Here is a 128,104-nt window from a genome sequence, read left to right as displayed (position 1 = left end):
TTATTAATGATAACTATGATGACTTTCAAGCATTTCATCTGTTCTCAGTACCTGCCCCCAGAGCATACTCCTGTGCCAAGATCTACCTTCTTCTACTTGAGCCTGGAGATGAAAACAGCTTCTGGGTGTATGGCCACCATGCAGGCCCTAGATCTTGGCTCTTCAACGCTGCTTTTTTTCTCTCAAGGAAGTGGATCAGTTTGTGTATCTGAAGCAGTAGTGCATGCACCTATGACATGAATGTCACAGCAGTGGCCTTGCTGTTCCTTAGAGCCAGAGCCATAATGGGCACTTGTAGTGATGAGCCTCAGCACACCCTGGGGACAAAAAGTTGGGAGAAAGGCTGGGAGAGATGAAAGACAGTCTAAGAGACAAGAGCAGCCCCCCCAAACGTAAATACTCTGGGTCTCTAGCACAGGACTGAACCTTCTCACCTGATCTCAGCAGGAAGAATGATTATGCCAAGGGCCTGTCTCTCAGTGCTCTGCCCTCACAGAGGGGCAACAAGGTGAGATGCACTGGACTGCTGGCACAGGCCTGTGAAGAGCCACTCTGCTGCCACTCTGAGACAGTGCAAATCAGAGGGCAAGAGGAGTTGCTCTTTCAGGCTCCCAGCTGGATAAGAGGTGGGGAGTGATTGTTTTGCTGGTGACCTAGAGGTCTTGTGCCCTTCAAGACGGTGCCTTCACACCCATTCTGAAAGGTGTAACTGGGAACAGCCTTCAAAGTCCTGTGCAAAGTCCCTCCAGGCAGGAACATTACAGCTAGGGGTGATGTGCACGTACCAAAGAAACCTATCCAATATCCAAGGACTCAGCACTGGGATAATGGTGTAATGTAAGCACTGTTCTCCAGGAACGGGGACTGTTCCCTGTATAATCTGGTCTTCTGGTGGAAAGTGTGAGACCATTGCCTTTACTTGAGAGACAAGTCAGAACTGAAAAATGTCCCTGGGGACTTGCTATAATTTACCGTAAGAACACAATGCTGGGAAAGCAGCCCAGGTTCCCTGACTCCCCCAGACCCTCTCTCCTTCTCTCCAATCACTATCTTAATCATGCTTCCAGATATGGGAACAAAATACAGTCTTCCTTATTTTCCAGTTAATTTTTTGAGAGACAGAATCCCCACGTGATCCATTCCCATTGAGATGGGCACCTGCTGAGGGGTTTGGTTTAGAGAATAGACCTCTTCCACAGCTTTACCTGGAGTGCACTGACAAGCAGCAATATCACTGAGGGCTTTTTCCTGATCTGCCATTCATCTGACACTACATTTGCAGGGCTTGTCCTGCATTCCTCATCAACAGGGAATATGTCACATACTGTGTATCACATGCATGTTTGAGAATCCCTGACCTCCACTCCCTGAGCCCTGGGCACTGGACAGCTGTTGGAGGCCCTAGAGCTGCTGCACTACTAATGAAGTCCACACTAGTGCATTTCAGGACCCTTTAATTTAATTTAACACCTACACCTCTCTCACCCATGCTGCACACATTTTGTTCAGTTGGCAACCAAGATGTCGGTCAAAGTCAACACTGACAGAATATGGAAACATGATGTAACCAAAACTGCATTAGTGTCTTGGAAAGTTTAGTCCCAGGCTGTGAAGGAGGTAGAGCTAAGAAGGAGAGAGAGGTGTGGGGAAGATGTCTTTTGAGGTCTTATTTCACTTCTCAAGATCCTGCTCTGATTTTGTTAGCAATAAATTCAATTATAATCTCTTATTCAAGCATATTTTGCTCGTGACAGTATTGGTGAGTGATTTCTCCTGGTCCTTTTTTCAACTCACGAAGCCTTAGTTACATTTTCTCTCCCCTGTTGAGCAGTGGAGGGGCAGTGATAGAGGGGTTTTGGTGGGTGCCTGACATCCAGCCAGGGTCAGCCCGCTACAGTGACGCACACAAACGTTCAGGATGACCTATGATATGTAGCAAATGCTGTATGAAAATGCATCCTTTTTCTCCTCTGAATTATGGTTGGTTTAGCATGATGAACATCCAGTCTCTTGCATGTCTGGCTCAGAATAGGCAGTACACAGAAAAATAATAGAACATGAAAATTTCCAAGGGCGACATGGCAGCCAGTGTCACAAAGTCATAGCAATGGCAACTGCAGGAGTAACAGCTGGACTAATGTAACTACAGTAAAGGGACATAGTCAAGAAGGGGTCTCCTTTTCATCCTTCTTTCTCTTCCCTTGTTGCTCATCCTCAGCGTACACTCACATCAGAACAGCAGCAGTTCTTCAGCTACAGGCATACACAGCTCTAAAAGATCAAGTCTGATCTCCTAATAGAGAGTGCTCTGTAGTCAGATGATGCCAGATGTATGATTCTAAAGGAACACTGCCCCTCCAAAGAGAAATCCACCATCTTCCAGCAAGTACCCTAAGAACCATGGAGGGAACTAGCTCTCCCAACACACTTTCAGCAGGACACTCAGTTTCTCAAGTGTTTGCTTCAGAGTGAACCGTTTTTCACAATATGCCTGGCTAATGACTCTGAAGATTTCCACAGAAGCTGGGTGAGGCGGTCTGTACTCCTGTTTCAGGGTTATCCAACCCCAGACAGCTCTTTAGTTACCATTCTCTATTATCAGAGGCACCAAAAGCATCTAGGGGGATGGAAGATTTGATTCTATTGAACCAAATAGAGCACTCTTGAAAGTTGTGGAGGCTTATCAGCCAGGGTATGTGTGAGAGAAAGTTGCTGAAATATGAACATCAGGCTCCTTTACCTAAAGGGCCTAAATTGGCACTGCTCTTTTAATATTGCATAATATGACAATGTTCAGTTTGTCTCTATATTTTCAAACTGACCACAAAGCATTTATTCAGAACATCTGTAATAGCAGCTTTGCAGAGCAATCATGATCCCTTCATTTCCAGAACTAAATTTTGCTCAGCCTTTTTCAGATCCAGTTTTGTGCCTGATGCTGGGGAATCACTCTCTGACTTTCCCCATTGCTCTTCTGCTTCTTCTGTTAATAATTCTGTGAGCTGCCAACACTTTCTTCCCCCCATCCTCAGCAAACAGGCAGGCAGGCCAGTCTGCAGGGTACTCCAAGGTATGGGCTGCCTCCCAGGAGAGCTGGGGCCCTGGGCTCTCCTTGGCACAGGCAGGGTGCTCAGAGGAGTCCACCAGCTGCACAGACCATTTGTGCTCTGAGGTCATTCAGTGCTACCCCATCACTGAGGAATCTGCTGGCCGCCGTCCTGACAATGCCGTACAGTGTCCCACCTCACTTTCCAGCTAACACAACACTGAGCCTGGCCCTGCTCCCCAGAAGGGCTTCCCAGCCATGTTCCCCATCTTTGTCAGAACCCCTCACATCTGAACTTTTTGGTCACCCACTGAACACTGTACCTGCCTCAAAGTGTTCTGCTCAGTCCCACTTCAACCCACTCCCTTCACGGTGCTGTTGGGTGCATTGGGTGCAGAATGATTGCAAGAGGCAGTGCTAATTCAATGGAATCCATAGGCACTGATCCCAACACCTCAGAGCAATGCTGGGGCAGTGCCTTTCCAACCCAGCACAGGGACAAGTATCCATAATAGTTGCATTTTTAACCTTTTCCATCTCTGCCAGCCTGTCTTCCAGGGCTTAAAACTATATAAAATATCCCGTAACCATGGTGTACATCAGCCTTCTCCCTGAAACTTAATGGCTTATTTGTCACCACAGGTACAGGTAGGGACTGTTCAGGAGGCAATTTAGCTTGCAGCTCTCACCCTAGCCTGGTAAGGTGGTGCCACATCAAGAGGCTGAGTTGGCTGGGGCTCCAGATGCCTTGGTGACAGATACTGGGAAGAGTTGTAGTGAGGTCTTGCAGGAAAAAAGGATAGACTTACAGAAGAAGAGTGGACTTGGGTGGTGAGGCAGGGACAACATGTTGTACTGCGAAAGTTTTCTTCTGTCAGGGCAGAGAGATGGGACAATTGATCTTAGCATCCAGGAGACAAGGGAGAAAAGGCTGGCAGAAAAAGTCTCTCCAGCCAAGTCTTGTGCCAGTTTCCTACAATTTGAGAGCAGGCAAGCACAGGATGGGCTTGGGTTCATCTGAGAGTCCAGAACACTGGATGAGCTTGTGGTGGCAAGGCAGGTCCAAGGTGCAGGTGAAAAGTTGGTTTGTAGGTCAGTATCACTCCAGGTGGCAGTAGTCAGTGCCAGTCACAGTCCAGTGATTGTCAGGCAGGTATGAACAGGAAGTCCATGCAATTGCCAGGGTTCAGACAAACAGGGAATATGGCCATGCATAGCTGGGAAAGATAGACCACATTAGAGCTCAGGCAGGAACTAAAAGGGGCTGAGGTGAAAAGGGCTTCCTGGTCCCATGGGAAGATGTTGCAGTGTGAGACCCAGGGAAGGCTGGACAAGGCCATCAAAACTTTTCAGTACCCTTGAAGCAAGGCAAAATGATGGTTCCTGCCTACCTCTCAATTCTTCACCAGCTTCTTGGCTGCTTCTAGCAATGGTCTGGAACGCAAAGGCCTTTCCCTCAGGAAGGCTGACCCCTTCTCTGCTACCTTACCTCATTTCTACAGCTTCATCTGCGCAGAGAAGAAGGTTAACACCCTGCAAAACGTCTTCCACCAACCAGCTCCTAGGGACCACTGCTGCTGGGACACTGTTCCCAGTATTGATATCTGTAACGTCAAGGCATTGCACTTGTGTCTTTTGAGGCTGTCCAAAAAATTGTCAGGAAGGGAGGCAGGGAGTTCAGTCACTCCCCTAGGTCATCCATGAAGATGCTGAATAAAACTACTCCTAGGAGTAATACATGGACTAAGCTTGGACGAAAAACTCACTGCTCTCTCAAGGTTCCTGTGGAGGGGAAGTGAAAGGGGAGAGGCTGATCTCTTCTTTGGTTCCAGTGAGAGGACAGTTCAAAGCTGTGCCGGGGTAGGTTCAAACTAGGCATGAAGAAGCATTTCTTTACTAAGTGGTTGGCAAGCCCCTGGAACAGGTTCCTAGAGAGGTGGCCAATGCTACCAAGCCTATCAGTGTTTAAGAGGTATTTGGACAATGCCCTTAATAACATGCTTTAACTTTGACCTTGAAGTGATCAGACAGTTGGACTGGATAATCCTTCTCCTCTTCTCCTCTTCCTCCTCTTCCTTCTCCTTTTCCTCCTCCTCCTCCTCCCTGAGAAGCGTGCCATGCTCCCTCATTGCTTCTTGTCCTTTACTCAGTTTTCATTCCCTAAAAGGACCTTTCCTCCAACCCTTTAGTAACTTCCTATGCTTATTGAGACCCTCACAGAAACCAGTGTGGCAATGATGTGGGATTTCCTTTTACAGGAGCCACACTGAGTCTTTCTCGCAAGACTATTTTTCAGTTTTACCCTTTGTGATAGACACCTGTCTTTTAATACGGATGGAAGTCAGACTCACCAGTAATTTTTTATAGTGAATGGGTTACACCAGCAATCCAGCAGTGCTCAGGCACAGAGATACTTAGACAGGTTATACAGTTCACAGTTTCACATTTGAATTCCTTTAGGACTTTTAGGCAAATGTCATGCAGTCCAAGTGACTTATTAACATTCAAAGTATCTGTCTGGTCTTACTTCCAACTGAGTTGTTCCCTCTGACCAATCTACTACAAATACGGCATCAGGAATGAAATTGTTCCCACCAAACACTGCACTCCGCTGAGGGAAGGTAGAAGAAGCAACTGTATCACGGTCTGTGTGACTTCCAGACAGACATAAAAGAAAGCTTTAAAAATTCCTTAACTCCTTGGGATAAACATTAAAGTCTGGCATCTTGGCGAATTCAGATCTTGAGCTAAACACATCTTTGTCACTTTCCCAGGACCATGGCTGCTGGCATGTCTCTTGTTACATCTGCAAGGTTACTAGAGGGAAGGGGTAAGAAATCAAAACTGGTTTGGAAAAATGCAACAGTGGAAACTGGACACAAATGACACTAGGAGTCATTAGGGAGTGATAGGGAGTGATATTACTCACAGCGAGTGATATTAAACTAAAGAAAAGCCCATTAATTGAACAGATTAATTTAGCCACTTGGAAATTCAGTTCCACAGAAGTGACCTGTTACATTCAAGACCTTCAAGACTTCATTTTTCTGAAACAGGGACTTTCCAGGGTCTGAGCTCCAGCTTCCCTTGCCATTGTAATTGATCTCTGGTGTGAGATGACACTGAGTGAATGGCTGAGGACCTGGGACAGCAAAGAACAGCAGGCAGATATACAGACATACAGGTGGAATCTAAAGAGGCAGAAAAATTTCCTTAGCCTGGATGGACACACATGGCAGGAGTAGGGATTTCGAGTTCAACATCCCTGCAATCACAATTCCTCTCTGCACAAACAAGGAGGCAGTACAGCTGTGGCAGACTTGAGGAGGACTGTGATCTTTGCTGCCTTGGGCTTGCCTTCTTACTATCCTACCCTGTAGGAGCTGTGGGATCTGTCAGTTGCTGTGGGCTCTGGGGATTTTCCAGGTTGCAGAGGCCATCCAGGGTACTGCCTTCTGAAGGATGATCTGTGGGCATAACACAAGCTAGGTTACCCAGCTATGCTTCATTCCTAGGGGAGCTCAGATACAGGTTAAGTCTTCCAAAGATATTTCATCAGCCTCAGTGATCACATGAAAACAGGTTTCTCTCAAGGGAGGCTGAGAGGCTTCCATCATCAGAGAACTGGAGAGAGACACTGGTGTGGAGACGTTAGCAGGGATTGTTCCAGAGATGAAAGGAGCCCAAAAAACGAAGGGCTTTTGACACTGAATAATATCTTGTCCATTAATCCATAGTAACTCCACCAACTGCAACAGAATTTTTTCATCTTGCAGCATATTTTGGCTCAAATTGTACTTATATTCCAGAGGTGATAAGTTCAGAATTATTCCAACAAAATTATGTGTTGTATGACGAGAAGCTAGGCCTAGCAGAGGGAAGAAAAAAAAAAAAAAAAAAAACAAAAAAACACACCACCAACTCATAAAAGCAAAATTAAACAAAACAAACCAACCAAAAAAATCCCACAACCAATGCCAAATAGTAAGACCTGGAATTCACTGTTAATTTGTTAAAGGATCTTATTTTCTGGACAATTCTAAAGATGTTTTCAAAATCTGGGGTGGGGGGAGAGGGGAGAGCAGGGAGAGGAGCAGGAGGGCAGTGTCCTCAGACTTTCGAAAACCACAGATGTCAGTAATTCCTGGAGGAATGCAGAGAACCTAGAGTGGCTGTGTATCATGGCCTGACCATCTGGTTTCCTGAGATACTGCTGCTCTCCACCACTGTGCACATTTAATTCAGTACCAGCTCACTTCTACTGTAGAGCCTCATTGCACAGCTGAGCTAGCAGAGATCATAGACTTATAGTACAGGACAATTGTCTTCCCTTGTGGGCACATCTATATGAGATCATTTAAGGCATCGTTGTCAGCATCAGTCTTCTGCTCAGATGAAATTCAAAATTATTTTCTGCACAGCCCCTGACTCAGATTTGTGACCATAGCCAGCTGTCAGTGACAAATCAGGACAAGAAGTAGACAATTCGCTCCATTAGGAAAGACAAAAATCAAAGCCTCTTCTATAACAACCACATAAACTCCATAAAAGCCACCTCTTTGCGTTCCTGCACTATATTCTGCCATTTCTTCAGAGGAGGAAATGTCTGGGGTATTTCTGGTGATCTGGCTGGACCATGAGAGTGGTGCCTGTGTAATGTTGTCCAGTGGCTCTCCACCACAGCTTGGAAAGATGAACGCGCTCCAGTTAATGAGTTATTTTATTTCAGTGATCTCATGTTTAAAGCATCATTTTCTTAGTCTTAGGCTCTCCCGCGGGGTCAGTAAATTCCATATTCAAAGAAGATTTTAATTCCTTGGTGAGTGACAAGCTGGAATGGTGATTTGAGTCCTAATCCCTCTTTTGAGTGGTGAATGAAGCATCTTGTCATTAGTACATCAGACAGATGCTATCGGAGATATCATGGGAATAGCAAACACCATTAATCTGAGCCAGCTGGACAGCAATAAGTCTTGGAATGGTACCCTCTCCACCCCATCAGCCTGCAGGGATTTGCCAAGCCCTCCTCACCTCCCTCTTACTGGTACAGCATGAAACTACAGATATCTTTCTTTTGCTTTCTTATCCAGCTCTTTTCTTGACTTCAGACTCACCATTCCCAAATTTATGTGGGAGAAAGAAATAATTAACTCTTCCTCTTTGTTCATTCCTGATTTACCTCTTGCTTTGAATAGCTAACCTTGACTTTCTACCAGAACATCCTGACATGTTTCTCTTTAGCCCCCTTTGCATGTACCACATGGCATCAGCCCAGCAGAAAAAGTACATTTGGAGAGGCAATGAAACAGGGGCTCAGCAAGGGAAAGGGGTGGGTGAGAAAAAATTCCAGGTGAACTTTTTCCCTGAAAAGCTTCTGTGTTATTGAGGAGTAACTTCCATCGTTAATTAATTAATTAATTAATTGACTACTTAATTGAATCAATTAATTAATTTAATTTTGCTGATCACTTCCTGGCATTATCTTGGGTTGAGCAATTCCTGAGAATTTAACTTTGAGCTTTGGCATACGATCTACAAATCACCCAGCAACAGCCATGAAGCAACAGAAGGCCACCTGTCTCCTACAGTGCCATTGCTCACAGTGTGATGGAGAAAGGCTTAGTGACAGCAAGAAGTGTTTATCTCCTCAAATCTCTTGGGCACCCAGTGATAGAAATATCCCCTGCTTTGTCTCTCCCGTGCTGACTCACTGCCTCTCCTTTGAAGCAGATCTCCCTTTGTCTCTCTCCACAGAGAGGCTCTACCTCCACTTAGTACTGCTGGATTTTTGCAGACAAAAACCCTCTTATTTAATGCAGATATCTCTGTAAACATCTCTGCTAACATTATATAATGTTCAGTCAGGGCTGATTCCTGGTTTTTTAAGTCACGAAGTGGAGCAGAGGACGAAGTGATCTTCAAGGGTCAGTCTCAGGTTGCCTTTTCTCCTGTTCACAGTGTCACTTTTGCTTCATATTGAAGTTCTGGAACACTCTGCTTTTGCCACAACTCTGATTTTCATCAACCAACACCACTCTCTGATCTCTTCAGTGGTTACCTCCAACATTTTTCCTTTTCACAGCCAGCTATGCACTCCCTCTTCATCCCACCAGGTAGCACTTCACATTTTGTCTGTTCCAGCTTTATCAGACTCCTGCTTCCTTCTTTCCGGGCCTACTGGAAAGATCCTGAAACTCTTCCTATTCTATGGTCTCTGCTGCTCCACATGGAGTCACTTAGGTACCTGGAGTCACTTAGGTAGACATAGGTCGCTGCTCACAGATATTTAATCTGCAAAAAGAGACAAACATGCAGGAGATGTTATGCAGACAAATAATTAAGTCTGGGCCTCAGCAGTGTTTTGCAGAGGCAAAAAAGACAGAACTTTATGCCTCTAGCCTTGCTGCCAGTCACTGCACTACAAGCCCAGTCTCACTTTGCTATGAATAATGATTTCAAGCTGATATAATCTGCTAAGACTGTTTAAGCAAAGCACCCATCTGATGAGGCTATGCTCAGTTCAGGCTGTGAGCAGAACGGGTTGATGGTTGCTTGCAACAGCTCAAGCACAGCAGTGCTGCCCTCTGCCTTGGTGTTGCATAGCAAAGGGGCTTCAGCAAAGTGGGGGCTGGAAATGAGCAGCAACAAATAATGTTGCTGCATGACATTAGTACTCCCATTTTTCCAGCTCAGAGGGATTTTAACGATGTGATTTCACAGTTATATCAGCGAAGAAAGTGCCACTGTTTTATTTATTTAGTTTTTCTTACACAATTTGTGTTGTGCCACTATAAAGAGAGAACATTCTTCTGGTTATCACATCTGAAAACACAGGTGTGGTATATAACCTGTACACATCAGGAACACCCCTGAACAGGAGGCCACCTCTACTTTACCTTGCCCATGGAGCCAGAAGTTGGTTTCATCTGTAGTAGATAACACCCATGGGCAAGTCTGTCCCTTTGATTTTCACTCGGGGTATATCTGTGCCTCAGAAAGAAAAATTCTGAGTGATTTTGAAGCTAAACCAGCTGCGTGAGGAAAACAGGGGAAAGGCAGGACAAGAACAAGTACTCATCCTATTCAAGTCATCCAACAGGATCAACTTACCTTGCAATACTAACCTACCCTACAGCTCTACTGCTGCCAGGGAGAGCTTTCACAGTTCACTGCTCTCCAAAGCACCATCACAGAGCACTGCAACTACAGTTCTTGCAAATATATACAACATGCAAGCTTATCCCTTCCCCCTGCATCTCTTTCTTCTTGCAAATACCCATGCCTAAAAATTGCCTTCTGCTTTTTGCTCAAAGGAGTCAGAGGAAAAAGAAAGGTTTTTTTCTTTACTGAAGGACATGGGGGTTTTATTTGGTTTGCCAGCCATCTAGAGTTTCTTAGCGACTTTCCTTATTATATAAACATTCTGGTAAAAAAAGAAAGAACTTTAAAGAAACTGTCAACAATCTATAAGCTCAACACCTGGAAGTAAAACTGAAGAACATTTTATTAGTGCAGTTGGAATAACTTGCAATCCCCTTAACAAATAACATTAGCGCAGCTTTGCTGAAGTTCTGGGCAAACTACCAGCCCAGATGTGAGATTTCCTCACGAGCTCTTAATACAGCAGTGGCAGGAAGGGAAGGAAATGTATTGCTACAGGTGTCACCATCTGCTCCACTGATGGTCTGAAAGGAGAACTTTGTTTTGGAGTTTTATTAGTCCATTCCACTCCTCACTTTCTGAAATTTAGCATTCTGTTATTCACTAGGCATTGATAAACTTCAGTGCCAAACATGAGAAAACAGAAAATAAGCAAAGTGTGCTGGAGCCTGCTGAAACTATAAAGAGGAAGAAGGTACCAAATTCCTATTGCTCTTCCCATGGGAGCTCCAACTAAAGTGCTTTCAGTGCATCTATCTTTATTTTTTCTTATCTCAAATAAAATGAAACAAGATTGTTTTGTGTCCCAGTGGCAAAATAACCTACCTCAAAAATTGTGCCCTCAGTACACCTTTCTAGAGCCTAAGCTACCACTCCTGGTTTGTGGCAAAACACACTGAAATCTCATTAGTTAAAGGTATGGAGGCCAGTTTGATCACAGCCTATGTAGGCAACTACAGTCCTAAATTGCAAAATTAGTAAGCCTGTGAATGTGGCCAAAATGAGTTACAACAAGGCATTCAGATGAGCTGGACTTGAATTTATTGGTGTAGTCATCTCAATCACATCTTCCATCAATTCTCCAAATTCCATCAAGTTCAAATTCTGGTCAGGCTTCTAGCCCTGAAGCCTTACTAATCCAGCATAGCAATCATTCAGCTCCTTCCCTAGGGCCTGCTTTGAAGAAAAAATAAGACAAAAGCCCTTTCAAGACCTAGCAGCAGAGTTCCTTGGAGTCAGAGGTTGCAGCTGAGGAAGAGCTGATCCCCACATTTGTGCAGTTGGCGCTGTGCAGAGGGACACGTTTTAAAGCAAGTGCACAGTCTCTTATAATGTACCATACAGCATAGATGCCCTCCTGCCTCTAGGCTAGAAGGTGGAGAGCATTTTTTTATACTGACTGAGTGCACATTATTTTGTGGGAATATTGGCACTGCTACATAAATATGTCTGGGGTGGGGCAGAAGGGGGGGTGTGATGGAAGCAGGAGTGCTTTTCTTTGTCTTTGCTGACTATGGCCTCTGCACTAAAAGCCCATTCCAATTTAGGAGTCAAAGAGGCTGAGAAAAATTAACAAAATAAAAGTGGCTATCTTGTTTAGATACCACAGGGGGAAAAAAAGAGTGAACTTGACAGAGAACAATGCAGAAAAAGGTGAAGAGGCATTTTGTGGATTAAAAGCTCTTGCCATAAAGATTTAACTGAAACCCATTAAAAAATCTCCCATTCAGCATGTTAGAAAGGTAAGCAAACTGGAGTAGAAGTTAAGCCAGTGTAATATTAAGCTGATTAAATATAACAGATGTCTCAAAACGCTTGTGCCAGCATTGAGTTTTCTGAGTCTTTCATCTTACATAGTGTATTTTACAGAATCACAGAATCACTGGCAAGCTTGGCAGAGACCACAGTGGGTCATCTGGTCCAACCTCCTTGCTCAAGCAGATTTATCCTGGAGCTCCTTGCAGAGGTCTGCATCCAGACAGTCCTGGAATACCTTCAGTGACAGAGACTCCACAACCTCTCTGGGAAGTCTGCTCCAGTCCAAGGTCATCTGCACAGTAAAGAAGTTCTTCCTCATATTTAGATGGAACTTGCTTTGCATCACTTTCCACCCATTGCCTCTTGTCCTATTGCTTGGCACCACCAAGAAAGAGCCTGGCTCTCTCCTCTTGACCCGGTCCCTTCAGATACTGACAGACATTGATGAGGTCCTCCTCTGTCATCTCCCTTTGAGGCTGAACAGCCTCTCCTTGTAAGAGAGATGTTCCAGTCTCACCATCATCTTTGTTGCCCTCTGCAACCTGTTCCAGGGGCTCCATGTCTCTTTTGTACAGAGGAGTCCAGAACTGGACACAGCACTCCAGATGTGACCTCACCAGGAAGAGTAGAGGAGCAGAATAAGCTCCCTTGAGCTGCTGGCAATGACCTTTTCCAATGCACCATTTTGTTTTTTTCCTATAAAAACAAATATATAATAAAATGTAACACCTGTCCTACAGCAAAAGACTATGAATTCTCTAAAGAAAATTAATTTTGGCAAAATACTCTTCAGTTTTACAGTCTTTCCCCATCTCAGGGAAAATCTGGCAACACTTAGCCCTATTTTCCCTAAGACATCTGTTCATTCACATAAAAAACCAAGCTGGACAGGTTCGCCAACCAAGACATTACCTTCAGAGGAACCAGGGCTCTTTTATTTAAAATTCACAGGAGAAAATAGTTGTAGAGAGTTCAGTTTCATCATTCTCTCTGTTCTCATAGCAGCTGTGATAAATTTGGCATGAATCCAGAGCTAGGATTTGAATTTACACTTTACAGATTAGCTGAATCACAAACCTACATTGCTTCCTTCCAGGAAGGTTTGTGCATTGTTATGTTCCCATTCCCTAGAGCTGGGCAGGCACACACATCAGATGCGCCCACACCAGTGCATGGAGGTGTCTGCAGTTCTCTCCTTTTCCTCTTCTGCCTGATGAGAACAGAACCATGCCAGGACTGGCAGAAGCACAGAAGTCACTGTCTGGCCCTTCTCTCTGTCTATAAGTCACTGGGAATCTGCCCAGATTGAGCACAAGGGCAGGATCAGGGGAGGCATCATGGAACTTCTCCCCTCCAGTGTGGAGGGACTATTTCTTCCAGGATGAGTCATGGTGACAATGCCCTGCAGACCGGAAGAGGCTTTCCCTACACTGGCTGGACCCAGTAAGAACTCAAGGCTCATCTCTCCTGGAATCATTGAGCAGGAAGATGGAAACACAATATGCAGTCTTCTCAAACCACAGAACAACAATAATCAGTGACCAAGAGCATGAACCGAGGAACAAAGGAAGATTTTGCATTTTTTCCTCAGAGGCCCACATGAAATCTTTTTGAAAGATAGGAGATTTTCTTTAATATCAACCAGTGTGCTGCAGAGAGAACTATTTTCTCATGGGACATACAGAGTGCATTGCAGAAGGGAAGGAGTGATGTGAAAAAGGGGGTTGAAATGCAGGGATAGTTGAAGCACTGCTGAGGATTTGGGACCTGAGGTGAGAGACTCCAAAGAGACACTGTGGAGTTCAGACACGTGCTACAGACTTCTTAAGGCCCCCTGGTAGGAAACAGCCAGAGGGAATGTGACTTCCTGGGAGAGCTGTCAGGCATGGCTGGCAGCAGCAAACTCAAAAAGAAAAAATGTTGTGGGGCAATGGAAACCATGGAGAGGCTGCAACTTGAAAGGGAATATTCTGTGAAAGCTCCCTGGGCTCACACATATTTCCCTGAGGGGAAAATGGGCAACATTCAGTACAATATTTTAGCGACATCTATTCCCTCAGCATCACAAATACAGGCAAGACCTCACCACGTGGTTTCTGGGAACTACACTGGGAGGGTCCAAAGCAGCTGAAACAGGGTAATGTTCCCCCAGTCACTAGGAATGGCCTGTGTGTTATCAATAACAATACCCAGTTAAATCACAGCCAAGTGAAATTTGATTATAAAGGAAAGATTTGTGGAGATGAGGAGGTAATGTTGGAGGTTGGTTTAAATTGATGCGTGAAACCATTAGAGATGAAGCGTTTGCATCAAGATAATAATGAAATTATGTGATTTCCTCCAATCTCTTCACTTCAGGCATGGTTCCCAACTTTTTGCAGCTCCCTTGCTGTTCACATACATTTCTTTCCATTTTCTTTCCCCTTCTCTTTTCTAGCTCTTTTAATGAATTCTGAATAGGATATTCTGTTTCCAAGAAAATCTCGCAGCCTTCCAACTCAGAACTATATTTACCTAAAAGCTGAAAGTCTTGGAGGTGAAAATCTCACAACTAAACAACACTAAACACTGCTTTAAGGAGAGAATTTCTCAAGCATGGGCAGAGTTTCAATGATTTTTATGTCAAGTTGACACTGATACAAAAAAATTAAACTTTCAGGTGCCAGAAAATATGCCACATGAAATTCTAAAAATTTTAAGATATACAAGACCAGTGTTAAAAACCTTTACATTTATAACTTTCAGCATTTGAAAAGCCATTTCTAAGCCCCTACTTAGAAGGTAAGTGCAAGTAAGTAGTAGTGTTATTGCAGAAGAGTTTTACAAAATGTTTTTATGATTATAAAAATATTTTAAGCAATATAGTCTGTATTATTTCTGATTTCCTATAACAATTGATTTGTTTATTGGCATTATTTTAACCTAAAGATATTTATTCAGCCAGTTTATCATATCCTTTCTTCCTTCCTCAATATAAGGTTTATCTTGAGGGTTGATGTCTTCTCTTTTGCGATGCACGAACCCATGTGTCTGTCCAGGGTAAATTTTAACTTCATAATCAACTTTACAGTTTTGTTTAAGCTTCTGCTCCAGCGAGGTGACCTGTAACACAGAACATTCTATGTTGGCTGAGTACAAAGTTAACACGTTCTATATTTACAGTTCCAAAACTGTCCTTATTTTTACTTTTCTGAAAGACAGATAGAATTTATCCTTGCCACTATTTTCTCTTCTACTAATGTTATACCTAAATGCATTTCTGTTACTTCACTTCCTTTATTTAACTAGGCTTTTTTTTTCCCCTGTAAAATACTAGCATGTGACTGTATAAAATGTAAAAAAATATGATATGGATTATTATTAATACCTGTAAAGAAAAAAACCCTACTGCTCAGCATCATGAGAAGGTAATCATGTAGTGACCATTGTATGAGTTGCTGCTGATATTCCTCACATAAAATAAAATGGGGCAAGAGTTCAAATTAATTTGGAGTTGAGGGAGGAGGGGCAGAGACAAAATCAGCAGTTCAAAGTGACTGGAATTTTTGCTAGGGAAGTTAAAGCCAACATCACTAAATAAAAACTTATTGCCCTCTGATCTACTTAGCAAATAATTATCTTTCTCCAATCAGTCTCCACTCAGGCTCCAGAGACATTGACAGAGGCTGTTGACAGAGGGACGGAAAGGAGAATCTCTGCAACAGAGTGGAAAAAGGAAAAGGACAGCCACAGGATCCTTTTAATTCTCCTGCAACAAGTGATTCCATTGGAACAGGCAAATTTTATGAACCATTAGTATCAATAAAAAGGTTCTCCTATCTTAAATTGTCAGAAGGCTTTCTTTGGATTCTTGCTTTTTTCCTAGGAACTGATTAAAATCATCTTAATTTTCAAACAGCAAGAGAAAATATTTTTAATGTCATGGTAAAACTTTTTGATTTGGGAATAAACAACATAAATTTGTGTACAAGTACTGTAAGAGTTAGTGAAAGAGAAAGAAAAGTGCAAATTAGATTTCTACTTTGTATTCATTAAAAACCAAATTACAAAACAAGCTTATTACAAAATAAGCTTAAAGCTTATTAAGAAGATAAATATCTGTGATGGGAAACTCACCTGCTCCAATGGAATAATGTCATCCTTCTCACCGAAAATGAAGAAGGTAGGATGCAGCAAACTGTGTTTGTCCTCAAAACGGCTGATCACTCCTAAGGAAGAGGAAAACATACATACAATAAGTTATGCTACCTAAAGTAGCTAAAACACTACAAAATCTATACAGTGCAACTTCGAGATATTTTCATCAGTTACGGCTGATCAGATTGTAATGGAATTTAACATACTTTCTTTAAAAGTCCCTTTTGTTGTGAAATGTTTGCTATGTCATCAAACGTAACATCATTTCCATGAAAAAAGAAACCAGGGACCAGTTCTGGGGGAAAAAAGCTGGGAAGAATTGGTACACTTGCCCCATTTTTGAAGGTTGCTTTTAGCAACTGCTTCTGACCACTGTCAAAGACAGGATTCTGTGAGAGATAGACACTTTGAAACTGCTCACCCCTGGGTTGGGAAGACCATTTTTAAGATAACTGTAAATATTAATCATTCTACATACATGGTTATGATTTCACTGTACATACATTTATACTGATATGATTCCATGAGAAATTGACATTGTAATTTTGACTATTCAAATATATATGAATAAAAGTTACAATAGAACTAACCAGTTGCCACCCTGGCTACTCTTTTCATTCCTGAGATTATTACAACAAAAAAGTAAAATATTAACGAGTAATACTGTTGAATTGACTCAACTGATCAACATATCAGTGCAGGAAAACAATCCCAATAATCTTTCTTGAAAAATACCTTTAATTTGCTTTCAGCTCTAAGTAATATAAGTTGGTCTGGGCTCTGTAGAAGTGCAGAGGTTAATAACAAACATATCAAAGGCAGCATAGATGCACTGAGTAATGTCTGAGAGTACAGGGTTAAAACAGAGAGTTAAAAATGGCTCCTATTTGTAGCGAGGGACCACTGCCTAAAAGATGTAAAAGATGTGCCTAGGAGCCCTTTTGTAATTGCCAGCCAAGAGGAAGCTCAGCCACAATGAGGCCATAGCATGTGCCACTACATTCATGGATGTGATCCTGGTCATGCCACTCTTTAAAATACATAGATCTTACTGGGTACTGGTAGGTCTTAAGTGTAAAAATGTGAGTATGCAAAATCAAATCATATATAGATTATTTATAATAAAATCGACTTGCTCCACTAGATGTCACACTGAATTTTGTTACAGCAATAGCCCTGTGGAATTGCTTCCTGCACTGGTATTCTGTCCAGAATGCAGCAGGTATTGCAGGCTTACCATAGAGGGATACTCCTGTCTTTAAATGAGGATTTTTCAGCATGAGATGTTGCACTGCTGCTCCACCCCAGCAAAATCCAATTGCACCAATCTTCTTCGCACCACACTGGTCTTTTAGATACTTGAGGACGACATCAACTTCTCTGAGACATGCAAATGAAAGTGAATTAAGGCTCTAGTCCTGTTTCTCTGGCCTCCTTGGCTGCTGCCCAGAGACTAAGTGAGCATCAGTCTGCTTCTGGGATGGAGTGACTGTCTTTGCATCACTCCTGTTTTCTCTCTTTCCCTTACTTATCAAATTGCCTTTATCTCAACCCATGAGTTTTCTTCCTTTGTTTCCCTTATTCCCTCCCCTATTCCTCTTGTGGGAGCGAGTGAGTGGTAGTCCAGGTTGTTTGCTGCTGCCAGGGGTCAACCCACAACACTACTTTACTATTATTCATTTCTAAAATACAAAACAAACCCCAGGGGAGAAGACAAAGGAGAAAATCAGTCTTCCTAGATCATTGTTACTAGGACATGAGGTAATTTTATCAACAGCAGTCCAATTAATTTCATAAATAGCCGTAGTTATCATAAAGGCTAACACAAATAAAAGTTTGAGACAGCCAGTCAAGAACATCCTGTTGTCACAAATGTGACTTACATGCAAAGCATATCTCACAAAGATGACAAATATTTTATAAAGTTGTGGAAGCAAATTTTGAAGTGTTTTTTTTCTAAATCAGCAGTTACTTTATGCAATCAAGCTCTGTGTCAGATAAAAATGGGAAAAACACAGAAAAGTGGGAAAGCAGTATGCTTTGAAATATCTGTGATCTGATGGGGAGCAGAAGAAATGTTCCCTTATTACACAGTGATTGCATTTGCTCCCTATTAAAATCCATGGATTTTGTGCCTTCCTGAGGGATCGAAGTGGCCAGAGTGAGCAGCATTTTCTAGCCTTTGCTGATTCTTTTCTTTTGAGTTATTCACTTTGCTTCTAATTCCTGTACAGACAAACACTGGGCACTTTTATTCTTCAAATTTCTACTTTTATCCTTAAAGCACCATTCACATAACCATGAGCTTGTCCCATGAGCCGCATGACATTTCCATTTGTGGACATCCAGCTATATTTGACCCACTAATAATCTAGGATCTAATTTTCCTTTTTAACTGAGGCAAAAATTCCTACGAAATATGGATGTCCCCTCTGTGGACAAGGAACAATGGCTGTACTTGTCTATTTTGCCAGCATCTCGTGTTTTCACCCAGTCATTGAAAGTTGCCCAGTCATTAGAAGGTTTCCAGGCCTCTTGTCCCACAAAAAAATCAGGGCAGATGGCTCTGCAAGAAAAATCAAAATATTTTATGTCCATGAAATAATACTGGAAAAGGATTAAATGGAAGACCGTATGTACTACACAACAAATTCATTTTGGTGAATGCATAATACTTAACCCACACCAAAGCATTATACCAGTAACCCTCAATGAATTTCTACATCTAATAAGAAGACTTAGTATAATTTCCAGTTACATTTTGCCCTGTTAAAATTCATTTCTTAATTTGATATTTAGCTAGCTGTAACTGAAAATCCTTGGTGGTTTCCCACCAAACTTAAAAAAAGAAATCCAAAACCAAACCAAAGAAACTAGAATTTACACGGTACATATATTTAGCCTAGAAGGAACAGTAACTCAGTAAAGCAGGAAAGAGGATACTCAAAATGCTTTTCACATATTTGAGAATTTGTTTCGCTATCTGGCACAAGCTAGTACACTTTCCCTTCACAGAAAGACCTTCAGCTTCTTTGGAATTTTTACCATATCAGTCAAGTTGTACTGAGGAAAGGAGGAAGCAGGCTGCTTCAGGCTCATGGAGGATGAAAAACGCAGAATAAGAAAATTTTTGAGTTTCCTCTCTCTTCTTCCTACTTCCTGTGCTTACCTACTAACTCACTGTGGTAAGACTACTCAATTATTTTAAACTGCTTTCACTGTTTTACCAGAAAGCTCCTTGGAGAAAGGAGTAAAGAAAGACTGTGAAATTATTTGTGTTTGTATAGTTTATATGATAAAAGAGAACGGTTCAACAAACTTTCTTATTGAAAAGACACTCTGAAAAGACAAAAGACACTTTCTTACATGTATCCATTGGTTGTTAGCATATCAGCAATGTATCTGGTGTTTGGGAGCTGCCATCCAAATATATCGTGAATCACAATCACAGCTTTGTCGGTGCCGGCGGAAGGTTTGCTGACATACGCCTTGATGTGCCCAACCTGCACCTCCTGCCCACGGCCTCCATAGTCGAACTTGTCTCCAATATCACATGGGCAGGGCCTCGATTCATTGGCCATGTCTGCTACTGAAGAACAAAAAAGATTCAGTAGCAAATGCCAGAGCATGCCACACTGAGAAACGGCAGAAAACAGCAATACTGAATTTTTCAATCACTACAGTAACAGGATGAACATGCTCATTACTCTTTGGTCTAAAATGATGCATTAGTTAATAAGCCCATTGGGTTATTTAACATAAATAAGCAGGGATCTGATACATGTGAGGATTTCCATGGCCTACAGTGAGTAGTACAATAGAAATAAAGTTATGAGCAAGCAGCAGGGCAACCATCACAAACTATTTACATAGTGATGAAGCCAGTCCTTCCACTCTTCATCATGTGTATTTCCTGTCAAGAATGCATAGCTTTCTTTAGTAGACAGCAAAGAGACAGTATTTTGAAAGAAAAAACCAATAGCTACTGTGTAGTACGATACAATTACACATAGGTTAAGCATTATATTTTCATCCAGCGACTTAAAATATTACATAACTGAAACTTTCAGTGTCAATAAACCTTTTTTCTAAACAGCTTTAGCTTCAGATATTGCAGACTTTTGAAGAAGGACACTTAAGAAAGATGCCAAGAAAAATGCACCAGCACAAGTCAGAGTATAAAATGGTATTTCTTTAATATTAAATAAAGAATGCATTAAAACTCCAAGACAGGAACAAAAAAGGAAACTGAACATAAAAAAACAAAATCTTAAAGTCAGGCCAAATCTTTTATCAAGAAGATAAGAATAGGGTATGGTTAATTTTTTTCAAACTATTGCTTAAATGAAAATAAACAAGTAATTCACAAAGGTCAAAAAGTACCAGGAGAATTTAGCACTCCTGTATGTAGCTCCTTAGATTCAAGTTAATGATTTTCTGACATCAAGCTTAGGTTAAGCAACTGAGTGAACAGACCTGAATACCTCCTTTGAATATTCACAGAGCATCTACAAATGATTCAAGAAGATGGAAAGAATTTAGATAAAGCTTGGCCCAAGCTCTCTACAGATAAATCATGTGTGTTACCATAGAAACTTTGCTAGTAATGAAACAAGGATCTTCCAAATTGACTGTGCCAAAAATACAGAGAGAAATAGGAAAAAGCAAATTACTGAACTGTCCCTGGACAAGTGGGACTTCAAGACTTGTTGCAGTAAAGGGATAGCTTTAGGAAAGCCAACAAACAACTTGGCAGCCAGAAAAATTGGACAGAATTCTAGAGGCCAATATATCTTGGATCTGCAGACTTTAAAATTTAGAATGACCCAAGCAGTATCTCCAGGGCTAGATTGCAGATACCAGATTTCATTTTTGCAGATCAGTTCAGGCACTTCACTGTTTCTGCATCTGCTGTAATACATACAAACAGCATTTTTTTTCCATTCCTCAGATGCTATAGAAACGTCACCTTAAGAGTTAATTTCCCCCTCTTACATTTATCAAAGCTATTATTTTAGGAGGATCTGAAAACCCACAGCTTTGGTGTGCCACCATTTCCACCCGCAAGCACTTGAGAGTTTATTGGAAGACCAAACAAGAATTAATTTTCAGATAGTTGAACCTACAGCCAGTAAAAATATAAAGATACCGCTGTGTGGCACCATCACTTTCAACACACTCTCCTGAGTCTTCCTCCTCAGAGGTCTTCCCCACCTCTGCAGGGAAAATAAAAGGAAAAAAAAAAAAAAAGAAAACAACAACAACAAAACCACAACTAAACCAACCCACACTCAATTTCTTTAAATGAGCTTGCATTCTGCCCGGGGAGAAAAAAAAAAAAAAAAAAAAAAAAAAAAAAAAAAAAAAAAAAAAAAAAAAAAAAAACTCTCGAACGTGCTGAGTCACGCCTCGCAAGCATTTGTTCTACGTTTCTGGGGAAAAAACAAGGGATGAGTTTAAAGGAAAGCCGGACGCACCCACACGTACCTGGAGCACGGCACGTGTGCGGGGCAGGAGCAGGATGCGGGAGCTCGGCGTGGATGGTTACGGCGCGAACCCACGGAACGAAAGGGGCGAGTGCAAGGATCAGGTTCCTTCAGAAGAGAGTTACATAAGTCCCTGCCTTTATCTTTGTGGCTGCGGAGTGACGAAGGCCGCGCTTTTTAAAGCCGTGCATTTCACTGCCGCCGCAGGCGGGGGGTGCTGCCGTGAGGAGCCGCGGTAGATGAGTGCCAAGCCGCCTGAGCTAACACGGAATGGTATTCACCCCTGGAGGGCTTTTTCTTTCAGCATCGAAAACATGTTGATTTAGCTGAACAATCCATGTAGGAAAAAAACCACCTTTTTTTTTTTTTTTTTTTTTTTTTTTTTTTTTTTAACACGACGTTGGCATAGCTGGTTCCTTAGGTTGTTCATCCGTGGGTAAAAGGCATATTTAAAGTCACCGCGGTGAGGCAGTGAAGTAGAGATGTCATTGCAAAGCTCTACACTAGACAAAGCTTGTACGCTACAGGAAAAATATTTCCCCTTCAGAATGAAAATAAGTAGCATGTAAGAAAGTAATAGCTTTCTAGATTGCTGTACCTCCATGCTATACAATAAATATTTAAAATACAGGCATTTTTATTCTATCACAGTATATTTTATGCTTTTTTTTCCTTTTTCATTTTTAGTCTCTGTTTGACCTCCCCATTCTCCTGATTTTCTTTTTATGGGATTATTAGGATTTTTTTCAGACGACCTTCAGTTAAATATATTATATTATATAGAATATTTATGGTAATATGCAATTATTATTCATATAATATTGTTGTTTATATAATTATATATATAATTTTACGAATACTTATAATAGTGTCTAATAGTTATATTAAATATATTAATTTTTGATATAAATTCTATTATCTCAAAATTCCCTCTTTGCTCAGAGGTGCATCTATAAAGCAGACTAAATGCATGCTAGTCTACCACACTTTTGTCTTCGTTTAGTCCTCATACATAAGCTGTTTGCTCATATGCTAAGTAACTTTGTTACTGCTCGTTGTTTGCAATCTCTGAAATAATGCTAAACAAATGGGAAAAGGCCTATCCAAGAATTCCAGAGCAAAGTCATAAGGCTCAAAACCCAGCCCTTTTGTTTTAGGTTTTTGGCTCTTCCCACTTTTGTGCTGTAAATTATAGCACACGAGGACATAGCTGCTCCATATCAACTTTAGAGAAGAGCAGTCAAATATATGAGAGGACAGTTGTAAGCTTTCATCATTCCTAGAAAATAAAAATGGTAGCAATGCTTGCAGAACCTTCACTCCATTTGAGCTGTTTAACCACATTTCCACTTTCTTACTCATGTGGTCCTAGAAATATTTCTTTATATGTAAGACTATTCCCCTTTACCTTAATATTAACATGAAACTTTGGGAACTAAACTGCTTTTAATTTGATTTCATGTTGTTTCATATTCCTTTCATATTCCATATTTTCATATCGTCAATCCATGCTGATTTTTCACTTAGAAGTCAAAACTTCAATGCACCCATGATCTCTGTACATGCATTTGGCTGGACTTCACACTGTGAACACGTGCCTCTTTCAGATCTCACATTTCCAGCTCTTACTCGGGGTCTTACCTCTTGGTCATGAAGATTTGGCTGTACTTGTAGTAACTTTAATAATATATATTTTATATATATATATATATATATAAAATACACACATATGTATATAATACACATATATAAAATACAGATTTATAAAATAACTATGATAATATGGCTCGGTAGCTATCTACCCTTTCATTTCATGAAAATACTGCATGTCAGTTTGGTTTTTTTCCTTTTTGCTTAGTCACATGTTAGTGTTGCAGTTCACATGCCGTTCCAGAATTTATGAATGACTGCTGTTCTCTAAATAGATGTCCTGATCGTCCTCTCCCACATTAACTAACCTTCTAACACTAATGGAACACCATTAATGTGGAGTTATCCAAGTTGACACTGGGGTAATTAAGGCACAATACACTTCCAGACTTATGCATTCTTCTCCTGGAAAATATGTGTTATGACAGCTGTATCACCCAGGACACATTGGGGTTATATTATTACACATAGGTGGTGTCAGAGGGAAATCAACAGTTAATCAGCAGTTTCAGGGCAGAATTCTCTGAAGACCTCCCCGTGGGGAAGATGGAGGGCCATTAGCAGCATGTAAAGGAGGGAAATCTTTACATTCCCATTAAAAAAAATAGAGGTCATTAGTACTGTTGCCTATCTTTACATGAGAGACGCCACAGTAAATATTTCTCTGACAGTATATTTAATTTGAGAGACTGTCATTAGTAAAAATTAAGTCTTCCCTAAACTACATTTTCTCCCCATTTAAATGGCATACAATCTTTATCTGTAGCGCTGGTAAAGTGAAAAGGGACACACACTCATGTTTGGTTTTCTTACAGCTTTACAAGTACCAGCACCTGATGAGGCCGCTGGCTTTAAACTAATGATCACAAGCCTTTCTCCCTCTTTAATTATGAGTCATAATTAAACCATGGAAGTCACTGTAACAAGGTGTGCTAGAGCTCAGCAGTTCAAGCAAGTTCCAAAAGGGTCTGGCAAATCCACAGACTCTTGGTCCACCAGTGGCCACTTGACACAGTTGCAGGAGTGGCATTAGAAATTTCTATCTCAGAAATCGCCCTGAGCACAGGTTGTCAGGATGTTTAGCAAGGGGAGATATTCCCTACTGCTGGCCACAAATGGAGGATGGCTGCTGAGGTGGATGCGATCTTGAGCTGATGCAACATGGAGAATTTTGTCATATCAGTGACAGAAAAACTAAGGAACAAGATACATCAGGCAAAAACACGGATTGTTTTTGAAATGTGAGATTTCTTCTTCAGGCAGAGCCATGGCTGTAAGCCTCACATTAAAATGTCCTGTCTGCACATTGCATTGCACACTTCAATTCCTAAACTGAGCAGTTTAGGAGTCTATGGTGTTTTGCAGAGCCACAGGTAATCCAAGAAAGTAGAATCCCCTCTGAATAACCTCAGCCACAAATATCACCTGCTAAATACAGGTCTGCCACTAGGCTACAAGTCCAAAAAAGCTTCTCTCACCATCTCTCTATATGAGCTTCACCAAACAATGTGTTTGTGTTCCTAAATTTTGGGCTTGTGATTTATCTGTAACATAGGTGACCAAGGGTCATAATATACAGATTAATTTACCATTATTCTAACTTCAAGCATTCATATGAATCTCAAGGAACTGGCCAGTATTTCAAAGTATGTTAAAGAGTGACACCCACCTTTGCAGTCAAATTCTAGAAAATTTGTTAAAAGGAGGCCTCCCAATTGCAAAGACATGGACATAACAAAGGTATTTCCTATATGTGAAATATTTGATAGTGCCACATATACTGCAACTGAACAAAAAGCCTTGAATAGACACATATGGATGCAATTCATCACATCCTACATGGTTTATGGATTCCTAGGACCAACAGAAAAAATGTCATACAGCAAAGGATAGGTCTCTGAGTAGATTACTCCATAACAGCAGTGGAGTTTTGATAAAACTTATTTAGTTGGGTTAGTAACCATAATTTTACAAAAGAAAGAGACTCATATATATATATATTCCATTCTTTGCCTAGGTTACATTAGCCCTTCCATGTCTAGTTCCATTTTTCTACTTGTTTATTTTTTGATCTTCAAGCACTCTTAGGAGGCTGAGTTTTAACTCACAGTTTAGGATGGAAACTAAACATGCAAAATTCAAAGATGATGGAGGTTATTAGCATATTTGATAAAGGGGAATGAAGTAATCTTTTTCAGCAGAAATGAAAAATTTAGGGCTCATGAGATTGGATATATCATCAGAATCTTTAATTAGTCCTAGAAGACATGAAAACAAAATCTTCAATTGACATTTTAAGGAAAACCCAGACTCAAATAGAGCATTCTGCTTCTGCAGTGAGAAATCTTCATATCTCACACAATATGTAGCCATACATATTAGCTTTTCTTTGAAGCTAATGGTATCATGGCTCCTCAAAGGATACCTTTCTGGATTGAAACTCTATTTAAACCAGTTTCTTAATGTAGACTGAATATCTGAATTAAGACTACAAAGATATTTTCTGTGCATACAAGCTTGAGATCTTTCAGACTGACTGGGAAAAAAATGCTTTAGTAAGTAGTCCAAAATGTACATTCTGAGAATGTCAGGAAAGGGCAGCTCAGCTATCCCAGCTTCTTGAGCAAGAGCACAAAAGGAAAGCTGATGTTAAAATAAAGGAAAGCTGGTGTTAAAATACCTGCAATCTAACTTTACACAGCAGCTACAACAAAAATAACACTCTCTGCTCCTGGGTGAAGTTCTGGCTCTGCAGTATGCAGAGCAATAGTAAACAGGAAAAAGGAAGCTAAATTGGGAAAGTGACACAAGGACAACATGTATGCATGTCCAGATCCAAAATGAGGACATGGCTGCTAAGACCCATTCCAAAACTAGGAATGAATATCCTCACCACCCTCTTCTTTGCATAGTATCCTTCCAACCCTGCTAAAAATATCTCTCTTCATCAGGTGATAGCCTCATTTGAAAAAATGATGCTACATCAGTTTAGGCTACACAATACACTTACTCATGTGTACCTGCTTGTAGGACATTCTTGGATTTACCTACCATAAAGAGATGTACTGGTCTTTAATTCCAAGTGTGTGACCATCAGGTGACCTACATCAACACCACTCTCTCAGAAACCAATGACCCCTCATTTCTTTGCACCACACTGCTCCCTTAGGTATTTCAAAATGCAAATCAAGCAACCGTAGTAAAAACAGTACTTGAAAATATAAAAATGGCTATGACTGTCACCGTATTACACTGCTACTATATTTTCTTTTGCATTCTTTAAATAATTACTTATTCCAGGTAAATGTTAGAGGTTGATAATCTGACGTCATCAGAAAGAGAAAAAAACTATCTCAAAGGGATTCATTAAAAAAAGCAACATAACTAACTAACATAAAAGAAAACATAAAAGGATGGATTGGAAAAGGATAGATATTGATTACACAACTATCTAAGAGTTAAAAAAGCTTACCATTCTGTGAGAAGAATTTGCTTTGTATATTTAATCAAAATATACAAAGCAAATTTTTGCTTTGTATATTTTGATTAAAAACTAGTAAAAACCTCTCCACAAATACTACTTTTTAGCCAGTGAAAATGCTGGCAATAACTGTAAACTGTAATCTGGGATATTTGTTGCAGGGAAGTCAATTTAACAAACATGGTAGATGTTTTCAGAATTTACAAGGTAGCCTGAAATACATCTTGCCGAGATGCTGTGTTCTGAAAATACCCGTTTACCCCTGAAGCATGTGTCACCATGCAGAGACAGTAGAGAAAAAGCACTGGTGGGAGCGGGGTGGCACCTCAGGCTTTTACATCACCCCCAGGCTGTTCCCAGCCGCAGTTCCTCACCCCCTTGGGCACCAGTGAAATTCCCCAATAAACCAGCCTCCCAAACACAACGTTATCTGCCAACACACAAACACACACAAGAAGCAAATTAAGGGCCAAGAGATTCTTCCCTGACTGGAGCTGACACTTGAAACGTGTGAATTGCCTGCAAGAAATGCCAGGCAGCACCCAACCCTGCCCTGCCATTGCAGCAGACAGATTCCAAGCTAAAAAGTTTCCAAGACAACTGACCCCTCTGAGACAGGAGCACTCTGGAAACGATTCAGTTATGTCTCCCATAACCTTCTCACCATATACCCAAGCTCAGCAATGTTTGATGCAGCTACTCCCAATAATCCAAGATATTTGCTCTCCCAGGAGAGTTAATTAGCTGAGCCTCTAATCAGTCTGACCCCTTCTCAGTGTTGTCCTGCCAGCAGCTTCCCTCTCTGTTATTAAGGCAGCAGAGCTTGCTAGTGACAGGTCTTTGCTGATAAATGTGTGGGCAGCGTTGCACACAGCAGGGGAAGATGTGATACTCCTCTTGGCTCCCAGCACCACGTTCCCCTGCGAGCCACTGGCCTCACTCTGGATGATGGTTCAGCCGTCACCTCCCTGGGGACAATTACACCATGCTGGGAAAGTTCTCCGGAACAATCAATTCTCTGGAACAATCTTTTCTTCTTCCCACACAACGCCTTAAAGGATGAGTCTGTTAAACTCAGGGAGACACCAGATCGGAATTATGGTTTCTCACACTTTGAGTCACTGAGCACTTTCAAACTGGGCTTTTTGAAGCAGAAGAAGCAACTTTTGTTAACAGCAGATGACAAAAATTCTTCACCAAGCCACTACTAAGAGAGTTGTCCTTGAATTCTCTTCAAGGCAAAATCATTGATTCCATCCACTTCTAGGAAGTGATTTCAAAAGGACAATTTTGCTACTGTAGCTAAAATAGATGCATCCAATCTCAAACAAAACAAAAACAAAAGAAACCCCCAACCCAACAAAAACAAACCAAACAAAAAAAGTGGGAAAATGCAGTTTCTGTACAGCAACTGGCAATGTGATATCCAGCTCCCTGACATTTTACTTGTATATTTGCCTGCCATCTCAAGTTTTCAGCCAATCCTTAAATTCAGACCACTCATGAGAAACTTTCTAAACTTTTCTTCCTGAAAAAAGTCTGGGCAGATGGCTCTGCACACACAGACACAAAAATCAAAATTAAATTACTTAATCATACACTGAGATTTTTTTTGGCTCTTCATTGCATATAAGATTTCTTTCCAGGCGTAATTTTGATGTCTTTTTTCCTGGGAAAGAAATGTTTTTTAAACAACCTTGTTACCTATTCCACAGAAATACCTATGAGCATTAGAAAACATCCAAATATACCTATAAATGCTTTTTTCAATGACTAAACCACAAAACACATTCTGTGATACAAATCTGGAAAATATTAATACTCTTATGTGTGTTTTACTTGGGTTTGAGTACATAATTTGAAACTATATAGTAAAACAACAGATGGACTTGTAAATATGATAAAACTATGTCATTATTACAAAAATTTTACATTTTGTATGCAACATATAGCATTTAACATAAATCCATCATGGATGGGTTCCATGCAAACCAAGACAATGACATAAAATAGTTGTTTACTACAGAGTACATGGTGAGGCTTATGAGCTGGAAAAAACCAAAACAACAGACACCTGATGGACTGAGGTCAGCGAAGAACAAGTGAAGGGAAACTGTGGGAAGAAGGGGAGCAGTGTTTTTATTCATTTGGTGACTGGAAAAGGGAAGTGCAGCAAGAGTCCACTCAGCACTGAGTTCCTGCACCACGGGACGCAAACCCTCGGGATGACCTCGGCGGAAATGTGTCGCATGACCAGCAGCAGAGTTGTTATGATGCTCTCACTAGTGCACAACAGAGTTTTCTCATGCAGAAGGGACTCTGGAGGTTACCATCACTAGGTCACCACCAGGTGCTGCTGTGTGTTCTCTCTCAAGTCCATTCCACTTGGAAGCAATGGGATCCCTGGGAAACAGCAATCATCTTTCACCTATTAAAATGTCTTTGGCTCTCTCCATCCTCAGACACACCTCATGGATATTATTGAACACAGCAAAATGACTGGATTGGTTTGGCTTAAATCAGACTGAAGTATGTTGCTAGCACTTATTTTTCTTCACCTTGTTTGATCATTTCTATAATTTCTATTAAAAAAAAACAACAAAAAAACACAACAACAACAACAACAAAAAAAAAAAAAAAATCAGTGACATCCAGAACATAAATGTATATGGGCAAAACTGTGCAGCCTTTGGATAAGAAACACCCAGTGCTTTGAAAGTGGATCTTCCCAAACCCATGCAGAAGAACAGGTTTTCCCACTCAAGCTGATATAATAAGGTGATATTAGCATCCAGGTTTATTATGGTCTCTGAAATGGAGCTCCCATAGCTCCTCATCCCATACTGCACTGGGAAAAATATCCCTCTGTTTTTCTCTCAGTAAACATTGGTGCACCAGTTCAGCAGCATCTTGGAAGATACATACAACTTCTCTTCATTCAGACACTGCTGCCTGAAAACACTCAGTTCTCCTGAAGCCTTCTTCCCTTGACCACTGCATTCTTATCAGGTTGGGGGGAGGGGAAGAAGGTATTCCAAAAACAAATATGGCATAGCATGACCCATAGGGAGAATTTACAAAGTAGTACAGAAAAATACCAATTGATCAGACACTGGGTACTTTTTGACCAGAGCAGACTCTTGCTGTAACAAAGCAGCACACTGCCATAGCAGTGATGTGCCAGTATCCTGCACAGCATGAGGGGCATGTGTCCAGTCTCATGTTGAGAACATTTGCATTTGGTCACAAGACAAATGTATTTCCAAACATGGAGCAGAATAGGGGGTCAAGTCCTCAGGAAAGACAGTAACAGGGAGCAGACAATAGACCCTTGCATTGTTCCAGAGTGTCAGAAAACCCTAATCCTTGCAAAGGTAGAGCTTTTTTCTCCAGAGACAGTTTCTCCTCCTTTTCAGTTCCACAGACACATCTCAGCCACACCACAACTATCTGCTGATGTCTGGCTTCCCTCAGGTTCCACAGGCTCAAGGCATTAAAAGCACAATCCCTCCAAACTAGACTTCTACAGAATCATGTGGAGGTTTGCCTTTTGGTACTGAATGCCTGTTCAAACCCTATATGAATGTCCGTAATATATAAAGCAAATGAAGTACATTGCACCATATCCAGTTTTTGCAAGATTTTTCTGCATTTTGGAATTTAACTCTTGCAGGACATTGAAAATTAATGTGAAAGCTTTGAAGGGGGAAGGATATTGTATTTAATATCCATGTGTACATATGAACCATTCTTTTGCCCATATTCAATGTCATATTCAAAATATATTGCATTCATTCATATTTCTGCTGGTAGAAAATTTTAAAAATCCCATCGTGTATCTCAGATTGAGTGACTATGCTAAAAAGGCTTTCAAAACCAGAATACATCTTGTGTTTCAGAACACACTACTTTTAAAAGCCACCTCACTTTGCTGGGAAAATAAGCAAAGTCTCTTTTTACTGCATAGTGTTTTCAATATTCTGCACATTCTATGTGTGCAGTTCCTTCTTCTGTAAATAGCAAAGAATGAAGGAAGCATGCTGTACTCTGCCATGCTCCACAGCAGTGTTTCTCTTTGGGTTTGTATCGTGGGAATATATTGTTCAAACTACCCTGGTAATAGTTTTCTTTCACATATAACAGCTCTAATGTAAGGCTAGAAATCATAAAGACTGGGCTTTCTTGGAGAAAAAAAATATTTCTTACATGTATCCATTAGCTGTTAGCATATCAGCCATGTATCTGGTGTTTGGGAGTTGCCATTCAAATATATCATGAATCACAATCACAGATTTGCCTGTGCTGGCAGGTGGCTTGCAAATGTACACCTTGATGTTCTCAACTTGTACTTCCTGCCCCACAACCCTCATAGTCAAATCTGCCTCCAGTATCACACGGGCAGGGCCTCATTCATCAGCCATCTAGGAATCTGCAGGAAAGCAGAAATGAAAACCAGTTGTTATCTGCAATAACAACAATGATTATGAGTCAATCTTCATGCAGTCCTCCCCAGCCCCCTCCAGACACCTAATAACACCCTCTTGATATGGCAAGGTTGGAAGGGACATTCCAGGTGTTTATTGTAAACAGGCTGTTGACATGTTTATGCCATAAATATTCATGAATTTCAGGTCAGTCAGCATAACCCATGAGTGTGTTAAGGCCAGAGGAAGGCTTTTTGTCAATCCACCACTCCTAGCTGTGTGCCTGGAGCAATTCAGCATGTGATAACTATATTTCCATGTGATGTCTCCACACTCTGCGCTTCAACTGTAAGACTCATGTGGTCTTACAGTTCCTCCTCACAGGCTGGCACCTGGTAACCTCTTGCTGTAACTGCTGTGGGACCCCACTGTCATCATACTGTTTTTCTGACCATTCTTCCCTTCAAACTTTCATTCTGGATATCCCCTTCCCTTCCTCTTTAGGGAATCCAAAGCTGATGCTTCTTACACGCACTTTGCTGGTCTCTTGTATCCCCTGCCATGTATAGTCCTTTCTCAAAGAATCCATCATTAACTGGCGTCTCTAAAAGTTCTAATAAATCACCTTGAAGAAGGTAAATCAGCAGAGGGTTTCTTTGCAAAGTTATAAACTGTGCAATCTGAAATGAGAGTGGTCAGAAGGACAGAGACATACATGAGTGCTGTGCATGTAACATACCCTCACACAGCACACATTTGTAACTTCTCCAGAGGTAAACATTTAAAAAGACAAGCTGGAAACTACTCCTTTTCTGCTCAAGTGAAAAAAGGTTTCTATGGAGTTTATGACCTAGGAGGTCTCCTCAGAAGAAACTCTCAAGCTCAGTTTAATTTCTTGTATTTTTCGACAGGAGACAGGCCACTGTAACATCTTTTTTAAACCAAACTAACATTTGGTGATCTCTACTCTTCCCCTTCACAGGCATTAGGTAGTCATACAGAAAAAATTTATTCTACCCTAGTGTGAGAAGCTGTTTAACCTTGCTCTGCTGTCACTCTTAACTGATCAAAATAGAACTCTCTTTTTTTTTTTTTTTTTTTTTTTTTAATATTTGTTATTCCCATGTAGATGCATGTACTGGAACAGTGTTTCCTTGGTCTGGCTGTTCCCCTTACTAAAGTGAAATGCAGCATGCTGGCAACAAAAATCAAATGCACTCTTCAATACTTAACTGTTCTTTTGTTCTTTCCTGACTAATTGAAATAGATGCCAAAAAGACCTCTCATACACTTCAAATAATCCCTCTGCAATTTCCCTGCTACAATTGTAGTGCAGTAAATGGTATTAAAAACAGTTTCAAGATATAGTTTATTACATAAACCCTCTCTAGAAAATAAAACCAAATAGCAAAACAATTTGGGTAAGATCCAGTTTGAGCAGAGTCTGATCTGTGAACTCCTACTATTGCAGCCACAACACAGCAGCATCTGTGCTGTTCTCTTACCCAGAGCAATGAGTTTGGGGCTGTAACATCAACACAGAAACAGGTAACAAGACTCCAAACAGCACTAGTTTGAAATGCCTTCTCTGAAATGAACTCTTCTTTGAAACGCTTCTCTGCCTTCCCCTTCATCCATCTATTTATTCTTCCGATTGCTCATCAGTTCTTGCCCAGTTTCTTCTTTGGAATGTCATCAAGGTGGCTACTCCCCATTTCCTCATGCAGCATAGGTGTGCAAGAAACAAATCTGTCTCCACAATTCTTCATTCTGTAGTAGAGGCTTCTCTTACAACTAGTGAGCACTGGTGGTGCTTGGATGACAGAAATTCAGCTTTACTAGCTGCTATTCTTTGAATACTACTTTTCCAGTGGTAAATATTTGGGCTGCCCCTCTCAATTAAGTTTTAGATTGCTGAGGAATTTTGCACTATTTGACCAATTAAGTTTAACAGAGAATTGCAAGGAGATTAACGCAGCATTTCAGAACTAATGCTGTTTGTCACAGTTAAAATTCCTTTAAGTAGCTTAGTGTAACTCTATTTATACTTGCTCATATCGAAAAAAAGAAAGATTTGACTCATGATGAGCAAGCATGAAGAGAATAGCCTTGGGTTAAAATTCAAATCACGCTTCTTCCAACTTATTGGCTTATCAAGCTCTAATGATAACCCAAGGTAATTTGATTTTGCTACATACAGGAGATAAACTGATAAATATTCAGTAGGGCAAAAAAAACGCAGGGTGTGATGATGCTGTGTGACAACCAGTGTTTTCTCTGAATAACTACAGACTCCTAACGAGCAGGTGACATTCCACCTTTTATCACAACCCAACAGGCTGGTGCCTTGCTGCAGGCAGAGACAACATTCAGCAGCTTTGCTTGTTACAGTTTCCACTTACTTGGAAGCCAGGTTTCCTCTGACGCTGGTGTACTTTTACTGCAGGATTTGACAGGGACCATTCAGAGTGTTGATTACTGTAATTAGAGCCAAAGTCCCTAAAAGTCTTCTTCATGGCTGTCAAGAAAAGGGGCCCCATCTTGTGAACATTTGCTGCAGCAAGTGTGGTCTGGCTGTGAAGCTGTTAACCACGGTGCTGTTAATGCAGCATCAAAAACAAGCTGTGATAACCAACTGCAGCAGATCTCGCCTAATCTGCAGTCTCTCTGGGCTGAGAAGTGCAAAAAAATTACTCTTTTCTCTCTTTAACGGCATGGTAGGATGAGGTAGGATGCCTCATACCTCTTTCTGTAGATATAAGGCATCCTACCTCAATACAGCTTTTAAAGAATGACCTAGAGGGCGCTTTTACATATGACTTCTTCCTTGCTCACTGGAGAATGGGAATGAGAAAAGAGAAGGATGAGCAGAGATGAGGTCAGGGCATCCACCACCAGCAAGGTCAACTAACCGACCCAAGGAGCAATTTCTCAGGCAGCCCAGAGGCCATGGCACATGCTGTGAGCATATGGAACAGGAGGACCTGGATGCCCAGGATGGCTGGAGACACTCTGTGCCAGCCCTGTGACCCACGTCTTGGTGCCTTTGGAGAAGAGCACAAGCAGGCGTTCATGTCTCTCCTATAAAATCTGTTTGCACAATGTGCAGCTGCATCCCACACACACTATCCCACACCCACAACACCTGGATCATAGGGACAAGAGTCTCCTAAAGAGGCTTCCCACTGAATGCTTATTTTGAAGAAGATGCCTAGTATTTGGGAAAACAGACAGGAAAAAGCTGTTGCACATGCACTGCATGTTTCTGTCCCACTTGAAAGATGTTTTGATTCTGATAATGCAACCAGCATTTTCCACTTCAGGACAAACTAAGCAGACACTGCTTTCACAGCTCCCTCAAATTCCTGTTTCCAGAGCTTCGTCATGCTTGTGCCTTGTCTCCTACAAAAATGACATCATGTATGGCACTGCCTTCCCAAAGCCGTGACACTTGGAGAATTTTCTGAGGTTATGTAGGCACAGGAGTGGTGCCAAGGGCCTGGAGCTCTCCTTGGCACACATGGAAACATTGTGGGACTGGGGCCTTGATGTTTGGCAACACAAGATACAGCTGATACAACCCTCTGGGGACATGACTAACAAACTTGTACTGAAAGCATCAGGTCAGGTCATCATGGGGATTTTGGGGATCAAAGGAGGCTGGAGGTTGAAAGTGCCCTTGGAACTCACCTTGTCAAATTTCCCATGGGCCAGGATGAGACTACAACACTCAAAATTTCACTCACCCTGAAGGTCTCGAAACTATCGAGAGAGGGAGATTCTGGGCAGCTTGCCCCAGAGAAGTTGTGAAGCATCTCAGAGCTCCATGGTTCTCCTAATGCCTGCTGCCTCCTCACCTTCCCCTGTGCCGCCTCAACACGACCTTTTCCCCTGCACCCATGGAGGGTGAAGACAGAGACAGCCCCCTAGTCCAGCCACCCCCCGTCCCCAGCCTTGCCCCACTCCTGCTGAACTTCAGGCTGAACAACCCCAACTCTCTCACCCTGTCTCCACAGGAAAGGTGCTCCAGCCCTCTTAGCATCCTTGTGGCCCTCAGGTTATTTTGGCCTATAACATGCTTCTGATGCCTTCCTTCATTCCTGAGAACCATGAAGGCAGCCAGTGGCTAGGTCTAGTAAATTATTTGTTTATGTCAACACACCCCCAGCTACCACCTTTCCAGGGCAAGTCAAGAGCATTTCAGGACTTGTGTGTCCTTTTTGCAGTGAATTAGGCCTGCTTAGTCCTAGGATTGTGATCTAGGCATGTCTGCATGCACCCATTTCTCAGTCATCTCAGGCACATTCATCTCCTCCTTTGCCTTTGAAAAACATTCTCTTCCTAGCTTGTCTGGAAATTTTGTGCATCCATTTTCCATGCTGTTCCTCAGAACTAAAAAGGAAAAGCTTAAGTGCTTGACTGTAGTGAATCTAAAAGAAGACAAATCTAACAATCCCCTGCATGACTATGGACTGTCTAAATGCAAATATTACATAAATTAATAATGTCTTCAGTCCTAACTCTTTGTCATGCATTACAAGCCAGTAAACCAGGCTTCTTTACCAGTACCTGAAGAACAGAAGAGTCTCAGTTCCAGCATTTTTGGGTGGTAAATAGCAGCAAGTCACACTGATGATAAATGTATTGTACTGTACCCTACACTCCACATTTTAATGTACAGCAGTGACCTTGGCTGTGTAATTTTGTCAATCCTTGAGTTTAAGAGATAACACTTGTGTCATGGATTTCAAGGTCCCCAATACAAGTGAAAAGAAAAAAGACTCATACATAAGGTTCACATACCTTAAAATGCCCTTATTTACACACTCACAAAAAAAAAAAAAAAAAAAAATCTTTCCACTGAACACTCATTGACTGCAAAGCAGAACCTCAGACTTGGGAAAAAGGCAGCACAGATTCCTCTATTAGTTGAAGTTCATAGATATAAATATTTTCTATCTGAAGTGGTCTCACAATATAAATTTTATGACTGTGGCTCACAATTGCCCAGGGATGGCTCACAATATTCACCAGAGATGAAGGTAGCAAGTAGTCTTGAGAGACAGTTCCCAAGCAAGGCAAGGGCAAAGGCAAAGGCAAAGGCAAAGGCAAAGGCAAAGGCAAAGGCAAAGGCAAAGGCAAAGGCAAAGGCAAAGGCAAAGGCAAAGGCAAAGGCAAAGGCAAAGGCAAAGGCAAAGGCAAAGGCAAAGGCAAAGGCAAAGGCAAAGGCAAAGGCAAAGGCAAAGGCAAGGCAACTGCTGACAAATCCATGCTTTCACCACCAGGGTTGTATTCCATAAGGAGTCAAAGTTCCCTAGATTTCTTATGGCACAGTGGTGATTTTTCTTTATACACCCACATAAAATGATTGCATATGGATGAGACTGGGTAATAGAAGGTGCAAGGAAAAGGATACTGAAATGTCATCTCTTTCACAAGCACAAAGTGCTAGAGGAACTCCTGCTCATGTCAGAAAGAATAATTATCAAAAATCAGGATCTCACACACAGAAATGACACCTTTCCTGTAATTAAACAAGACTAGCTACTGACATATTGAATAAGGACTGTAAAATATTTAATTCATTAATGCAGCTGGGCATGCAACAGTGAGAGACTGAACACTGCTGGAACTAGAAATGGTAGGTATACTTGTTCTTTTCTATATCTTTTCTGTCTTTGTCTCTTCTTCTAATCCCTTCTTCTTGGAGTTTTGAATAATTTAAGATTAGATGGGCTTGGAGTTTGATAAATTGCATAGACAAGGTTAACCCTTTGTGAGATGTTTTATGCTGACAGAATGCTGCTCTAAACCTTTTGCAAAAGTTCTCTGATTTTCTATAGTTGCCAGTGAAGTTTGTTTTGGTGTGGGTTTTTTTTGGTGTTTTTTGGGGGGTTTTTTTTTGGGGGGTGGGGTTTTGTGGGTTCTTTTTTGTTTTGTTGGGGGGGGTTGTTGTTTTGGTGGGTTTTTTTTTTTTTTGTTTCTGGTGGGTTTGTTTGTTTGTTGTTTGGGGGGGGTGTTGGTGTTTATTTGGTGGGTTTTTTTTATTTTTTTTGGCCTCTTGGGAATATTTTGTTGATATTTACCTCCAACATTTAATTCATAAAAAAGTGTAGCCCTTTTAAGAGGCTCATTGAGCAAGTATTGTTTAATGTACTTAATGTACTCAGTCTGTTGAGGTGTGTGGAGAACCAGCATGCCATGATTGTGTAGTTACACTGACAGGATAACAATGTGTGAAACTGCCAGACTGCCTGATATCAAAGGGAAAGTCATATTAATGTAGCTAGCCTTAACTCATGGCAACATTAACAAGGTGACAGGGTGAGAAACTGACAGGTGTAGAAAATAAAATGGGTGATGGGTTCCTTAGAGAATCTCTGAAGAGATTCATTTACTATTAATTTAATTAATTAATAAATTAGATTAAAACTGATTGCCAAGTCATTACCAAGGCAATGAAATTCAAAAAACACACAAAGGCAGAGTGTACATGGGGATGCTTATTTTTGTTTATACATTATGTTGTTGGGAGGATATAAGGGTGATAAAGGGGAAGAACTTTAGAGAGGAACAAGGATTTAATGTGAAGCAAAAAAATATAATTGGGATTGCATGAGCCCTGTGCCTGATCGGCACAATTTCACAACATCAAACCCACTGTTTCTGCAGTGTTCATGTCTGGGTTACTTCCACAAGAGGGACTGTTTATTTTTTTTCCTTGATGCTCATGAAGGAATACTAGAAATACCCTTCTTAATATTGCCAAGAGAATACCTGGAGGATGTCACTTAACAACATAATTTCTTCCTAACTCCTTAGTATAGCCGAATGTTTGTTTCATGCATGGGAAATTCTGCCCAGTACAACTGAGAAAAATACTTCTGTAGATAAAAAAAGAAAATGTCTGTATGCAAACCCAGGGTATTCTCATGTGAACACCTATGACCACCAATCATCATATCAAAATAAGGCCTGAAATAACTCAAGTAAAGTCATGCTTATTAGCAAAGAAAAATGGATAAACATTATGACTATCAAGGTCATAAAGTAAAATGATGAAGCAAATAAAAAGCAAGAAAACTTAAAAAAAACTTGTTAATGCCTAATTATCCTTTAGTCTGACTTTTATTTCACAATCTTCCGTAAATATTGTCAAAAATAATTTAAAGCTATAAATTAAAATGTCCCTATTTTAGTTTATGACAACTTTCAAAATGAGATTTTTTTTCCTTGACTGTTTTCTTCTCTCAAATCCATCACTCATCTTGAAGCCTAGCATTTCTTTCTGCTATTGTCAAACAAACATTTTGATCCAATCAATCATATCCCTTCTAGCTTCTTCAATATAAGGTTTATCATCAGGTTTCATATCTTCCGGCTTCAGTTGTGCAAACCCATGAACTTGCCCAGGGTAAACTTTAATTTTATATGGAACTTTACAATACTGTTTCAGCTTGTCCTCCAATAAGAAGACCTGGAAAAAGAAAAGAAAAAAAAAAAAAAAAAAAGGTCATTTTTTTCCATTACGTTATGGGGTTTTTATAAGTTTGCCACATTTGCTGTTTCTCATAGAGAAAATGCCTCTTTGCATGTAAGACTGAAACTTTTTTCCCATATGGCTGAGTCTAAGAACCTCAACATTTGTGGCAAGGATGATTTGGTAAATCTCATTGCCATAAAGGAACAGGTGTGCTTCTGTTCAGACTCTCAGCCTTGTAACCTACACTTGAAGCTCTGATTTTGAGAGAACATACTTCATGAACCATAGTGCAAAACTTCATGGCCATCAGTCCAAAACAGTTTGATAGGCTTAGTTACTGAGTTTAAGAAAACTTAGAGGGCTTTATTTTTTCAGTTTACTGAACAACAAAAAGGCATTGCTCTTGCACAATGTTTTGGTGACTAGTATGTATACCAAATACTAATAATGTGTTCATATTCATTTGTTGGCACGGTTTGTGCTTATCTCCATTAAAAGTCAGAAAACAGATGAATGAACACTTATTTTGCCCCACAAGCTTACTTCTACCCATTATGCAGATTAGAGAGAGTATTGTAATTTATTCTGTGGGGTTTTGTTGGTTTGGTTTGCTTTCTTTCTATATGGAGCTCTTTTTTCGGTACAGAAAATTCTGTATTTGAAGGTTTGGGGTTTTTTTTAACGCAGGAATTTTACATATGCAATCTGCACAGAAAGAAAGTTTCAGTAGAAAAGGCTGTGGTTTCCATGTGTAACACATGACAGGAAAAATGCATTTGCCAAAATTGTCCCCCTGGGAGAAAGACATGGTCACCATAAAATCAGGACAGAGATTGAAGGGGTTGTTTTCCTCTGCAGAGGAGACATATCAGGTACAGATTAACATGCTGACTAACACAGTTAGAAATAAATATTGAATGATCTCTGCATTCTTAGAGCACACTGCCAGTTCTCCAGTCAGACCCTACCCTGAAAAACAAGCTGTGCTAGAGGTGGTATGTAATCCTTGTCACTGAGGAAAAAGAATTTATGCACAGAAGAGGGCACCAGTTTCCTACCCTTATATATTTATCCAGCCTCTCACATATGCTTACAGCAAGAGTTATATCAGAACATAGATGGCAGCCAGGAGCCAAAACATTTGAGTCTACAAGTTGTTGTAGTCTTTGGTAAAATTCACAGCCACTTATTTTGACATGGTTTATTTTGTCTTCTTAGTTAGTCATTGGTCCCCATCATCAAAAAGTTCAATTACTAAGACGAAACTACTTTTTTTTTTTTTCCATTCAGCATCCAAATTCAGTGGTTTAGCTGCCTGATTTCTCACCCATAGGAGTAGTATACAAGTTTTTGAGATGCTTGGCTCATACCAAGTTGGATATCCCTGCCCATTTTCACACTCTGCTTATCTAGCCACTCAGAGACTGATGACTGTTCTTTACTGTATTGCTTACCTCAAAAAAGAAGCTTTGAATAACCTAAACAAGATAGGGGGGAAACTGAAATATAAACAGAACCATCCAACCTGTTTAATTTTGTTATTTGAAAATGGTTTCTAGCAAGGGTTTCTGTGTAGGATAAATGAACTTTGGGAAAAGAAGTCTTTCCAGAACAACAACTTACCTGATCCAAAGAAATAGTGTGGTCTTTCTCACCAAAAATGAAAAATGTGGGATTTAGTAAACGGTATCTTTCTTCAGAGTCTCTAATTATTCCTATAATGTTTTGAGAAACAGTCGATTAGTGAGGTTAGCATTCCTGTGAGATAAATGACAAATTAAAAGAGAACATTTGTATTTAAGTTTACTCATTAGGTACATTACTTAGATCAGGACAGTGGCTATTTGGGTGGAGAACAAGCATTTGAAAAGCATATTTCTCTGCTCTCCTAAAACAAGGAATAATTTTTTTTTATTTACAATATCCTTAATATTTTTATACTAATATAGCCTATTGCCGAAATAACCATAATCAAAATCTGCAACTCACCTTTGAGTTGAGTATTTATGGAAACTGTTACAAAGTGATAAGTAGAATTACAAACTATGCATAGTCATGTGAACCCAAGTAAGTTTTCATGTGTTCTACACTACCATAGAGGGACACCCCAGCGGTTAATTGAGGATTTTTCAGCATCAAGTGATGTACTGCCATTCCACCCCAGGAAAACCCAACGATACCAATCTTCTTTGCACCGCATTGTTCCTTTAGATACTTCAAGACAACATCAGCTTCCCTAAGACATATAAAGAAAAGTAAACTAAGGAATCTATTGCAGAACCAATATTTGACAATTTAAGAAGTTAATTAAAAGACATACATGATATTTTCTCTGTGTATGCACCTTCAATCATTTAAAACAGAGACTATTTTAAAAAGCACATTTCAGGCTAGAGCAGTGGCTTCTGTTATTAAATGAGAGTTAGCATCTCTGGTCCTAGTTTAGGGAAGTACAGGTGTAGGCACTTAAATACTTACCTGAATTGTCACCTGCTCCTTTGTTTTCAAAATTAGTAAATTTTTATTTGAATCACTTTGTCTAGGACAGGACAACTAAAGACAAGACATATCTGCAAGTAGAACAACATCTTGCATTATGGACTGTAGGAATAGATAAGCTTCACTGTATTATCTCTACAGAGCTCACCTATTTAGATAAAGATTTTTCAATGTCATTCCTGTTACACAAGTTAATGCTAAAATATCTTATCAAGCCCACATGCAAGAATGTTATGCTAAAGTAGTAATTAATCAAATTACATTGTCAGTAACTACAATGTTTAAAATATAACTTTAGCATGAAGTGCAACGAAAAAATTATGAAAAATATTTTTATTGTAGGTGACAAGTAATGTTTTTTAAATTGCTGAGTTCTGAGGTCTCAATATTTTTATCTTCCTCATTACCTACAGAGTCTTAAATTAAGTTTAAATGCAAAGTTCATAAGCTACTAACCATATTTTCCAACATTAAGTAGAATTGTATGGTCATTCAGGTGTGGTAGGCTGACCAAAAAACCCAGTATGAGAGTGACATGAAAAGGACATTGGCCTGTGGTCATGGGTATGTTGGGTTCCATGTTCTCTGAGAGCAATGGATCTGAACTGGAATATTCACCTACAAGAGATCCCTCAGAAGACAGCAAAGGCATATCCTGAAATCCTAATTTTTTTTAATACTGTGCCCACATATTTGCTCCTCTTTGGAGCTGGATTTTTTTTATAGTTGCTAGCCATTTGTTTTTTAAAAAAACTTGGCCACAGCTTCTGGAATTATATGTTCAAAAACTTTGCTGAGAGACTTTGAAGATAGAATGTGGCTGCTGAATGACCGGACAGGGTCAGAAGAATACCTGTGGGTTGCAGGATGGTAGCTGAGTAATAGGATGTCATTGCCTCACTACCATCTGAAGCTTTCAGCTGTGGTGAGAGATGCTGAAGAAACAGCAGTCCCTCCCATAACTCAGGGAAGCCTTGTTACAGGCTCATACACATAATGATCCCTCTATTTCACACTGAAAAAAATAGTAAAATTGATCAGATGTATCTTAGGTTTTGGTCAGTCTAGCAAATTTTTATGTAGCAGTGCTCAGGAGAATCTCATCAGTACCTATCATAATCTGCAAGGCAAAAAGCAAGATGGGCATGTGACAACTGGCAGATAATATCTGCAGTTCCTCTTTATCTTGAGGAACTGGGCACAGAATCAGCACTTGTGGGTGAGAGTGCTGGGCATTTTGTAGCCTGTGAAACACAGTGAGCCTGTGTGACCAGTATAACATAGTCAGAAAAGGGCTCAGGAAAACCAGATGGGGACAATAAGCAGCATGATGGGCAGAGCAGATGATCCTTTTCAAATCCCAGCCAAGACAGTGCCCATGACCACAGAAGAATCACCCAGAGTAAGAAACTGTGGTCGTGCAGCCAGCTTGCCATGCTGTGATGTGCCACTTCTAACATTTCATATAAGTTGTCCTTGTTTGCTGGATGCTTTGTAAAGTCCAAGTACAAATACATATCTTACTTGTCTACTTTCATAGGATCATGATTTTTCATCCAGTCAGGAAAGTCAGCCCAGTGATCAGTAGATTTCCAGGGTTCTGTCCCCTTGAAGAAGTCTGGGCAGATGGTTCTGTGGGAGATATAGAATTCAGTCAATTTTCATTGAATCTGTGGATGTCTAAATGTCTTCTAATATCTTCTAGTCCAGAGTACACATTTACATGATCACTGTCTGAATAATGTTTTAGTTATCCTATTCTGGTAATCAGCTGGATAAAAGTATATGTCTTTGCATGGAAAAAAAAAAAAAAAGACACAAATAAATGCTCACTGTTTCCTTAGATACACTTAATAGAAAAATAAAGGGATTAAACCTCCTGATTCTATATAAACACATATATACCTCTTTGCTCTTACAAGCCAAAGCAAATGTTCAAAAGGTTTGGTTCTGAAAAGCTTATACAACTTAAAATAGATACCACTGTTTCTCTTGGAATCACCCATGCTGCTTCATAAGCACAGACACAGGCACTTCAGGACTCACTGTGCCTTTGTGGTCAGGTAGCCATTTCTCCTGGGTCAGTTTTAGTAGCTCTGGAAATATTTTGTCCATTTTCTTTTTTATTTGCTCAGACTGAAATGGCATGATTGTCTTATGTGTATTGGAAACGTCATATGCCATGCCTAGCTTTGGGCCTGGTGATCTATCAGTGCATTTAAGGGGAAGATAGGAAAGAAAGTTGCTTACATATATCCATGACCTGCAATCAAATCGACTATGAATCTAATATCTGGGAATCGCCATCCAAATACATCATGGACCACAATCACAGCTTTGTCCGTGGAAAAAGATGGTCTACAAACATATGCCTTAAGGTGCTCAATTTGTACTTCATGTCCAAGGCAACCATAGTTAGACCTTTCTCCAGTATTATATAGGAAAGGATCAGCCATTTGAAAACCTAAAAAAAAAAAAAAAAAGAGAGAGAGAGAGAGAAAATGATAGCAAGAATGTAAAAATAATTTGTTAACAAAAATTATTTAGGGCAAAAAGGCAAATATGGTCTTCCAAAAGTAGTTCAGTCACTTCCACGAATAACATTGACATCCTTGTATGAAAAGAGAAAGTAGAAAAAAAGCGAAAGCACTGTTTCAGTGCAGAATGCCTCTTTGTCTATTATGTTATTAAGCTGAAAATAAAGAGAAATACCAAAATCAAAGTTATCAAGTTACAAACAACCTGCAGATGTAGGTCTTGACACCCATGTCACATTTGTTCTGCTGCCATGTGGCTCTCTCAGCACTCTGATGTGAAGCACTCTGGCTTTCAGTGTCACACTCTCCAGAGGCATGGGGCCATCCTGTGTGTCTTCATGGAGAATCCCATGCTGGTTTCTCTTGAACTATTTGCAAGGACTATAGCACTCAAGTGCTGCACTGACGTACAGTGTTCAGTGCTTCTCCTACTGCTGGTGCCTGGTAGCTCATATGTGCTTTCTGTAGCAGCATCACAGCTCTTCTGAGAGCAGAAGTACTGGGCACAGTTAGTGAAGAACTGCAATATAGATTTGTAAACTAGATTCCAATGCCGTGTGCCCCTATGCCCTTGAAAAGGATTGCAAGAAAACAAGCTTATGTGCAAGCCTCATTCAGAATATTTGACAGTATATGATTTTGTCCCTTCTCCACAAGTAGCAATTAGAGACAATGAGCCAATAGATGTCCTAGACAGATTAATGGCAAAAGTTGTTCTGACTCTGTGTGTCAGGAGCTTGGAATGGACTCTGCGCAAAAAGTAGATTTGTGATCCTGTAATTAAAAGTGGTGTTACAATGCATCTGTAAAAGGAATCCAATTAAGTCTGCAGGGGCAGTGATAATAGTAGCATTTCCTAGTCATGTACTGACTTTGAAACTGTCTTTGGGTGTGCAGTACACAGGCACATTCACTATGACTGTCTCCACTTCATCATTTCTACATCAACCTATTATTTTAGTTTGCGTTGTAACATGTTCTTCATAAAACTATCTAATCTGAATGGAAGAGCAGCAAATTCCTATAAAAATACATCCCTTCCTCAGCCCTCCATTAACTAGAGCAGCAGAGGGCTACATTTCACAGAGTAATGGCAAATTATGCCTAGGCAATACGGACAAACTGAAGAACAGAGTTGATGACACAAAGACTCACTGCTTGTTTATGCCCTACACAACACTTCCCAATTTGCATGATTCACTCTGGCTCAATAAAAAACCCCATATTTTATATGCATTTAGACTGCTTTATACCCAAGATAATCGACCTACCCAGTGCAGAGTGCAGAGACACTGCTCTTCACTATCCTCTCCCAACCTGGGGCTGCTGTCACCAGATCTGGCAGGGCCAGCACTGAGTTTGAGCAAATACACTTGATTACAACCACAACCCTGGATGATAGTGGTGTAGACATACAGAAACTGGGCAGACATGGCTTTACTGCTCAAATCAAGCTTATTCAGATAAATCCATGAGATTAATGATCTCTCATCATCAGTAATCCCCTGTGCTGATAACTGAGAATTGATTACATGTGTCAATTTTCATCCCAACTTTCTCAACATCAGTCAGGCTTGGTTTTAGGAAGCGTGATAACCTGATCTTCAGGATTAAGACCTCCATTGTTTTGGCATTGTATGAAAGTGGAAGGTGTACACACATGGGAGATAATCTTCTAGTGTAAGACCCCCATAATGATTGAAATGCCTGAAAATGCTTGAGAGAGAGGTCTGTTCCTACTTCTTCCTACCTCTGTTTTCTATAAACTAAGATGAATGAGCTTGTTGAAGGAGGCTGCCTGGAGAAACCACAGGCACCCCCAAAGATAGCTCACACTTCTGAGACGGCAGCCACAGCCTTACTCCTCTGCGGTATTTTGTTCAGAAGGGCACAACCTATGGTGTCCCCTTCAAGGAAGTGTGCTTTAGGAGGCATTAAGCTGTGCAGTAGTTGTGAACCAGCCTCCTCCCTTATCCACTTCCCAGAAACCATTTCTTTGGCCTGTGCTGACTGAGGCCCAGCCAGCTGGCTCTTTTCCAGGCACCAGGCAGCAGAGAACGTTAGTAAATAGTCAGCCACACCTGAACTGCTTAGAAGTTTGATGGGATCCTGTTCAGTCAGAAGTTTTATTTGCTCCCGCCTGCCTTGTCCCACGCAATGTGGTGTGGCAAAGCAACACGCCAGGATATTTCCTACTTTTCCAGTCTCACCTCATTCCCTCTTCCCACCAATTTCAGCCATTACACTTTTCCTTTTCCTGCTTTCCCCATGGCACAGTTCCAAGCAGGCGGCATCTCACCTTTATGTCCCGCTCCTCATCACTGCGCTGCAGGAAGAGGAGATGCAGGGCCTGCTGGGAACAGGGGGAAAAATTACTGCTGCTAATGGGGAAAGCCACAGATATTGATGAATCTTGTGTCATCCTACTGCTCATTAAGAGAAAGCCTTCTTAGAGCTTCTCCTTCTCTCCAGTGGTCCTGCTCTTTCTTGGGTGTCTTGATGCCATTCAGCTTTCATGCAAGTAACATAAAAACTGAGGAGAGTTATTTACACAACACAAAGATGGGCTCCACCAAAGGTGGTGGGACAGATGCAAACTACTGCATTTCTAGGAGCAACAAGTCACATAGTTGTATTCTGCTGAGTCTTAGTTTTCATCAGGAAAAAACAAATCTCTACTTGGAAAGTGAAGTTAGAAGTATTTTTAAAAACAATCAGGTTAAACAGAGGCAAAGATTCTGCTAAGGACAATCTCCATTTCTCAGAAAGTGAGTATGAGCACGTGATCTCCAAGTGCTGTGTGGTTTGGCAGAACCTTAGACTACTGATGCCAAGATGTGACATCTCTGCCCTTTTCCCGGGTCAAGCGATAACATTTTAAGCTGCAGCAGCATTTCATTTCAATGCTAAGGGCTCAGTGGACCAAACAAGGAAAAGAATGGAAATTCATTACCATAAGGGTGAAAAAATTATTATGGTCCTTTAATGTGAACTTGCTACTTGATGATCATAAATTATCAGTGCCCTCAGAACTATTGCTGTACCCCAGCTTGTAGCAAAGACTCAAAATGAAATTTAGTCTTTCCCAAATTTAGTATTTCCCAAAGCTGACAGCCTTTATCTTCATCTTATCTGCCCCTTGACACTTGTCTTTGTGCATTTTTTTACTGAAACCAAAATAATAGTCTCTCTTTAAAGGAATAGGTTTTTCTCATTGTTTCATGCCTTTTCAAAGAGCTATATTTACTTGCTTAGCAATTTCAGATTTTCCCTTTCAGCACAGGAAAAAGTAGTTATCCTTTTCTGCTGTCAACTCAGTCTGCATGGACCAGTTTGCCCTCACATACCTGGAGTGCAGGATCTTGTTTCAGCCCAGCTTGCTTCTTCTGCTCAGTGAGATTTCTCTAAACATAAAGAGAAAACCAGTTCTTGCTGACAAGTTTTGCTCCTGGTGCTGCCCATCCAGTTTTCAGGTGCTCTTCAACTCTTCTGCAGATTTTGGGATTGGGAAGTGAGGAGGAGAGGTTTCACTCAAGAGTCATCCCGAGCGGAAGGGGTGGGGACAGATCCTGCAGAGAGGCAGTCTGCAGCAGGCTCCACATCAGTTGCCTTTACTCCACCTTTCATTTATTCATTATCTAAGGAGTTTAGAAGGAAAGATGCACCCAAACATTGTACTACACTATGATGAAGACATTTAAGACACTCCAGAGGCTTTAGACTATTTATAACTGAGTTATTTAGCATCAGTGGTGTGTTTGCTGATGCATTTTCTTGAAGAATATTCATATTCTTTCTTGGCTACAATAAATGTCATTAATGAAATTTGAGGCGGATTAAGATTAATCGGTCCTGGCAAATTTGCAGCTTAAAAAACTTACTAAGTCTCCCTGGCACACACAAACATATTACAACCACACCCATAACTATTCTCAACAAGTTGAAAAGTGTTCCAGGTTATTTGTGATTAGACTTGCATTTGACAGGTGAGAAAGACTTGAGTCTATGATGGCTGATTGAAATTTTCCATTCCTATTTCCACAATGGCACTGTGTGCAAGGAACATTAACTGAGCCCTCAGCCTGACATACACTCATTTTTCTCTGTGTGTACACATGGTCTGGGGGTGTGTGCATGTCAGAGGGTGGGGGGGTATGCAAATGCGAGAGGCAAAAGAGCTCTAGGGGAATTATAATGTAATTTCAAGACAAAGATCAGTAAAGAAATTTTTATTCTTGGTGTATGTGACAAACAAATTCCCCAGTCACCCAGTAGATATTCAGGAGTACTCTGTGAGGTAGGGACCATAATCTGAGGACAGGTGATAGATGGACTCAGTTCACCAAACTTCAGACATTTACAATGATGATGTCTTCATGTCAGCAAGGTGTCTACACTCCCACAGCGTCATCAATATTTAGAGCATGATTCACACTCCATGGGTGCATTTTTTTTGAGTGAAAATAGGTAGTCCTCTAGATGACCCAAGTAGTGCAATAAGATTGCTGTGCTGAATGCATAATAACCCAGGCACAGAGAGTCCTACCTCTCTGTGCTGTGAGACCTGCATACAACTCAGAATTAAGTTTTGTCATTACCAGAAAGAGGATGTTTGTCCTGTTACACCCGTCAGTAGACCTGCACATCAGGACTGTAAGAGAAACCATTAAAAAGATTGCTTGTGTTGCAAGGGAGGGAGTGGGGAGACTTGACTGAAAAGATCTGGTTTGTACTTTGATATTAATGGCATCTTGCTTGACCTTGTGCAACCCCAGCCAGGTGGGTATCTTGTACTCAGATCCACAAGACTGAAGTATTGTCTTCCGACCTCGCCCCCAAGGAATGTGGATTCATCCAAGCTGCAGTCCCCTGGACCAGACTGAGCCAGCAGAAGGGTATATCTGATGCTCACCAAGGCAACCCTGCTTTGGTGCCCAGCCTTGTGGGTGGTTAGGGTAAAAGGAGAGTAAAGGACTCACTCTGCTCCAATGGAAGCCTTTTCTGCACACAGTGTTTGTGTTTGACCTGCAAACCCTCTGTCATTCAAATCTCCCATGCCTGATGAGACTTTTACCCTGTAAGATACAATCACCTCTGTAATGGACTCAGGATTATGGAAATCATTGCATCCATGAACTTCCTACAGTCTCAAGGAACTTATACGTTTAATTTTCTATGCCTACTGTGAACATTTCTAATTTTAAGGTTAAACAAAAAAAAGGAAGAAGACAGATAAGAGTTGGAATGAGCACAACAGATTTACTTGTTCAAACACACAGTGGTGGAATTTCTCATTCAACAGAGATACACAGCTGGTTTTTGGCTGGTTTGACTTCTTTTGCTCCTTAAGGCTTGCACCAATACTTTTCCAACTGCTCCTCCTGGTTTTATAGAAATGGACATAGACTAAAGCCCAAAAGTTAATAATCACAGCTGTTGGCTGCAATTTTAGTTGTATGTCAATAAAAGAAACAAGATCCTAGGACATGGAAGCCTGCTGCCCTGAGGGGAAACAGAAAGATATTCTCTCCCAGATGACTACTGATATCTGAAAACCCAGAAAGGCAGGTACTCTGGTGGCATCTAGTGCAGAAGTGAAACACTCAGATGGAGAAACCAGTGAGCAGGCTTAAACATGCCCAATCTACAGTCACCCCATACAGTATTTGGAGTGCTGCTGGTAACAACAGACTCGCCAGAAAGTTGAAATCATTACAGATGTTTTATTTATGGTGTGAAAAAACCTGTTCAAAGCATCTCAGCTGAGTGACAAGATTGCAGCCTAGAAGCTGCAGACGAGGCAAGAGGGAACAGCAGGGCTCCCCTCACCTCTTACACAGTGCCAGCCAGCAATAGCAGCCTTGTTCAGGGGTTCACCCACTGCCGAGGAGCCTTGTGAGGGACCTGTGGGGAGACTCGTGGGAAGGAGACCACAGCAGAGGCACAGTGGGATGGACTCAAAATGCAGCTCTGCAGAGCCAGCTGTAATGCCACTGGGGACTCTGTACCCAACATCTGCCTTCACAGCAAGAGGAATCCTTTGGGATTTGGTTTTCTCCAAGAGGGGAGCATAGATATTCCTTCTAATAAAGCCCCACTGAAAAGACAGCCTTACTACTGAGCTTGTAATATGCCTTTTTTTTTTTTTTCTGTATGTTAACCTGATTCCTTTCCCTTCATCCAGTAAAATCATTCATATCGAAAGTTACCTACTGAGCCTTCACTTGGGAGGAAAGAAACGTATTTTAACAAATCTGATTTAATATGACAGGTTTCTGTTTTGGGTGTCCATTTAGTGTTTGAATAAAGACCCTTGGGAATCAGGCCAATTCTTCTTATTGCAAATCAAGGCTTGGCAGGAGGTTTACATGTACAGATACTTTCTTTATCATCAGTGAGAACTAGTCTTACACTTACCATTTTGTTCTTAACCATTTACCTACCATAGTTGGGGGCTGCCTTTGCCTGGAGGATTACAAAAATTCTCCAAGGAATCCTGTGATTTGATGAGTAGTGAGCCATATCCCCGCTCCTTCCCATGCTTTCCCATGTGTCTAAGAAGAAAGGCTCCGAAGTCTGTCCTTTGTGGGAGTGAGTGACCTTATCTGCTTCATCTGGTGCATCACTGGCAGGCATGACCATGTTCCTTCCCTGCACTGATCAGAGCACCCGCTGCTCCTCACAGGGCACCAGGACCAAGGTGATTGCTGCTCCTTCGCCATAAATCTTCACATCTCTCACCACGCTTCCACTCCCTTCTGATTTTATTTGCTGCTAAAAAATAATAGGCTCAATCTGTCATCATCACTCCCTTTGGCCATCTCCCCATTGCATCCACCCCTTCTTTCTCCTGTTCCACTCTGCTCCATTTATGTAAGTTATTTGAAGCCACTGGTTTCAGCTGGTTTCTGGTTTTCCCTTTTAATGTTCCAGCATTTTTCTGGGGTAGGCTCGGGTCAGTTCTCAGATACTTATACAAATACTTATCTATCTAACATCAATATTATGACTTTCACCACAGGGGCAGAAGGATCATCTGCAAATTACAGCTTTCCATAGGTATGTGGCTAGTTTGCAATGTAGAACTGGCTGACTCAACAGCTTCTGGGTTTCTTCTGCCTGTCTTGGATTAATTTTTACTTAAAATAAATTGCGAATGCTTGTTCTCAAATTTTCCATTTTTCCTGAAAGAGTTTGTGGGATTTCAGAGGGTGTGTGCTTCGTGAACTTTATAGAAATCGGGTGGAGTACTTTAATCACGCCAAGCAATAGCAGGAAATCTATTCTAATGCTGTGGGTGACATGCAAAGAGGGGTATTAAAATTACTTACCACTGTCCAGGTGTTTCTAGGCTATTCAGAGGCTCTTTATTAAGGAATACTTTCAATGGAATTTCAGTACAAGGCAAATTATTCCAAATAATAATGAATATTAATAACAGTATATAGAGGGAATACTGCACTCTGGAACACTTGCACAAAAGCTGGTACTTCAGATCAAAGGTGATACCTGTTTTGCACTGAACGCTATAAATGTAGATATGAGCAACACAATACAATTAAGAGTACACGGATAATTGCATGGACTAAGGGCTGATTTCCTTCACTAAAAAACTAAACATCTATTTTGTGCATGATTTAATAATATGTACTGTCTTTTTCTTACTAAATATTTTGTCTTCTCCTCTAAAGTGACAAAAAATTGAAATCCAATAACTACTAAAAACATTTATTTTTTTTCAGCTGTATCCACCACTCAGAGTATTACTTTCAATGATTAATTAATTCCATGTGTTTAGTAATTGAAACTGAATTTTGCAGGCAGAATTTTTCCTAAAAAATGGTGATTACATTTATGATACATATTTGGTCCGTTATATTTCAGAGCATAGGTCCTATTACCTTTTTCTTTTATATTCCTTTATTTGGTATGTGTTGTCTCATATAAAACTCATCTAATGCTCATTTTGTTTCAGGAACTTTCTGGGATTAATCAGCTGGAAGGGAGTGAATTTTTTTCCTTGAGGCCATATTTGCACAGAGATGTAAATATTCCAGTCTTCAGTACAAATAAGCTGTCCTGGACACAAAAAGCTGTACCTTGTGCCCACAGAATTTATCTTCATTATCAGAAAAGGCAACTTTCATGTGTAGAAATCTGGCTTCTCTTCCGTAAAATCCCAGTGTGAACTTGAACAGTTTAATTTGTCTGAGATTTTCCAAGACATCCTTTCCAAAGCCAAGAGGACACTAAAATTTCCACCTGCATTTGATTCCCCCACAGGTTATACATCTTTCAGATGAACCTTTAGGGGCTTTTTCCTAACTGGAGAAAGGGAGACAATCAGGAACACTGCTTGTTCAACAACCAGTGATAGCTACTATCACTGACTATTGAACAAATCTGGCAAAAATTACTATACTAATCAGTGTTTTAAACTCCTTATAACTTTAAACAGAGTGCCAGGAAAAAAACCTTCTACCCATGTTTGCTCGACTTTAAAAGTCCTGTTTGCAAATATGTCTATGCGTTAGTAATCTTGGAATGTATCCAGACAGCTTTGGACTGTATCCCACAAAGTAATACAGACGCCCAAGTGCAACATCAAAGCAACAAGTTTAAGGAAAGTATACATAAGAGCTTCTAATTATATAACAAGATAATTACCATACATAATTCAGAGCAATCAAGGGGCTTTATTAAATATGTTTGCAGAGAGCACCTGTCTCACCCTTTTTCTAAAATGAGATAATGAACTTTTTGTCCCAGCAGAAAAAAAAAAAAAACCTTTTGGTGTAATCCTGCAAATGGTTGAGACTGTGCTGAAACTATTTTAAGTCTGTGTCACTTGAATAAAATTAGTTTCTAAGACTCCCTGAGCTGCTGTAAACACATAATGGAGCATCTCAGAAGACAAAAGGGGTCCAGGCAGGAAGGGGGCCAGCCTCTCTTGTGAATCCTGACCTGCACTGCCCAGTGCAGGTACAGGAAGGCACACAGGCAACGTGCTTCCCATGCGGAAGGCAGCACTAGGGCCAGGTAGTCACTGCAGACTGCAGTCACTGCCCACCCTGCCTGGTTCAGATGCTTGTGGCATCAAACATCATGGTGTGGAAGAGGGTCTCTTCCCCTGCTCACACAGACAGTTCAAACATTTGCTAGAGCTGTGTGTGCTGAAGGAGCAGTCCAAGAGTGAACTCCCAGGCTTGCTCTTCCACAGCTTGATGGTGAACTAGTCAGTTTCAAATTGGACACTATAGCAAGCAGAAAACATGAGCTTAAGCAGGAAATTTAAGGCCTGATAGATTTGCTCTAAATAGCTAATGTTAGCACTTCCAGACTTCACAATTTCCAGCATGCTGCTACCTTCTGGTTTAAAATTGGATCTCAGATTCCTGATAGACCCACAATGAGATCACAGAGAGCTGAGGTGTTACAGACCATGAGATAAAAAGTTTAGGCCCACCTTATTCAGTCTTTTACAAGGTTCATCTCTAAGGTGCTTTGATTTTCTCTTTGTTCCCAGGAAGCTGCAGAGATGATAGCCTGTCTTTACTTGACACAGCAGTTAGCATAAGGCAGATTCCTTCCAGAGACCTGTCTTGAGCTGCAGCTTAGACCTCAAGACAAGCTCAGGTGTTCATTACAGCCTGTTCTCCTGGTTCAGGGGGAAAAACCAATCCAAACCCTAAGCCTCAAGCTGAAAATCAAATCCCCAGACACCTGTCTCTTCAAAGAGACCAACAGGCTGCATACAACTTATGAACTTCCCCAGGACTCCTGGCTTGTTTGTAGGGTTGCCTGGGGAGGTGAGATCCATTTTTTTGAGTGAAATCACCACTTGCTTCTACCAAGCTAGACCTCAGTGAGTTTCTTTTCCTTGTGTGCAAATCTTTACTTAACTCCAGATACAAAAAATGAACAAGGACTGCAGGGTGTGGATCCCCCCTTCTGGCTTGTTATCTGGATAGAGAGGGAAGGGAAAAAAGGGAAATTAGTCATCTTCTCTGCAGAAGGAATTCGTGGTGTGTCTCTACCATCACGTACTCTTTCTCATGAATGATAGACTGACATTCATGGGAAGCATTTGTCTGAATGTTCATACAAAAGGTAAAACTCAGATATAAAGCATGTGGGAGTAATTTTGTGAGAGGAAGTCTTGGACAGGCTGGTTCAGTGTAGACCTGAAGATTTAACATAAATATGCTGGATCAGAGAGCTGTGCTCAAGCCACTGCTCCACCATTCTCATTTGTGCAGAAACTGCCATGCCTACATGGCAGTTTCTTCACTTCTGTCTTCTCTGGAAGATTCTGCCTTGGTACAGCCACTTCTCTTTTCACGTGAGCCAGAACCAGAAACCTGATTCCTCTCATTTCAGTCAGATACCAGTGTACTATCAGCTATTCCAACACTCCCTCTCCGGTTTTAGGCAGAAATTGCAGCCTGCTGAAGATCTCTTCCCCAGAAATTTCTTAAAAAGTGTCACCAAAACTGAATTTTGAAAATGTGGATTTCTCTGATGATGTGCATTTATCCTAAAATAATCACATCTAGGTTATTTCAATTCCTCGAGAGTTAAACCCCATGATTTAACTGAGCACAGTCATTGCTGTATGTTATTCAACAACCATGATAAGTTCTTTCCTGTGAGAAAAGACATAAATGCCAATATTTTCAAACATACACCTCTGAAAACTAAATTAATTTCTGAGAACAATTACAAATGTGAATTGAGAGCAAACAGTAAGCATGGCCTGACTCAGAAAAAGAGCAATGAAACTATGCACTCATCAATGAACTTGTGAATTATGTAAACAGAAAATCAGAAATTAAAGAACAGGCTCCTTCTTGGCACAGTAATTAAGGCTCTTGGTTACCATGCAAGATGCTGTTATAATAAAGGTTTGTTAATAGGCCTATTTTTGTTTCCTGCTTTGATGGGATAAAAAGATTTTGTGAAGTGTAGGAAACAACTGGCTTCCCTAAAAGCAATCTAGATCTTGCACGTTTCACCTGGATACATTTCAAAGTATTTTTTGCCATGTTTATATTCATCTTTCAGGCAGCTGAACTACTGGCAGTTGTGTTGATTACTCCTGGAAACCTCGCGGAGAATCTGCAAGCTTCTTTAAAAGGTTGTTTGGAATTCTTCTTATTTATTAGGTATGGTATCTTTTCAAGGAATTCTACTTTCAGTGCTCTCCCAACAGCAGCTGAAAATCAACAATTATAACCTCTTCATCACACTTGTAACTTTCTCTACTCTTGTACTAAATGATTCTCCATTAAATGGCTCTCTGTTCATCTTAAATGCAAATTTTTCAAAGAATATATTTTTTTTAATTTTTATTATGAAAACAAGAAGTAAATGAGGTTTTCCAGTTTGTTATCTCCATATTTTAAAAAAAACACAAACATTACTGAGATGCTGAAGAAGAAACCATGTTCAAGTCAAGATCAGAAGAGCCAAGTCAGTCCAGGTCCCATACATACAGCCCTTGCCCAAGGTCCCAGTGATTTTATTCCCGGGGTTCCAGGGGAAGCTTTGATTTGTTCATGAGCACAGCACTAAATACATGTGGCAAATTTCTAAGTACAAGGGATCCAGGTGAGTGAGAATTTAAAATTTTCAGCTTTCAACTTTCATTCAAATATGGTCATATTAAATAACTGAAAAGGTAGGTAAAGTATTTTATTAAATGAGTAGGTAAAGAATTTTATTAAATATCTGTGATTGTATATGATACTAAAACATAGGACATTATTGCTCTACATGTTATAAATATGGGGTTTCAAAAACAAAGAGATCTTTAATGTCTTTCTTCTCATGTGGCTTCAAGAGACAATCTAAATTCACATCTTTTCTTGGTTGTGATAGCTGCTCTGAAATTGATTCCACATCCAAAATCTACAAGCCAATATGAAGCATGCTTCAGGTCTAAGAATATTTTAGATACAATCATTAAAGAATGTGTTAACATAGATAAATTAGAGTATTTAACGTAAGTACACACTTTCAGCACCAAGTTTTGGACTGCAGTGAGAAAATCTGTCGTAGAAAATCAAGCACGACACTTCTTGATGTACAGATTTCTAGCTCACCAATTCAGAGATCCTTGTTGCTCAGATGAATTGGAGAGTTCTGGATCACCCCTCTTGGCCTCTTGAACTTTCTCCAAGTGTTTTCAAGGTGCAGGCTGCTGGTGAGAACACATCCACTCACACAGGCACGCTGCCCTGTGGGGCTGGGCTGACATGCTGCTGGACTAGCTCCCATCCTGTGTGTCCAGGCTCACACAACAGGCTCCTTGCATGAGGACATCTGGTGTGTCAGTGCTGAAGCACTCCCATACCCCTTCCTGTCCTCTGTCCCCTTCCTGGTGGAGAGCTGAAGCATATCTCCTTCCTCTTGGCTTCAGACTGCTTGATATCGTGAACAGGACATTTCAGCAGTTTGCATTCTGCGTAGAATTTCCCAGCTTTAGACCAAAAATGCACTGAATGTTATTGGGGTGACAGCTATCCCTACCTGGGTCCTCATCAATAAGGCCAGGTTAGAAATTTCTGGCATGTCCTTCCCCACACCCCCCTGAACAGAGGGATAAGGGCCAGTCCTTGGTATTGGAGCTGAGGCTGGTCATCACTGGGGCTCCAGGAGTGCAGCACTTTCTGCAGCTGAGTGGAGGCAGAGATCATCAGGCACTGTCACATAACCCCCTGTGTGCTCCCAGGGAAAACCCTAAGTCCCCACATCTTTCTCCTGAACCATGTCCAGCCCCAGATGAGCACAGGCAGTGACTGACCCAGCTCAAGGGACCCTGGCAGTCATGGCATGTGATCTAGGAACTATCCTAGTGATGATACAGGAAGATGTGGCAGCCTGAGACACGACAGCAGATTGGCAGCCATCGTTTACTCAGTCATTTAGCTGCCACCCTTGCTAGGAGCAAGGTGCAGGCAGCTGTGCAGGATTCTGCTGTGAATGTTGAAGGGTTTAGACACCCGGAAATGCCCTGGGGCCCCTCAAGTAAGTGTCTTCCTTAATCAGGTGGCAGCATTCAAGGCAGTAAGTTTCCCAAAATCAGCAGCTGGTTGTTTCGTGGCCCACCAAACTGGCCCCAGCTGGGTGCAAGCGCCATGGTCCCACTGCAGGCCCCAGCGGTGCTCCATCTCCTCTGCCACCTCTCCTCAGGGACCCCAAACTCCTCCTGGGCCTGGAGCAGAGGTGCCCTCTGGTGGCACCCTTGGAGCTCTGTCACCGCTCCGGATCGCTCCATGCTCCTGCTCCTGCCGTGCAGGCTCCTGTGGCCAAGAGATTCTTTCAATGCACATGGCATAATCTTGCCGTAGGTGACATAAGGCTGACTTACCTGGAGTTCTCTGAATTCTCTTGTTTTGCCTTGAAGATCGCTGTGACACTTCTCTTTTCCCTGTTTCCAAGGACCTCTCCCTATTACCATTTTTTTACTTCATAGAGAATCATGGAATGGTTTGGGTTGGAAGGGACTTTAAAGATCATCTAGTTCTAACCTCCCCAGCATGGGCAGGGACATCTTTCACTAGGTCAGGTTGCTCAGAGCCCCATCCAGCCTGGCCTTGGACAACACTTCCAGGGATGGAGCATCCACAACTTCTCTGAGCAAACTCTTCTAGTCTTTCTCTTTGCCCCACTCACACTCCTCCCATCTTGCCCTGCTGATCTTGGCCATGCTATTCACCATGATCCCTTCCACCATGTATCTCCCTAGCTCCTGGCTGTTCTTCCTGCACTCCTGCAGGATAGCATCCCTGTCCACAGAAGAAACTGTATTTTCCCAGCTTTGGTTTATGTTGATTGGGAGTGAGTTTGAGGGAGAAAAAGAGGTGTCCATGAGCCTTTGGTTTCATTGAAGCTACTGTGAGGTTGAGGCTTCCCAAAGAACTTCCACAGAATCAGGATCAAGAACTTGGCTCAACAGGACCAGGAGTATAGGGAAAGCAGAGATAAATCAATCCTCTCAAGGATCCATAAATAATTTGAAGAACTCTGGTTTCCTTCCTGTAGAAGACCAGTAAAATAAGAGGGGAAAAGAGTACAAAACTTCTCCAAGTTTTGTACAGAGAAAATACCGAGAAAAATAAAAGATTAGAACCCAATTTTTCACCCAGAATATATAAGACCTGACTGGAAATTTTGGTTTAAGTTTTTGACAGCAGCTTCTACTCTCAGGGCTCATGTGATAATGAATCAGAAAAGACAGTCTCTCAGAAGACTTTTCTATCTTAAACAGTGATAAATTCAATACTGACTTTTAAAGTAAGACTTTTCCCATATGCTCTCAATTGAAAAGTACAGATTCCAAACAAGGTTGTTCTCAGAAGCTGAATGGTGATGCTGAAGGAAGCTGCTTAAATAATCTTTAAACCCTCTGAGGCCCAGACCATCAGAATGAAATATAACACACTACCATTTATTTCTCTGAGTGTTGTCATCTTTGTGAGATTACTCTTTCTTTAGCACATCTAACCAGGCTAAGGCCCTGGCAGAGGCCCATCTTACATGACTACGTTAGAAAATGAGTCTAAAAAAAGTATAATTGATACACAAATGAGAGAGAAGAGAATGTACCTTTTGAGTAATAAGCATGTTTGACATTCCATGTCAGTCACCCAACTGAGAATCTGCTTCACTGAGTCAAGCATTTTTCTTAGACATCAAAAGTATTAAGTGGTTTCTTCACTGTATTCTTTGACCCTGCACTGAAGGCAGTACACACAGCAAATACATTCTTGCCCTAGGGAATCCAGCAAAAGCTGGGGGTTATGCCCCATGATACACATTCTCAGTGTGCAAGCTACTGTGAAGTGAAAGTTACCACAGAAATCAGGCGATCTCACAAAACAGAGGTCACTGACTCTGATCAGCCTGTAATAACTCTGACCTTTAGACCACAGCTCACTTTCCCCAGGACACTCTTTTTCCTGTTGCTGTAAACATTTGAGAAAAAGTAATGACAAAGTTATTACAAATCTAAGCCCTTCTGTACTTCTTTCCTGGTCAATTCGGCAGAGGCACCGATGTTGTTACAGAATGTGCAGTAGTGACTATGTGGATCATGCTCCCGAACAGATACATTTTCTTTTTGGCAACACTCACGGTTTTAAATGAAGTAGAACTGAATCTTGCCCTGAAGAGTTCAATTTAATTTAGTTGGCAGTCGTAACCTTTAATAACGTCTGGAAGGTCAAGATAAAGGTTTCTGGCAAAATAAGGTTGTTTCTGCTAAATACTGAGGATAAGCCCTAACTGCTGTCATCTGCAGGGATATTTTTACAGAACTTTAAAGACATGGGAACCAACATGTCCTCAGAAGCACTTAATATGCAGTCACTTGACGATGGTAATGTTTCACACTACACATTCTATTACCAAGGAGATCAAAGTTCTAGAAGTAGGAAATCTTTCTAACCTAATGAACAAATATTTAACTGTCTAAAAGGTTCACTTGGACATGATGAAAGTGTTTTAAGGTAAAGAACTGTATACTTGAGATGATATGACAGTTATTAGGAAGGGAATATTCTGAAATACCAATACAGCCTGTTGTGATTTTTTTTTCTTTTTTTGCATGCAGGAGGCCTATACCAAGTAACCACAGCTACAGAGCTCTGAATCCCAAGTAGATTAATAACAGCCATTGGTTCCATTCTCAGCATGACAGCAGGATCTCAACCAAGCTGATAGGGTCTATGTTTTACACAGAAAAATCCACTGCAAAATATGTGAAAAGATCCCTGCTTTGCTTAAAAAATATAATTTGGTGAAGCACATTCTGCAGATCTTGAAAAGAGACATGAAATTCAGCAAATACTTCTTTACGGAAATGGTTTGTGTTAATTTTCAAAGTATTACTTGGGTTCTTGAATGTATATATATATGTATGTATGTATGTATATATGTGTGTGTATATGTGTACATATATATATATATGAACATATATATGTCTCTAGACATATAAACAGCCTTGATTGTCTTTTCAGTGAAACTCATTAAACAGTAATATCATTCAGACCAGGTTTTTTAACTTCATCTCTCACTTAAAATGCTAGTGGAAATAGTTTTCTTCTTGGTTGAAATGTTAATAATCCATAGAACAAACTCCAGTGCACAGTCAAGCATCTCCTTAGAAACAGTTTCTAAAATGGACAGGTCTGGAGCCTCTGTCATGGCTGTGTCTGATGATGCTCTGCCATTATGCCCATACCTTCATTTATGTTTGGCATAGCTCTGTTACACATCTCACAGCACAAAACATGAACCACAAGTCACATATTCATTCAGGAAGTTTGTCTCCTCCATTAGCTACTAATCATAGCCCAGGTTTAGTGAGACACAAGCACCAGCCAAAGGGAAACACATTTTTCAGTACTTCATACACTGAGGCGTCAGGGTCAAAATCTAGCACCAGTGCAGCAGCTTGGGCTAATCTCCTGGTGCAGCAGCAAATGGCATTGCATTCACAGTACATCTGAGAGTACTTCTCTCCATCTTCATTCCAGGAGCCCATGGCCACAGCAGCTGCCTGCTGGTTAGGGATGGTTCAGGAGACGTCACGGCAGAACAAGCACTGGCCAGGAAGCATGTGCTCTAAAGCCCCTGCAGTGCACAGGCAAGATCCAGGCTGGCAGTGGTTTTGACCATGTGTTTTTGTAGTCCGCAGACCTCTGTGCTTTCTCATTGTGTCAGACCAATTTTCTGTGGGCCATGCTTTGTGCTATCCACCAAAGGGCCTGCTCTGATTATTTTTCTTCTGCCGTGGAAGCTCTGGGCCTCCCTAGTCATGGTGCATCATTTAGGAACCAGATACATGTTCACTCCAAATACTGCTTGGTTTGTCAAGATAAGTTGGCATCCACTTTGTTTTACTTAAGATAATCCACTGTTTTCCACATTTCTGCAGCTTGCTGTTCATAACTAACTGAACCAATTTTGCAGTGAGAGTCAGTTGAGCAGATGAAGGAGAAAACTAGGATAGCACCGACTCCTCCCCAAAACAACTAGTTAAGAAAATAACTGCATTTTGAAATGTTCATCTGCAGAAAAACTGAAAAGTGGTAGCTTTTGCTGTTTGGTTTTTTCAACGTTCTGAAGTTCCAAAATAACTAAAAATGTAAGGGAATCATTTTTATGAAGCCATTTGAAAATGTCAGGGAGGATGGTAATGTCACAGTACAAATGCTGGATAGTTTTCATTCTGCAATTATTATTTTGTATTCTCTTAATAGAAGTCTTGAATAAAAATTCATTATCTAAGCATTTAAGCCATGTAAAACCAAAACAAGACGATACTGAAAAGATACTTGTCTTTTTTTCTATTCTTTTTATCAACATTTATATGCCTTTCCTTTTGCCATAAACTTCTGTCATTTGGGGTTATATCTATTACTATCTTCAGTTTACACCTGTACAATTAACCATATTTCCTCCATTATATTGATAATGGCTTATATGGAACAGAGACTTTTTTTTCAGCATATTTGTTCAGTGCTTGTTGGCACTAATTCGTGACCTTGTTGAGAGTTAAGAGCTAACAATAACCTTCTAATGCCCTTCTTTACCCAAAAATTAGAAGCTACTTAAGCCATGGGTGTTTGTTAGGCAAAAAACACTTAAAATATTACTAAATAGGCAGGGATTAATAACATGTTCACCAAAAACACCAAGAAGGCTGAGAGATGCTTAATTTAATTTAACTTACAATAACCTAGCATAGGTAATTTTTTTTAGTGTTTTAATTATAATGATCTGCGTCCAACTCACATTTACTGGTGAGCTATTGTATAGCCCATACTGAGTATGAACAAAAATTTGAGATAAATGCTCTCTAAATGCTGAGAAGACGGTAGACATTAATGTTTGTTAGGTAATTTAAATGGCTGAACAGACAGATACCAACAGGAATGAAATTATTCACTGGCAACAAAAAGTGACTCCTTTCAAAAGCTTTAATTGAACTTAAAGAAGCCTACCACGAGAGACTGAAATTGGAGAATTATATACATTAATCTTGCCATGGTCTTTGAATGCAAATTATAATTTAGAGTCTTTTATTGGCATTTAATTTACATTTATCAGAGCAGAGTAATAATGTAATGAATGATAGTTACATGTTCGAGAAATAAAGAGTCGAAATTAGGAATATACTTGGAAATTGAAATTCTCCATTTCTTGGCTTTTTCTCCTGTTTTTGTCCATTGATTTTTTCCTTGCTCTGACAAAATTAGTATTACAGCATTTCTCAGATCCTCAGTACTATGCTGGCAGATTTTTAATAGGCCAAGATAATTTGCTGACACTGAGCAAAGTGAAGCTCAAAAATGAGCTTATTTTTAAAATAAACAGATTTTTTCAAAGTTACAAGTGGGAATTTTTCCACCTTGCCCTTCAGAGAGGAAGGACACAGAAGAGATGCATATGGTAATCCAGCTCAAGTGTATTTTATTGCAGGACTTCACTGTACTTATTCAGCTGCTGGAGAGCCATATGAAGCCTTCAGTTTTTCCTTAATTTTTTTTTTTTGCTCACACAGGCCAGTATCATACACTACAGTAGCTTGGAAAATGCAATTTTGAAGGAACTAACGTGGTTACAGTTAAGGAAAATATAGTTATAAAATTGCAAATTGGGCACATGCCGCCTCTGCATTCTAAATTCAAACTTGAACCACTCTGCTGCTGACATGAAGCTCGAAGGGTGAATGCAAAGGATTTAATGACTGGCTGGACACAAAGGGTCATAAGGTAAAGAGAGCTGAGGGCTGCTACGACTCACTGATCAACTAGAGAGGTTGGAACAGCTGACACAATGGAACACTAGAACAATGCACGCATACCTTTCATCAGGATGGAATTCCTCTTTACCCTGAATTAAATTAAATTGCTTTCTTCCTTAGCAATATTCCTGCCAACTCAGCAGAGCCCGAGCGACAGCTCTCAGCGCACGTGGCAGAGCACAAAAATTTAATGCACGCTGCCCCGGCTATGTAGGGCAGCAAGACATTGAAACATAAATTATTAAGCTAAGAGGGAATTTTGTCCTTTACTGAGCGGTTTATTAGCTCTCTTGGAAAGCCCCAGCTCTGGGAGGTGTGATAAGATTGGAGGAATCGAACGGGGAACCGCTTGACTCTGAGGCTGCTTCCAGGGCTTTACCCATCCCTGATCCCTGGAACACTGACCCTCTCAAAATCTGGCCGACTTCCCCTAGGAATGCAGCGTTTCTCTCCGGTTTGGAGTAGAACTTAGAACCGATTCTGGCTACATTTTGTCCGTCTCCCGTGCCGTTCCCGGTCCGGGCGCTGCCCTCGGCAGGGAGCCGCCCGCCCGCGGCCCTTGCCGCGCCTCCCGCCCGAGCGGCGGGCCGGGCCCTGGCAGGGCAGTGCCGCTCCTTCAACTCGGCCCACAACAGCCCCGGGCAGCGCTACAGCCCGGGGACACAGTGTCCGGAAAGCTGCCCGGCGGAAAAGGACATGGGTGTGTTGGTCCACGTGAGCCAGCGCGTGTCCAGGTGGCCAAGAAGGCTAAGGATATCCTGGCTTGGATCAGGAGCAGTGTGGCCAGCGGGACCAGGACAGGGATTGTCCCCCTGCACTCGGCATTGATGGGGCCACACCTCGAGTGCTGTGTCCAGCTCTGGGCCCCTCAGTTCAGGGAGGACACTGAGGTGCTGGAAAGTGTCCAGAAAGAAACAGCGAAGCCGGTGGAGAGTCTGGAACACCAGTCCCCTGAGGAGTGGCTGAGGCAGCCAGGGTTGTTTAGCCTGGAGAAAAGGAGGCTCAGGGGCGACATGATCACTCTGTGCAGACACACGAAAGGAGGTTGTAGCCGGGTCGGGGTCTCCATCTTCTTCCCAGACAGCTAGTGATAGGAGAGAGGACATAGTCGCAAGATGCAGCAGGGAAGGTGCAGATTGGACATTACGAGGAATTTCTTCACAGAAGGTGCGGTTGGGCATTGGAATGGGCTACCCAGGGAGGTGGTGCAGTCACCGTTCCCGGAGGTGTTTAAGGAAAAGCTGCATGTGGCACTCATGTGCCATGGTCTAGTCGGCATGGAGGTGTTTGTTCATAGGTTGGAGCCGCCAATCCCGGAGGCCTTTCTCCACCCAAGCGGCAGTTTCTGTCGCCGAGAGCGGGGCAGTCCCGCCCCGGCCCGCTCCGGGCCTCCCAGGCCTGGTGGCCGGCAGGGGGCGCTGGCGGCGGGCGGGCGGCGCTCCGGCCGGGCGCGGCGCTCTGTGGCCGCGGGCTCGGCGGCGCGGCCGGTCCGTCGGCTCTGCGCGCGGCCCCGCCCCCCGCGGTCACGCCACCCGCCCGGCCGGCGCTGCGTCAGCCCGGCAAGATGGAGACCGCCGAGGAAGGTACCGCGCTCGCCCCGCCGCCGGTCCCCGAGCGGGGGCTCTGCCGGGGCGGCCTCGGAGCGTGGGGGGGCGCGGGGGAGGAAGAGGAGGAGGGTGTCCCTGGGCCCGCTGGGTGCGCCGGGGGCTCCGCACGCCCGGAGGGGCTTCTCGCACCGGGGCTGCAGGTGCCCGGGCCCCGCGCCCCCGCTCACCGTGCCGGGCGGGCCGTGCCGCCGGGCCGGGCCGGGCCGAGGGGGGCATGGCCGCGTGTGAGGCGGCGCTCGCGGGTGCCCCTTACATAACCACGGGGAACGGGGAGCGGGGGGGGAAAGGGGGGCGGTGCCGGCGGCACCCGGAACGGGGCTGGGGTGGGCCCTGCAGGGGCACCGGGGCCCGCCGGAACCTTCCCCTGGCTGCGGCTTTGCCGGGCGAAGTGGGGGCCCGCGGGCGAAGTGAGGTCCCGGGGCGGAAAGCAGCAGGCGGGGTCCGCCCGCTGGGGCAGCGGGAGAGGCGGCGAGCCCCGAGCTCCTGCCTGGCCCTATAGCCCGGGGAGTCTTCAATACCCGCGTTTGGCTGAACAGCGATAGCTGCTCCTTTCCCAGAACTGACTTTGTTACGTGTGCTGGGCAATCTGTTGGAAAAATTGGAATTTGCAGGAGCTGACATGTTTCCCTGTCCCTTTTACAACAGACTAACGCATGGTCACTTATCTTACTTAAAAAAAAAAGAATTGTCAAAGATATCATAGTCACGAGGGGGTTTTTATGCATAGTATCTATCCATTTTTGAGGGTACTGCTTTATTTGAGATCAAACGTGTATGTGTTTTGTCAGCACTTTTGTTATGCTTAGATAAACACAAAATCACAGAATTGTTAAGGTTGGAAGGGACCTCTGGAGTTCATCTGCTCCAACCCCCTGCCAAGGCAGGGTCACCTAGGGCAGGTGACACAGGAATGTGTCCAGGTGGGTTTTGAATGTCTCTAGAGAGGGAGAGGGACTATGTAGTTCAAGCAGATACTGGAGAACTTTGATAGATCTGCATTTCATATTGTAGCATAAACCATACTAAATAAAGGATGTTTGTTGTGCTGTGTTTCTTGCAGTATTTGAGCTTTGTTTGTCGTAACACATTGTGGTAACAAGGCAGTTCCAAGGATGGCATTTTGCGTCTTGGCTTTTGTTACTTTTGCATAATTTTGAATGTAGCTTTTTATCAGGTGTCACTTGATTTTCCTGCTTGAGAGAATTAAAAAAAAAAAAAAAAGCTAGAAAAACACGAAGCACTGGATGAAATAAGACCAGGACCTTTGTAGCAGTGTCCTTTGTGTTGTGCTGGAGACATCTTTAATACCCATGATCACTGTTGGTTTATCAAAACGTTAGTGTTTCTTAAATCTGACATTTAAAATTGCTTGCTGCAGCTCTGTAGACCTAGTCACTTACACCGATGAAATCAACAACAAAGTGAAGCTTTGGTTGTTTGACCTCTGCTTGCCCAGAAAAACTGGTTTTTATGCAAGCTGTGAAGTGGATACTCAGATATGACCTTCTGATTTTCCAGCACTCCAGTAGCTGGTAAATCCATCTCGGTGGATTTAATTCAAACAGCATAGTTGGTAATTTGTTACAGGCTGTTACCACTGGTAGACTTTGATCATACCTGATTTAAGTAGATGAACAGAAAGACCAGCAAGACAAAGAAGAGGAAGTGTTTAGTTACATCTTTAAGGCATTATCTTCTTTAACTAAACCTTTGTGTTAAATTCCACGTTTGAAATTTGGATTTTCTGGGTTTATATATAAGCACTCACAAAGGCACATATTAGATATTATATTGTGGCCTTATCAATGTTGTCCTCAAAAGCTCCCAGTCTATATACTCACTTTCCATAAATACCACTAGAATGTTACAACTTCTTCTACAGTTTCAAACCTCAGATCCTACTGTTAGAATTTCACGTGGCTTGCCAGAACGCTGAAGAGACTTCCCAAGGTTAGAAGGCTCTGAACACCAATAGCAGCAGCAGCGGCGGCTGTGTTAGTGCCTTGAGGAAGAGGAAATACGATATTATTGTGTGCTTGAACTTCAGCTACAGAGTGTCAGCTGGACTTTCTGAGCGGGTGATCGTCTGATAACAGTGTTATGGCCATTGTGGTTCTGATGGGCTCTGTGCTTGGCTGAACTGTGTTATGGAGCTAGAAAACTGAACTGCATGGGGAGGGCTTAGGTAAGAGGGGCACTTTGGGGTCATGGTCAGACCTTAATGGAAGCTGCCTCACTTCAAAATGAATAGGAAAGTTGCTTCTCTGCAGCACCTGAAAGCACCATATACCAGGTTTTGCTGAAGAGAGCTAACTCTGGGTCTTTCTAGATAAATCAGTTTGTTGCTAAATAACGTAGTCTTCACTTTTCGGTATTCCAGTGTTGAATTCAGTTGGAGAGATAATAGGCAGTGAATCATTCTCAGGGGGAAGAGGAAAGAACTTAATATTCAAGGTCATTTTTTCCAAAACACATGCATGAAGAACAGGATGCAAAATGTGTGTGTACATATTAAAATAGTGACTCTTGCACGGTGGAGTTCTCTTTGTGGCTGTAGGTCATAAGGTGCATAGCTTAACACATTAACCCTCAGTAGAGTTTATTGATTTGAGGCTATCAGTTGCTTAACAGTCCAAACAATTACACTCATAATATGTTTATTTGGATTATAAAACAAGTGGAAATATCTAGAAATTATCATAGCTTTGAAAAGAAATTAAGTTTATTTTAGTAGGCTAACAGGCAGTCTTTACTTTGCTCACAGTAATGCAAATTGCTTTTTCCCAAAAGTTTTGACAATGAGTGAACGGTTTGCTGTGAGAGCCAAGAAGCCATGAAATGAACAGATTCGGAGAGCAGTGGGCATCTTTGAGGGAACAGTGTGCCTTTAGCTTGCTTTCATTGGTGCCAGAGTATCCTTAGGGCAGTGTTTTCATGTGCTGTCTCGTGCTTGTCTGACCCCTTGTGAGGCTGATCCAGCCTACAAAGTTGTCAACTTGCTGTAGTGAAACAGCTCTGTTGGAAAGAATGCGGGAGGAGGTGGGCATGCCACAGCAAGTGGGCAGGGCCTGCCTGTCAGCTGGAGAGACCCATCCTGTGCAGCCATCTGGAAATGCTCTCTGATAAAAGAATCATTTGTTAAGTGAAGTTGCAGTTCTGGTCATTCTTGTCAGCAGAGGAGCAGAGGACTCCTGATGTTTGCAGCAGTACTGCAAATCATCCCTGCTCAATATGGCAGCGATGAAGGTGCTCTTTATGTCTCTTTGTAGCATCACTGATGTCATACTTAATGCCTGTTTCTGTTAATTTCAGGTTTTCATGCTGCATGAATGAATTCACTCAAACAACACTTTCACAGATAGAAAATTGTTTGAATTGAATGATCTGAATTCTTATGCTTTATGTGTAGAAACGTTCCTAATACTCTATAAACTATGGATATGGTCATAATGTGACTTCTTTACAGAAAAAAAAATCAGTCTTTGATGCCTTGTGGAAGTTTTGTATAAAAGCATTAATTTTTGAAGATTTTGGCCAAGAGCAAAGATTTGCAGTATTCTCACATCAGTCGGTATTTTTCTGACAAGGATCTCTGATATGCATGTGTTCCACTCTTGCATATTTGCTGAATAGTGGTTGATAGAGAAATAATTCACAAAAGACAAAATCTCAAACTCACATAATCTGTAAAAATGGACATTTTATGCTCACTTCCTTAATAGAAGCAAAAGGAAAAGTCAAGGGAAGATTTGCATCTGCCAGTAAACACATAAGACTTCATTTTTTTTCTATTTATTTGCGTGGTTAGAGCTCGGGCTAACTGAATGGCATTTAAAATAGACATTGGTTCATTAGAGGGAAAGGTTTATGCTCATTTCTTTATCCACAAAACCTCTTGCAACCTTTAGTTGTGAGAAAACATCAAAAATAGAGAATGAATAAGGCATGGGACCTGTGGAAATATTACTGAAATTATGAAATAAGAAATAGTGTCTTTTCTTGCTAGACAGTAGGCTATGTCCAAGTTGGTTAGCAAATTGCAAAATACCTATGTCTGTTAGTTATTTTGGATTTTTTCCCTTTCAACAAGAGCACCAAGGAAACATCTGTTTTGGGTTCAAGAGTAGCAAATTACTTAAGTCATAGTTGGACATTATTAAATCTCTTCTGTTCAGCCTCTGTGTAACTTTTTCCGAACTTAGATGGACTTTTTCTCTTTTGAAGTATCCACTTTCAGGAAAATTATCCTTAACAGTTTGTATGTTGTTGTAGTGATAACTCTTAAGATAGAAAACACATTCTCCTCTAGTTTTACTGTGTCTATTTCCTAAAAATTCTAAAATTTTATAAGACATGTTTTGAGTTTATGTAGCGTGATCAGGCAGATAATGTTCTTGTTGCTCTTTCTGGTGATCCCCCAGTCTCTGTCTCGCAGCAGGTGAAATCGGTCTTTCATCCTCTTTCAATTTATTCTGGCTTCATTTTGCTACACAGTGAAGTTTCTAGAATGTAATTGTGTAATTCGTCTTGAAAATTGGAATTCTTTAAGCAGTAGTGTAAGAATAAGAAGCCTTTTTGTCCTTGTCAGCAGATATATGCAGAGTCTGTCGGTCGGAAGGAACTCCTGAGAAACCCCTCTATCATCCATGTGTGTGTACTGGCAGTATTAAATTTATTCATCAGGAATGGTGAGTTGTGTCTGTGTGTTTCTTTTTTTTTTTTTTTTTTTTTTTTTTTTTCCCCCCTAATGAAAATATATTAATGTGTTTCTGAAAATACTTCAAGTCTTTGGGTTAACTAGTGAAAAAAAATCTGATTTTCAGTGGAAACGTGTTGGGGATTTTGATGTTTTTTACATGATGATTCATTACAATTCAGGAAAAATTTAGTCACTATATATGGAAAGAAAGCACTGATAATTATTTCTGTTTGGGACTGCAGTTCTGATTGTATATCAGAATTATGAAAACTAAGCAAAAAATCAGTATGTTGGGGGTTGTTTTGCCCACTTACAGTTGTGAATAGAAAGTCAAACCTCACAGAAAAATATAAAAAACTCTAGAGCTTTTTAGTCATTTTGAGGTGTGTTTAATCAGGAAGTGCTAAAGTAAAAAGTGTATTTCTGATCTATATGGTCATTTGTGATGGTATTTTAATAATCCTTTCACAAATACAGCAGTTCTAAATCGAAGCTGTGTGCATCTATATGTCATATCTTGAAGTATTTATAAGAACGGGTGTCCCTGGCGGATGTCCATTCCAGGATGTCTGCTTTGATCAATAATGTACTCAAAGAATGTTCTTTATCAACACTGTGACATATGTTCACCTTTTTCTACTCTTTGAAACCTACTTGATGGCCTAAATGGACTGAAAAAGCAGGCTAATTTCAGTCCTGCTTGACCGCACAAATATCCTGATTTAAGTGCAAAAGCTGAGAATTGGTGTATTTTCCTTAATGGAGGGATAAGGCTGAGAGATGTATAGCATGTGTTAATGTGATCACTTTTTATTGCAGCTTAGTTCAGTGGCTTAAACACAGCAGAAAAGAATACTGTGAATTATGTAAGCACAGATTTGCTTTCACACCAAGTAAGTATATTTTACTTGCTCCTTTTTTTTTCAGAATTTTTCTCACACAGTGTCTATGAAGTGATTACTTTTTCATTCAGCATGGTAGATCCAAACTTGGGGCGTAACTTCTGTATTCTTGTTTTAATTGCAGTTTTTGTGCATGTTATTGCAGACTCTGAATTGCTTAAATAATGGATAATTTGGTTCTTTGATAATCTTAAGTGAGACATAAAAGTATTATTCTATGCCTTTTCTGACAGTCTCAGTCCTGTTCTTTTGTTGCCAGCATTACAGCATGTGGCATGTTTTCAGCTTCATTGATAAATTTGAGTTTTTGGAAGTCTGAATGGTAAAGGGAAACCATGGCAAATTGTGGATTTGAAAGGCAGGTTACAGTTACCTTTAAAGGCTCTACCTGCAACACTAACACTTGGCTTCTGTCAGTTTCAGTTCAAGTGATCTTGATAGAGAAAAGAAATTATGATTATTACACTTACATTTCAGGCAAGATATGCTAACTACCCAGTATTAAGTTGCCTTTTATGTTATATACAACTAAATAGGTTAGGCAATTTACAATGAAGAGTCTTCATATAGCTCCCAGAGGAGTCTTAATTACATTTTAACTGATTGTAGTAGGAATAGGTGAGGTGGCAGGTTGGTATTATTTAGTATTGTCAGTTTATTGCCTGTTGAGAAGGTAAATTGGATTTTATGCTACATTTTTCTCTTCAAATGTACTGATTTATTCCTGCTCCCCTCTCACTGGAGGTTTTTTTTCCGCCTAGTTTTGTACTTTGGTAGAGGAAACTGAGGCTAAAGTGGTTTAGTTCATGTATTTTCTGTTTCAAAAATCCCTTAATCCACCTTCCTTCTATATGTTGAACCTTGGTATGATGTATTTCTGCCAACGATTAATTAAACACATTAGACCAGCAGTGACATGTGTGATATTAACTCTGGCTTGGGAGGGTAATAGTGTATTTTATGTTGAACACAGCAGTATGTTATGTTGAACCAGCTTTCTGGTTATTATTCTTAAATATTACAGTGACCAGTAAGAGGAATGTTAAAGATCATCTGCTTGCAGGTTTTATTTGTTAAGCATTTTTATAAAGGCATTGTATTGCTTCTGTATGGAGCTTTTGCAAACTAGAGTGATACTCAGTTCTGCATCTCCCTGCAAGCTAATTTGCCACTTTCAAAATACTGTGACTGGGTCCTGTACAGAATTTAGTGTGCAAGACCAGGAAATGGCATTTCAGTGATTTATTAGCTGTTAAGCAAGAAGACTTTCTAGTTTTGTGTGGAAGGAAAAACTGAATCAAAAAAGTTTATAGTGTTTTTTTTTTTCTTGGGATCTAGGAGAAGAGGATGAGCTGCTCTAAACTAAATTCACTTTATATGCATGTTACTGTTGATAAGGGGAAGCTTAGTTACTGCCTTGTCAGCAGAGGTATTGCTGCAGAAGTTAATTCTTTACTAACACTGCTGTTGTTAGCACAGCTTGTAACTTACTTGCAGGTTATGGACCGGGAGAAAACTTAATTGAGTGAATGTGGCTCAAAAAGTTACCATTTTTCACAGGAGCTTTGAAATTAGTAATCAGGAACCACTTTCTTCCTCATGCAATAGAGTGTATCCTCCACATTCAGCCTCTAGTAAAGGTCTGCTTATCCTCTGCCACACAGTTATCATTCCCCTGACTGAGCAGGCTCAGCTGATAAGGTTTTCTTCTTGGCTTGCCACCTTGCAGTGTGCTTTTTCCTACCGGCCCTCACACCCTGGCAGCACATCAGGTATCCTTCATAGATTGCTCCTGCCTTCCCTACCCATGGGACCTTGTTTCATTGTTTCCCTCACACCCAATACTCACCTAGTTACGGTTTCTTTAATTTCTTTTATCCTTTTTTCTTTAGACGATAATATGGCTATCCAGTCTGGAAACTGGATCTGCCTGTGGGAGCAGGGAAGGAGTCACAGGCGCTGGAGAGCAAATGATAAGGCAATAAAAAAAAATGGGACTTAGGTAATGCCAGTCATCCCAAGCAAAGTTAGATCTGACCTGTAACCATGCCAGGTGTAACACACTTTCAGATGAGTTGATTCATCACGGGATGTGGTCAAATAAACACATGCATGTAATTAATATCTGTGCTCCAGCAGACAAGCAGTAATAGTGTAAGAGAGTGTTAGTGCTGTCATACCAGCATCTCTGTTGTTTAGCTTGGGTTGCTTGCTAAGGCTGTTGGTGTCATTCTGTCAAAAATGCTCCCTTGCTATTGTAGCTTCTTGTGTATGGAATATTCATAAACTATTTCTAGTGCATTTATTCTCTAAGTTCTGTAACATTTTGGGATTTTTTTAGCACCTGAACTGCTGGTTTTATTTTGCTTGTAAGGAGGGAAAAAGGAGAAGATTCAACTTGTATTTTGGCAGGAGTACAAACGAGCAAATTTTTCTTTTGTATAATAGCATCGTTCTCTAAATGTGTTTAGTCATGTCAATTTCAAATGCATTCTTTAAAGCTAAATTTTTAATGTTTTAAAATAAATTCCTCTCCTGCAGTTCTACAAGATTAAGGATTAATACAGCTATTTAAAAAGTAGCTTTTGACATTTTTTGATTGTCAAAGTACTTGTTCATTTTTAACTTGTGAGTTTTCTTCCTAAGTTTTTGAGAAGTAACTGCTCTGTATTCTTTTCCTCTCCACACATGCGGTTTCTTTTGTCACGTGCAAGGATTAATGCTACAGTAAACATTCATAAGCACTGACACATGAAAGAAGGTGAGGTTGTGTTTCCCAAGAAAATACAGTTGTCAAAACTTCTCCATTCTGTAGGAGGTAATGTTGACGTAAATACTGTCAAAAACACAAATATGGAAGCAGACTATGCTGATCTTTGTCTGAGGATTGGGATGGGTTCCTTTCCTCACCTCCTGTGCAGTTTCATTACGGATATGTAGTTCATACAGTGTCACAAGCTTAGTTAAAACAAAGACTGTAAAACTAAAGAAAGCCATATGAGTAAGGTGTTCCTTATCATGTAATTTGAATATTACATTATTGAAGGATATACTAAACTTATTTCTTTTTGTTTTGATAAACTTTTAACACAGTAGCCCATAGCTTCAGCATTTCTAGAAAGTTTTATTTGAAAAAATAAACTTCTGGAACAAAATACTACATGCTGGCACAGAATTTAGTGTGTCTTTGCCAGCTCCAGTGTGCAGAGTATACACACAGCTGAGATTTATATGAATGTTATTTCTTATTTTTGTTAGAGCTGTGCTTGCCTGAGAAGGAGTGGAGTTTTTCTTCTTTTACCTTAGTGGTCTGAAGCAAAGCCTGCATGTGTTTGAAGGGTATAAAATACAGAAACATAGAATGATTTGGGTTGGAAGGGTCTTCTGAAGATCATCTAGTCCAACAAAGAATAACTCATGGGCCCTGTTTTACCAAACCAGTGCTTTCACCCAGGAGCTATCGGGTACATGGTTTTTACTTATGAGTTACACAGTCTTAGTCCACAATCAGTGCATGAGGACGACTGAGGTGGCATATGAATGGCTTACAAGTGCAGTAGGTAATAAAAAACCTATGGGTAAGAGGGTTGCAAGTGTGATGATTCTGTTAAGTAGGCTAAACAACAGCTTCTAAAGGGAGCCTTTTGTTTTTCCTACTTTATTTGGGTCAGTGTAAGAGCAGATTTTTGTCATACCATCTGTTTTGGAGAAGTAAAATTAATAATTGTGTTCCTGAAAAAGTAGAACAAAACCCTACCTCCTGAAAACAACCAACCAAAAGAAAAAAACCACCCCACCCAAATTTAGGATTCACAACTAAATTAGCAGTTACGCTGCATAGGTGTGACCTAAGTATCCAAAAAGCTTTCTAGTAGTTTTTCTATAATCTGTACAGCTCAAAGGAGTTGAGCTAAATCTGTGAAAAACTCAGCCAAAGTCTGTTTGAATTTCGTGCTGTAACAGAAAAAAAGACAATGTATTGTTTCAGTAGGTCTCTAGTAAAAATATTTTTATTTGGAGGAACTGTGGTAAATAATGCAGGAATTTAGGTTTTTAAACAGAATTTGGGAAGATTACTGGGATGGAAAGTAAGGGATGGAGTAGTGGTGAGGAGGATGGATGCTGTGGTGGCCGAGGTCAAGGTCTCAGGCCTCAAAGTGATTGTGGGGAGTGAATAAAGGAAAATGGCACTGGATAACAGACACTGGTGGGGAGATAAGCTATGAAAATCACTGGCAGCAAGCTTCAGTGGTGCAGGGTGCTTCCACAGTGTGGTGGTTCCTGTTATGCTGGGAATTCCTGCATTTCATGCGCCTGAATGTTGCAGGATGTGAAAGGATTTTATCTTATCATCATGAGATAAAGCTTCTAGTGGAAAAAGCTGTACATATTTTGGGGTAGATGTGCACAGGATGCACAGGACAGTGCACAGGAAAAACAGCTTTTTCCCACCCTGAGCTTCTGAAATCGTCAAAAATCGCCAAATTGTAAAGACTTGAGGGATATAACTTGTCTTCTCTGAGTAGTAGCTGCATTGTGCTTTTATTTAAAAAGCTCTGTTGTAACCCTAAAGCCTTTAGAAAAGTGAGCACGCAAAAATGCCAAATTTTCATAAGTACTTTCTGCTTTGAGTTAGGATAGGCATTCTTTCTTACAGGTCCTTGTGTGTGTTCAGTAATTCCCAAAAGATGCATTTTTAATTTTTTTCTTTATATTTCAAATATTTTCAACTTAACAACTTGTCCCTAACAAATAAATCATTAATACAAAGTTAATGTTTTCAGTGTAGTCCTTGTTGCAAAGTGTTGATCAAAACATGATTTTGAAAATGAGAAAGTTCTTAAAGTATCTGCTGAATTGTCTGAGTGGTACCATAAATATTTAACAGATGTACTCTAGATAGGTATTCTCTTCCACCCTTGACAGGTTTTTTGTCTCCTGTGGCAGAAGTTTTCCAGAATGTTTGTTCAGTGTAAGCTGAGATCATTAGTTAGACTTCTGTTGGTATTTTCTATGGTTCCAAATTGCAAACTAAATCTGTTTCTGTAACAAAAAAAATTGTGAGATGATGTCAAAATATGTTTGTGTCCTGCTTTCACTTTACTGCTCTATGTTCTCACAGCTACAGTTCCCTAGTGTTACCCCCCTTTTGTCCTTTCTTTCATGAATTCCAGTTCCTTGCCAGATACCTGGCAAGTCACAAGCTTTGAGATTTCAAACCAGTCACTGCTTGTCTCAGGGGTACTGTTTTGTTGTTACTTTGTGTCAGTTAAAATCCACATATTGCTGAGATGCGCCAGTCTCTCCTCTTTCTTTGGCTGCTTCTGGATGTTGATACTGTTTGTGTTCTTGAGTTCTCTTTACAATACAGAAACAAAAGTAAATAGTCCTGGAGAGAAAGTAATTCCTTTCTCCTGTAGAGCCTTCCTCTCTGAGACTAGTAAAAGGATGATTGGGAAATGTAGGTGAAGGGGCTGCAGGTAGATAGCATAAAGTAGTATTTGTTACACTCTTAAAGGATTGCTCATGAAATTAAATTAATACTTCTTTGTATTTGTTCTTTCAAAAATTGAGTTTCCTTGAGATAGTCCATAATGTTAGAGTGTTCAAGCACAGATGTTTCCAACATAACAAACATCCAGGCAGTAATGTCTTTTTGCAACTCCCAGATATAGTATATGTTCTCTATTCAAATCTGTTACCTATAGTGTGCATTACCCCTTCTTGGTATCCATGTGAGTGTGTAGAAACTAAGTAATGAAAGAAACTAACTAATGTAATGAAATTGTTAGATGCTTTCTAATTGTTTGCACAGGTAGACCTCACCACTGTTTTTCTTGCCTTTTGAGTAGGGATGGGCCTATGCAACATATATGGGTGTTGGATTTAAAAGGTCAAGATGATTTAGTATCATGAGAATATCTGTGCAAGATGACAGATTTGCATTGTGCTCTGTAATAGGAGCGTCCTTAGAAGAAATTCCACATGATATGAAACAAATACCTGCTGAAAGTCAGTCATTGTGTGTGAATTCCGATGTCTGTGGATACTTTATCAGTTCTCTTCAATTTTCCTCCCTGTGTGCTGCTTTTATTTTGCAGGGGTTTTTTTTGGTCTGTGCTGTTGGATGGCAAATAGAATCTAAATTATCGAGCACAAATGGATATTGTGCAAAATTGCTAATTGCTCTTGTTTCTTGTGCCTTTTCCATGAACTAGGTTTATAAATAACAGACAGAGGAATGCTTGAGGTAGTGTTAAGTGAGAGTGATACTGATTTTAGAATCTGCTTTTTCTTGAGCTTATTTTTAGGTGATTGGAGTTTACAGTTAACAAATAAAGCTATTAAAAAAACTCTCCTAGGCCAAACCTGGCATGGAGTTTATTAATTTTCCCATTCCACTTAGAACACAATGAAACAAATGTGTTATGTGAAGTTTTTTTGTTGTTTGTTTGGAGTCTTCTCTTGGGGATATAAAATATGCTTATTCTTCTAGTAAGCTTTTGTCAGATACAAACAGTTTGTAGTTGGCAGGACTTGTACATAAATGCTTCTCTAAAGGACAGACTGTTTCATAAGTGCCTTTTCTACACAGTTTATTCCCCAGATATGCCTTCACGGCTTCCAATCCAAGACATCTTTGCTGGACTGGTTACAAGTATTGGCACAGCAATACGATACTGGTTTCATTATACACTTGTGGCCTTTGCATGGTTGGGAGTAGTACCTCTTACTGCATGTAAGTATTGATTTTCTGTACATAATACTCTTATACACAGGGAAATTTCCTGCAACAAAGTTTTGTGAGACCGTTATTGTTTATTTTAAAAAAATTCAAAGATGCTATTTCATTTGTTTTTACTCAGAAATTCTGTTTGACTCTTAAGCTAGTAATGCAATGCAGAAAAGTGTTAAGACATAGGAGGGAATACATGAAAGAGTTTTTAAATGTCTTACTCCAATAAAATGTCTCTTCTCAATTATCTTCTTTAAAATCTATGTGGAAGGTTTTATTTTATGCCATTTGTTAATATTAGGATAGAAGAGTTGTCCTATTTTTATTAACTATCTATAAATTAACGTTTTTTATGTGAAAAGTAAAATTCCTTTACAATCACGGACAAATTGATTAGTAAAACTCTTGAATCTCAGTCATGGAAGTAATAAAGGAATTCAGTAGAAAGGAGAGCACGCATTTAAACGAGTCTAGTATCCAGTTGGAAATTTACTTTCCAAATAGAGGTGGAAAAAGAGCTATGGATGTTTCAACAAGCTAAGAATACACAGAAAATGGAGAAAGGCAGAAGGGATATAGTGTTCAGTCAAGGAAATAATTGGAAGTGCATCTTTACAAATCCTAATACTCCCCTTGAACGAAAGAATAAGGGAGTAAATGCATCTCCCCAGACAGTTTCATGGTATGTTCTGTGTTTTCATTTGTAGCTGGCACAGGCTTTGTCTGAGAATAGCAGAATATCATCTTATTTTCTGAAGTAAACCATATACATGGATGGCTTACTTTTTAAATACAAAACATTTCCTAGCATCAACTATTAATCCATAAAACAGTTACTTAAAACAGATATCATAACACCAGAAGTTTATACGCATTCAAAATAAGATTGAGCAAACTAAAGGGGGAAAAATTCCCTAAAGGGTTAATTAGGTGTGAGATATTTTGGTACAGGAAGTCAATTGTATGAGAATGTACTGAAGAAGTATCCTTGCAGGTGTCTTTAACCTGTTTCCTTATTCTTCCTTAGGCATCTATTAGGGTGACCAGTGCTGGACACAGATCTAGATGGATCTTTGGTCTAATCTAGTATGGCAGTTCTTACACCTTGAGAGTGTACTTTTAAAAATCTGCAGCTAGAATACAGCTTTATTCCGCATGGCTGTATGTGGTTTTGAGTTCTGTTCGTGCACTGAAAGTTGAGATTTTCTTCCATGTCATGAATTTAGTTGGACACCAGGTGAAAAGAGGGTACCTGGGATCCTTTCCAAGTGAAGCTATGGCCAAAATCGAATTTAAATCAAGCTTCTATTTATTCACACAGGTCGTATCTACAAGTGCTTGTTTACTGGCTCTGTGAGCTCACTACTGACACTGCCATTAGATATTCTGTCCACGTAAGTACTTCACTAGTTTGATACAAAAACCTGTCTTAGAGTACCCTGAAAACAGTAACTTTGGAACTTAGTGTCCCTATCATCCAGTTACACTTGTTTTCTTCAACCATCTTGATAAGCAACTGCCCATTACCCTTTGCACAATCAGCTGTATGGAGAACACCATTACAATAGAAATAATTTCACTTTGGAGTTCCATTATTCAGGGTCTTCGGAGCTGGAAAACCGACTTTGCAAAGTGGGCCCTGGTTAATGAAAATCTGTATTTGATGTCAGGAAAATGTATGCTGCAAAATTACACTAAATAATTAAAAACAATAATTTCCTATGGTTTAAATCAAATACATAGTGACACATTTCTTAATATTCTACTAATAATGTCACTTCCTGTTTTCTTTGTTGTATTTTTATATTTTGAATTTAATTTTTTCCATTCTGAGTCTCTTACATGAGAGGGATTATTTTTTATCAGATTTTTTCTAGCTGATACTTGGGTTTTTAATGCTTCAATCACCATCTGCTGTTGCACATTGTCTGTCTTTCTCCTTTTTAAATCAATTTTGCCTAAAGAATCAGTAAATACCAAACAACAGAATTTCAAGCTGCCTCTTACTTTCTCATTATCTTGAACATGAGGAACTGAAACTGAGTTTAAGTAGAATCAGCTGCACATCAATAAGATTTGGAATGAATTTCTTCTGTAGTTCGGCTAAGTCATCTCAGTTGGGCTATCTGATTTGAGAAATTGGGTCAAGTTGTGTTTAACTAATTTTCATTTTTGGAGAGAGGTGCTTGTTTCAATCAAAAAACAGTATATTTACTGTTACCCCTGTAGTGTAGATTCCATTTTTTATTTTTTGGAGAAGAATCTGAAACAACTGAACCTAGAATGCCTCATGTCTCTTACAGTCTAGGGAAAAAATAAGGGACTCAAGTATTTGTCAGATTTTAATGGTGTATGAAACTGTGTTTTGACGTTTATTTCTTTGGCAGAGTCAATTACAGTAGTCTCTTGTGTCTTCTTTTCATTTTGGATTTCGTGTCCCCATGGTATTCACTGTGCTGTGCAGGCACAAGTGTGCAGCTTCAAGGGGGACCAGACAAATGCTTCTTTGGAGATGGTAGAGTACTATGGTGCCATGTTTCTTACTTATTTTTAAGAACATACTGTAGTTTTCCAAGGAGATACCTGAAATTAGGGATGAGAATTGCTGAAGATGGTTTAAGTACCTCTTGCATTGCATGAAACACTGGTTTTGGTTGGCTGTCTGGACTTTGCTTTGCTGCTGCTATACAGTTATGTATGACCTGATTGATTAAGATTTTTAAGGTATAGAGATATATCTGAGGCAAAATGCTACCTGAAATGTAGAGCAGTTGAGGGAAAACCCTACAGTTCCATTCTTCTGCTTCAGGTAGCTCAGCAGATAAAGTACTTAGGTGGACTCGATATTATACATTTTGCCGTTTAAGTAAACCTGTTATTATATCAAACAATTTACTTAGTCATTAATGTGTTTCCTTTGCTGTTCTGGAAGATTGGTTTTTTTCCTGAATTGCTCTGTAGTCTTACCAGCAAAGTATTGTTTTCATTACTACTTTTCTTTTTTTTTTTTAACAGGGAGAACTTGCTGGCTGACTGTTTGCAGGGCTGTTTTGTGGTGACCTGCACTCTGTGTGCATTTATCAGCCTTGTATGGTTACGTGAACAGATTGTCCATGGAGGAGCACCACAGTGGCTGGAACAAAATCAACAACAGCCACTCAATGGTGTTGGTCAACAAAATGAGGTAAAACTTAGTTCACAATAATTTATTAGTTCACAATTAATTTAGAAAATGTGGTTCTGGGAGTAAATACTTTATCAGAACACAGTAGTAATGTTATTTTACTTCAGGGTATCTTTATTTGTTAGCAGAAGCTGAACACTTGTTCCCAAATGAATTAGTTTTTGTTACGTTTTTGAAGTTGTTTTATTGTGTAGCATTGCATAGATTCATATCACTTTATCTTTACCATTTTAAAGATAATTTTATGTGCATAAAGCTGAATTCTCAGGCACAGTCCATGAAGATGCAGCTTGCTTTTATTTTGTCTTTTTCATAAGTATGCCAGTAGTTCATGAAGTAACAATTCACTGTTCTCAAAGCAATTGGAATTTTTGTTGACACCACTGAAGTTGGAGCTTCTCTGCCCTCTTCCCACTCCCAACACACAAATGTGCACATCTTCAGTACTTTCAGGAGCCTCTTGGGTGGGAAAAGTTAAAATATAAGCAATCCATGCATAGACAAGAAATAATTCAAAATGTTTTCCTTTTAGTAAATGTCAGTTTTTAGAAGACAGAGATTCTTATCTTGGTGACTGAGTTGCGTTGGCCTTGAATTATCATCTTTCTAATACAATGATAGTTGCCATGAGAGAGTTCCCCTCTATTAAGCCATGGTGAGACCACATCTGGAGTGCTGTATCCAGTTTTAGAGTCCCCCAGTACAAAAGAAGCATGCGCAGACTGGAGTGAGTGCAGTGAACAGCCAACAGAAATGGTTAAGGGACTGGAACACCTGACAATGATGGGAGGCTAAGAGAACTGGAATTGTTTAGTTTGAAAATGAGAATGCTCATGGCAGACCTTATCAGTCTGTATAAATGCCTGATGAGGGGCTGTAAAGAAGACAGAACCAGAGCTGCTGGTATTGAGTGATAGCACCATAGGCAGTAGGCTTAAATTAAAATCCAGGAAATTCCATTTAGATTAAAAAAAAAAAGGAGGTGAGTTTTGTTTGTGTTGGGTTTTGGCTTCTTTTTTTATACTTCTACTGTGATCACCTACTGGACCAGGATTCGCAGAGAGGTTGTCAAGTTTCCACCTCGGGAAAAAGTGGGTCAAAAGCCAAGTGGAAACAGCACTGACCCTGACATAGCTGACCCTGCTTTGAGTAGTTGGGTAGGCTAGATGATCTCTAGAGGCCTTTTCCTACCTCAGCTATTCTGTAAAGTTATCTGAATGTTTCTTTTCCTGATTTTAAAACTTTAGTGGTCCCAAGTTAATTCTTATGTAGAAAATACATTATTGACTTCTTTAAAAACTGTTTGATTTTGTATATATACGAGATAAAAGCATGAAGAGAGCTTGATCAATTTAACCAAGTACTGAATCCCATTTCTGCAGGCTCAGGCTGCTGTGAATGGAGGTGTTGAAAATGCTGTGCTTGATCAGCCTGCTAATGCAGCTGCTGAGAATGTAGTTGTAGGTGAGAACCCCGAAATTCAAGAGGAACAAGTAGATGAAGAAGAGGAAGATAATGAAGATGAAGAGGATGCTGTAGTAGAAGATGCAGCAGATGCAAACAATGGAGCACAAGGTAACAGGTGACTCAAAGCATTAATGTTCTAGTTCTTATTAAATATAAATTAATTGAATGTAAAACTGACATAATTGAAGGAAGCTGTGTAAATTTCCACTTCAGCATATTTATCTTGGCTTTGCAAATTTCATGCATTTTGAGTGCTGAGGCGTTCACTTGCTGAAGAGCTGCCGACAGTTACACTCAAGTCTTTTTGTTCATTTAGAACATAGCATGGAGTGGTTACATCTTGTTTTGAGTGATCTAACAGCTGTAAAAATGGCCATTGTCTCCTCAGATGACATGAACTGGAATGCTTTGGAATGGGATCGAGCAGCAGAAGAGCTTACTTGGGAGCGAGTAAGAATCGTTTTCTTGAATTTAATAATTCAGGCTCATACTTGAAATGATTTGTAGTATTGTTGTGTTAAAATGCATTTAGTATAGATTTAGAAATCATTCTTTTGTAAGACCCGTTAGTAACCTGTAAAAGTTGTTACATTATAAACAAAATGTTATTATGTTACTTCCTAACCATCAAAGAAGGCATTTCTTTGATTTTAAGTATAGCAGCAGCTTGTAAGTATAAAGTACAGTAGCAGCTTAAACATATGTTAGTAGTCTTTTCTGAAGTCTTGGTGAGGGGCAGAACTGACTTGCAGCTTGCTTTGAGGACCCTGGGCTGGATGAGTAGTGCACAGATGTTGCATTAGATGTAGTTTAAGGCTTAATTTTTATATTCGTGAAAGCATTCGACCAAAGAAAAGAGAAATGGAAGTTTAGGTTTCTTTGCAAAAAGCAAATGTGTTTCTCTAAAAATGCTGGAGCATTTTACATGTAACATGGTTTCTGTATTGTTTATGGATCACAAATTCTGTAACTAGAGCATGACATGCATGTACACTGTAATCCTGGAGTAGTGTAGAGACTCGAGAACTAGGTTTTTGTAGCTGGTCTAGAAGTAATCAACATCTAAGTTTAAAAGTCACCACATGCAGTAAAATCAGCCAGAAGGTAGGTGCAGCAGTTTCATGTGATTTACCAGCGTCCCTGCTAGGCTGTGGTGTAGTTGTTCCCTCGATTGCAGGGTAGCAGAGATAGTTTTCATCATGAGTGGCTCATCTTGATATTTGTTTTGTATCTACTGAAGGCTTCTTAGTGTGTTTTGAAAGATATTTCATGAAAAAGGAAATTTCATAAATTCAGGTTTTTGAACCATTCTGTTCTTAATTTCAGGATGAAAGTGTTGTATTTCTGATCCCAATTTGTTTGCTAGAGAGTTCTGATATATTCCTAACTGATGACATTTTGTTGTCTCTCCATGAATATAGAAGTCAGTTTCAGCATACCCTCATAACCATTTCCAATCTATGTGCTAACACAGGCAATAGATATGTAGTTGACATTTAGTATCAAAATTGGGTTAGGTTCTTCTGTTATATCATCCTGCAGAAAACTTGCATGGTGTTTTTAAATTTTCAAGCATTTTTGCATCTTGGTTTGATTTGTAAAATATGTGCAACTCTTATATCTTGAAACTTAGTGCGAAGTCCTCATACAAAAGAGCCTTGAACATGGAACTTTACAGCAGTAATTGTGGAGTAGGAGTGTCTGGATTGAAATAGTAAGATACACTCAAAGTGAGGGGAAAGGAGGTGTTTTTTTTTTTTTTTCTTTGATAGATGCTTTGTTTTTCGCTGCTCTGTGGATGCTTCCCTTAACAGCTGTGCTAAGTGATGAATAATTTGTTTCCCATCTTCCTTAGCTGTAAAACAATTCTGTTCAAAAGTTAATAGCATACAGCGTAGCAAGTTATCCTGTTAGTAGTTGCGTTTATCTATCAAGGGTAAAATACTAACTTTCCTCAGTGCAGCATAAACTGATATTTGCAAGCAGGATGAAACAAAAATTTGCCTTTGCATTTAAATATTGAGTTGATTAAACATGTACATAAATAGCCATTCAATCACTACCATATTTTGTAAATACAAAATCTTTGTCAAAGTCTTCATAATCTTGGAGAGAAACAGCTTATAAATTAATTTATTATATGTTTGGTTTGACACATATAGATATGTGTTCAGATACTTCACATGTATATCACTGCCTTTGAGCACCTGAGTTTATTTACTGTGTTAAATGAGAACTTAGTTTCTCTCTTCATCTGTAAGAATTTATGTCCTGGTACTGTTGGGTAGGCCATAAGAAAAGCTTTTGACTGTATTGGACAATAAAGGTTAATGCTAAAGAGGCTTATTTTATATTCAGGTTTCTTAATTTTTCTGATAAGTAAAAATTACTTTATTTTCACAGATGCTTGGACTTGATGGATCTCTGGTTTTCTTAGTAAGTGCAGTCCTGCTTTTCAAGAATTTCTGCAGAAGCATTATTTTAAGTTCCGGTATTTTCTAATATAGATAATTGTATTTGGAGTCCTTATTTTTATATCATATATATGCATATATTATTTTAAAAAGAGTTTGATATAATGTCATGTTCAAGCAAACTGCTTTTTTTAGGAGTTTCACAAATTATAGTGGGGGCTATGTGTGTGTGGCATAAAAGTGGAATTTCTTAAGAGATGTAGATAACTTTGAATCACTACACTGTAAATAAAAACTGGACCTTTTAAAAAGCACACACTGAAAATACATATCTGTTCTAATCTTATGTTTTGCTCTTTGATATAATTAAAATACTGTTATCATTCAGATACATTTTATTTGTTCTAACACCACCACTCTAACATGAGATGTGCAGGTTCTGGTGATAATAGACTGTTCGAATAAGTAGTTGAGATACAAAAGTCAAGTCACTTAGTTAAAAGACTGACATTTACGTGCTGTTTTCTTGTCATTCCTCTTTCCCCCATGCTCCTTACAGGAACATGTCTTTTGGGTGGTGTCTTTAAATACGCTGTTCATACTTGTCTTTGGTAAGTATCATTTGCTCTCAGGTTTTAAAATGAACCTTCTTTGTGAAGTGATGTTGCAGGTCAATTTTAAGGCTGTTCTAGAGAAATAAAGATGTGACATCTAAAAATAGAAACAAAAATTAACTGGCAATATGAATAACAAATACTTATTATTTTCTAGTTTTGTAATTTTCATTTATTTAAGTGAATATATTTAAAATAAGAAGCCTAGCAGTACCTTAACCATGTCAACCAAAATGTTGTCTTTTTCCCAACCTGGAAATGAAACTCGAGATAATTTTAGTAAGGAGGTAATGTAAAAGGGGATCTCTATTTGAAAGCCTTTAGAGGCAGTTATGGAAAGATGTCCACAAAAGCCCACATCCCTCAGGGGTGAGTACATTTTTTTAGGTTTTAGGGAATTAGCATAATTGATAAAACCACCAATTTGGAGGACAAGTAGTGATGCAATTCCCGTTCCAGATTAAGCCCCTTCTCTGGAGCCCCTCTTCAACATTAGCTGTGCCTTTTTTGTAAAAATGTATCTTGAAGGGTTGTTTTCAATCTTGGTTCCCAGGAAGAACCAAGATACGATGGGGGCCTTGTACCCCTGGGGCTTGGAACTCTGGAATTTGTTTTGACTTTCTGCTTAGGGAAAGGCCATGGAAAAGTACTGGGAAAGCAAGCTACAAATACAGTAGGTGACAGAGTTATAAATATATGTGTGAAGAATACAGAAAACAGATAAAAAAAGGCAAAACCCAAACAGCATCCAAAGCACAGAAAATAAATATTATTTCTAATATTGTTGAATTAAAGGAGGAATCTCACGGAATTTAATTTGCAAGGAAATGCAGTACTGTGAGGAATGGCTGTTTTTACTAGATAAAGTTATATTACTTTTTCCATTAAGAATCCATTCTTGGAGCTCAAATTGGAAGGGAGGGAGTTATGCAAGAATGTAGCATTTTAATGTCAAGATGAAGCATGTTATATACTTCAAGAGATACAGAAATACCACAACATTTCACTTGCTCTGAATGATCAGTTTAGAAAAGAATTTCTTACGTTGCTTTGGTGTTTTTTCAGTGGTCTTTCTTGGCAGAAGGGTTTGAGGTTGAAAAACTGAATTTGTACTGTAGATAAATCTTTACAGAGAAAGTAAAGCTCCCAACACTGAACCTGGGATTTGAACATCTAGATACTGAAACAGAACAGCAAATCAAAGGAAAATAAACATGCCTACATTGTATGTTTAATTCACAAGAAACTGTAACTGTTCTAAAATAAGAGTTGGAAAATACTTGAATTATTTCTTTCTGATAATTAATCTATTTTAATCTATAATTATCAAAAGTTAATTAGGTTTTATAGCTACTATATTATGTAAGCTTTTTTAGTAAGTGGATAATGGCCATGACATTTCTAAACCATAGATTGAAATTCAGTAGTAAGTAGTAAAAATAATTAATGAAGTTGTCGTAGAGAAACATTTTCAGTAGCTGCTTTATCAAATAGGAAACTCACAAATAGAGATGAGAATTACTTTCCTAAGCAAGCAGGAGGTCTGGGAATTTAATATGTGACTCTTAAGCCTATTTTTAGTATCTTTCCCATTAAGTAATACTGCTTAATTTACAACTGCCAAATCTCTAGTAATTTGTAATTATAGTACTTGTGAGTTCAGATGTCACAGGAGGTACTTTGTAAAGCTAAAACAGAAGGATTTGTAACTTTAATTAGTAGTCCAGAAATTCTCCTTGGACAAATTAATTAATTTCAACTTAATTAATACTTTCTATAGCTCATTCCAATACTCACAGAGGAGTTTGTACTCCTTTGTGCATTTTTTAAGGAATCTATTAGAAAATCTCTTTTAAACAAAGTTAGTGCACAGTTTATCATATTTTTTAAATATGTTCTCATAAAATGTCAAAAATGCAACTTTTAAGTCATGAGTCTGATATCTTTAGGAGTTGCGAGTGTGATCTTTTTCATCTCACTTTTCTTTCTCTTGTTCCTACTGGGCAGGGAGAGCTCAATTCCTCCCTTTATCTTTTATGTTTGCTCTTCCCAGTAACTGCTGATTTTCCTAAAAGAGGCGTTATAAGAAAAAACCTTTTCTTATAATTGATTAGGGTAATATGAGTCCTGCTAAATCTTCTCCTGTAGGTCTTTTTGTTGGTTTGGGATTTTTTTAATATGTTGGTCATGCTGAAATGAGGGGAGAGAAAATCTGAAGTTGGGATTTTTTAATATGATGGTCATACTGAAATGAGGAGAGAGAAAATGATCACACTTTTAATTTGAGGGAATGTTTAGTTTTTAATAGTTCCCATAGGGGTCTACCATGATGCAGTGAAGACAATACAGGCGCAAATAAAACTTTGCCATTTCTGCAGCCCCTTCACTTTATACTGATGCCCTCCATTCATACAAAAATTAGATGTTGAATTCTGTAGTCCTTAGTAACTTGGTTAGTTAGAAGATAACAGAATGAGATAAAATAGCATTTAAAAAATTATTTTGTTGCAAATATGCAGGTTTCTAAAAATGGGGAAGTGCTGTGTTTTCTAATGCATTTCCCATGAAACCTCAGAATTGTCAGGTGCGTGCTTAGGAATGATGAACAGTTTTCATTATATTAATTCAAAGTAAAAGACTTCAGTTGCTCCTCATCACTTCACTGGGTGTCATCTTTTTCCCTCTTTTCTTCCCTTTGCAAATTTCTGCAGGGCTTGCATTTTTCACAATATTTTAAGTATTCTTAAAAATTAAAGCATAGAACTGAAGCCTTTTAAAGCAAGTCCCATCTCACCAGGCTATAAAATGGCTATTGAAGTCTTTTAGTGCGTGGGAAAGAATGAATATACAGCATAGGTTTCTACAGCAGTCTGAGACAGATACCAGCCTAGTACATAATGCTGAGAAATGGAATTAATTTACACACTGCAAGAGGAAGTAAGAAGGAAAAGACTCTCCTCTTATTCTGTATAGTTTTATATTGGTTTAGTCTTTAAGTGTAAATTCTGATCTGATTTTCAGTGTTTGTAAAATTACGGAAATCTAACACTTGCAAATATTTGCACAGAAATTAATTTTTGTACTTTTTTCATAAAACTTATGAGAAGTAGAATAATACCATGTTACAATATTCATCCTGCAAATAAGGCTCCATTTAGCAGTTTTCATGGCCTTTTTTTCTCCTTTCTGCTTACATTATGCAGCATTTTGTCCATACCACATTGGTCACTTCTCCATTGTTGGCCTCGGCTTTGAGGAATATGTGAGTACTGTTATAATTTCAAAATGAAAAAGAGATTACCACTGTTTATCCAATCACAGTATTTTTGTAGCATCTTCCCACTTCTATTTGTGTTTGCAAAAGTAACTTGGAGTACGGTCTTCTTACTAATCTTTCAACCTTTTTGAATCTATGATTAAAAATATCCCACTCTTTTCCACTTCCTCCATTATTTACATCTCAAGTGAGGTTCCTTACTGTTTGTAAAAACTGTGTGTTTTCAGGCTTTTTTTAACAGCCTCTTGTTCCTTGTGTACATTTTTAACTTGTGTACTAATTTTCATCGTGGATGATAATAAGTAGCGGAGACTAGGGAATGAATGAAACTATGTAAGGTGACACTTTTTGTTTCATATATTGAGGTCGTTTTGAGTTAGAAGAAAGTAGTTGTAAACATGTGTGAACAATTTGTACATGTTTGTACATGTAAACATATATATACATATTTTCGATGAAGATACAGAAATACTAGTGGATTATTAAAATACGTAAAAACTAGAGGAACTTGGCATTTTTCTTGAAGAGTTGAAATTTGGAATTTATCGTAATTACATAAAAAGGAGATGTAATCTTTGAAGAGACTGATAAACTTTCCGCTTTTTTCCTCTTTGCTCCAGGTCCAAGCATCTCACTTTGAAGGCCTGATTACAACTATAGTGGGATATGTTCTTCTAGCAGTGACTCTAATTGTTTGTCATGTATCCTTTTGTCAGTAGTTACTGGTTCAGATTCACATGTAAATAATTTTTCTGGCTGTGCTTTGAGGAGGTGCAGACATGATGCAGGTGCACTTAACTCACCATTTTTCTCTGCTCTTTTAACCAAAAGGTCTCTTCTGTTCTCTTGAATGTTTAGAAGTTGTCATTGTGACTGCCTGCTTTCAAATACTTGCACATACTTAACAACACAGTCAAAGGCTTTTATGCTTGCTCGAAGATTTGTCTGAGGAGATGAGTGTAGAATCATTTTTTCCTCACTATCCCTATGCTTCTGCTGTGGACTGTAGTTGAAGCAGAGATTATAAAAAGAGGGATTATGAAAATATGGGAGATATGATGGGAAATGTATTCAAATATTTTTTACCCTGTCAGACTTTTTTTGAGTATGAATTATTTTAATTTATTTGTTATGTCTCTGAACTACAGAGAGTTTGCAGAAAGAAATTTTCTCATTTCATTACTTTTTTAGAGAAAACTATTTTCTCTTAGTTGAAGAAAATAAAGTCCTGGGAGCTGGAATGATTTATTTGGTCACAAGAAAGACAACTACGTTCCAGCTGCATGTTTTTTTACATCAGCTTCAATTTGAAAGAATATACATTTGTTACCAGTTTGCTGTTCAAAAGTACATGAAGTTAACATCACCTTTCTACATCAGTAGACCAGTGTGCAGTGCAGGTGTAAAACATTAGTACATTAGCATGTTTTGCCTCCAAAAAAAAACCCTAAGGCAAATTCTCAAAGTGCAATATGCATAGAGCTTTTCTTGGAAAAGGTGGGAATTTGATTTAGACAGCAGGGAAGGGAAAACCACTATTTAAAGCAGGTTTTCAGTTTTTAAACTTACTTATTAGTGGCAGAAGTTTTCAGAGACAACTATTTCTTGAGAAAAATTCTGCTTGTTTAATTTAAGAAGGATTGTATTATTAATAATTATTTCTTTAGATGCATGCTTGGTGGTGTTACCCAGAACACCAGATGGTGACTTTTGGAGTCATAGCCAATTTTGAAAATAGAACCCTGATAAAACACATACTATTCCGTTTTTCTCTGTTATAAAATTTTATAAAACACAATACAGTGTTTGATATTAATTAGACTGTTAGAAAGTGTTTTCTGGTGTTACTTTCTTGACAAAGCTATTCAGGGTTTGGCAGCACTTGTTAAGTTCCAGCGATCACGTCGATTGCTAGGAGTTTGCTATATTGTTGTCAAGGTAATCCTAATTTTTTGTGTGGGGGGAAAACCCCTCCCAATTTAAACTGATGATTTCATTTTCTTAGCAATTTTTGTTAAACTGGTGAGATGTTATTTTCTCTCTTTTCCTAAAGGTTTCTTTGCTAGTGGTGGTTGAAATTGGTGTATTTCCTCTCATCTGTGGCTGGTGGTTGGATATATGCTCCTTGGTAAGAACAAAAACAAATGCCATAAAATGCTTTGTAACAGTGTTTATATCTGAAGCAAAAAAAAAAAGAAATTCTGATGAGAAGAGAGTTGGTAATATGAGTTTGACAGCACTCTTCTGCTTCCATAAACAGCATTTCCAGAGGGAATAGGTTTTTTAGGTACTGCCTAATGCTAATTTTGGGGGTTTTTATGTTACTAAATACAAATTAACATGCTGTTACTAAAATAACGAGATCCTAATCCTTTTTAGGGCAGTTACAAGACCACTGTTGATAGTGAGTTTACATATAGGCAAATTTGTGTGCTAAATAAACCTCTATATGTGGGCATCTTATGTGAAATGGTAATGACTTCATATTTTAAGTTGTTCAGTCTCTTTCTGTTGCGGAAAAGATCTTTGCTGCATTTGCTTGGAATTGAGAACACTTTTTCTGTCCTGACAAATTGAGTGATAAATTTGAAACAGACAAAGTTAGTTTTTTCCAGTCTTAGTAGAAATAGAATTTTACTTAGGAATTATTTACTTCCATCATAGTACCACTTTATTTGAATTTATTTAAATTGATTTGAATTTACATATTTATAACCTGTGTAGAGTCTGTTAGTGATTGAGTTGACGTATTTCTTCTTCCTGTCAGAAGAAATAAATTGATCAGAAACTATCTTTATTTGCTGTTCTTAAGTAATCCCTTTTTTCTCTTATTAAATGGTGTATTTATGTGTTGAAGCAAACATTTAAATTGTGCTTAGTAGTACAATTAGTACTACTTAGTAGTAGTAGATATTAAGTAGGGTAAATTAGTACTTCTTAGTAGTAGTAGATATGAAGTAGGGTAAACAAAATTAGTAGTTGTGGATGTTTGCCAAACTTTATTCATATTTGTTCACTACTTGCCTTCTTCTAGGAGATGTTTGACGCCACCCTGAAAGACAGAGAATTGAGCTTTCAGTCTGCCCCAGGCACCACCATGTTTCTGCACTGGTTGGTTGGAATGGTTTATGTCTTCTATTTTGCATCCTTCATCCTTTTGCTAAGAGAGGTGAGTCTCTCTGAACAAGATTGGTATGTAACACAGTTAGAGGCTTACATACAGAACTGTTAAATCTTTCATATGTGGGTATTGCTGCTACCATTTTTTGTGTGTATATTAGATTCAGTTTTATATAAAAAGGCCACGCTGGTACTTACTGCAATGGAAAAATTATGATTTTGAGTTTATTTTACTTAGAGACTTTTGGTTTACAAGTAGCTGTTAAATCTGAGTGTTACGTTCAAATTAACTCAAATATATTTTAGTTGTTTAAGATCAATCAGTATTTGAAAATGACGTGTTTGGTTATTGGTTCTCTACTTCTCTGTACATATCTCTGTATCTCTCTCTGTGATGATTCTTTATTCTATTTCTGTGTTACTTTGGTGAATCTCATTCAACTGATATCCCTGTTACATGTATTTTCTGCAGCAGTGTTATTCAAAATGAAAAATAAATACAAAGATTATATTCTCCTCATATGTTGTTTTCAATTTCCTACTTCAGGTATTGAGACCTGGTGTCTTATGGTTTCTCAGGAATTTGAATGATCCAGACTTCAATCCTGTACAGGAAATGATTCACTTGCCCATCTATAGACATCTCAGGAGGTTTATCTTATCAGTGGTAAGAAATTAACCTGAACAATAACTTTATTTGAAAAGAAAGGTTTATATGCTGGCTTTCATACACAGTACTGTGTATTTAAAGAAAAACATTTTCACCGTGCAAGTGAGCTGGTACTGGAACAGTTTGCCAACAGAATCTGCATCTTTTGATACTCAAACTCAACTGGATAAGGTTCTGAGCAACCTGATGTATCTGGGTCTGCTCAGGGCAGGGCTTTGGGGAGAGTTGGTTGGACTTTAGAAGTCTCTTCTAAACCAACTATCTTATGTGAAGTCACGAAAAATGTTTGTGTATTCAGAAAACAATTGTTTATTATTATGGATATTGTAAATTGTGTAACTTTCATGACGCTCTCAGTTATTGCAGTAGTCATTGTGTGTCTAGTTCAGCCAAAATAGTGCAGCAGGGGAGAGTAAGTTTCTGTCTGAATTTTGGACTGGGTTCTGCTGCTCTAGCCAGTGGTGTCTGTTTCCAGATTATCATTGTAAGATACTGAAAACAAGAGTTTTTTCCCTTAACTTGTTTGTCTGAGGTTTGCTGAGCTGGTAGTCAAGCAGGGGCCGCAGACTCTCTGACATAGATGTCACATGAACTGTGTAAACTGACACACCAGAAACATTCTTCAATGTATTGTATTGATCAAAGCACACTTGAAGTGCTTTGAGCAGTGAAAGCTCAGAGAGATCCTGGTTCTGTTATAGTGCCCTTCAGTATTTGAGTGGAATTGACCTTCCCACCTTTCCAAGAGTTTTATCCTTGGATAATTGTAGTTCTTCAGCTGCCTGAAATGTCATTGTACGTCAGGTGGATCAAATACAAGCAAAGATGAACTGGCTGCTCATAGTCTCACTTACGTTGTCACACTGTGTTGGAATGGTCAGTTACTTAAACTTCACCTTTTGATTTGCTCAGACAATTAATTGAGAACTTTCACTAGCTTTATGCTAGAATATGGGATCCAGAATGGTAATCATTTACCATTTCAAAGGATAAATCATGAGCTTTCAAGTTCTGTTTATTTCTGTGTATTTGAAATAAATGTCTTGTGTATGACCGAAACTAATAATTTTCAGGAAGAATGGGATTCAGTTTTTCTTTCTGACATACACAATTTTTTTTCACATTTTTAGTGTCTACTGGTGCATTTTTATGAAATGTAAGAATGTGTTTGAAATGTACTTAATCTTTCATCTAGATCCTTAAGGAAACAGGATTCATAAAAGTGCATTGTCTTGAGGCACTTGATGTTTCCTGTAGAATTTTGGTCTTTCAGTCAATTTGAAATGTGAGGAAATAGGAACTGAAAGGTCTTTTGATGCTTCAGCAATTTGCTTAAAAAGTCAGCCACTTAGAAAAGAGAGGAATACAAAATAAGTAATCCTGGTGTTGGGGAAGGGGGAAGAAAGAACTGGCTGACATTGCTGTAGCTGTCAGCAGGGTTATTCTGGTGCTTATTCAGCTGCAGTCCTATTTGGCAAAGGCATTGTAGTGTACAGGTCTGCCTGCAATGAAATTGATTTTCTTCCTAGTGGCAAATGTCCTTCTGTACCTTGAATTGGCAGCTGAAACAGTGTTGCTATCAGAGGCCTGTTGGCTATGGCTGAACAGTGTTTGCACAGCATCCAGGCATTTTCTTTGCTGCTCTGCCCTTCTCCCTCACCTCCAGTGAATAAGCTGCAGGCTGGGAGGAGAGGGTATCCCTGGAACAAAGGACCCAAACTGACCAAAGGGATATGGCATCATGCTCAGCATTAAAAGCTGTGAGAAAAGAGGCTGTGGGGGATGTTCATGGTTATGGCATTTGTCTTCCTGACTCACCAGGAAATTGCTGATTGTCTGTCTGTTGATGGGAGGTAGAGACTGAATTCTTCTTACTGTTTTGATTGCATGCTTGGTGCTTTCTCTATTAAATTGCCATTATCTCAGTCTTGCCTGCCTTCTGTTTTGCCTTCCCCATCAGCTGGAGAGGGAAATGAAGGAGCAGCTGGGTAGGTACTCAGCTGTTAGCCAGGGCTAGGCCACCACACCCAGGGAACATGTCAGAGATGGAGGGGAAACTAGGTTTGGTTGATTGTGGTATTTGGACTAACTTGTTTACTTTCCTGTTGCAGATTGTCTTTGGATCAATTGTACTGCTCATGCTCTGGCTTCCTATACGCATTATTAAGTATCTCCTGCCTAACTTTCTTCCATATAATGTTATGCTCTACAGGTGAGTATTTGTTTTTTAGAAGATGGCGGGTTTTCAGTGTTTCTGTAACTGGAAAAAGGGTATTGGCACTTCCTGAGCATTAAAGTGACACTCTTTGTTATGTTATTTTGTTTTCAATAATCTAATCTTCGTTGTTTTAAGAGAAGTGAAAGGGTAAAGGACATGGTTGCTTCATACAGTGTGACAAATGAAAAGCTGCTAGAAAAAATAAGCATTTTGTATTCCTTCCATAAAGATAACTATTTAGGCCTTATGCCTTCAAAACACTTCCCATTAACTTTCTGATAGTGAAGTTCCTTTTGTGTTTGCTTTTTTAACACTCTCATTCCTGATTGTCATTGCTTCAGGAGTAAAAGAATCTCTGTAATCTCTGCATTTTTTAGTGATAGCAGGTTTTTTCTATTTCTGAATAATAATTCAAATAGTAATGATAAATGCAAATAGAGAAGCAAACTGTATTCTTAGACATAAACTTCCTCAATGTTTTTTCCTAAATTTCTTATATGCCAAAGTACCTGACCTCTGCCCAGGGTAGTATATAGGGAAAAACCTTAGCAAAAAACTAAGAATTTTCCTTTTTGGCATCCAATGTAATTTTGTATTGTGGTGGCATTAACGGGATTCAGTGTAAAAGATTTCTATTAGAATGTTCCTTTCGTTTGATTTCCTGCTCTTCCCATTGTTTCCAGTGATGCTCCCGTAAGTGAACTTTCCCTAGAGCTGCTTTTGCTTCAGGTGGTGCTTCCAGCTTTGCTAGAGCAAGGACATACAAGACAGTGGTTGAAAGGTCTTGTACGAGCATGGACTGTTACTGCTGGATACTTGCTGTAAGTACAGAAATCTGAATTCAGCTACAACCACTGTGCCCAGTTAGGCCTTTAAACATGAAAGCACCTTTCCAGAAGGTTATCCCAATAAGCAGGGTTAATAGCTCTTCTACAGATAAATACATGATGAAAAACTTCTGTAGTGATAGCTTTCTTCTAAGCAGTAGATGTACTTCCTTCTGGACTAGCCTTTGACAAGTAATTCTTTTGGTACACTATTACAGCATTTGCTCGGTGAAAGAGATCTGAGAAAGTATGACTAGCATCTTCTAAACTCCCTGTTATATGAAAATAAAGAGATAAATATCAGCAGTGTGTTTCCATGAATCATATAAATAAAATTCATGTGTGCTTCTTGCATTTCTTCTTCTATAAAAAGAAAAAAAAAAGAAAAAAAGTATTCAGAACATTGTGCTGAAGAAGTAAGCAACTTTAAATTACGCATTTTAAAGTTACAAGTTCAGATTTTAGAGAAGGATAAAACTATATCTTTGTCAAATAAAGTAAATTGTTGCATGGCCAGGCAGAGTTCTAGCACTTGAAATTATTTTTTCGTTCATCTGTTGTTCGCCAAATTAGTCAAGAAAAAAGTAAGGTTGATTTTGTTTCTATACAGTTTTCAGTTTAACTTCAAAGTATATTGGCATTCTCCCACCATGTTGCACTCTTAGGATCAAGAATTATTCTTTACCGAGTTGTGTCAGAGAAACTGAGTAAATGAATGAAAGACTCTTTCTTCACTGTAATTCAAAATATTTATTTTAGTTTCTCATAAGGAAGCTCTCCTCATCCCCTCTTCTCTTAGTTTGCATTTTGAAGAAGTTTTAAGTTATTTTCCAAATATTGATTGTGTTTAAGTATAGTGTAACGAGAGTTTCGGGGATGATGATAGAAATGGCTTTTCTTACTCCACTGTTGCAGCTGTTTAGGACAGTTGCAAATTACCTCTTCAGTAATTTTAGTTTAGCACAGATGAAAATCATTTGCTCTGTTGTTCTCAAAAGGCAAACTGTTGGCTAAATTTTATCGCTAATAGAATATCTGCACAAATCTCACTCTGCTAAACCTGATGAAAATTAAGTTCTAAATGTTCATTTTTAATCAGACTCAAATTTTGCTAACGGTGTATGAGGAAAACATCCACAGAATCATTTTAAATTAGATTGATTTCTTTCTAGGATTGATATTCTTAAAAAGTGATGAATGGGTTTTGAGCAATTTAGAATCTTCTTGAAAGACTCTGCCTACCTCTGCACTTCTGACAGCATGTCCGTAGCAATGCAGCACCATCCTTGTACAGTGTGGGTTTGAAGGCCCTTGTTTCCTCTAGAGCTTAGTGACAGTAACGTAAAAGCTGTCAGTACAGCCGTGTGCCTACATGAACTGAAATATCCATGCAATTTTCCTTTCACATGCGCAAGACCTTTAATAGCAGGTGGTGTTTTTAAAGGAAACAGATAAGTCATCTTCCCTTGTGATTGTATTTCAACCGCATCCACACCAACATTTTACTTTGGAATTGTGTTTATGATGACATTGAATACATTACCAAAAAAGGCTTATTTTACTTTATCACGATTCTGCCAGTACTCCTGTATTAGTTTTGTACAACCTGTAGGGATTCTGAGTAGGCCTATATTTCTGTACGTTTCTCATTCATATCAAGCAGAACAAAACTGAAATTTTAATTGTTACAGGGATCTTCATTCTTACCTACTTGGTGATCAGGAAGAGAACGAAAACAATGCAAATCAGCAACCTAACAACCAGCATGCTCGCAATAATAATGCCATTCCAGTTGTGGGGGAAGGTCTCCATGCGGCCCATCAAGCCATACTTCAACAAGGAGGACCTGTGGGTTTCCAGCCTTATCGTAGGCCTTTAAAATTCCCACTCAGGGTATGTAGACTTAACACATCAAGGGGAAAGAAAAAGGCATTTGAGGAAAGTGTTTTTTTTCCTAAGAAATATTTGGCCCACATTATCAGAAGTCATGTGGTGGGTCCTGTTTTATATGGTTTGCAGCTTTCTAAATCGTGGAGTTGCAGTTATGCTCACATAAGGCTTTTCTCAGCCTGTAACTTCAGACCTTCAATTACAATTTTATTTATGGACCCCATATATGTTGAGTATTATGTGTCAGTTGACATCTTGTTTTCTTCACAATAAGTAATGGAGAGAAAGACAATAAGCCCCTCTCAAACAGCTAGTTCAGGTGTGCCTCCCAAGACCTGGCTTTCAAGGGGGCATATTTTGGTCTTGTAGCTGAAGTTTATTTTAAGCTATTTTGCATTAAGAAAATAAACAGAGAACTTCTGTTGCTTCTGCATCTGTATTAAACATAGAAGGGCATTATATAATACTTGAAAGTTCTAAATCTCTAAAATTAGGAAATTTTATTGGCAAATACATTTCTAGAATAATATACAGCTTGACCTAGATAACTGTTTTGCTGTTAGCAGAACTCTGAGTTAAATATAAACTTCACCACAGCTCACTTACTGTGGTTTCATGTATAGCTGAGGAATGGAAATAATGGCTAACATTAGGTCACTGCAGTATTGCTTCTGAAGGTTGCTTCCTTTATACCTAAATGTCTCGTCAATGAATGTGTGTGTTCCAGATGAAACTTTCTTTCAGTAGTCTGTTGTGATAAGGTGTTAGCTTTCCCATAGCAAGCTTGCTTGTTTTGTGGCTTTGATGGTTAGTGAAGCAGAACTTCATACCACCTGGTGCTTGAGAAGTATGTAAAGAAGTACATGGTATTCTTTGGTAAGATGAAAATCTGACTGTGGAGCAACCAGCTTCACTGTCAGCTTCTGGTCACAGAAACGTGAGCACATCTGGAAGAACTTTGTCAGCAAGGTTTTCCTTATAAAACCACTGTCTTGCTTGTATGGCTACATACAGAGCTACATACAGAGCTAGAAACCTTTCAGGATTATTTGAGAGTCATGCTGCTCACTGCAGAAATTGAGAGATGATCTTTTTTTTTTATGCAACATAACAAGAACTTCAGTCATTCTGGATTCAGATGTTATTTTTTACTGTTGGAACAGTTAATGGAAAGTCTTAGAAGTACACAACACTGCAGGTGTTCTGCATGTACTGTGTGGTTAGGTTTCTTTTTGCTGATTTATTTATACAGTGAAACATTGGTTAGTATTTGAACATCCTAGTTTAGCTGCCTTTCTAGGATTATGTATTTTTTATACTGGGGTTTCTTGGGGTTTGGTTAAATAACTTTGTTATTAATTTCCCCCTTTTTTTTTTCCTTTTTCAGATATTTCTTTTGATTGTTTTCATGTGCATAACATTACTGATTGCTAGTCTTATCTGCCTTACCTTACCAGGTGAGTCTGTTATGGTAAACTGTCATTATAAATGACTCAGTATGTTGCCATGCCCAACCTTGGCAGATGTTTTGAAACTGTTGTTTGAAGTCAAAAGGCAAAAACATGGAAACTAGTCTCATTTTTAATCATTTGTCATCAAATGTAATAGTCTAAAAATCTAAATGACAGAGATTGCCATTCCCTTTTTGTTGTAGACTAATTTTCCTCTGAGGACAGGGCTTCAGGTGCTGAGACAATTGAGTGAAAAAGAATTTAAACTCTTGCAGTTATTTTACTGTTTTGAGAAGGAGAATATGTAGATTATTTACAGGTCTTCTACAGTATTTTTTTTATTTAAATATTCTGAAGATGTCATTTTTGAGTACTGCAAGGAGCAGGGAGTTGGACTCGACGATCCTTAGGAGTTCCTTCCAACTTGAGATATTCTGTGATTCTGTGATCTTGACACATCACTAAGAAATTTAGTGAAGTAGCATGTAATATCACTTTTAAATTAATAAGTACTTCAAAAACACGTGGTATTTTTTTAAATATTATGGAATAAATGAAGCCATGTCAACCAGCATAAATTTCATAACCTGTCTGCTGTAACACCATGTAATTTATATCTTCTTCTGTTAATGTTTCTAAAGTTAATAATGTGTTGAGATCAAAGTTATAAATTCTGTGATTGTTTTAGAAGTAGGACATAAAATAATTCCACTGTAATACCAAGGAAATTAACATACTATTAAAAAATGAACTGTAGCAAATCAGTCTCCCATTTTTGTCAGAGAACTTCAGAAGCCCCATCACTAAGTCTTAAAAAATTACATGAGGTAGTGAAACAGCCCAAAGATAGATCATATAGTGCAAGATCAAGCTTCACACACTTAATGCATGATTGCTGTTGCAGTTCTGAAGATCAGTGTGTTTTGACTCTGAACAGTTCAGTGCTTTGTTTAGCTGTAGCTCAGGTCACATTGCTGTCATAATGAAAATTTAGGTGAAAAAGGATTTCTGTGTTCTATTATTTGACATAATTTCTGAAGCTGTTTGCATAGTGTTTCACACATTTATGCATTGGTACATTTATGCATTTGGTACAATACCAAAATAACTTTTATTATGAATAATATTTATGCAGATAAATTTCAAATAAATTTGATAAGTACCTTTTTAACAGACATCTTTTCCTAATACATCCTTGTGTTTCCAGTGTTTGCTGGCCGGTGGTTAATGTCATTTTGGACGGGGACTGCCAAAATCCATGAACTGTACACAGCTGCCTGTGGTCTTTATGTCTGTTGGCTGACAATCCGAGCGGTGACAGTGCTGGTTGCCTGGATGCCACAGGGTCGTAGAGTCATTTTCCAGAAGGTCAAAGAATGGTCTCTCATGGTGAGTCTTGACAAAAAGTTCTACTAAATTATCAAAAAATTAGCTAATGGAACTTGTTTCATGTTTTGCTTGCAGGCTTTACTCTGTCATGTATACTACATTTTGGTTTTCAGACCATTTTGAAGCTTTTGCAGCTTACATTCCCATTGCATAGGCTAACTATTTTTGGAGGACAATCAGCAAAAATATGCTTGTGTGTATATATGTTGAAATATCTGTATATTTTTGTTTTCCTTTAAAAGTGAATATATTGCATTATTATCCCAGGAGTTTTATGTTTTCAAAGATATTTACATTTCCATGTAAAGCTTAACTATTTACTTGTTCAGTTACATGAAATTATCAAATGGAAAAACCTAATAAAGCTGATTGATGATGATCACCATGTCTCTTCAAAGTAGCTTGATGCATATTTTCATAAAGACCTTTATCAGCTCTTGAACTTGTGTTGTTCAAATAAAAGATATTTTCCTCAAAACTATTAATTATGAGAAGTTGAGATTCTCAGCATGAAAACAAATTTATACCCCACCTTTTAATCTTGATTTTGTGGATTTCTGTAGTAGATTTCTTGCTAGTTCCTTTAAATATCAATAGCATAAATGGTATCTGGTTATGGACATTTTAATGTGCTTATTGAATTGTTACACTGTACATGTTCTTCGTGTACTATCATGTTTCTCAAATACCTCATCCATCATTTTGATTTTAGCATAAGATCTTAGCTTCTTTAAGAAAATTCAGAGCTAAAACATAATTTCTACTTGTTCTTTGCCCCTTCTTCTTATCATGTTAATTAAGTCAGGCAGTTTAGTATGATGCAGTTAAATTAAGAGAATTTCAGAATAAATGAAGATTCAAGCACGGTATTCTGAGTCTTCCATTTTTAAGTCAAATATTCCATAATGACTGAATTTTTAAGGTTTGTTTTACTCCAGAGAAAAACTGGCAATATTGAAAAAATTCTTCAGTTTCTTAATATACGAGCATAGGCAATGTATTGCTGTGCCATTGGATAGTATTCCCTATTGATAACAGTCAATGTGATTTTATGGTTTAGAACCATATGAATACTAGTAGGGACAGTCGCTGTTTTTTTTTTTTCTATAGAATAGGACCCCATCTTGAAAACCTGCATTGCAAAACTATCTATGTAATAAAAAATATTTCTAGGGATGTTTATGTGTCTATGTAGCTTTGGGTTTTTTCACCAGAGCTGTGTGTTTATGTAGTTCAAGTTACACTTTTGAGTTTAAACAAAGAATCCTCTGGTAAACATATTAATTAAATGTCTTGGTGTTTTTAGATAATGAAGACATTGATAGTGGCCATACTGCTTGCTGGTGTGGTTCCACTTTTGCTTGGTCTTCTGTTTGAACTGGTCATCGTTGCACCTTTGAGAGTTCCTTTGGATCAAACACCTCTCTTCTATCCTTGGCAGGTCAGTTGCTCCCATTCTTTTGCTGCTGTTGATGTAAGGAGCATGGGCTGCCTTGTTCCATATGGATTTGGTGCTTCAGAGCATTTTCCACAAATATGTTTGTATGTGGCAGAGAAAAGGCAGCCAGTCTGGATGTAAGGATTATTTGAACTAAAAGGATACACTGAGGAATTTAAGTATGAAAAGCTTGAACTGTTGTGAGATGACATCAAAGGTTGCATTTCAGTGATCAGCTACTTTTCCAGTGGCATAATTGTAAAGTTATGTCAGTAGTATATCTCTGTGTATGTATGCACAGATGTACATACTCCAATTGTATTGGAAAGCTTTCTGCATACAGTTATTCAGCGAGAGGTTCCAGTAATTTTTCTTTTTCCTTGTAGAATTTTAATTGAGTGATGAGGTACATTATGAATTTTTTTCATTTAGGATCATGCTGATTATGGGCTGAGTTGTCAAATCATTCATACAAAATTTTGAGGTAGTTGTGTTTTATTATTCTTCAGTCAAGTCTCACAGGCTGAGTGCAAATTTCTATCCTGTGAGTTGAGAGACAAAATGAAGATACAGTGGATTGAATGGCAAATTACTTCCATCACCTAGGCTGAATTATGAAAAAAGTCGTAACTCAAAGAAACCCAACTGAGGGGACCATAACTCAAAACATCTAGAATGCCATTACTAAATACCAAGAAAGTGTTTAGGGATAGTGACTTTCTAAGCTGCCCTAAGCTTTCGTTTACTTTCAGTATACAAATGTTTGAAAGCCATAATATAAAGAAGAATTTGGCTACTAATTTAATTATTCTATTATTTTAAAATCCAAGTATATTTTTGAGCTGGGTAGATGACCAGAAAATCAGGGCATCATAATTACAGTGGTAGATGATCATGGTTTCCAAACAGTTCTGGAAAGAATTTGTAATGCTAGAGATTATAAAATCTCTTTTACTATTGCATATTAGTTCTTTAAAAGTTTTAAAAGAAGTATACTGAAAAACTTTATTTTCATTTAGCAGAACTTCTTCAAAAGATAAGTGGGATTTGAGATTTTTGTTCTAAATCAACAAAGCTATCTAAATTTAGACTAGTTTCCATTATTCCCAAAAGAGAAGAGAGTTATACAAAGGTTGCATCCTTAAGTAAACATGAATCAGCTTTAACACCGGTACTTTTTTGTAACAGTTTTTAATTTTTTTTTTAGTTGACATTAGCAGAAGTTGTCTTTTTAAACAGTCAGTTAAAGAAAATGTATTTCCATAACAGTTTAAGAAAGTTAATTAGTCTATGATGTCCCAAGTCTTACCAGTACTTAGCTGTTTATTCTACTTCATCAGCCTATGTTTTGCATTCTATTTTTGGTAGGTTTTATTGAAAATCTCTTACAAATATCTGTAATCCAGAAAGAATGGATTTATGACGTGAAGTGTTTACTAAAGGCCAGTAGTTATAATGTCCTAATTCCATGCCATAATAATTGCAGTTTATGTTAAAACATAAATTTTCCTCCAAATAGTATGACTTTTTTTGTGAAGAGCACTGCCTTCACAAAAAAAGCTTTAAGCTTTTCTTACAGCAGGTGGGGTTTTGGGAATAACTAAACTTCAAAAGAAGGAAAAAAACTTGTTTCCTGATGTGTGCAAACATCTTTGTATCTTTTTTTCTATTCTTTTTATAAAGAAAGAAAATTAACTTCCTTTTATGTAAATTAGTTGTAGCAGAATGTTAGTCAATTGCTTTAAGTCTGATGCTTTATTTGCCCTTGGTTTAAGAGTAGTAGTGATTTTCCTGGTCGCAGAGTTACAGATTTTAGTTAATCTTGAGAGTATCCTCTTTTTCATAGAAATTTGAAGATGATGTTATGTCTTTGGAGCAATGTCCCATGTAAATGGGAAAGTAATTATATTTTCACTTCTAAGTATTATTAACACACTGCTTTTAAAGCTTTTGGTTGTCTGACTTTTTAAAGATATGTTAATGCTAACACTGTGAATTTTTATGAAATTAGGACTGGGCTCTTGGAGTTCTGCATGCCAAAATAATTGCTGCCATAACACTGATGGGTCCCCAGTGGTGGCTGAAAACTGTTATTGAACAGGTAGGGGAAAATTGTCTATGTGAATTATCTGTATAATACATTTCTTAAGTTTTTGATTATATGTCAGAAAACAGTGTTACTCTTGCAGTAATGGAGTAATTGAGTAAAATTTAACTAGTCTTGTAAAAACCTTTTAAACTGTATAGCCTAATCCATTAAGGCCCACTTAACAGTAAAACAAAAACAAACTTGGAAATCTGCATTCAAGAAAATGCTTTGTATACGTATATGCATTTTTATCAGGTTTGTAATAAAGTGAGAAAGAAATATTATTTCTTCAGATGAAGTCCACGTGTCCAAATACTTTCCCAAATATTGGACAGTATTTACATCCACAACTCAAGAACACAGAGCTGCCTTCTCTGCAGCTGTAGAGATTACCCCATTCATAGATAAGTAGAGATGAAAGACACCATTTCTGTTCTCCTTTGATTATGAAGCAACACAGAACAGTTTCTCTGAGCAGCTCAGAGTCACATGGCCTGTTGTTTTGTCCGAAGTATTTCTTCTTGGTTATAACCATTAAATGCCATGGTTGTCATCTTGATGAAGTATCTCAGTTGTTTGTCAGAAGGTAATTTTTCAGCCCTACACTATTTGTGATGCATATATAGTGCAAGTCCCAGCCTCTGTACACAAGGAGCCTCTCGTGAGGAAGTCTAGCATGCAGCCCCAGTTATTAAATCACTTCAGCTGTCACACTGCAGAAATACAGTCAGTCGGGGAGTATGTTTTGGTGCATACCCCGCCTCCCTCTTCCATTCTGAGTGCTCTCCATGGGCTGTTCACACACTCTCCTGAGCCTTCCAGGCTGTGGGACAGAGGCCATTGTTTAGCTGTAGCTGGTAGCCATTCAAAACTGGTCTTTTCCCAAGCTTAATCGGGTTACGTTTTGACCTTAGCTTCTAGTAGTAACTTGCAGAAGCTTAAGAATTGTGGAGGCCTTTTTTTCAGGCACAGACTCCACATACAGAGGCTCTGGTCTGCCCCACAAAGTACAAAACAGGATCCTACTTTCTGCCCATTACAAAATTGAATTTATTTTATTAGCATATACAGGATCCTCTTCTAGTAAGTTAACAGTACAAAATGATTCCAGATCACCCACAAAACCATTGTTCACAGCTCTATTAAATGATCTTTCAGAAGGTCCCTTGCATTCCTGCAACTGAATCACAGTTCCAGAGTAAGTTGGTCTCTTGGGCATTGTTTAAATGATTTCCTGGAAGCCTCATGATGTAAATTGGCAGAGAGTTTTCCTTCTTCAACTGTGGTCATGGGAACACTCATTCCTTTCATAAGAAAGGAGAATTGTGTAAGACCTTGTCATTATTACTGTAAAGGCAAAGCAAGGCTTTCTTGATTGATCTGTTCTTCTTCGAACTTGTTCCATTTTAGGTATATGCAAATGGAATTCGAAACATTGACTTACACTTCATCATCCGTAAACTGGCAGCACCCGTAATCTCTGTCCTTTTACTTTCCCTTTGTGTGCCGTACATCATAGCTTCTGGTGTTGTACCTCTACTGGGTATGTATGCATTCAGAACAGCTGTTTGTCTGCTCAAGGTTTACAGCAGTGTAAATGTGTTTGTGGAAATAAAACTTCAAGCCCTAGTTTATCTAAAAAAAAAACCAAACCAAAAAAAAAAAAAAAAAACAACAAAACCTCCTATTCTGCTGACAAATGTTAAGTGTTTAAAGACTTCCAAGAGTCACACCATGTTCCAGGAATATTGCCCAAATGCTTCTTGAACTCTGTCAGGCTTGGTGCTGTGACCAATTCCCTGGGGAGCCTGTGCCAGTGCCCAGCCACTCTCTGGGTGAGAAATCTTATTCTAATGCCCAACCCAAACCCTTCCCTAACACAACTTGAGGCTACTCCTTGGGTCCGGTCAGTGGTCTCCACAGAGAAGAGACCATTGTCTGCCCCTTCTCTTACCCAAGAATGCATTTTATGTGTCTAACTAGTTTGGAAAATGAATGATTAATTGATTTCTTCTTTGGACAATCAGCCTTTGATTTTGGTCCCTCTAGGAGCTATACTGAGCTGAGGCCATCTTTTCTGATTTGTCAGATTCTAAATGAAGCTTAGAACAGGTGAAAATCCTGGGTTTGTTTTCAGGTTTTAATAGTACTAAAATGTAAATTTTAAATGTATAGGGCTTTTTCAGGCTTTCCTATTTCCTCGTAATTGAGGTAAATAAATTGGTAAGAACCAGGGTAGATGAGCTTTTTCATCAAGACTTGTCTATTAGTTTTGATGCTAACATGTTCAAGAAGTCCCATTTTTATTCTTCAGTCTCACTTGCATGCCGACTTTTATTGCATTGACTTTTCTGATACAAGGAGAAGTCAGTAAGCAGATAAACTGAAGTTAATAGGCAAAAAGAACTGATAAGCCCTTTTTTTGTACTGTGGATTTTCATTCTGTTAATGGAAAACTTTCCACTCATAGTGCTTCAGATTAAAAAGAGCAGCAGCTGTCATGTTGGATCTTTGATGTAAATGAATGTAATTTATTTCACAGCTCTTCTACTGAAGTTACAGTAGAACAAAAGTACGGAAGCAAGTAGAGAAGTATAAGTGAGTTAGCTCAGCAATATTAGAACGTCTAAGGATTGTGCCCTGTTTTGTAGGAGTTACTGCTGAAATGCAGAATCTCGTTCAGCGACGGATTTATCCTTTTCTGCTTATGGTGGTGGTTTTGATGGGAATTCTGTCCTTCCAAGTCCGCCAGTTCAAGCGCCTTTATGAACATATTAAAAATGACAAGTGAGTATATAGGTGGTTTGGGTTTTTTTTTTATTTTTCCCCTTTATATATGTCTATATATATGATTACTTCAGGTTGAATTCAGGTGTTGTAGATACTTAAGGCTAAAAGGGTTTTTAAGAAGTTTTCTGGACAAATGACTCCTTAAGACAGACAAACTGTTCTTGGCAGGTGTTTTATCTGTGATTCAGGTAGATAAACAAAGGAGTAGACTGTCTTTATAAAGGGACACTCCCCTATGTCTAACATGAATGTGTTTTCCCACAAATGAAGCTGTTTGTCTCATCTGTAATCTTGAATGACAAAGGAATGTCATGAATTACAACATACCTGGAAGCTAAAATCATGTCTCAAGCTGCTGCTTATAAAACCATTTCTTCAGCCTTTTCTGCCTGTCTTTCTTCCTCTTCCTACTCATTAGTCCAACTAACCTGCTAAAGAATGTTCAATTGATTTGATAGTTCGTCCTTACCAAATTTTGTGTAGTTTTCTGATGTTTTCAGTAATTATTATTCTGTATTACTCAGATGTCTGATAAAAATAATAATTTTCTTATTATAATATTCCCCCTTTTTTGTGTTATTACATTATTTTTGTATTACCTTAATTACCTTCTCTGTGGGTTATTAAGAAGATTAGCAACTAATCTTCCTGGGCTTCTTTTCTATTGAAAAGGAATGAATGAGTTTTGTTATGTTCATATCCTGAGTTGTCCTATAAGAATTTTGATTTCCAATAACTACAAAAGGAGGAGGAGTCAAACCTAAAATAGACTTCTTTGAATCTTAAAATGTTAAGAAGTGACTGAAAAGTTGTAAGTGAAAACTAGTTTGGTATTACATGAGCTAATAAGTTGTAACATCCTTGTAGACAAGAAGTTTGTATGACTTAATTGTCTCATTTCAGGAAGTAAGCAGACACAGTCATGCCAGCCAGTAGAGATCTGTGCTTTAGAAATGTGTGTAATTAAATCTTTTTAATTTATAAAAAATTCTAAAAGCATACACAAGTTTTTATGACATTCTGAAATGTACAAAGAATGCATTGTTGGTTATGTAGTACCATGAGGAAAGGAACTGTGGCGAAAAAGTTCCTAAAGGAAGTGACGGATCTTAGGGGAAGAATTCATAGGTGTGTAGGGCTCTTGTACATGCAGAAGTAGCATGCAAATAGGAAGTGTGAAAAGGAATTTAGGTGGCAAAATGTGTGGATCGATGATATAGAGGAAGAAAGGAATGATGTACAAGGTATGAAAACTGTTATACTGTTGAGATAGTTTAATTCTGTTTCAATATTACCGTAAAGGAATCTTGCACCTCTTAAGCTTTCCATGGAGTAGCATCAGGATGTTTTCTCTCCCTTTAAGAAAGATTAAGCAGCAGCTAAAGTTCTTCCTTTACAATTTATAGAATAACTTTTTATTGAAATTAAAAACTACATTGGCAGCAAAGGAGATAGATTGGATTTGTGTTACAAAATAGTATTACCTTATGTTAATTCCTGTTTCTGCTGTGTTCCCAGGTACCTTGTTGGACAACGACTTGTGAATTATGAAAGGAAGTCTGGTAAACCAGGCACATCAACAACTCCACCTCAGTCTTCACAAGAATAGATGGACATATTAAACATCTTGACTTTCCCTTTGCCTTTACATGTCCTTTTTTCATAGACTCTTCTCGTCTTTGGGTATCTCTCCCAATAATACTCTCAGCAGTGTTTTGGCTTCTGTTGGTAGCATCCAGATGGCAGTTAAGGCTGTTTCTTATCTGCATTTTCTGATGTTGTAAATGCTGTCTGAGGTCTGTATATGTGTATATAGAAATGTCCTGACACCCTAAAACCTTGGATTAAAAAGAATGTGCATTGTACATCTTTAAAAAGTATATTAATTTATTAAATCTAGTTGTCACTTTATTTTGGACTGCTGTTCTGTTGACAATGTGCCACAAAGCAATAGTGCGAAGAGGCAAGATGTTTTTATAAAATTTGGAGCTTACTTTATGGTGTTCATAACAGTTCTTATTGTAGTAATACAGTATGATTTTTCATGAGTGGAAAGGCCACGTAGAGAATATCAAAAGTAAATAACTGTCTTACAGTCAGCAATGAAGTTGCTGTGTTGAGAACATAATGAACTATGTATCTTGCTGTCCAGTCTTTTTTATTATTTTGTATAACACCAAAGCTGTTGTACATTTTTCTATTGCCTGATTGTTTTTCATGTGTCAGAGTTTGTAATATTGTACAGTTGCTGTTAAATCAAGAAAATATTTCCTCTTCTGAGAATTCAGATGTACTTGTTGAGGCTCAGCTGGATTTTTGTTTGGTTGAAGGGGGTAGGTGGGTGTTGGCTTTGGGATCAGGATTTCATTAATTGAAACAGTAAAAATTTACTAAGGCTAGGTGATGGAAGCATTTAAAGGTACCAAGAAAAATTAGATAGGTTCACAACTTAAATTATAGCCAACTATCAATATTAGAATTTTTCAGGATCTCAAGAAAAGGGATGAACCTTTACTGATGTGCTTGCACAGCACAAAGAGCATAGTGTAAGCAACATCCTGACCTGATCCTTGGTTAAAGAGCTTGAAATCTTTTTTTCCGTAAGTTACCAAAGTTGAAAATTGTAGTATGAATTTTATATTGCACAATTACTTTAAAAAAAACCAAACCCAACCAAAAAAAATTCTCTCAGAATTGGTCACTGTGAATTTTTTATGGGAATAATACTGAGGAAGTGATTCATCATGTACCATTTATGGCCTGAGGGGCAGGAATATATATATGCTATTAAACAGGCAAGGAAAAGTTAGCAGATTTCTTTGCAAGAACACAGTCAAACAAGAGCCACCAAATCAAGTCTGTGTTATTTCTATATATAGATAGAGTTCTTTTGCAGTAATGGGTAGGGGTGGGGGTGGGGGTTATGTAGATAAAGAAAATACATAACAGTATCACAAAGCTTTAAGTAGCATCAAATCACATGCTTAGATTGCAGTATCTTTCCTGGACCAATGTGGAAAATGTGAATATCCATTGCAGTAACGAGAAAATTGATGGAAGATTTAACTTGCTTTTCAGTACACTCTCCTTCAGTATTCTGTACTTTACCATGTGTGTATATAATTGATACTTGAGAATCTGGCAGGTGCTTTTAAAGAGTCATCTCCTTTTATTGATGTTGCATCTCTGATCTGGCATGGTAAGAGCCAATGCAGTCCAGGCTGTGATGGTGGTAGTTCATTTTTTTGGTGTCTGGACTTACGTTCTAAGGCAGCGAGCACAAGCCAAATGCATCCGAATCTAGTGGCAGGAGGATTGGGCTGTCACTCTCAGATCCATACTATTTTACAGAATTACTGTTGTCCTGATGGTTTTGAACCACAAATATTACCCTTTGGAGTGATTTATTAGGAAATTTCCAGTGAAATGAAATCATAGAAAAACAGCCAAAATATTTCTTTCGTTTACTGTTGCTGATTTAATGCTAAACTGAGTATATATTCTCCCCATATATTTTTGATGTGCATAAATATTGCATTTGATTATTTACAGTGGTGTACATTGTGGGACAGATATATTTTCACAATAATAAATTCACTGGTAACGTACATTCTTACTTATGCCAAGATTCTCTTTTTGACATAACTTTCACAATAGTTCCAAAATGGTCTTGCCACTCAAGTATTGCGAGCACTACTGTGCATCATGAAGAATTTGCAGTAGTGTGGTACTTGTAACTGCATTTTTATCTAGACAAACTGGTCTTAATATTAAAATTTATTAAGAAAAAGCCTTTGTGCTGTTTCTTACTACTGGTATTTTACAAGTCATTAAAGGAAATAGCAAATCAGGCCAGTCATGCAGCTGTTTTGTTGTAGGTTACATTATCTGTATTTGCTTTTTTTTTTTCATGGAAAACTGGTTTCAAATCCAACTGTTGTACTGGCATTTGCACTGCTTTACAGATACCAGGTGAAGTTTGTTTCCAGAACTGTCCATTGTGAACTTTTCAGAAATCTCATTTCCTCATCTCCTTATTTTTACATACTTTTGAAAGAATATGGAGGTTGTAGAGAGCAGGAATTAAATAACAGTACTTTATAAATTGTTTTAAATTTCAGTGGTTTGCCTTACTGTGTGCTGTGTGCTCCCCTGGCATAGGAACTTGAAAAGTAAGCATGTAAGTTAAGCGGCTGTTTCTGGGACAGCTGATGAGCACTGCACCAGCAGTTGCCATCTGTGCTGGAGTGATGCAGAGTGGTGTGGGCTCCTGTTACTGTTCAAGTGGGAAAGAATGTGTGTGTGTGTGTGTGCACTCTTCCAGCACAATTTGTGTTGACCTTGGTCCTGACTGGAGGGGTTGGAGGTGTGTACTGGCTCAGTTGTATCCCCTTTTTGTGTTGAGAATCTAATGCTGTTAGTTCCACAGGCCTTCATCCAAGAACTGTCAGATGGCTCTGTAGCCATCTTGTGCATATTGAAAGAAGTTAATTCTAGCATGGCTTTGACTGTTTTTACACAGATTATTTTATATGGATTAAAAATAGTTAAAATAATGCATCTTTTCTCTCTGCCCCTTCTCTGTTGAGTGAAGCTGCAGTTACTTTTGTTTCTGAGGCTCCTTTGGTACCTGTAAATGCTTTGTGTCAGTGACTTCCTCAGTACGATGCCAACTCCAACCTATTACAGTGCTCACGTCACTTTTCAGCTGAGTGCATTCATTCTTTCCTTGCCTTCCACTGTGCTTGCGTAAAGGTCGTCATAAAAATCTTCACAGCAGCCACACTGTTCTTCAGAGAAGTAAAAAGCTTCACAAAGGCCTGTAGCTCACAAAGCACAAGTGACTGGGGTTTGATTGCCTGGCATACTGATTGGCATCATTTTGTTCCCTTGGACGTCACTGTCCACTTTCTTACATCTAGATTGGAAAGGTTTTGTGGTAGGGTCATTGTTCTTGTTCTGCTTGCCTTGGGAATAACGGCCACTGTACAGCCTGGGCAATGAGTGAGGTTCTTGGCAGAAATGAGGATACAAATTGTAAGAACATTAAACAAGGAATTGAATCTTGGTAGTGTAATGAAGTTCAGGATGCAAAATAAAAGAAGCTGTTTTCTGAAGCAGATGAGGAAACAACTTCCACAAAGCATAATGGTAAGTTAGAGCTCTTGTACTCTGTTATTTCAGTTCTTAATTAGTAGTGGGAACTAAAGAATGGTATAGTTAACAGCAACTTTTTTGAGCTTCTGGTTTAAATTTCTTCATTAAGAACCATAAATAGAGAAATGATATGGTGAAATCAAAGTTACTCGATAATAGAAAATTTTCGAAGATTGTATTTCCAGAGGCCAAATACAGTTTCAAAATAAACTGAATGTTTTGAGTTCAGTATAATACCAAGAGATGGAGCAATGGCAAAATTATTTCACAGCTCTATATGAGTTTTTCTGCTTACCTGCTGTTATCTCTTACCTGTTGAGTACTGGCCAACACCAAAGCTGCAGAGGCATTTTCCCATATATAAGGTGAAGTCAAACATCTGGAAGTGTCTGACATTAGGTATGGGAGGAGAGGGTGGTATTGACCATTACCTGCCTTTCAAGGGCTGCTGGTTTTCCTGGAAAAGGATATTAGTTAGAATTCCTTGTTGCTTACAAAAACAGAGAACACTGCAAAGCTTTTGTATTGGATAGACTTTCTGTGTTAAAACCTAAATAGTGCAGAGGTGCACTGGTGTGCCATGCTCAGCAGACACAAATTGCAGGAGTGGCTTGCCTAACCTAGAGTTAGGTAAGGAATGTGATGAATCTAAAAAATGCTGCCAGATTAGAATGGAGAGTCCATGGGATATTTTGACTAGTTGTGAGCAGGAGTCACAGAAGTAGGAAGCAGCAGAAAGTCTAAGCTATGCTGGTATACAGCAGCATTTCTGGCACTGCTGCTGTAAAGCAACTACTATATCTGTGATATACTTTTAAATGTTTTTTATATCAAGTCTCAGTATTATACAGTGGGAGGAAATGCTTCTAGGAAGCAGCATAGAGTCATATAAAGAGAGAGTATTACAAGAGCATGTAGTGTGAGGACAAGGGGGAGTGGCTTCAAACTGAAAGAGGTTTAGATTAGGTGTTAGAAAGGCATCCCTTACTGTGAGGGTGATGAGACACTGGAACAGGTTGCCCAGAAAAGCTGTGGATGCGCCATCACTGGAAATGTTAAAGGACAGGTTGGATGGAGCTCTGAGTAGCCTGGTCTAGTGAAAGTGCTTGTGCCTGTGGCAGGAGGGTTGGAACTAGGTGATCTGTAAGGTCCAACACCAGGCCATTCTATGATTCTATGAAAATACATTTCATTAAATGCAGAAAAAAATTCCACCTACATGCTGCTGTTTCTCATAATATGGTGTGGCAGCTTTACACATGATTTCACTGCTCTGGACCAAATAGCTGGAAGAGTTAAGAGTGTGACATTTACTTTTTGACTATTTTGAGGATAGTTTCAAGTGTGCAAGGACCACAGATTAGAGATAATATGAAACTTGCTGTTTATCTGTTATCATTAGACACCATTGAAAAACTGCACTGTGAAATCAGTTTAATTTAATTCTCTTCTGTAAGCTCCTGCAGGATAATGTTTGTTTCATGATTTTCTTGCTATAGTGTTCTTAAATGAGTAGATCCTTTAAAACAACAGAATGGAAATGTATGTCATTATATGTCAGAAGTTTGCTGTTTTCATAAGTTACAGGAATCTGCAAAGTATTTTGAGGCCAAATAATTAGTCTGTAGCTTATGCTAAGTATTCATGTTTTATGAAAGATTAAACAGTTGTTCAAATGTGTGCTTACTGCTTTCCAGAGCCCACCTTTTTATCTTTATCCTGCATGGCCTTGCACATTCATCAGTGGGGACATAATGTGGATTAAAAAGGCCTGGCTTCAAATAAGATTGTGTGGTTCTGCAGTAACTGCTTGGCCTGTTTCAAGCACACAGCGCCCAAGTCTTTTTGGAGCAATGGCTTGTGAAGGCTTTCTGAAGCAAATAATCCTATTACCAAGTTCATCTGAGTGCTTTGGCTGCATATAGTCCGTGTCAGAAGGTACAGGAGGGGGTGTTGCTTCGTAACCAAGAGATGTGCTGGTGTCTTTACAGAGAATGCCAGTCAGGTTTCCTCTGGTGCTGTTTTTATCTGCGGTGGAAAGAAGACTTGTAGCTGTCCACCAAGACTTTGTGGCAGGGAGGGCACTTTGGTTCCTCACATTCTGGAGCAGTGGGAGAGCCCAGGCTGCCTTGTGGTCTCAGTTTGGACCAGCAGGTGCTGAGAAGCAGCTGGCACTGGCTGTGCTGCTCTTGGTGGTGGCAGATTCTCAGTGGTGCTGCTAATCTGAATGTCCAGGACTGTTTAGCCTGACCAGCAGAGGTTGCTTGTGGCTGAGCTGTCCTTGGAAGCTGCAGATGCTATGAGTAAAGGGAATTTTTGGGGATGCATTGCCCTGTCTCTTTTTCAGCTCCATCAGGATTTCTGCACATTTCATCCAAGCCAGGAAAAGAGGTGTGAGAATGCCAAAGGCAAGGTGGACATGCCAGCCTAACACTGCTCACCCAGTAGAGCACCCTTGTGGCCAGGGGAACGTGCAGGGGCAGCAGGCTGCAGGAAGCCCAGGCACCTGCAGGAACCAGCCTCCCCACCATGGACTCTGACAATAACATGGTGCTAAGATGTTCACAGAATCACCAAATCAATTAAGTTGGAAAAGATCAGAGATTTTTCCAAGAGATCAAGACCAGCCTATGACCGAACACCACCCTGACAACTCGACCATGGCACTAAGTGCCACATGCAGTCAGTCCTTCCTTAAACACCACCAGGGATGGTGATTCCACTGCCTCCCTGGATCAACCCTTACACTATCTCATCGCCCCTGCTGTGAAGAAATTCTTCTTAATGTCCAGCCTAAATGTCTAATGTCCCCGCTCATTAAAGGTTAAGACCATGCCCTCTTACTCTGTCACTGGTTGTCTGGGAGAAGATGCTGACCCTCACCTGCCTACAGCCTCCTTTCAGGCAGCTTTTGGGAGCAATAGGGTCACCCCTGAGACTCTCGTTCTCCAGGCTAAATAACCCCAGTTCCCTCAGCTGCTCCTCACAGGACTTACGCTCCAGGCCTTCGCCAGCTTTGTCACGCTTCCCTGCACACCCTCCAGCACCCTCCAGTTCCTCCATGAATTGAGAGGACACAGGATTCAAGGTGTAGCCTCACCAGAGCCGCACAGAGGGGAAGAATCACTTCCCTCATCCTGCTGCCCACACTACTGCTGATACAGGCCGGGATGCCACCGGCCTTTTTGGCCGCCTGGGCCCACTGCTGGCATCTGTGGATTTGCCAGTGGCAGACTCAATCCCCTCCTCCGTGGTTTGGGCCTTTTCAAAACTTTGTACTAAACAGGCGCTGCTCTTGCCCTTTAAACCTCGCCGCCATCTAGCTCTTCCCGCGCCCCGGCCCGTCCCTCGTTGCCGGGGCAGCGGGGCCGCGGAGCGGGCAGGTGCGGGGCCGGGTCGGGCCTTCCCGAGCCCGGGGCGGCCTCCGCGGGGGTGTCCGGGGGTGTCCCGGGGTGTCGGGGGGTGTCCGGGGGTGTCCGGGGTGTCGGGGGTGTCGGGGTGTCCGGGGTGTGGCGGCCCTGGGGCGGCGCTGGGGCTCCCTCCGGCCGGCGAGGGGCCGCGGCCGGTGCCCGCCGGCGCTGCCTCCCCACGGCTCGGGGCGGAGGGGCCGCTCGGCCGGCTTCCTGAGCACCTGGGGCTGGCTCGGGGGGCGTGAGAGGGGAAAAAATAGATAATAAGAGCTAAGAGAAAGTGAAAGTGATGAGCGGAGCTTTGTCTCCAGCGAGAGTAACCCGTGACAGAGTAACGATGGTGAAAGGGTGCAGAGGCTCCCGATCTAGCTGTGCTTTTCTTTGATCATTGGTGTATGTATATATACAGGAAACCTTTTTCCCTGTGAGAGTGACGAAGCCCTGGCACAGGTTACCCAGGGGGTCTGGAGTCTCCATCCATGGAGATTCTTGAAGCACACCCGGACGTGGATCTCGGGCACCCTGCTCCTAGGCTGTGCAGGGGCTCAGACCAGCTGGCCTCCGGGGAGTCTCTGGCACCCTCTGCTCTTCTGTGAGACTCTGTGACTAAAGGCTTCCTGTAGAAAAGCAGCTCTTGCACTGCATTATTTTTTTCTGATTTTATTTTTATTCAACTGCTTCCCAAGGGTACACACACACATACCTGTATTCCTTCCTCAAAGTTTTTCTGTTGCCCTGAAGTCCTCAGCTTTTTTGCCTTCAGCTTCAGTTCCTTGGCTAGGGCTGTGGTTTTCAATCATTACTGAAAGCGTGTGACCGATGTGGTAATTAAATGCACACTTTGAAGTCTGTTCCTGATGCAAATTGGCTACATTGGAGTGATGAAGATGTCCGCATTTCTCCATAAATAAAACTCTAAGTATGGTTTGATCCTCAAAGGAGCCTTGAGTCACAGCAGTTCCATTGCTCTATCTCTGTCTTTTAATTTTTTTCTTTTCCACTACAGGAAAATTCATGTGATAAAGCCACCTGTCAGGTACTATTTTCTTAAAAAACTCTAAAGGGATTGCTTTTACTGCTCCTCCTTTCTGCAAATAACCAACCATTTTAGGTTCTTGTTGCTAAATCTACTTAAGCATGCCATAGTTTGTCCTGGAAATGATGAGGAGACTTTCCCACCAAATGTGGTCCATTGCTGTGATGGGAGAAGGACCAGACAGTAGTCTATCTCTGTCCCTTCTTTTGGATCCCAGGAAACAGGATTCCTTGCAACAAATGAGTTACATCTGGGATGAGACAAACACACCTGTAGAGCTGTATGAGCAAAGCACAATATTGTGCTTGCTGCATACATGAACGTTTTGTTCATCATTGTAATTGATTGATGTAAAGTCTGTCACAAGCTCAAATTAGTAACCTCTTGCTACAGCATTTTTGAATACATTAGGACAGTAGAAACTTGGTCATCTGCATACTCTGGCATCTGTACAAAAATGCCAAGATTTTCTTTGGCATGCAGTAGTCAGTTATCAATGTAGGTACGTTTCATGTTGCCATGTGTGATGTGACTTGTCTGGACTGCCCTTTTTACAAATTTTTGTTGTAGTAGGTTTGAGGAGAAAAATCAGTTTAAAACTATCTGAAGTCACCTGTGAAAATAGTAGTTCTCCTTACCCAGCTGTGATTGGTGCCTAAGCTGCAGTGTTTTACTTGGTGTAGCCACAAAGTTTTTTAGAGCCACGCTGGGCTTGTCTGTTTACCCTTTCAAGTCTGTCAGCTCTCCAGTAGCCCCAGCTGTCAAGTAGGACAGGAGAGAATTTGGGGACAGGCACTGTTCACTCCCATGCGCTCACACAGTTTTTCATTCACATTCTGCATCTGTGAACTGCTTTTTATATCTTTCAGGTCCTTGTGACTGGACACCATGCCTCTTGCAGAAACCATGTTCTGTGCCCAGCAGATCAAAATCCCCCCGGAGCTACCTGATATTCTGAAGCAATTTACTAAAGCTGCTATTCGGACTCAGCCTTATGATGTTTTGCAGTGGGCAGCTGCGTAAGTATAATGTTCCCCTCACAACAGAGAGCTGTACATATGGACCCTCAAAACCTCAGTCTCCTCTTTATTGTATAGTGGACATGGCTTTGAATATTACACCAGCATGTACATTGCACATACACTTCTGTGTGTTGATGCAGCCTGTAAGCCTTTTAAAAATAGTGTAATATTTGATTTATTTTCTGTTTCCTTGAGGTTTAGGGCTGGCTTACTTCTGAAATAGCTGGATTTCCATACAGAAAAATGCCTCTTGGTGTGCTTTTTGTTATTAGTTTTTCTATCTGAAAGAGCAACTCTTTTCCCTTTTGGTTTGGATTTTCATCTCTCATCTGAGATTCAATTAGTGGAATTGAAAGGAAAAAATAGACATTAGCTTTCTAATTCTTAAGCTTGGTTAGGTCTCTCTTGTTTCTTTCTGGGGAAAGTGCCTGAAATATTGCACCTTTAAAGTGATAATCTGCATAATAAATCTCTTGCCACAAAGTTGTTTTGGATGTTTAAATGTTTCTGCTTTAACATTTGGGGTTTTTTCTTTTATCTCAACTGCTCACTGTAAATTTTTCCTGTCCTTTGGTTTGTGTGGGCAAGCTCTTGGAAGGTATCTGTGAGATGTTCTCAGCTGGGGGAATTGGAAAACATCTGTACCGTGTCGATGAGGAAGGGAGGCTGTTAACACAGCCAGGCTGGAGTCTGGCTTGTCTGATAAAACGTAAATAATCTGAAGCTGAATTGTTACCTCTGCAGAGTTGGGGAAAGCCAGCAGGACCGCCCTAAAATAGTGTGGCGTTTCTCAGGATGTGGTGGAGGTGAGGTGCGGCTATCTCAGTGTCTGTAGCCTGCTGGGACGCGGGGCTGGCGAGAGCGGGGCCAGCCCCGACCTCTGACACTGCGGCAGCCCGGCGGGAGCAGCCCCGCAGGCGGGCGGGCGGCTGCTGCTGCTGATCGCTCGCCCCTTTTTCGGGAGCAGGCTCCGGGACACCTGGCAGAGCAAGATGTGTACCCGGGAGCCGTGCAAAGCACAGCAAGGCTGTGGCTTCACACATGCTGCCGGTGTTGTAGTGCTTGTTCCTGTGAATAATCAGATGAGGAAATGGATCTGACTGAAAAATAGCCCGGGTGTTATATGTATGTACATTCTGTGCATCTATTTCTATACAGTCACACTAAGTCAGTTCTGGAGTGTTGCCTGCTGTGTATTTTAGCAGGTATTTGCACAGAATGGGATAGCCTGGACATGGGTGACCAAGGCAGAGGAGGCAGGACAAGTGAAGAAACTTGTAAATTAGATGCACCTGAATGAAAACTTCGCAGAAGTTTTCCTTGCAGAATTCAGATTGCTGGCCAGTTAGGGCAGAGGCAGCTCTTAAGATTGTATCAGCCTTATAATTAAAAGGATGTGTATCCAATGCCCTTTATGCTCTAGTCTTAAATGTTATTTTGTAGTGGACAGAAATAGCAGAAATGCTGAGGAGAGAGTTGCAATGTGAATAGGCAGATGTACATTTCTGGTAGTGCATGAGGGGAATGTTAAACAGATGAGCCCTCAGGTTCATCAGTCAAATATATATGAATATATCATATATATGAATATATATGAAGATATTCATATATATGAATATATCATACACAAAATAAGTTAAATGCATTAAGAATTATTAGTGTCACAAAAAGGTGTAAGTCTAAAGATTGTGGTTTCTGGGCCCAGGAAGACGGGAGTTGTGCATATAGGCAGCTTGCTGCTGCTCTTGTGAGGGAGCCTGCAGATTCTTACACTGAACTGTAAGAGCATTTACTCCTGTGACGTTTGTAATGGCCATGGGCATTGAGACGTGTTGTTCTTCCCATTCACTTAGGTATTTTTCAGCCTTGTCTAAAGGTGAACCCCTTCCGGTGAAGGAGAGGCTTGAAATGTCTTTAGCAACAGAGAAAGAAGATGCTGGTTTGACCCCAGGACTCCTTAAGGTCTTGCACAAGCAGGTACAAGCTGTTCTTTATCAAATGCACAGTGCTATTGAGGAATGCTGGTATGCTGGAGATGGTTGGGGAGAGAGACTGTCAAGTATCTGAAGTACTCTGGGGAGACACTGTGTTCTTAAATTCATTCTGGTTTTTGGAGTTCTTATTGTGGTACTGTGATTTTGTTCAAAGCTTTCTTCCAAAGGCACGGTGACCATTGAGGAACTGCAGGAAAAATGGAAGGATTTGGGCTTGCCAGAGGAGCAGCTGGAAGCTATCCTGCAACTGGACAGTTTTGGAGAGGAGGTGGAATGGATGAAGTTTCTGGCCCTTGGGTGCAGCATGCTTGGTGGGGTACGTTCACAGCAGGAGCCCTCATATCCAAACACAAGTTGTTGTCTAGGATCCATAAGCAAGATAGTCCATAGACCAATTAATGCAGATGGATTGGGGAATGGTGATTGCTTTTGCAGCAGCTGGCAAAGTGGCTTGCGTGTTTACTTCTGTTCCCCATCAGATTTTGGTCTGGGGAACCTAACCAGAAGGATTGCTAAATCCTCGGTTTGCTGAAGTGGCAGTAGAAGAGCGAGTGTGTCTGCAGGGAGCTCGTACTGTGTGAGACAGAATGTTGCTGATGGTGTCAGTGAACATGTCCGTGAAGGAGAGCTGAAGGGAGAAATTAAAGAATGAATTTTTAATTGATTGTGTAGCCAATTAAGTTTTCTCAGCAGCACTTAATGTTACTACAGCTGCATTTAATTCTTTTAATGTCAGTGATAAAATCTCAGCAGAGCATTTCAACAGAATGAAAGATGATAAAATGCATTAAGCTGATGTTCTTATAAAGTATAATACTTCTAATGATTTCTACAGTAGAGAAGAAGAGGTACTAAAAAGGAAATATAGTGAAATAATATTTTGTGAATGTTGCGGTATCTGGAAGCCCTGCGTGTTAACCTGGCCTGGTGATGCAGTTGTGCAATTGTCTGTCTGTCTATCTATCTGTCTGTCTGTCTTTATTTCAAATTTGTATTTGTTAATTCCTGTCTCCCTCCCAAATGATCTTGTAGTTTGGGCTCTTTGCTTCATTTAAAAATAGTAACAGCAACATTACTTCTCTAAAAAACAACCACCCCTCTTTCCCCGCAAAAAAATCCCCAAACAAACCAAAAGCAAAACGGAGTCACAGGAACATTATTCTGATGGAGCTAGACAGACTAAATTTCACCATCTCACCATCCCTTTGGATATCAAGTGAATTGTTTGATTTCAGTACTATGTAATGAAACCTAAACCTCTGTTTCCTAAACCAGAGAGAAAGACACACACAAGAAAGTTACAATAATTTCCTGCAGCTGTAAATTGTGTTCAAAGTCAAACAGGGTCACAGTTGAGATACATGAGTAGACAAATATGAACTTCTTAAGAGCACCAGTCTGAAGTATCTTTTTTGTAAAGCACCAATGTGTTTTTACAAAAACCTTGGAGAAATGACCACATAGGTAGCCTGTTAAATTGTCTTTCAAAGTTGGCAAAATGGATATGAATAACTTGGCTATGTTGTGAAAAGAGACTGTGGCAGTTCAGGGCGGCAGGACCAGAAAGGGCAGTAGAGGGGCAGCCAAATGCAAAATGTAGAGTTGACCATCATAAAATCAGCTGCCTCTCTTTTCCCTGAGAAGCCTCCCAGGGAAGGAGATACATTAAGTAAAACTGTTAAAGGATTATAAAATGACACTTCTCTGGCCTGTGTTCTACATGTTAAACAGATACTGCATTTATTTTAAATATTGCTATTCTACTGTTAGGAAATATTATCTTTTTACATAGACATTGCTTGCTGGTTCATGAAAATGTAAGAGTAAATTTTGAAAAAGCTGTAGTGAAAAGTATTAAGACTTAGGTTGAAGAAAGCCTGTGTGGGTTTGGTTTTGTGCTCTTATATTCTGTGTGTGGTTTTGTTTGTTTCTTTAATGGCATCCCACCCGTCTTTGACTGAATGAAACTCAAAGCTGAATTTTTCCACATTTTCCCCCCTATAGCTCAGCATGCATAGGGCACTGGATTATCAACACCATATTAAAGGAAGGATTTTTTCAAAGTATATTTGGAACTAATACTTTGAGGCATGTGTTTTAAAGGTAACTTGGATGTTATTGGCCTTTGACTAAACTGAAATATTCTTTAAATGCTTTTTGCCTCAGTGCTTTTTCAATTATCTCTTAAAATGAAACTCACATAGAGATAGGGGAAACAGTAAATATCAGCCAAAATATAATCTAAAAATTAAATAATATAATATCATAATGAAATCGCCAAACTTATTTTCATTTTCTGGAGGTTGTAGATTTGTCTGTCTTAACTGCTGCTGAGAATTCATTTAGAATCATTGAGGTAATATACACACAAAAAGGTCTTTTACTAGATACAGTGATGTTGGAGCTTTTACAGTAGCAGAACAGAGCTACTGTATTTGGCCCTAATGGAGAGAGAGCTCAGATTACTCTATGCAATCTTTAACCATCACAAGATTCTGTTCATTTTACTCCTATCTCTACTAGAACTACATTATTGTTTCCATCCTAGGACCTGCACTAGAGAGTAAATTTGTGGTTTTAAGCTAGGCAACGATGATAACACCTTCATCTCATTTACCCTTGCTTTTAATGGCTTACAGTGTGGATTTTGTCATGGTACGCAAGGATGTTCCTGGCTCTGACACTTTTGCTTTCATTTCTTGCTGGAACCCCCTGCAGTCCTTACTGAGTTCAATGAAACAGGCCTGCGAGATCCTAACAAGAGACCTAGAAGGCGGAGCAGCTCGGATTCCCTTCGAAACATTCTCGTTCCTTTATTCCTATTTGGCCAGTATTGATGGAGAGATATCAGAGTCAGAAACTGAAGCATTCCTCGAGGGAATTAAAGAACAGGCGTAAGTAAAAATCTGTGCAAGGAATTTTAATGTATCAATTGCCTCTGGGTTCTCCATAAGCCTTTAATTTCAGGTGAATAGTCCATCTTCTTTTGGGCATAACCATGATGACAGGAGTAAGGATTGACTAAATCAACTTCAGCATTTGCACTGTTAAAAGATAAATTGTTATTTATCCGTCTTTCTCTGAAATATTGAAATCTCTGTATGGTGGTATAATTCCCTGTAGGAAGCTATTATATACAGGCTTGTAACATCTGCATATTACTGCTTCTGGAACCAGCATCATCTTCTGGGCTGTTTCTTTGATTTAGCAAAGATCATAAACCAGAGAGACGGGAGTTCTCTCATAGTATCCATAGGTCACACAAAATGCACTTACACCAATTTAAAAAGATCTGTAACAGGCTTGTCCTCCACGTGCTGCCTGCGTAGCATGTTTGCATACAGAACTTAACTGTTCTGCCATCTCTCTGGAGTTGTTCTGTCTGTGCATGGGGGGCTGACACAGCCCCAGACACCCTCCCACCATCGCTGCTGGCCTCAGCCCTGCCAGCAGCACATCCGTCCGGGAGCTGCCTGCCATTGGCTCTGTAGAACATGGGGGAAGCTTTTCTCAGAAGCTGACAGAAGGCACCACTCACCTCCCCCCAGAAAACATTGCCATGCAAACTCCATACACTGTCTTAGATTGCCACCAGCTCCATGTTCATGAGAGCTCGAAAACAAGAGCATACAAATGAACTGTTTCATGATTAGTTATCAGACTGAGAGTTTTTAATAAGAACTTCTTTTTAACATACACCTTGTGCTTGCATTTCACATAGCCCTAAATTGTATCTTGTCCAACGCACTAGTATCTACCTTGTGAAAGTGCCATTAAAAAAACTTGGTTTATTCCTTTCCAGGGACAAACACTATGGCTTGGTGCTGATCAGACACTTCCTGCCATACTCCTTCATATTTTATTGATCAACCCTACTCTTCAGCATGAGGTGAGAGGACAAAAATAAAAGGAATAAATAAATTCAAGAAATTTATTTGTGTTCAAAGTACTGTAATTTGCACATTTCAGAACAACATGATCCTCTTCTCTGGCATTTCCTTTTCTTTGTCACACTCTTGGGATGGCCCTTCAGGGGATGTTAATTGAATACATGGTTATATTGTTCTCCTGCCTCTCAGATAGTGATGGCCACTCCTAGGGAGCAATCCCTTCACTCATCTGTTTATATTGAGCAAAAGTTATTTTGTTACTGAGCTTCCTACACTTGTTCTCTTCTTGCTAAGGCAAGAAACTTGGCTGATGGTGACTGACCTTGCTGAAGTAGATTGTGTGAGAAATTAACGGAACTGTACATCCTTAATATCCATCTGCATGTTTCAAGTCTGTTTTATCAACCTCTATCACAAATACTTGTATATTAGTCCACAGGATGGGAAGTCTTCCTAGTTATTGCTGGAAGGAAATAAATCTGTTGTTTGAATATGGTACTCAGCAATATTCCAAGTGTCCTTGGCGCCTCCCCCCTAGCTTCTCTGGAGAACTACACTCTCATCACTTTTGCCAGATTATATTCATCTGAATTTTCTTTGAGCGTGATCTTGGGAACACTAACGTGTGCTATTGTCCATTTAACACTTAGCTGCAGTTGAAGATGTTTTATCCTGTTGAAGAACTCTGGTACATGCTGTAAGTAGGCAATGTCACCGAGAGGTGACAGTGTTAGGTAAGAGGGGGAGCTCTCTTCATGCCTTCCCTGTTTGTAACTGATCCGGACTCCAGGGATTAGCTGTGTTCTACATCCACTACCCCTAGGCCAGGAAGGCCAGGAAGTACAACCTCTCATAAATTTTATTCTTCAGCCTTGTCAGAATTACTCAAATACATGAGAGATCAATATAATTTATTAACAGATGTATAAATGTTAGAGATTTACACATTATCTGAAATATACTGCTTCCATCCTGACAAACCTTAGCACTTTTTTGTCTCCAAGCAGCACAGGTGGGATGCAACACCAATATTATGTGCACACCTTTACTGTCTTGGTCAAAACAGCAGTAACAATAGTTCTTGTGGAAGATATGTTTTGAACAGCTGACAAACACAATTATCGGGTTCATGTTTCTACTTTCTTCTTTTATGACTGTGATACTTGTCTTCATCCCTGAAACAAGAACATAAACATTTTGTGGGCTGTTACGCTCAGAGTGAAAGTCTGAAGAGAAAAAAACAACTTGGAAAATGGAAAGCTCTCATTAAATGTAGTCATGTCCTCCTCTAAGGAAAGAAAGTAAACTGCTTGTAGACAGTTTATTTTCCATGCTGCTTTAATCAAGCCTTGTCATGCAGTGCCAGAGTGGCAATTAGTTTAGGAAGAATGGCATCATGGTGTAATGAAGCCAGCTCTGAGACAAGCCATCATTGCCATCCACGCAGTTAGGTAATGCATTTACCCAAACACAAGGGGCAAGGCAGCATTTCTTCTGCACAACAGTCCTCATGTCTGCTCAAACACAGGTCTCACACATCTGTGGTCCTGCAGATGTAAATATGTCCTTGTTGATGCTATTAAAAGGCGTGGCCTAGACTTGTTTTCTTTTGCTAAATTGTATGTCCAGAAATACTGAAGAGGAACAGCGTTGTTTTGAAGCATCTAATATGGAAAGGCATGTTATTTGTTTCACTAATACGCATACATATCTTATAGCGTATGCATATTAGTGAAACAACTAATGCTGTTTATTAAGGTCTAGAGCAAAGTAGAGCAGAAATCAGCATTACACATGACAGGCACTTAGCTGTGGATGAGAAACATACATTTAACCATGTTGATCAAGGTGTAAAATCAATAGCCTGTTACAGTACTGCTGCAGTGCTGCAGAAAGTGCCACCTTTCAGATGTGACAGTAAATTCTGAAGTCTGGATCACAGTTAATGATCTCAAAACATGTTTTGTTCAATACTAGCAGCCTCATGCCACTGACTTGTCATACTGCACGTGAGGTTAGCCTAGCTTTTTAATCGGACTAGATATTCTCAACCTCTGCACTAAATTCTCACAGAAAATGGCTACAGCTGCCTGATTCGGGTCAGCAGGGGTCAGCTGTCCCTGTTTCTGCTCACCTCTCTCTTTTCCTCCGAGAGTCTCTGTCTTTGCCTCTCTCACGACTCCTCCTCCGTTTACTTGGACTCCTGCTGGTGTCTCTCCTGTGTCTCGTGCCCTCCATGTCCTTACTGCTTCCCCCGGAGTGCCGCGACTCCACTGACGCTGAGCGCCTCTCTTCCCTTCTGAAAATAAAATCAAATGCCTTCAATCAATAAAAATAGTTTCACAGTCACTGTTTCCAGTACCACTTTTGTAATGTAATGACTTACTAATGCTGTAAGACAAGAGGACATATCTTTTATTAAGCCTCTCTCTCTAAGAAATACAATACCCCCCAAAAGAGGCCCAAAGTCCATGTGCATATCTCATGTGCATATCTCATGTGCATATCTCAGCACACTATTTAATCCGATTATTTCCTATAAACACTGCTCCTCAGTCTTAACACCTCTGCTTGTGAAACAGGAGGCAGTAAAAGGGGTTCACCTTGTTTTGCTTTAAATCTTTTAACTCTTCAACCACTTGCCTTAAGCCTCAACCTACAACTGGAGAACCTAAGTCCTGATCTGACAGAATCATAGGATTGTTAGGGCTGGAAGGGGCCTCTGGAGATCTTCTACTCCACTCCCTTTGCCAAGGCAGGGTCACTTAGAGAAGGTTACACAGGAACGTGTCCAGGTGGGTTTTGAATGTCTCTAGACAGGGAGACTCCAGAACCTCTCCGGGCAGTGTTTCAGTGCTCTGCCACCCATTCATCTTCATTTTAATGCTGGGAACAGTGTCACTTACTAGTGTGTTTCAAAAACATTCTCCTCTCAAAGACCTGCTGAAGAGGCACAAATAGGTCATGACTCTGTGTTTACTTCAGTGACAAATGTTTGGAAGGGTGTGCAGTGTTGCTTGACACAGCAGAAATAGGTATAGCTAAAACACACTCCCAATTAACACAGTAGCATTTGCAGGGATAAGAACTGTAAAGCCTCCCCATATTTATTATATTATGGAAACCTTTACTCTGAGGTGTGATGTATCTAACACATGGCATGTGGGAGGGAACAGTACAAAACTGAGTACTTGTATTTCCAAGTGTCCTTCTGTACCAAGCTACAACATATATAGACATTGGGGCACAGAGGGAGCACTGTTGATCCCCCAGCTCCACCAGAAACTACCTGTTCAGCTGAATCACTTGCAACTAACCTACCTACCTGTGAAAGAAAGATACTTATTTTCTCCATCCTTCATGCAAGATTTAACAGAACTAGTATAAAATAAACCATGCATATGACTCAGATAAGGTTGGTATTTGCTATTAGAAGAAGGCTGTAAGATAAAATTACAATCTGCTTCATGCCTGAAGAAGTTGTCAGTTGTGGCATACCTTCCTGAAGACTTCGACTTTCCTCCTTCACATATCTCTGCATTATCCAACCTGTTCTCCTCCTGCCACTGATTGCTGAGTTCTTCCATATGCACACCAATCACATCCCGAATCACCTGGAGATTAAGATATATTAAAAACAAGCATGTCATGGTAGTGCCTGAACTAGCATTAGACAAACTGTAAACAGCTCAAAGATACCCCAACCCCACAAGAATCTCTCCTGTGCATCAGATCTTTGAATAGAAAGTCTTATTTGCAGAAGAATGTTTCAGCATAAATTTAAATAGCACCATTTTATGATAGTGAGCTATATCTTGCATTTAAAACTTAGCAGTTAGAAATACTCATTATTTGTAACTTGCTGCAACAAACCAAAAAAAATTTCTCTATAGTTTGCAACAATAATAAAGCAGGATACAAAAAGCAGAGAAAGACACATATTATTTGTCTTTGAAAGAGTATGTAATTGTTTATGCTTATATATAATAAGCACTTCTGTGCAAAAAAGCCTCTTTTTTTCTGATCTCACCTCAGTGTAGGACTTCTTCGTTATATGAACATTCTTAGCTCTGTATGACTGCCGTCGCCTTTTGTAATCTCGCATTTCAGCCAGGATTTCAAGATGGGACTTTGGACCTTTCTGACTATCATCTAGCAAAAAATTGGGAGTGAAACAAATGGTCATTAGCAGGACTTTAGCACCTGCAGGTATGCAGGCCTTGTATGTTCAGGAACATAAAATAATTGTGTTCTTTCTCAAATTTCTCCTGTATTCAGTAACCATGGTGAATTTATCTCAAGCTTCCTCCCCAACCTTCTTGCTGGCTGTCTACACACAAGTAAAACACCAAGCAAATACTGTTATGTGATCTCAGTCTCCAAACTGTGATCCAAACCAATATCCAGGCTTGGGATTTGGTCAAACGCCTTCTAAATATTGGTAATTTTTTCAAAGCCAGTATTACAGTAAGACACAGAAGAGAAAGCCAAATTCCGTAAAAAATTTACCTGTGGAGATGACAAGCACTGTCACACCTCCTGGTCACAGCAGGGCCAGCAGTGACACACATGCTTCTGCTGCACTTGGTACAGTTACAAACTGGCATGACTCAACAGGGATGAGAAGTCCCAGAACAACACCAATGTTGCTCAGGAGTTCTACTTGGATGACTGCCAACCTCTCCTCTCCTGTTCAGCTTTTTCTCCTAAGTGATCTTTAATCTCATCATGTCTTACAGCAAATAACTGTTCCAAGCTGAACAGCACATTGGCAATATTAGGCAACCTGGAGTCAGCTGTAGCGAAGACAGACGATCCATCCACTGAGATACACACAATAGTTGTGCCATGAGCAGAGCACTGAGTCTTTCCCAGAAGGAAAACATCCTAAAGGACACCAAACTGGCATTTTGTGATGCCAGGTCTTTGCTGTGGCTTTTAAGAACAGTATGCTCCCCACAAAAGAAAAAAAAAAAAAAAAAAAAAAAAAAAAAAAAAGCACAACCTGTTTGTTGTTGGCTTTCAACAAAACTCATTTTCAATTCTGTTTGGCTTTCAACAAAACTCATGTAACTGTACAGACTGAAAGTTCTGAGCCATAAATTCAACAACAGACCATTCTTCAAACCTTGGGTGATTTTTGCTGCTAAATCCACAAAGAGATCACTGTCATTTTCCATTATCTGGGATCTAGACCTTTGCTTCTTTGTTTCCTCGACAACGTAATCGTAAAGAGCAAGGCGGTCAGCCTGGGTCAGGTCACAGGTGAAACGCTTGTGGTTTTGAGGAACTTCCACAGGCAGTAATGAGTAAGATCCTGGAGGTTGGACAGAGAGCTGTTACTTGTAAGGTAGCAAAATTATGCTGGAAAATACCAAGAAGCAAAACAAACAAACAATGCAGTAAACTCCCAGGCAGTTTTCATCCTTCCCCTATGTATCTGTAAGAAGTTTCAGCCTTAATTTGAAAACATAAAAGCTGCTCAAAGATCCCTCCCAAGCCCCAGGCAGGCTGTATAACCCCCCTTGATTGCTTTACAGATAGTTTTTATATGCCATGAAGGAATTGTATTAGATTAGATCAAAATGACACTCAGTAATTTCCCATGAGTTTCAGCTCTTGGCTTACAACCTAAATCAAGAGAGGCTGCAGCTCTAACTTGTGGGTTTATCTTACTCCTAAAATATGTAAAATACGTAAAATATTTATGTAAAATACTAGCTGCAAAATACCTCTTCTGCCAACAAAAATGAAAGCTTCTAGGAGACTAGATAACCAAGCACTGTGTAAATCAGTCTTGCTCACCTTGTCACTTTCTCTACAGAGCTTTTATAATAGGCTGACACAGGAATTTATAGCTAAAAGGACGACAAAGGCACTTTCAAAGTGCTCCAGATCAATTCAGATAACTGACTTAAAGTTATGGAAACAAATGCACTGCCTGTACACTCTTCTTGCCCATTCCCCAGTTAAAACACATATGCCTCCAAACAAATCAATCTATTCTCAATCCATTGCAATAGCAATTAAATGTGTTCCCTAAAGATACAGGATTCAATAGTCTAGGACATTGCCAGCAAACATTTTAGTCAAAAACTTTCAATTTGCCAGGAACCACTGATCTGACCTCCATAATCCTGCTTCTCCCAACACATTCCTACACATCTCCAGGCACACAGAAGAGCCAACACATAAGAAGGGTGTATGCTACACCCTTCACAACAGCAAACCTAGAGCTTCTCCAGATTATTCAGCTCTTGATGGAAGCTGGGCAATCTTTCACATCCTACTATCACTGAAGACACCAAAGAAGACGAAGAGAAACCACAATAACTCT

General features: G+C 39.7%; 5 protein-coding genes across 7 annotated transcripts in view; 2 read left to right on the top strand and 3 right to left on the bottom strand.

Moving 5' to 3' along the window:
- Positions 1-14,565: 14,565 nt before the first annotated feature.
- LOC136365877 (carboxymethylenebutenolidase homolog) lies at positions 14,566-21,929 on the bottom strand. Of its 2 annotated transcripts, XM_066326554.1 has the most exons (7): positions 21,590-21,929; positions 19,972-20,015; positions 19,469-19,691; positions 18,561-18,668; positions 17,340-17,482; positions 16,082-16,173; positions 14,566-15,067 (listed from the first exon to the last, which is right to left on the bottom strand). In XM_066326554.1, the coding sequence occupies exons 3-7, from the start codon at positions 19,681-19,683 to the stop codon at positions 14,888-14,890; spliced, it is 738 nt and encodes a 245-aa protein (XP_066182651.1). In that variant the 5' UTR covers positions 19,684-19,691; positions 19,972-20,015; positions 21,590-21,929; the 3' UTR covers positions 14,566-14,887. The 2 variants fall into 2 exon arrangements, with proteins under 2 accessions (XP_066182651.1, XP_066182643.1); XM_066326546.1 differs by lacking the exon at positions 19,972-20,015 and having other exon boundaries at positions 21,590-21,928.
- Positions 21,930-38,189: 16,260 nt separating this feature from the next.
- Positions 38,190-43,862, bottom strand: LOC136365885 (carboxymethylenebutenolidase homolog). The gene is made up of 5 exons (XM_066326569.1): positions 43,376-43,862; positions 42,650-42,757; positions 40,720-40,862; positions 40,250-40,341; positions 38,190-38,620 (listed from the first exon to the last, which is right to left on the bottom strand). The coding sequence occupies exons 1-5, from the start codon at positions 43,579-43,581 to the stop codon at positions 38,441-38,443; spliced, it is 729 nt and encodes a 242-aa protein (XP_066182666.1). The 5' UTR covers positions 43,582-43,862; the 3' UTR covers positions 38,190-38,440.
- A 20,074-nt stretch (positions 43,863-63,936) lies between these two features.
- Positions 63,937-108,866, top strand: MARCHF6 (membrane associated ring-CH-type finger 6). 2 transcript variants are annotated; one of them, XM_066326519.1, is made up of 26 exons: positions 63,937-64,059; positions 68,675-68,771; positions 69,602-69,675; positions 76,280-76,423; positions 77,742-77,814; positions 79,436-79,604; positions 80,987-81,179; positions 81,460-81,521; positions 83,475-83,507; positions 84,045-84,096; positions 87,303-87,361; positions 87,997-88,077; positions 89,246-89,314; positions 89,430-89,504; positions 90,411-90,545; positions 91,044-91,163; positions 93,278-93,378; positions 94,068-94,205; positions 95,903-96,104; positions 97,489-97,558; positions 98,760-98,941; positions 100,248-100,382; positions 102,391-102,480; positions 103,879-104,011; positions 105,120-105,255; positions 106,777-108,866. In XM_066326519.1, exons 1-26 carry the CDS (start codon positions 64,041-64,043, stop codon positions 106,865-106,867), a joined length of 2,733 nt encoding a protein of 910 aa, XP_066182616.1. In that variant the 5' UTR covers positions 63,937-64,040; the 3' UTR covers positions 106,868-108,866. The 2 variants fall into 2 exon arrangements, with proteins under 2 accessions (XP_066182616.1, XP_066182611.1); XM_066326514.1 differs by having other exon boundaries at positions 63,992-64,059; positions 68,672-68,771.
- Positions 108,867-115,729: 6,863 nt separating this feature from the next.
- ROPN1L (rhophilin associated tail protein 1 like) lies at positions 115,730-122,262 on the top strand. The gene is made up of 5 exons (XM_066326512.1): positions 115,730-115,880; positions 117,737-117,860; positions 118,032-118,193; positions 120,596-120,771; positions 121,680-122,262. The coding sequence occupies exons 1-5, from the start codon at positions 115,750-115,752 to the stop codon at positions 121,741-121,743; spliced, it is 657 nt and encodes a 218-aa protein (XP_066182609.1). The 5' UTR covers positions 115,730-115,749; the 3' UTR covers positions 121,744-122,262.
- A 399-nt stretch (positions 122,263-122,661) lies between these two features.
- SNRNP48 (small nuclear ribonucleoprotein U11/U12 subunit 48) overlaps positions 122,662-128,104 on the bottom strand; it is an 8,024-nt gene continuing 2,581 nt past the window's right edge. Inside the window, exons 5-9 of the mRNA XM_066326506.1 lie at positions 126,896-127,084; positions 125,798-125,919; positions 125,266-125,381; positions 123,902-124,066; positions 122,662-122,942 (exon numbers count right to left, since the gene is read on the bottom strand). Coding sequence (XP_066182603.1) covers positions 122,903-122,942; positions 123,902-124,066; positions 125,266-125,381; positions 125,798-125,919; positions 126,896-127,084 — 632 coding nt within the window. The 3' untranslated portion in view covers positions 122,662-122,902. The remainder of the gene's footprint in view (positions 122,943-123,901; positions 124,067-125,265; positions 125,382-125,797; positions 125,920-126,895; positions 127,085-128,104) is intronic.

This window comes from Sylvia atricapilla, chromosome 1 (assembly GCF_009819655.1).
Source record: "Sylvia atricapilla isolate bSylAtr1 chromosome 1, bSylAtr1.pri, whole genome shotgun sequence".
Classification (NCBI taxonomy): Eukaryota; Metazoa; Chordata; class Aves; order Passeriformes; family Sylviidae; genus Sylvia; species Sylvia atricapilla.
This window is presented reverse-complemented; position numbering and strand designations above follow the sequence as displayed.

What these genes read in the sequence shown, in the direction of transcription:
- LOC136365885 (XM_066326569.1), bottom strand. Translation starts at nt 43,581, where the DNA reads ATGGCTGATCCTTTCCTATATAATACTGGAGAAAGGTCTAACTATGGT. An exon ending in ATTGCAGGTCATGGATATAT is followed by an intron (nt 42,758 to 43,375) that starts GTAAGCAACTTT and finishes TATCTCCCACAG; the next exon opens with AACCATCTGCCCAGACTTCT. An exon ending in ACACTATTTCTTTGGATCAG is followed by an intron (nt 38,621 to 40,249) that starts GTAAGTTGTTGT and finishes TTCTTTTTCCAG; the next exon opens with GTCTTCTTATTGGAGGACAA.
- LOC136365877 (XM_066326554.1), bottom strand. Translation starts at nt 19,683, where the DNA reads ATGGCCAATGAATCGAGGCCCTGCCCATGTGATATTGGAGACAAGTTC. An exon ending in CTAACAACCAATGGATACAT is followed by an intron (nt 18,669 to 19,468) that starts GTAAGAAAGTGT and finishes TTTTTCTTGCAG; the next exon opens with AGCCATCTGCCCTGATTTTT. An exon ending in ACATTATTCCATTGGAGCAG is followed by an intron (nt 15,068 to 16,081) that starts GTGAGTTTCCCA and finishes TCTGTGTTACAG; the next exon opens with GTCACCTCGCTGGAGCAGAA.
- ROPN1L (XM_066326512.1), top strand. Translation starts at nt 115,750, where the DNA reads ATGCCTCTTGCAGAAACCATGTTCTGTGCCCAGCAGATCAAAATCCCC. An exon ending in TTAAGGTCTTGCACAAGCAG is followed by an intron (nt 117,861 to 118,031) that starts GTACAAGCTGTT and finishes TTTTGTTCAAAG; the next exon opens with CTTTCTTCCAAAGGCACGGT. An exon ending in GGTGCAGCATGCTTGGTGGG is followed by an intron (nt 118,194 to 120,595) that starts GTACGTTCACAG and finishes AACCCCCTGCAG; the next exon opens with TCCTTACTGAGTTCAATGAA.
- MARCHF6 (XM_066326514.1), top strand. An exon ending in GTGTTGGTCAACAAAATGAG is followed by an intron (nt 79,605 to 80,986) that starts GTAAAACTTAGT and finishes CCATTTCTGCAG; the next exon opens with GCTCAGGCTGCTGTGAATGG. An exon ending in TATCTGCCTTACCTTACCAG is followed by an intron (nt 97,559 to 98,759) that starts GTGAGTCTGTTA and finishes TTGTGTTTCCAG; the next exon opens with TGTTTGCTGGCCGGTGGTTA.